This window comes from Sceloporus occidentalis, unplaced genomic scaffold, assembly GCF_023333645.1.
Source record: "Sceloporus occidentalis isolate IW3139 unplaced genomic scaffold, rSceOcc1.0.p SCAF_11, whole genome shotgun sequence".
Lineage (NCBI taxonomy): Eukaryota > Metazoa > Chordata > Lepidosauria > Squamata > Phrynosomatidae > Sceloporus > Sceloporus occidentalis.
Genome location: NW_028316991.1, coordinates 14,658,666 through 14,802,844, shown reverse-complemented (window position 1 = coordinate 14,802,844; position 144,179 = coordinate 14,658,666).

Below are 144,179 nucleotides of genomic sequence, written 5' to 3'. Positions count from 1 at the left end.
ATTTAACCAGTCATAATAATATTTACCAAACAAATGGACATTTTTTTTTTTTTTTTTTATTCCCATAAGAGATGTATACCGTAAGCACTGATATGTTGCGTAAACAGTTTTATGTCAAATACCAAAACTGAACTAAGCTTCAGACAACAGAAAGGTGAACGCCTCGAACACCAAAACCCCCTCCAGAGACAGGAGTAATAGTCATCAACAGCACTGACAATGTTAAAGGCACACTACAACAAAAAATGAGGAGTTATGGCTTTTGGCTGCATAAAATACAGCGCTATGGAATTTGATAGAGATGGATTATATAATGCTTAAGCTTGCAAGCAGGGCTCTACCTAATGCATCGCTTTGTCTTAGTTTGTCAGTTCTAGTTTTGTCACAACCCTTATTTATGCATTGTGTAAATTGTTGGCACTATATTATTATTTAATGTGTATATATATATATATATATATATATATATATATTGTGGTAAAGTGTATGGGAGAGTGGTTGATGGGATATATATCTCACCTGGTTTCCTCAGCCAGGTGCGGTACCAAACCCAGGAGCCCTCAGGTGAGGCTTCCTATTCTCATTACTGGGGAGGAAGCCTTAAAAGAGAGGGCTGTTGGGTTTGCAGGGTGGAGGAGGGACTGAGTGAAGGAGGAGGGACTGAGTGAAGGAGGAGGGACTGAGTGAAGGAGGAGGGACTGAGTGAAGGAGGAGGGACTGAGTGAAGGAGGAGGGACTGAGTGAAGGAGCAGCTACAGCCAGCGCTGCAGCCCACCAGGTATGAAGCTTTACCCATGCAAAACCTGTTACTTTGCTTTGTGCCAGACCGTAGGCTTGTAGAGAGGTATCCGGATGTTTAGTTAGAGCCGGACAGGCTTAGAGTTTGTTTTGTTTACAAGGTGCTCTGTGCCTACAGCATCTAAATAAACACGCTTTACGTTTGAAGCCTGTGTGTGAATACAGTCATTGCTGCCCCATGTGTGAGCTGTTCCCTACAATATATATATATTTACATACACTACTGTTCAGACATTTGGGGTGACTTAGCTGTTTTCATGGAAAACAAGGAAATTGCAAAAGTGTTTTTGCTTGATCATTTAGCCTTCTATACTTAAACTTGGATCATCAAACACAACTTGCCTTTGAAACACAGGAGTGATGGGAGTGATAAAGGGCCTCTGTACGCCTATGGAGATCGTCCATTAAGATCAGCTGTTTCCATATACAATAGTCAAGTAATCAATAAATAATCCTGAAATATGAAAGGACTATTGGACATTTTACATACCATAGGCTATCTGTCACTTTTGGCTGATGCTTCTTATTTTTAGACTAATCCCGGATAACGGACACTCGTGGAGAACAGGTTACATTGTGCTACGCCGTACCTTCCAGCACATCAAATGGACACTTGTTTCAGAGAAACAAGAAAGTGCTACAGAGCAGAGCTTTTTAAATAAAGAAGGATAACTAATTGTAAGCTAGAAAAGAGGAACACCAGGAAAGAGAAGAGCAACAAAGAAATTTGGGACCCCGAATTTGATCTATTACGAATCTCTCTACCAAAGCTGCATTGTAGTCTGTGCTGTTTCAGCCACACAGAGGAAGGAGTGAGTACTGCAGCTTGGAGGAAAAATAATGATTTATGATGAATACACACCAAAACGTTGGCATGCTATTCACAAGTAAATATGTACAAATATGCAGTTTTCTTCTTTTGTATCATTTCTCCCTTTGAGACCATTTCACGTAAACCTATCATGGCATGATTCACCCGTATGATGCAGTGCGTGTGATTTATATTCCACGGCTCGGCTAGCTGTAGGGTGCTGAAGGGCTGATATAAACAAGAAAGAACCAAATACCATTTTCTGTTTCTTTCTCATATTACCGCTCGCAACATATTGCTGGCACTGGGTGGAAATCCAATTTTAGTTTTCTTCCTGATTTTGATTAAATAATGTCTGGGTAGCTCACTGTGTAACCCATTTACTTCTAAATTATATATGGCCCCAGAATATTGTGTCTGCATTGCTTGCGAAATTAGAATCAACTTCCAAAAATTTTTTTTTTTTACCAGATTAACCATAAACGTGCAATGTCAGAATTTACCAGAAACAAAAATACCTTACCTTAATTCAAATATATTGGATTGCCTAGGCTATCGGAATAACATTTTTTATGGATGAATAATAAACTACTCTTAGAATGATGACCACTAAAGGTGATCTTAAGACTTTGTCACTTCTGGAATTAATATTAATTGCATGGAAAAAAAGGAACTTCATCAATAAAGATACAATTTCTTGAGCACATCTGTTTATTGACTGAATGTACTTTTAATGTTACACATTTGCGGAGAATAGGCATCAATTAGAATCATGTAGGATGTAAGTGTTCCTGTAGTAATTATCTCCCTCTTTCAATAGCTGCTAGCTTTGCCAAGATTGTGTCGTTGAAAGCTTGCGAGGGATTAAATGTTGATAATGCAGTCATGTCATCAATGTGCCACTGAATTAACACAACGAATAAGTAAACAAATATACGTCCGTCTCAGCCCTTCGGCAAACATTAGATGACAGCACGAGAAATAGTAGAGCAACGGAATTGCTGATCAGAAAGTGATGATGTTTAGGAAAGGTTCCAAAGTGTGACTTTCAGTCTAAAGTCTTGAAGTTTGACGCAGAAAAGATGAGGAATGACGAGAAAAGGGAAACGTTGCCCCCACAGACATCTAGATCCATTACTCTGGAGCACCCAATCATGAAGCTTTACGTTCTATTTCATCTTCGCCCCCATTCTATTCAATCTTCTCATTTTCTTGAATCATGTCAATGTCCTCATTGTATGTTATTCCAGAACTCAACCAACATGTTGGAGGATTAAATCCCCTCCCCCCCTTGTTACTTTCCCCACTAGTTCAAAATGTGCATATGTTTTCACAAAACCTCCGCTACTCCATTCACTAGCCAAAACAACAATCAGGGGCGTCAATGAAAATTATGTCTGTCTTGCAAAATATGGGACACTTGGGAGGTATGCTCTTAAATGCGTTCACAACTTTTAATTATAACATAGAACATTGCAAGTAAAACACAAATACTGACTACTGCAGAAAGCTACTGTACAAGGTAAAAACCCACCTCATGTGTGTACAATGCAAAAAGGTATATTGATATTCATTTTTAGAATCTGCTTGGTTATTCCTCCCCGTTAAGCTATCTCTCCATGAGTGAAAAGTCCCTGATTTTTTGGAGTGGATTTTTTGAAGTCATTGTAAGGGTGAGGTAAGTAAAATCAACTTGATAATGCTGACTGTGCCACAGAGCTTAACATCCATGAGATTAACTTCTATACAAGATATCTGGAAACAATGACACCAGTTGGCAAACAGAAAGGAACGAGGTTTAGTGAATGAATTTAGTTATGTTAATTTAGTTATGCTTAAATATGTCAATATTGGTTAAACAAGCAAAACATGCCAAAAAAATTGAATACTGGTTCCAAACAACACAAACCATTTGAATAATAGACACTGGAGCTATAAAAGTGACCTTTGGACAAAAAGGCTTATAGGGTCGGAAGCAGGGGTCGATGAACCCCGGAGCACACAGAACTACTGCTCCAGGGCCCCAGCGCTGTGAGGGGCCCAGAACTCTCAGTACTACCAAGCCTGTAGGGCTCTCACTGACTCTGTGCACCAGGAAGTGACATCATTTCAGTGCGTGCAGCGCTGTAGGCCACATCCTGTAAGTACGGTGGCCTGTAGCTCCCTCACTGTGCTGCATGCACCAAAATGATATCCCTTCCTAGAGCGCAGAGTCAGTGAGGGAACACGAAGGACTGGCTATACAAGACAAATGGGGGGGGGCAAGAGGGGCCCTTTCTGTCCTATTGTTCCGGGGCCCCAAGTGCCTTAGCCTGGCTTTGGTCGGAAGAAACATCAATACCCTGAAAAGGGAAATGCCATTGTTAATATGAAGCCGTTTAACCTTTTAAACTGAAGCTTCTTTTTATTTAAATGCAGTCTTTGTGACTGCTGTTCGTTTGCCTTGTGCGTGTTTTTTGGCGCAGACATCTTACTCTAATCTATGGAGGTGGCTGTCTCACAAAAATAGCCTGAACCTGAGGAAGTGCATACAAAAGGACGGTAATTATTTCTCCGTGAAAGTGACTGCTTCCTTTTAAATGCTAAACTTAACAGAACATTGAAAGGAAGGACCTTCCCCTTCCCATAACCCAAATTCAGCTATTCGAATTGATAAGCCACAGCTCCACAAGCCTCTTTTAGTTGCAATTGGGTTGGAAATATACTATATGGACAAAAGTATTGGAACACGTAACAATTGCGCCAACAGGGAATTTGATGACATCACATTCTAAATACACAGACATAGACACTCTTCTGGGAAGGATTTCCACAAGAATTTCAAAGAGTTTCTGTGGGAATTTTTGCCCATTCATCCAGTAGAGCAGGGGTTCTCAAACTGCGGCCCTCCAGCTGCTGCAGGACTACATCTCCCATAATGCTCCTTCAGCTAAGGGGCCGGCTGAGGAGTATGGGAGATGTAGTCCTGCAGCAGCTGGAGGGCCGCAGTTTGAGAACCCCTGCAGTAGAGCATTAGTGAGGTCAGACACTGATGTTGGATGAGAAGGCTTGGCTCTCAATCTCCGTTCCAGTTCATCCCAAGGGATGAATAGGCAAAAAATCCCCAAGAAACCATTAAAAAAATCTTCAAAGAGTGGAAGCTGTTATAGCTGCAAAGGTGGGAACCAACTACATATTAAAGACTATGTCTAAGTCCCTGCTGATATAATGGTCAGGTGTCCCAATACTTTTGTCCATATAGTGTATTTGTTTGGCAAATGGTTCAGTAAAAGTAAGGGACTAGCTTATGAATGGATTCCTTGATGTTACCTGCCAACTAATTTTACTTTCTCTTCTCCTTACCCCACAAAGGCAGCCAAGCAGTAAGGACAACTGAATACAGGAGAATAGTAATGGAAAGGGCGCACCCTGGTGTTTCAGGCAGCTAGTCAAGAAATAATGCATATTAAATATAGTCTGAACGTTAGTCTGAACACTTCTCCTGCAAGCTTAGAAGCAGACGGGAGAGGCATCAGTATATGGGGGATTGTGCAGAATCCCTCCATGTACTTACAAGGGGGACCACACGAAAATTTGATGAGGTCACTCAACTATCATATGCATTAAAGTGCATATGATGGCTGGAGTGTCCAATTTATGGGGCGGAATAATCATACTAGTCCTATATGTAATTTTCTTGCACTTTTGCCAATATAATTCATTATTGCTTGTGAAATGCATTGCTCAGAACGTACTTTCTAGCTACTGCCAACAGACTGACAAGCAAGCATAATTTTTGATACTATGTTCCTTTTTTTACATTTTTACTGCTTACGTAAATAATTTTTATACCAGATGTTAAAATGAGGCATGCAAGCAATCCTGTATCCCAAAAATTGCTTGGAATCATATAAAAACATTTATTCTTTCATACACTGCAGGAATGCTCCAAACATGCAAAATGAAGAATGCTTCTGCATTTTTCAAAATCCATGTTCATATATATCGTAGGAACATAATCATGATAATAAAATAAGTAAATGAGATGTATGAAATCACAATTCCATTTTTTCATAGCTGAATGATTTGTAGCATGACTGTCATATTGTGGAATATGTTTAGTAAAGATTGCTCCAAGCAATGAATTTCATTTCCATTTTAATTTAAAATGCTAGAGGTTATTTTTATTACAAATTAAAATATATAGGAACAAGTATTTATTTATTTATTTTTTGCTATTTATTTATTTTTGCAGAGTAGGCAGGAAAATGGTGCTCTTTGCAGGTTTGAAGGAAAAAGATTTATAGCTCCGAGGCATAATCCATTCTTCCTCATTTATTTGTTGCAGTACAGCACAAAAAGATTACCGATTTTGTTGTGCTATATCGAGGCCGTCGTTAAAAATGGCAGAGCTAGAGTTTGGTTTGTAAAGGATTCTGTACGTAACAGAAATTTAAAGGCGCAGCAAACAGCTATATAGCTCCAGCGTATCCTGTCTGTCAACGAAGCGGCAGCTACCTCTTGATGCTTCTCAGGCATTCCTGCCAAGAATCTGCTTTTATCCACCTTCAATACGGGATTTCCAATATCCTACACCAGGCAACGTTGAATCAACTTCTCTGGGGGCAAGGGGACACACACACATAGATTGTAAGCTCCTTTGATCACCTGTTGCTTCTGTAAGTCGAATTGTTATGTTATATACTACTTGTCATGTCCTGTTTACCCACTGTAAAGCCCTGTGGAGTATGATGGCGCTATATAAAGTAATAAAATAATAACATATACACAAAGTCACAATACAAACCTTCTTACCTCTCAGGTGGCTTCTCCTTTTATGAGGCTGGAGCTGCCATGCTAGTGCTTCAGTAACACATTATGTGGCCCTCAGCGCCCATCTCCCAACTTAAGTAGCCTTCACAGTGCTGCTGGTGGAATTATCCATAAGGGCACCTGGGGCTCCAAAGCTCAAAGGCTCCTAGTGTACCTAAAGGGTATTACTGCTCTGATCTGAGACCACTGGTGCATGCATGAAGTCTCCATCCAAAATATGGGCATTCTGCACATAGAAAGTCTTCTTCTCTTTCACTCAGTAGTGCTCCATACTGTCATAAGCACACTATCCTGATAGACAGGGTACACTTCTGGAGAGTTCTAGAGGGTGGGATACAGTTGCAACAACATAGAGAGGCAGAGGCAATGTCATTTTTAACAATATAACAAAGTAATACAATTTTTACGTGACTGTCCCTTTAAGTTTAGATTTTGTGAATGGAGCCATACCAGCCTGATGTCGGGGCTTTTAACAGAATAGATGTTGTTAAATAAAGTATTGCTAGTAAGAAGAAGAAGTAAATGAAGATACCTAATTGTTTATGGAATAAATGGAAAGTTCTATTTCTGCATATCCTCACGATATTAATGTTAATATTATGGTTTGCAAACACAGTGAAGTCACAAAAGGCATATTACATGCCACACATCACGTCTTCGTGAGCACCCACTCAATGGCCTTAGTGTCTAAATATGATGTTTTATTTTGATTCAAAGTGTATTCAAAGTAATGAGGGAAAATGGTGAAAATGAGCAGGGCAAAAAGGGCAATTTTTTTTTTTTTACTTGCTGTAGCTCATTCATTACTATATAGAGGCACTTCCATTGTTAGCGCCTTTTGTATGAATAGTAAAGAGGTAGTTAGGAAAGCTCTGGGTTTCTCGCAGGGACCTGCTGCATTTTATGGAGATGGAGTGCTTGTGAAATACACCATTCACAGATTATCTCAGAGATTCTATGAGTTGTCCTGAGTTGGGTCTCAACCAATTGTAATGGTGCCTGTACTAGAGTAACTCGCACAATTTGCAGCATGAGGAAAAGCTGCGAATGTTTCAGAAAATCAGTGGTTGGCAAGAGACACCAGAGACTTTAGCTCCAGGAACGGTCTAATATAACCCTTTCTGTTTGATTCTCTGGACAACGTCTCTCTGCATACAGATTATTCTTTCATCCACGAGTCTCGCAGTGTCTACTTTCATGAATATAATGCTCACCAATGAGTTTTTTTCATAGATAAAACCGCATATATGTTATGTTATAAAGGAATATATTCCCTGGTGATTTTGTGCTTTCATGCAGAAATCCCTTCAAGCTTGCATTTCACTATTACTTTATAATAAGAGAACCTGCGCCTTCCTATTCATAGCTGTGAATTCACGTCTCTTGACATCCACTCAAGATTTCTTTACATACCATGACACCTTTTTATGCAGAGCGATGGCGAATCTTCAAAGACACAATAAGCGCCCATGCTTAAGAAGCTTAAGTGTGATCTTCGCCTCATTATACATTCAGAAAGCGTATGTTAACATTTTACATTTCTTTACTTTGGAAACATTATGGATGGGATGTCTGTACTTGAAGCAGAAAGCATACATCTGTATGCAAATGCTCAGCAGCACTCACATTCTACTTGAAGGGAGTAGCGGCAGCCAATCACACGTATGCTAACTGAATACTGATGTCAACTAGTATACATGCAATTGGCTACTGCTTCTTTCACGGATTTCAATGGCGGATCAGCTCTCTATGATCTCCGCAGTAGCTACAGAGCGCCTGCAGAAAGTATGCTTTATGCTGACACTTCCTGATTTCAGTAGAGGATGCTGGGGAGGACTTAAATTAGACAGAAAACTCCAGTTACTGAGGTATGCATGGGAAAAATTTATTTTAATAGACTTTAATAACATGAAACAAACATGAAACACAATGCGACTCGTGTCATTGGCAGGGGCCACCATTGAGAGAGAAAAACGGTAAAGGTCAAAGGTCAATTTTGATAAAGTTATGTTGTTGCAGGTGATAGGATCACAAACAAACAAAACAACTTTATTAATACCCAGGTATGTTGACTTTGCGGTTTAAACTTTTGCTTATAGATATAGGAACAACAACATGTTAAATTAAGGGCACAATTTTTATTTTTAGAAATGGTAAGACTTCCTTGACCAAAAGCTAATTCACATTACTAGGAAACTACCAAAAAAGAAAAAGAACTGAAGAGCATACAGTATAGCCCAATATGATCTCATTCATTGTTATATGAGATGCTCAGCCTTTTCTTTTTTTTTTTTTGACAATTGCCAGAGGCAATTGAGAGCAGAATTCCTCAGCCATGAGTTATTAAAGAATGCTGGTAAAATTATAATAAGTCAGTGTAGGATATTGAATTTATCTTGTCTGAGCAAATAGTTTATTATTTGTTGTTTATCAGTTTATTAGTTATCAGATAACAGAAACATAGCGTCACGCTGCTGAGACCCGCTACCGGCAGCCTGGCGGCTAGCTGGAGCAAGGTTTCTGAGCAGAGTGAACTCACTCGGCAGTCATACTCCGCTCAGGTCAGTGGGAAAGAAGAGAAGCCTATGATACAAAGCATGGGGAGCATCTATGGCATGCGGCTAGGGACAGGGCAAGCTAGATTTAAAAATCCAGAACTGCTAACCAGAGGCATCCTCGTGTGGTCCTGTATCACCTTTGGGAATGTTATATATATTAAGGGGCAAAGAAGGCACAGGCAAGCTGTTTGGGAGCAATGATGGCACAGACCGGCTGTTTGGGGCAAAGATGTCACAAGCACACTGTTTGGGGTTAGGATGGCATTAATAAGCTCACAAGCTGTTTGGGGGGAAAAGTGGCATTGTGGGATATGTTGCTTGGTGGAGTTGGGGGCCCTGGGGTAATTTTCACACGGGGGAGCTGTGGTTTCTAGAGAGAAACTGGTATCTGTGTCTTAATCAAATTCTTATGATCTAATCAAGTTCTCTGGTTTATCCACCCATCCACCCTTACAGTTACTGCCTGAACCAATCAATAGCTATCAGCAGCTTAACAATTGTCAGAGGTACCTAAATGGAATGGAGTAGTCATACATACATATAATGACAACAGGACGTTAAAATTGCTGCCTCCATATGAACTTAGATAATGTTCACACTCTATTTCATTTTCTTAGGAAGTACAACACTAGTATATACAGAAACTACCTCTTTAAAACGTAATTACAATTTTTGGTGTACTTCCAATATATTTTGCCAAGCAAATACAAGAAACGTGTCAGACAGGTAAAAAGGGAGAAGATCGGGTTACACATATACTGTACTGTATATCTCGTCATATTTTAAACGTATTCTAGTGTCTTACTGCTGGGTCTATAATATATATATATATACATATATAAAACATTTATGATAAAGCAGCCTTGGAAGAAACCCTTGGGTATTATCTTTGACCTCACTTGACTTTCATTTACAAATGTCATTTTTATATACTAAAGTGCTAAATAACACCCTGTACCTGGCATGATTTTGCTTTCAGTAAATATATTTTCAGTTTTGTTTTGTTTTTAAATCTATGTTGGATCAAGCACAAAGGGTTTTATGCATTATTTTTAAAATATTTGTTGTCCTTGTCATGATGTGGTCTAACCCCATGGTTCGTATCTACGGTTATGATAAATAACATTTCACAGAATTTTTTATAATTCTGTAAAAGAAGGAGGAAAAAAAGCAAATGTGGAAGATCAGGAAGATGGGAAACAGAAAATTAAGATCTCAATAGTAATGTCAACAGTAGTTGACCAACAGAAATGGAACAGGACAAGAGTTTGTATTGCTTTCCCATCACTTCTCAGAAGCTCCAATACAAGAACAGAACTGTCACTCAATACAATCTGTCAGGGGATGAGAAAAGAGATAAGGATCGGTAGCAAGAGCAGAGAGAGACATAGGTTGGTTCTATAGAACAATCAGGTGTGGACTATGGGCAACCACCTGCTGGAGATGTACTAAGAGTGGCGATTAAGAAGTAATATACTCTCCCCGGGGCAGACTAATTACTCTTTAATGTCAGAGGCATCTGCAGGCAGTAATGACATTTCTTTGATTGCGTCTCCACTTCTTCCACCTTTTGTTTTTTATTCTGCGCTTTAATCAACATCACAGAAGTATTCTGCTGGGATCATCTTCCTTAAGAAATGAAAATGAATCCGATGAGGATAATGCAACAAGCTGTTTAACGTCGATGAACATTTTTAGTTAACAAAGCTGCCGAGTCCAGTCTTTTGAAACCTGGGGCATTCTATCTTCTATTGGAACTTTTGTTTTCTTTCACCACTTCTTTATGCCACCTGATTGGGTTTTTTATGTTTTATAATCCATTATCACAAGCCCACTCATCCTTTTCATCGTTTGTTTCTTCTTATCTTGAGTTATTACACAAATGACTTACATCTGCACAGCGCTAGGTAAATCAAATGAGCCGACTGATATTGAAGGAGGTTTATCCCTGTCAGGTAATGCATAATAAATAGATCCCAGTCATAAACATCCTCCGTAACACATATAGAGACTGCTGTATCTCTCTTGTGAGGTGTGGAGTGGATCTGTCATCTGAGAAACATTTCATTTAGCGTTTAGCTGTTGATGGTGGATGGGGGGATTAAAATATCCCAAAGGAATTAACCCCCCCCCCAAACAAATAAAGATAGATAGCTGTGCTGACATCATTGCAAAAGGGTTTTCTAAAGATCAATTAGCCTTTTAAACTTAAACTTGGATCCGCGAACACAACCTGCCGTTGGAACACAGGAATGATGGGAATGATAAAGGAGTGATGGGAGTGATAAAGGGCCTCTGTAGCCTATGAAGATATTCCATTAAAAATCAGCCATTTCCAGCTACAACAGTCATTTACAACATTAACCCCGTCTGCACTGGATTTTTGATCCATTTCATGTTATTTTAATGGACACAATTTGCATTTCTTTCACAAAAATGGATGTTTCTAAGTGACCCCAAACCTTGCAGATATGTTTGTTTTTGTTATGCAAAAGTGTATTAAGACATTTTGGGGTGATTTTCTTTAGAGTTTAATAAAAATAAAAAAACAATAATATGCTACTGTACTCCGAACCAATTCTGTAGTAGACTGGTGCTAGGTAACAAGGCAAAGTAATATACACAGTCTATGGATAGTTACCAGCACTCTAGGTCTTTTTCCAATAGATACAGATTCCTCTTTTGCAGGTCAACGTTTCAGTCTTTATTTGACTTTTGGACACACCTGATTTCTTTAGAGTTTAATAAAAATAAAGCTACAAGAAAATCACAACTTGTCATCCTGTTAACCTGAAATATTTTTTTGAAATGATCTTTATTGTGTGATTCACAACATTAGTTCTGGAGCAAAGCATTAACAAATGAATGTATGAAATGGCCACATATGATAAAACTCATGAAATGTGGGTTTTTCACTCGCCATTGCTATTGAATGCTTATCTCATTTTACTCTACACACACACTGCAATACCTCCAAACTCTCTTCTGGCAGTGCATAACACTTTACTTCCAACAACACTTTGATGTCTAGATAGCTACCTCACATGTGAAGTCACTTCCTTCAAGACCAATAAACGACACTGCAGTGTGTATAGGTCAAGCATGGTCAGAAACTATAAGGGTTCTTCCTCTTCATATAAAGAAGTGTAAGACTTTTTGACTTAATTGGTTTCAATGTCCAAATCCAGTATTTTTCTTCTACATTGTAGCAGTTACAGGTTAGTATTTTTAGTCTTCTAGACATTTGTGTTTTTTTCTTGCCTGACTAAAGAAAAAAAGAAAATCTTGAGACTGGTGAGGTTTAGCTAAACTTCTAAGTCATCCAGTTAATCGAGCCAATGTTCAATGGCAAGATGCCATTTTGGGTGCAAGATTTTTTTTCATTATAGGTGGAGGTAGGGTGAGCACATTTTATTTCTGCCATGGAGGGCAGAATTACCAGACCTGAGCAATTTCAGAGAATAAACCCCTCTATAACCAGAGAGGAGCTGTTTCATGGAATTAACGCCTCTATTACCAGACATGAGCAGTTTCAGAGAATTAACTCCTCTACTACCAGACATGAGCAGCTTCTGGGAATTAATGCTTCTATTTCCAGGCATGAGCAGTTTTAAAGAATGAACCCCTCTATTACTAGACATGACTAGTTTTTAGAGAATGAACCCCTCCATTTCCAGACATAAGCAGTTTCAGGGAATTAACAGAATGGCATGTCACACGATGCACAGACCTCTTCTTGATATTTTTCAATGTGGGGCTTTCAGAGGGAGATCACTGAATTCCTCAATCAGTCCTGCTCTTCAAGTATATTCACCTATAGATTTATCTTTTTGAATGCAGTGCCTTATCGGAGGCATTTCAAAACAGTAAACCTAGAACCTTGTGCGCATTCCCATGCATTTGAGAGCCATGTTTCCTCCTAAAACTCACACTTTTCTCCTATTGCAATTGTATGCAGGGATTCACCAGAAACACCCTTCCATGCACATCCACCCTCTTTCCCCAGCCTCCCAGCACCTTGGCATGCAGGTGTTTAGTCACATAGGGGACACAGGTCCAAAGCTGCAGCGTGTCCTAAAGGCAATAGGATCTTAAAACAGAAACATTGCATGGGCTGGATGCTTTTCTTTTAAGAAACCCAGTTCACCATCCAGTTAGACTACCAAATGACATAAAATGTAAAAATAGAATGAGTTTAAATCCATTTAAGAACACTAGGAGTCTCATTTTGGTAATGCAATTTCTTAATCCACTTATCTCAGCAATGATTAGCCTGCATTGCAGGAATGTAGATGTGATTGCCCCTGGCAGGATCAAGAAGCATAACAAGGTCACATCCAAGCAGTTGTTCAGGACACCGACCGAGGCATAGATGTAAAAGCTATCTAAATGAATAATATGTGAAAGCTACAATTGTATGCAATATACAGTAGATGTACGGTAGGTATTTATGTAGTCTAACTTTGGGATTAAAGGCAATAATCACAGTTTAACTAATGTTAGGAGGCTTGGTACAAAAATAGAGGGCCCAGAAAAGTATGTAAACATAGAAATTAAGCCTGTATTGAATCTGTTTGAAAAGAGTTATCTTCAAGAATATATATATATATATATATATATATATATATATATATATACACACATATATACATATATATATACATATACATATATACATACACAGTGGCAGGGAAAAAGTAAGTGAACCCTTTGAAATTACCAGCATTTATGTAAACATTTCTATTGAAATATGATTTGATCTTCATCTAAGTAAAAATAATGAACAAACTCAATCTGTGTCAACTAATAACACACAAACTCTTCTTATGCATATTGAATACATCATTTAAATATTCACAGTATGGGTTAGAAAAAGTATGTGAAGCTCTAGGCTAATTGCTTCAGCAAAAGCTTATTGGAGTCATGAGTTAGCAAACATGGAGTCTAATCAATGAAATGGGATTGGAGGTGTTTTTTAGAGCTACTTTGTCTTATACAAAAACACTAAAACATCTTGAGTTTGCTGTTCACAAGAAGTATCTGTTGATGTGAACCATGCCTCACAAAAGATAAATCTCAGAAGGCCTATGATCAATAATTGTTGATTTGCACTGGAAAGGGTTAAAAAGTAATTTCAAGGAGTTTACATATTCATTAGTCTACATTTAGACAAACTGTTTAAAAAAGGGAAACAATTTAGTACTGTGGCTACTCTCCCTAGAAATGGACGGCTAACCAAAATGGACTCCAAGGGCACAACGCAGAATGCTCAATGAGGTAAAAAAGGTACCCTAGAGTAACAGACATGGACACCATGGAGGAAGCCACTGCTCTCCAAAAAACAAACAAACTATGTACCTAGACAGCTTGTCATCATCGCGGGGAAAATTAATTTCCAAGTCCTCAAATAAAGGGTTTACTTACTTTTTCACCAGCACTGTGAATGTTTAATAGCTGTGTTCAATAAAGGCATAAAATATTATCATTGTTTGTTAGCTTAACCCATTGACGACCATGGGGTTAAGCACATTGTGTTTGTCTATATTTGTGACTTAGATGAAGATCAGATCACATTTTATGAACACTTAATGCAGAAAACCAGGTAATTCCAAATGGGTAATTTTTTTTTTTGCTACTGTATGTATGTATGTATGTATGTATGTATGTATATATATTTAGAAAGGTAACAAAAATGAATGGATAATTAACATTTTTTACCAAGTGTAGACATGGTTTCTACAGTAACTGCTCAATATATAGCACTTTCTCAGAGAACCATGCAAAGAAGGCAGGCTTCTTGATGTATATTTAATTAAATCACCAGCATGGTGCGTCTCGTACAGCAGCATTTATATCATTACATTCACAAATAAGCCTATCTATGCTGAGCAAGACAACAATGTCACATCCGAATCACATACTGTATCCATTGATAAGTACAATAAAGACTAATATTCCTAAAATGCCATATATTTATAATTTTATTTATATATACACATATATTTTTTTTCCACACGCAATTTGGTCCAAAAGTCCACTGACAAAATATGCATTTTTAAAAAACACATTTCTTAACAAAAAAAATATGAAATTTTTATGTACGAAATATATACTTTTTTATTAATAAAAGTAAAAAAAATGTACATCCCCCCAAAAAATCTCAGTATTTGGTATGGCCACCATTTGCCTTAAGGACTGCTTTGGCCATCATTGACTGTAGAAGTTTATGCAGAATTTTATGATCCACATACATATACAACATATTAAATTAAACATACAATTAAACAGTAAAAACATGTGAAATGAAAGAACCAACCGAATGAGTGAGTGAATGAGGGATGCCACCTTCACATAGACAGAAAAACTGGGACCAGAATGTAATACACAAAATACAGCATACTTCTGTAAATTACAGACCGGATCTGACCGGAACGATCCACAAAAGGCCATTGAACTCCCACTACTGTCCGGATGGACAGCTTCTTATATAAGCCAATCTTTAGATTTAATTGGTGCTTTTGTTTACTTGGGTAGGACATTCCTGGTTCATCTGGGTGAGAATTATGGATGCTAATGCAGCTATTCCTTAACAAAGTTAGTTTAGTCTTCTAATGTTGTGGTCACTTTAGGTCTACTCAGTCTCATAAAATCTCTTCAGTGCGTGTTCTACACCCCTTTAGTAATATTCAACTTAGGATAAATTTGACTATGGGAAAGCCAATTTGGAAACATTATAACTGCAGACAGCTAGCCTAGAGAGTGGGACTTGTCAGATATCCTTATTCATATCTAGCTGGCGGTGGTGTGCAGTGCGCGGTCACCTATTGTATGCTCTACTCTACCTATGATTGCCTATCGTACTCTGTCACATTCCTGGAAAGAATGGAGAGATAAAGTGTGCGTTATTCCTTTGGTGAGACCCATGCATTTTTTTTTGCATTGGATACTACACATATTTTTATGCTATTTTTAATATTCGGTTAATTTGTAGACCATTTTGTGTCTTGTGTTTCTGCTATGTCGGATTAAAGTGTAGAATGCGGGGATTCAGCCATGTGATTAGTAAGTAAATCAAGGTGCTGCTGCCAACCATCTTGTATCTACTTGATATTAAATAAATAACAACCTACTTGATATGTAGAATCAGTGACCCTTAGCTAGCAAGATACCTTGTAGCCTGGTTGCCTCCAAGTGCAACTAGGAACTACTTAATTTCCTTGTCAACAGTCTATTTGGTAACCATCCATACGTCTGCGGAATAAATTCTAATGTTTAGCGCATACCAAGTGCCAATCCTCCAGTTCCAAATCATTTTTTTTTAAATCTAACTTTTCGTAGTTGATGGGTGATTGGTCTATTGTGTTTTTCTCCCAACACACTCATACACAATTAGATACTAGCCCAATGTTTTCACTCTGTGTGCCAGATGTTCCATTGTTTGTATGTTTTTTTCCAGTATCTTGATGTTGTGCCAAGTAAAGCTTTCAATGTATTTACAAAATATTATTTGAAGCATAAACTCTAACAGGCACTGACCCATTTTTTGTCTTATTTTCAGTGGAACATAATAATGAAATATCTTTCATGTTCCTCTCTTTTAATATTATAATCTTTTCCTTATCTCTCATCAGCCTAAAGTAATATCTTGCACTTTCATTAAAAAATAAAATTCTCAAATAAATGAATTACTTTGATATTCATAGTCTGTCTTTAGATAAGCAAAATGTTGTTTAGGACAATGGTAGTTGGTGGAGTCTAGAGGTGATTTTAATTTTTGTGGGCTGATTGAAGAAATAATTTTGCAAAATAAGCAGATTGCTCTTCTAGACTAACCTCTCCTAATCACAAATCCTGTTTAAAAATAACATGGTCTGCCTTAACGTAGTAGACTCACTGAAGAGCAAATTATTTTTGAGACAGAACATCGAAGTAGGCCATGTTATAATTTTTTACATTCATATATGTTCTTTTTTTTGTTAGTAACAACTAATGTTTTTATGTTACTTAATATTCTATGTATCTGTTAAGAGAAGTGATACACTGTACTTTTTATTGTCTATATAGCGTATTTGCTCGATTATAAGACGAGGTTTTTTTCAGAGCAAATGAGGTCTGACTATTAGACTAAGATCCAGATCCCCCGCATCGCTGCAGGGGACATGGATCCAACTGTGCGGTAACCTCAGCTGCGTCTATCACCGGCGAAAGTGCCGGCAGCAGCCGAGGTTGCACACGCGCGTACCTGCCTGCTCCCGGGATAGCTCGCCCACTGCGGGGAAGCAGAGCCGGTTGGGGAGATTGCTGCAGGACCGGGACCCGGCGGCACTGTGCCGTCCCAAAGCAGATCCGGTAGACCTCTTCAATTTTCTGGAGGAGGCGGGGCCTAGCGGGGTCACACAGCGTCATGCCGTAATCCCGAGGGAGCTGCAGCAAGCGCCTGCTGAGGCATCGCGGTGAGTGAAGTGCCTGAGTGGGTATATTGGTCTCTGGGTAGGTAGGTAAGTGTCTCGGTGTGTAGGGAAGTGTCAGAGTGGGTAGGTAAGTGTCTCAGTGGGTAGGTAAGTGTCTGGGTGGGTATATTAGTGTCTGGGTATGTAAGTGTCCCCCTATATGCCACTCTGTCCCATGATATGCCTTTTTAAAAGGCATAACATGGGGAAGAGTGGCATATAGGAGGGTATAAGGCATGTCTGGGGGCAGATGTGCATAACTGGTGGCAGATGAGCATAACTGGGGGCAGGTTGGTAAATAAAAGGAAATTAAAAACAAAAAAAAAATAGACATTAATTATTATTTACTAGTAAAACTTTTTTCCTATAGGGTCATCTTATAATCAGACTTTTTCTTTTTTTCCTAAATTAATATTCAGATTTTGGGGGGTCATCTTATAATCAGGGTCGTCTTATAATCGAGCAAATACGGTATTTGTAAACCAACTCTAATAATGCCAACATGATTTCCAAAATTTGTCCTACATGCCCCATGTAGAGACCACAAGGTGGAAAGGTCTACGAGAAAAGTGGCCAGGTTTCTGCTTCTGTCCTTCCATAGATACTGGGAAAGCAAAGTGTTCTCCAGGTGTCACTGACACAAGCACTCAGCAATAAACCATGTATATCACAAAATATATGAGGTTTTAGCATTCAAAACAGCCAAAGATGAGCTCCTAGGGGTGAAGTTAGACATACAGCTATAGGGATCAGCAAATCTTTTTTATGCGATTTTGTTTTCACATAGTAACAGAGTAAAGCACTTATCTTTACATATACATTTTAATAGTTTCAGCTGTTTATATTTATAATGCTTATTGTTGCCTTCAGGACTGTAGAATACTGTGATACTCTCAGACCCAGAAAACATGGAAAATGAGTAAAAAGAAGGACAGAGGGATGCCTTATATATCATAGGCTAAATATGACAGCCTTATCATAGTTTTTATGTTATAAACACACAAGGAAAACCCTTGAATTTATCACCTGTATAAAATTGTGGTTTTCATTTGCGTTGACTGACTGATTATTTCCTCATTCAAAGTGAATTTTATTTTAATGAAATTATTTAAAAATATTTTAAACTATTTTCAATTGTATTTTAATCCCAAAGACAAATGCTGTTTTGTCAAGCACTCAAGAAATGTTAGCATGGAATTTGTACCGTATTATGATCAGCATCTGCAATTTAGAGAGCATTAAGGGAACATTTGCCTTGTAACCTTATTAACTTATAACACCTGTTGATTGAGAATATTGCCATATGGTTTGAGGTAGTAATTGAACCGTTGCCATCTATAATATACTTGCCCTTTGTGATTAGTGAAGCACAGATGTACTCTCTTCACACCATGTGCATTCAGGTATACTTTACTCCATGATGAGGTCCCAAGACATACTTCCAAAGTAACAGTTATTAGAGAATCTAGTTTAGTGTGCCTTTGTCAGCTTAAGAATACAATACTGCCAACTCTTATTGCAAAAAAGCACTCAAGTATTTGATAGATTTGTTATTAAATAATAATAAAAATGAACGTATGAGATACAGACAGACACTTGATTTAATGGCTTCAACACATTAAGGCAACTACTAGCAACAAAATATAAATAGTTGCAAATGTAAAATTATTACAATCTGGTGACCGAGGACTTGAGGTTTACAATATTTTTGCTTTTTGTGCACTCCTTTCTGTTCCAAGTGTATACTTAATAGTAGACATGTGCATTCACATTCATACGAACTGCAAATTTACAGAATTTTGGTAAATTCTGCGATTCGTATGAAGCCCTGAAAAATAAACAAAAAGCTGAAATTTTTTTTCCAACATTCGTGGGTCCACATTAATTCACACTCTTACCCTGTTACCCTTTCATTCTTGTTGACTCTCTCTCATAACCTAACTCAGCAATTTCCACCAAAATGGCGGCAATGTGGTGACACCCTCCCCGATCCTCCGATCAGAAAAGAGGATGTCATCGAAAGTGCCAACTGTCCTCTCCCAATCCTGCAATCGTGGAAGAGAAAGCCACTGTCACTGCAAGAGAAAGCCACTGCATGCACCGCCATATTGCCTACATTTCACCATGTATCAGTTTGTAATTGTGTTTCAATTACCCCTACTATTTCTTTAGATTGTAAGCTCTCGACCTGGAAACCCAAAAGCCCATCATTTCTGCCTGGAACTTTGTATAAAAGTACCATAAGGCTAGATGGTGGCTTACGGGCAGGGTTCTCATCTCCTGATGTATCTGTATGTATTAATGTAGATTTTTTATGTGTCAACTGACCCACTTAAGTTGTACAGCCCTGCGTAATTTGTTGGTGCTTAATAATAATAAAAAAAAAGATAATAATAACAACAACAACAACATGTTTTACACCACGAATACTGCTTGAATCTGGCATTAGTAAAAAACTCACCGATAGTGTAGCCTCTCCTAAGGTCTCCTCTCCTTGGATTGCGTTTTTGAGTGTTAGCAGTATTATTGTGCTCTTCCTCAGAAATGGTCTTTGTAATAGGTGGCAGTCTACTGGTTTGTGGAGCTGGTATATCAGACAGAGGATTGTACCCCGGTGATGAAATATCCACAGACTGGGACTTTTTCTTCAACCTGATATGTAGAAAAATAAAATATTTCAAATGTGACATTCTCTTTTTCAGCCAGATATTGGTTAAAGTCCTCTATGGAAATAGATTTTGTTATAGGCATAAAATCTATTCTTTGTTACACGGGAAATGTTGTACATAAAATGAATACTCAAAGGAAGTATAGCCTTTTAGTGAAATAACAGGTCATAGTAATCCCGTCCTACATGTAAAAATAACCATACATATCGCATATTAATTTGTTTGTGTTTATAATGGAAAACCTTTTTTTAGCCTTCCTTTAAGACAGTACACAGTTTTGCTTAACCACCTTGAGCATGCACTAAGCTCATGGGAGACCGAGGTCCACTCTTGATAGCATGCCACACTGGCAAGATCCCACAGAGTGAGTGACCTCTGGGAGGTATAACCCATGTGGCTGTCACCATGTGGGCAGGTGCCAGACATGCAATGGAATACAAAAAGAAAGTTTGTATGTGTGACATATACAATGTGTTGGAGTAAGTTGACATAGAAGGGGGCTACTTTTTCCTTGCTCTAGATCAGCGGTTCTCAACCTGTGGGTCGCGACCCCTTTGGGGGTCAAACGACCCTTTCAGAGGGGTCGCCTAAGACCATCGGAAAACACTTATTTTTTTTATTTGTTTTTCAATTCTCCGTTTATTGAAGAACAACATGACAGTACAGAGCAACACAGCAATAGTAAGGCACAAATGAGGTAGGTAGAGAGCAACACGATAAGAGCGACAATTGCCCGCTTAGATACAGTCTGAGAGGGTATCACAACAAAGTGCCAAATAACAGATGGTTACAGTTATAGACAATAGCAGGTAAATTTGTGTAACAGACATGTGGCAACAATATGAGCATACGGAGCAGCAGGTAAATACAGTACCCAAAAAGAGCAACGAGCTCCGAAATATGGCAATACCAAACGGCAGTAGAATAGAGTCATAAAACCCAGGTAAGGCGGGGTACTTAGTGTAATAAAGTAAACCAAACTATAACATAACAAAAACCTGTGTGGTGCGCAGGTAAAAAGGAATAGAAAGGAAAAAGTAGAACAAATCAATTCAGAGACCAGGTGTGTGGTGATAAAGTGGCTAAAAACTCAGGTCAGAGAGGGGTCCGAGCGACCATCCAGGGAAGATATGAACGAACGCCAATAGAACCACTTGAGCTCCACCGTATGGTCCCGGCCCTTGGAGGCACTCGAAAGGACCTCCATCTGGTAGATAAATTCCACTCGGCGGAACCAGGCAGATATAGAAGGAGGAACGACGGACTTCCAGGAACGGGGAAGGGTAGTGAGTGCAGCATTGATCAAATGAAACATAATGGAGCCCTTATAGGCCTGATACGGGACCGAGTTATAGTGGAGAAGGATAGCGGCCGGAGTAGCCGTAAACGTAGGGTCCGACACCTCCCGAATAACCTCAGCTACCTTGTCCCAGAAGGACCTAATAGCAGGACAATCCCACCAGATGTGAAAGAGGGAACCCGGATGGGAATTACAACGCCAGCACGTCGGGGGGATTTGAGGCAGAAGCCTATGTAGATCAAGGGGCACCTTATACCACCGGGTAACTATTTTGGAAAAACACATATTTCACAATATATAATTACATAATTTTATGGTTGGGGGTCACCACAACATGAGGAACTGTATTTAAGGGTCGGGGCATTAGGAAGGTTGAGAACCACTGCTCTAGATCAAGGGGTTCTAACCTTCCCCTGTGTACTGCTGACAGATAAGAAGGATTCAGAAGGTGACCCAGTAGTCAGTTTGTAGGCCAATATTGCAAGCAGCACCCTGGGAGGAAAGTGCCGACAGGTAATTACTTGACAAGCCGGATGCAACGACCGGCTCCTCCTGAAGGTCATGCTCTATAAAAACAACAAGTGTATTTCTCCTTACTTGTCTTAATAGAGCCAATGTACAATTACAGGCTTAGGTCGCAGTGAGACACATGATGTTAATCAGCAGAGCATAAAAGCCTCCTATAAGTTGTCTTGATTGATCAAGTTTATTTTTGGTTACAAAGCAACATTAATATTTTGTGCATTTGGAAATAAAGGTCTGCTTTACAGAAGATCTGGCAAGGTTCAAATATTATAGATTCATTGTCAAAAATTTTAAGAAATTATAATCATAAAATCAGGTCAGTATGGCATTTCATTATTATGTGAGAGGAGCGTTATGTAATATAAATAGAGTATAGCATGCAACAAATTAAAAAGAATAAAAACATATACTGTATATATATTGAACCATTAATCTTATTGTGACTGTTGACTTATTCAGATGTAATACACGATAAAAACCCCAGGATTGTGCTTTTCATATCACAAATTGAAAGTTCCAGTACAAAGTGTTTAAATATCACTGGTGGTTCCAGAAGGCTGCATGAGGATCACTCTTTTCTTGCAGTTTAGCAGTTCAATCTGGTTTCTGCTTCTGTATGATAAGCACGCTTTGCACTTTCAAACACTTATGCCAGTTAATAGTTATTTTTTTCATGAAATTGTTTTAACGCGTGATGTGTTTAAAAACAGTTACTGAATAATAAATAGTTTCAAGATCTGGGATTATTTATGCAGTATTTGTAACGTAATACCTGTTGCTATATTAAATTGCAATATGATGCAAAATAAACGTGAAAAAAAAAATTTCAAGTATTATCTCAGAGTAAGCTGGTCAAGGTCCATGGTGAGTTCCATAGAAGCATATATTCCCAAGGGTTGCACTTAGGAGTTTATTGCCAATTGCTTGAAAAAATGTCAACTTTATCAAAAGATAAAAACACTAGAAACAAATATGCTATTATTATACATTCGGGGAAAGTACCAACCGCTGTCTGATGTCCTGTTTGGTAATTATGCAAAGAACAAGAGGGTTATCCACATGGGTGTCCCCAAGACCTTTCCCCTCTCCCACCTTAATACCTCCTTCCCATTGCCTATGGTAGGAGTAGCTAACATAATAACTTTTGTTAACAATAGCTGGGGTGGTAAAGATTAGCCACAAATACCCCAGTCTACAATTTCTATGGTGTTCAGCCAGTAATGGCTGACTGTATACCATGGGAGCTGCAGTCGCCAACAAAAAAGTTAGTGTGTACTGTAAGCCACCATAACCCCAGTTTATAACTACAATTCCCATGAAGTTCAGCTAGCAATTCGGCTGGGTGAATATTATTGTAGATACAGTGAACAAAAGTTAGTGTGTGTCCTGTAGACTAACAGCTTCTATTCCTTTACTAATCAACCAGCAATCCTGCTGCTCAACATTATGGGAGTTGATACATGAATACATGACATAAACTACCTTGTGTCTGTAGCATCCAAACTGTGTCTCTGCCCAGGTGGACCAAACCACTCTGACAGCAGGGGGTGTACAGAAGTAAATAAAATCTCTTTCTCACTGCAGTCCCCTGACAACCAGGTGTTTTTACTGCTCTCTATATCTAGTTAATCTACACTAAACAGCCTATTGTTTCTGCAGCTCCCTCTTGTTTCCCCTCGGGACACCCGTGGTCATCTAATCAGACTTAAAGAAAGGAATTCTCACTTAAAGCAGTGAAGATGGCTCTTTACAGTAAGAACAATAACGATGTGGAATTAACTACCTAAAGAGGTTGTGCGATCAAAATTCAATAGATGCCTTTAAATGGGTTGGATGACTTTTTAGTGTATTACAAGAATACACAAGGATATATCAAGTTATAAAGGAGGGCGTCATGTTGGAGTTGAAAAGAAATGTTTCCTTTTTTTAGGAAAACTTGTAAACTGCTTTGATGTAGGTTTTCTGCCTTCTGGATCCACAGCAAGGTTGAATTCGATGGACTAATATCTTTCAACCTAAATTGTTATGTCACTATGGTAGATAATTCATGAGTGGCAACAGACAGATCAATGTATAGCGTCTGCTAAATTAAAGGATCCATGAATGAACCTTACAGTTTTTTTGGGATAAAAGACTATGCAATCTAACCCGGAAATATTTAAGTTTTTTTCCTTAAGGAAGTTCTCAGTTCTCAATTTATTTTCACATATCTGAGCTCAGGGACATGAAACGGTTCCAAGCAGCTGAGAAGAAGCATCTGGCTGCTGACAAAGTGAGGGATATTCATTTAGCTGGATGTCTTAGGAAATGTGATTACATTCAGTCAATATGGCATAATAACTGGGCATGACTAAAATATGTGGAATAGGTAATTGTAACAAGGAAAACTTTGTTACTAAGATGCATCATGGGAAGAGTTAATGAGCCAGCATGGGATGTATCTTTAACAGTTTATTTGTTTATTTGGAGTTTTTTTATTATTATTATTATCTTACATGTTTATCACAAGATGACTGGCCTAGAGGAACCTCTTAAATCTTTTTGCTTTCCCACATACAAAGATTAATTTATGTAGGTTATAAGATATTGTTGGCGCCAACCCCTCATTGAAACTAGTCAAGTCAATTGCTGTCACTGTTTACGTTTACCTCATTTAACCCCTTAACGACAATCCACGTACATGTACGAGCTGCCGTTAAATAGCTGCAAACAGCTAAAACAGCATAGGAAGCGATCGGAATCGAAAACGCTCATTTGTACAGATCTATTCAGTAAATACAGGTCTCTTCAACTTCTAGATAAAAGACGAAGAAGAAACCAGGGAACCAAATGGGAGCCCGTTTCAGATAAACTTTGTAATGTGAATGATAAGTGAAAGGGATCCCAGCAGAGGTGGTAGAGGTGAACACAATATGAGGCTTGCATGTGGTAGGTATTACGCTATGCTGAATATAAAAGAAAAAGAGGGCCAAACATGGGCAGATTAGATTAACCAAAGGGTTCTTATATGATGACAAAGTCATCTACTTGGGGCCTTACTGGATTAAAAAGCAAAGTACAACTTTATCAGAAATAGACAAGAAAAATGGCTGAATACCAACAATTTTGCACTATAGGCTAAACGAGATATATACGGAATATATTAACTGCAAAAGACTAATAAATCTAAAATAAAAAATATATCTAAGGAAAATAAAGTCTTTAAAAAAGCATTCACTGTCTGGACACAACTCCCTTTGCAAAACAAAAGACAAACAGTTACCTATATGTCCTTTTTAGTGAATAATCCTGGTTGAAGAATGCATGCATTGGATTTTACCCTAGGTCGTCTTGTTATTGTCAGTTTCTGGTTCATTTTCCTTTTTCGCTGCAGTGTCAGTTTTGCGGTTCTCTTTACATATTCTCCAATGTATTTTCTGTAGATGATTGCGTGACTGGTAATCCACCACTTCCTAACCTTTTACAGATTTTTATTTATAGCTTAATATAAAAGTTACTTTTCTGTATCTATAACTATATATAATACGATCTTATTTTATAGAAATTTCAGAAGTGTCTAGTCTAGTCCATTGCATCACATGGTATACAAAAAAACCCCACTGTTTTCCCATCATTCCCTGTATCTGGTGGTAATAAGTTAGTAAGTATCAAATATAGATTGCATCATAAAAGGTAGGTTATTCCCATCTAATTCATATTAGCTACTATCAGGCCCCTAGGGTCCCCTACCTCTTGCTGCTGCGTCAAGGCAGTTGCAGGGTAGGCCGCATCCCGGGCCTCGCGTTTAGGTCACACTGGCTGTGAGGACTAGGAACAGGCCACTTCCCTGGCCTCGCATGAATGCCAAGCTGCAGTTACCAGCCCCTTGTTCTCCTTACCACGCTTGAACCTGCTTGACCTCATTTAACCTCCCAGCTTTTTGGACCTTTTGGCTTATTGGACGATTATCCCGATTATCTCCTGCTCCACAACCTCAGCTTGTTTACCCTTTACCATCCTGTGCTGCCTGCCTTGGATCTTCTGGACTGATTATTGACTTTTGCTTTTGGACTGTCGTCTTCTGGGTGTCTACACCTTCTGTCTGAAAGCTCCCAGCCCAGTCCTGCCAGCTATCCCAAGCGCAGGGATCTTTTATTTTAAAACTTGTTACAATCTTAACTGGCAGCTACACTAATTGGCTTGTTTCATGCTCTGTGGGCAGGGATCAGATCACGTTATCTTTTTTTAACTTTTGAGAAATCAATCCTAATGTTCAAAGACGGGTTAGGGGTTTTCTTTTTTTAACTCATTCTGATTGCATATGTGAGGATTCAAAATATAATGGAAATCTTGCATGTACATTCAACACGAGACTCCAATGAAGGTAAACTGAAGAATAAGATCGGCACCCCCCACACACACACACAATTTTTTCCCCACAATCATTTTAGGGGAGGAGGGAGATTATCACCAGATTCAAGATATGCAGTTAGCCTCTGCAAGACATCACATGTTTTTTAAATTTGAAGAAAAAACAAAAACACAGTCCTAGCTATAAATTAATAGTGGTTTTATCGCCATAACAACAAATGCTCAAATGTTCCCGCTGAATGCCCACCTGGTTGCTATGGCGATAAGTCCTCTTTTAAAAATTCACACCAGAATGACTTTTCATACCTATCCCACGTTGTGTACAACATAATGATAAATGACTCTTCTATAGATGTATCCCCTATATCCACAGCTTAGACCCCATAAATTAATTAGGGGGCTGTAAGCAGCTGCTTAATGATACGATATGCTGGCATCACCTGTGTGTTAAAGCCAGCGGTCTGTATGCACTATGCACCACATTTTAAGCAGCTGTAACTTAGTACTGCTTGAATGACTCCTCTTTACGGATTATGCGGCTGAAACAATAAATATAGCTGAGCTCTGTTTTCTAGGTTGCAGTCGTAATAATGATAGAATGTGTGTTTTTCTTCTGTTTCTGCAGACTCCAGTGTTTGTAATAGCCTGTAAATGAAGCTTACCCATGCAATATGTTTACAGTAATTATCTTCCTACATTTTATAGTGTCCCCCGCCACTCGTCTGTTTGACATCTGTAGCAATATTTGGTCGATAAACATGAATTCTAGCTTATTCTAAAAAAGAATCCTGCTAAAGCCTACAAACCAGTTATAACATTTCCAGAGATAAGTTTTACAAACAAGAATGTTAACAAAGAACAATTTAGAAATTGTAATGTCAGAAGCATTCTTCTAAAAAAACCTCTGCTTCAGGTGAGGTTCTTAAGGGACCCAAGATGGCCACCCCTACAATTTATATTTGTACGGCTGTGGAATCCAACGCATTGTTTTTAAGTAAACATCACCAAATTGATTCCTTTTAAAAGTACCTCATCATAACCCAGATACATAATATTGGCGCGGGTGGGGGTTAACGATCCGTGTCTGTTTTACAGAAAGTATAGCATTATGCTGAAAAGATGTTTAAGAATAAAATGTCATGGAGGATTCATTAAGTCATAACTGTAAAGTAGCTCCAAAGTTGTGATAGCTTTTAGTGGATCAACATAAAGTAAACTTGGGACTCTCCCTCCCTCCCCACTTTTCTTTGCGTAGGGGTAGACAGGAAGTGTGTGTGACCCAGGGCTGTATTAACTAAGGAGCACACAGCAATTGCTTCTTGGCCCTGGCACTCTTTGTCCCATGAAATGGCGATCTAATTGAATCCTGCTATGTCATCTTGAAAGCATCCCCAGCTGTACAGTATAGTGGAGGATGAGGTAAGTACTGTGAGGGTGTGTGTATGTATGTGTGCATGTGTGTGTATGGATATTTGTATGTGTGGAATGCAAAATAGACAGAGGATAAAAAATGTAAAAGGTAGGCAAGCAAGATAAAAAAAAAAGAGAACGAAGATAGAAAAAGCGAGGAAAACATGTCAGCAAAGTGAGGTGAAAAGAAATGTCCAAAGAAGGAGGAAAGAATAGACCAGAAGGAAAAAAGGCAGAAAGCAGGAAAATAAGAGATGGAAAAAAATACATTACTTAACGCAAGAAAACCAGAGAGGAAGAAAAGCAAGGGAAGTTAACTCTAACCTACAAAACTATTCACTTTTTAATCATTCATTACAAAAAGGTTAAGTATGTTTAGTGGAAATGACGTGCGGATCTTTGATTACATTTTTTGTGTTTATGTCTGATCAGCAACATGCTACCTCTGTAATATCTACAAAATAACTAAAATCCACCAAAAATTGAAAAGAAGAAGGGAGATTATTCCCCATATATCATGACTTGCACTGCTTCTGCTCACAATATACGGCATTACTAAACGAGCAATGTGTATTTATTTTTTAACTACTTATTCACCGATATTAACGATTGTAATTCAAATAAAAGTTTTGTTTTAGTGAGTTTTGGCTGTAATGGTTTGTGAATAGTCTTTTTTTACGTGAAGGGGAATTTTATGAGTGTGTTCCAACATTCATTTTCTTCTATTTATTCTATTTCCTAGAAACTAGGGATGCAGCAGGGTAGAAACATAACACAGTATGAACATTAGATACGAAGCCATAATTAGCACATAATTATTGTGCGCTGTACAGGTATCTGAGTAATAAATACCACAGTAACTTTTATTTAGACATTAATTGAATGTCTTTCTGGGGGTAGATGTGGTTCATTTTTTATTGAGCAGTCTTAAGCGGGGGACTAATAAACAGAGGCCAGTCACAAACTATTAATTCAGTATTTGTAAGGCTGGCTAGCATTCAGCCTGAATAATAAGGGTAATTTACTAATGAGTTGTTCTTAGGCTAGCATTAGAAAGCAACATTAATGGGTATTAGGTATGATACTATAGATACATTTTGTTTAATGTATAGTAATGTACTCATTTATATGCGTAGCATCTAAATTCCCACATGGTTTACAGAGTAACTTGTGTAAATAAAATACATTATTATTCTTCTAAACGCCTTGGTAAATACTTCTCAACAGGTCCCAAAGGGACTAAAAGAAAGGCGTCCCTCTTTGGCCATTCCAGATGTCGGATGGTATGATATCGTGTATGTTTTCTAATTACTTTCAATTGATTACACTAATTAAGTCATCCTGCAGGTTTCCGCTGCATTCATACACCCCCTTAAAACTGTTTTGTGTTTATTTTGACATTGTTGTCCATTTCTGCAGAAACTAGTGCCAAGTGTGTGACATTTAATGGAATAAACTCTTTTACTTTGAGGACTGCACTGAAAGCAGTAACACTGGGGTCATCAATTACCTAATGTCTCTCAGTCACAATCCATCAGAGACACACTGAAGCAGTGGACTAAGTGGTAACTTTAGCTGCCAATTCGGAATACACTCATTTTTTTCAACATATGGTGCTTAGCCTTGCATGTTTACAATTCGGCAGACGTGGAAGTGATACCCTTTCTTATTACGGCTGTTCAAAATGCAGCTCATTATGTTAGAAAACGTTTTATTTACAGATCGTCATCTGCAAAATGGGTAATAGATTCTTATTGAACAAAGTATCTATTTATCTTCTTTTTATCATTATGGGGACATTGGTCAATATATATGTTCTTTTAGGAATAATTCATTTTTTTTAATTCAAGTTTTGTCTAATTTCCCACCCCCCCTTGCCTACTACGATTGATTTAAATGTGATCTCCACTTGCATACATATGGGGTAATCTTACTTATGCTACTGCGCATACATCAATATACTGTATTTGAAACAGTCACAGAGGGACACTTTTGTAGTTAGTGGGTAAGGATTTAACATATTTTATTATGACTTTGTGAAATTATGTAAAAGAAGAGTAATATTTTATTTACACAATTTATCGTATAAACTCATTTCTGCTGTTTCTATGCATGTGTTTTGTGACTTTTAGAGCTGTAGAACTGTCGTACACTCATACCCTGCAAAGATTATGAGCTCCTAGAAAAGAGGGAGAGGACATCGGGTCAGAAGAATCTGGGTCCCAAACTTCGAGTGCCCCTCATTAAATAGGAATACCTGAAAGGTATAAGCATGTGTAATACATACCCCCCCCAGTATATTAAATGGCAAAAGAGGGACACTATTGTTTTAGGATTTATATATGTGAGCTTCTAGAAAAGAAGGACATCAGAGGAGATAAGAGGGACAGAGTTGTTTGGTTTCAAAAGAGGGACAGTCCCTTTTTAAGAAAGACACTTGTAACAATAATTAGAGAGACTGGAACTCAGGAGTAGAGACAAGGCTATACAGCATAGGGTAATCATGACACTGAAATGAAGTCACTGGAACAAGCCAGATTTTATAAGAGAGTCTGGAAAGTCAAAAGCTAAATCAGGAGACTGAGATGGAGTCACTAGAACAAGCCAGATTTGGATACCAAGAGTCTGGAATATTTGGAGCCAAATCAGACTGAGACAGGGTCACAGGAACAGACCAGGACTGGTACCATGGAGCACACAGAAAACACCAAGAATAGCACAAAAATCACACCAACAAAGACCCTCGACTTGGATTGATCTGTGACATCACACGTGTCTTCTTTAGCATGTATGCGTGGTCACGTGACAGCTCACTGCGCGTAAAGCCTGGAACTGGCATATTTGCTTCTGCTAAAGTGTACTGAAATCCATGCAAAATTATTTTGGGGGGCTGAAGTGCTTTCTCAAAATACCAAAAGCATAGTTTTTCTATGAGACACTATAGCAGGCGTGCAGGCCGGGGGCAAGGCTGGGTTGCTTCTGGGTTCATTGGAGAAATAAGTTCTGATACCTTACATAACTAAATGGTGTTTGGCCATCATCCGTTCCCGTGTGGCATGAAGCCCATTGAAAATAAACACTAGAACAACATGGGTTTCGTCTAATATTAGACATGACATAAATTTGGCCTTTGAAGTTATAGGATTTAATCACAAAGAAATGTAATAAAACATCATTAAAAACACATGTTGCTCCATACTATTTATTTCCCTAAAAAAACGATATAATAAGAATGTTATATTATAAATTAAGGGAGTCTAGACAATATTTTTGTTGATGGACATTCCCTTTAAAAAACTTTGGTCTAGGATCACAAGCTGTGCCAGCACCAGGGCAATGAGCCACACGGTTCTTAACATCTCGCCTTGTGTACTTTGAATACATAAAATGCCAAATTATTTAGGATAACATTGCTAATGCGCTTTTATCCAGAATGCCGTACAAATGTGACCTTTATTTTTGCCCAACATTGAAATGTCACAGTGCTATATTGCCGAGAAGATAATGATCATCATAACAGCTTTTATGTTGATCTTCAACTCTTTTAGTGCAGCAAGGTTCATAAAGGTTATCGTGGATAAATCATTTAGAGGGATATGGTTATATATAGTCACTGTTCCCTGGCAGAAAAATATTTTATTTATTTAATGTCAGAATATTACTCTTTTCAAATAAAAGCAACAGAAATATCACCATGTAATACACGGAATGAGTTACACAGTGCTACCTTTTTTGTTTAAAAAAGGCATAATACAGATAACATTATTTTAGGCAGCTTTTGTAAGGGTGGGACGTGAAGGTAGAGTATGTCTGCACAGGATAAGGGTGTGCTAATATATTACTAGAGTGTGTGTGAGTGTATGGTGTTAGAGTGAATGTGTATGGGTTACCATGTGGTATTAGAGTGAGTGTGTGGGTGTTAGTATACAGTGTAGAGTGAGTATGTGTTAATTACAGGGGCCAAAGGAATTCTGCACCAAGGTGTCAGTTATTCTATGCTCAACCCTTTAGATTGATTACAATAGTTTACAAAAAAGAAAAAAAAGAAACATAGGTAACACATTAATTTATTTCAAAGCTGCTAGACAGACTTGCTTCCCAAATGCTGAAAGTCCATATGGACAGGGTCCGGGACCAAACTACCAAAACAGAACGGATTTTAAGCTTGGCTCTTCCCTTTTTGCCAAGCTGGAGCCATGTGCTGAAACCCACACTTGCCCTACCAGCTAGAATCCCTAAGAAAACATATCACACAATCAGGCCCGGACTGGCCATCGGGCACACCGGGCATTTGCCCGGTGGGCCGGGCCGCGGCAGGGCCGGATTAACTTAGGGGCTAATGGAGCTGCAGCTCCAGGCTCCTACCTTAAAATAGGCCCAGTCAGGACTGGACTGACTGGGCCTATGTGGCCTCTACGGCCGCATTAACGCAGGGCATAAGGGGCACCTGCCCCTTAAGCCCGCCGCAACTGCGGCCGGGAAGCCCCCACCAGGGCCAGCCTTACGGGTGTGCGGCCGCACAGGGTTTAACCCCTTCGAGACAAAGGCTGATTTTACTTTTTGTACCCTTTGTGACAATGGCCTTTTTAACATTTCTGCGCTGCTTGTGTTTAGCTGTAATTTTCTTCTTTCCCGTTTACTGAACCCACACACATTAGATATTGTTTTTTTCAGGACAAGAAGGGCTTTCTTTAGATGACATTGTTTTGATTGTATCATATTATTTACTATTAAAAAAATTATAAAATATGGTGAAAAATTTAGAAAAAAATTACTGTTTCTAACTTTTAGTTGAAAAATCTTTTACTCATCTATAAAAGGTAATGAAAAAACCTGCTAAATAGATTCTACTATTTGTCCTGAGTTTAGAAATACCCAATGTTTTTATGTTTTTTTGCTTTTTTCTACCCATTATGGGGCAATAAGTACAGGTAGCGTTTTGCTATTTCAAAGCCATTTTTTCCAAATCTGGTAATTCTTCCCCCCATGTGCCATTTCGGGTATCTTTGAACCCGGCCAATGCAATTTACCCCATCAAGTCATATATTTTTGAAAACTAGACAGCCCAGGGTATTCCAAATGCTAGTATTTTAACTCTTTCCATGCACCATATCTACCACCAGTCTTTGTCAAACTTTATGGTAGTCATTTTTTTGCATTTGGTTTTCCACACACATTTTAATTCAGGTATGAATTAAAATGTTCTCGTATATGTCACTATCACAAAACACCCCAATATGTGTTCAGCAACATCTCCTGAGCGCAGCGATACCCCACATGAATGATTTTGCCTGGCTGTTTGGGGGCAAAAGGGCCACATTTGGGGCATGCGCATTTTTCAATGTTGAACTTTGGCATTTGGGGATCCACTGCCCATGCCCTATTTGGTACATCTTTGAGCCGGGCCATTTCAGTGTGCCCAATAAACCCATATATTTTTGAAAACTAGACACCACAGGGTATTTTAAATGCTGGTATTTTAACTCTTTGCATGCACATATTTTACCACCAGCATTTTTTCAAAGTTTGCAGTAATATTTTTGTGTGTGTATTTTTCCCACACACACCTACTTTATGTATGAATTTACAGCTCCTGGTATATGCCGCTGTCACACGACACCCCATAATGTGTTCAGCAACATCTCCTGAGTGCAGTGATACCCCACATGCATGGGTGTGTCATTTTTTGGGGGAACTAAAAGGCCACATTTGGTACGTGTGCATTTTTCTAATTGGAAATTAGATGTGTGGCCATCCTTCCCCCCGTGTTAATTGGGATGTTGTTCAAATCATACATTTTTTAAAAGTAGACACCCCACGGGCATTTAATATGCCAGTATTTTAACTCTTTCCATGCGAGAATTGTTTTAAGCTAATATGCTAATTTTAGGACTTGCTCACAAAAATATATTTTTTATATATATATATTTTTTTTTGTCTTTTAAAAAAAAAAAATTTAACATTTTTTTTCAACTTGGAGGTTCCCCTGATAGTGACATCAGTGGGAAATGATTTTTACATTTTACTAGTTTTTTACTATTTTTTTTCTAATTATTATAAATTTTATTTTATTTTTTAATTTATTTTTACTAATCACACTGTGATTAGAAAGCTGGCTTCCATTGACTTGCATGGTGAATGCAGTACCTGTATTCAACCTGCAAGTGGAGCCAAAGTTCTCTAGATGGTCTGGACCATCTAGCGAACTTTTAAAATTTGTGGTTCCTGTTACAGGACGGCGGCCATCTTCCTTGATGGCGAAGATTGCCGGCAGCTGCGGCTGTGACCGCTCTCCGGAGCGGTCACAGCCCATCAAAAGGTAAGTGTTTGGTGTCGCTGGATGCCTCCTGATCGAGGCATTCCAGCGACACCATTTAAGTTTAGGAGGCGATCGTCGATCGCCTCCTAAACGCTTTTAAAACGGGCGTCCGCCGCCATACAAAGTATGGCGGATGTTGACGCCCCGTGGAGGGGCCAGAGATGGCCCCTTCGTGCCGATCGCGGCGTTGCTGAATGCCTCGAGGTCGAGGCATTCAGCAACACTTTTTGGGTGCAGAAAGCGATAGTAGATCGCTTTCTGCACCCGTTTAAAGACGTGCCGGTCCTGGCACGTCAATTGTCGTAAAGCACATGCTTTGCCGTGCCGTGCCAGGACCGGCAATTGTCGTTAAGGGGTTAAATTAAAACATTGGGGTTTTTTTTTTTACTTTAACATCCTCCATGTTAAATAAAGTTTTTGTTAACTTTATTTAACATGGAGGATGTTAAATAAAGTTTTAAAAAAACCCCAATGTTTTAATTTAAGCCCTGTGCGGCCGCAGACCCCTAAGGCTGGCCCTGGTGGGGGCTTCCCGGCCCCTTAGAGTGGCGGACCCGGTCGCAGTTGCGGCGGGCTTAAGGGGCCCAGCGTTAATGCGGACGTAATGGCCGTATAGGCCCAGTCCTGACTGGGCCTATTTTAAGGTAGGGGCCTGGAGCTGCAGCTCCATCAGCCCCTAAGTCAATCCGGCCCTGCCGCGGTCCTGGTCGCAGTTGCTGCTTGCTCCAGCAACAAGGTAAGTAGGGTGAGGGAGGGGGGGTGCAGTGAGAAGGGATGAGAAATGGGGAGTACATATTGAGAAGTGGGGAAGGGGGTACATAGTGAAAAGGGGGAACATAGAAGGGGCAGATAAGATGGGGAGAAGGGGTAGTATGAATGCGTATGAGAATGAATGAATGAATAAATGTGTGGATGAATTGTGTGAATGCGTATGACAATTAATGAATTCATGTGTGGATGAATTGCTTAAATGATTTGTGAGACTGCATTAATGAATGTGTTAATGATTTGTGTGAATGAGTGAGTAAATGCAAAGATGGTACATGAAGGGTGGGCTTTAACAATAAATAAATAAATAAATAAAAATGGGCTGCTCGGGCTTAAATGCCCGGGCCTATTTTTTGTCCCAGTCCGGGCCTGCACACAATACATCACAAGGACACACAATCTAATATTGCGAGCACAATTTCCTATATTTCTAATAAGATTGTCTGTCTCTTTGACAAAGCTTACAATGCACACTAACTACAGGTCTGTCAGGCCTGGGACATGCATAACACACTAAGGAATAGATTCAAAGACATGTAGGCTAGACAGGGACAAAATAGGCAGACTAGACAGGGCTGAACGGTTTGTATCTGCTGGCAAATTCTATGATTCTTTGTTTCACTAAAGACCTTTAGTTATAGCTGCAGTACATGTTTGGTGTATATTCAGAAACCTGCTAAAAACAACACTAAAAGCTCCAGTGACTAAGAGACCTTCCAACCGTCCAACCTTTGTCAAGAGGCCTCCAAATACCGCACAAGGATGACATACACATATTGCTGCTGTTAAGACCTGGCAATAGTCATCTGTTTCCATATGATCAGAAAGAAAGGTTTATGTGTGCCGGTAAATGTTGCTGATGGATATGTTGTAGTTAAATGACCTGGATGTGCCTGAGTTGGTTTGAAATCTTGAAACACAGCTTTGGAAAGATAAGAAAATTCCCTACTTAAATTGTTCAAATGTAACTTTTAAAGTATATATTGTGAAAAGTCAAAACATAAAGCCTTCCAATAGCCATATTCGATGTAACGTAGATAAATCTCACTGTAGCTGCAGGTGATAATAAACCCACTGTGATAATTGGCAGTGGAGCTGACACTTTGCAGATTAGGGTTATGGGGCAGTTATGATAACCTAGAGCTATAATAGGGAGTTGTTTTGATGTCTAACTATTTAGGAAGGTATTCTTCCTGTACAATTACTACAATTAGGGTTTTAGTACCAATTACTGTATATCCCTACCTGCTCACTTGTATCTTTTCTAAGCACCATCCTCCTGTACATTGTTGGAAAGAGACTTTGCGTTACACCATATAACAATTATCTGTGCCAAAAATGATTTTCTGCAGCAGTTTTTGGGGCCATTGAGTGAACATAATGATAGAAAACAAATAATTTTGTACATTTCAAGGGTAATGTTTTTCACAAGCTGAAATAATCTATTTGCATATATATTAAATTTGATTTGATAGATATAGTTGAAGTTGGACTAATAGCACTTTTCAGGACATGAATAGGTTGGGATAATCATCATATCCCCACGGGAAACACATGAATCATCTGATGATCCTGAGCAGTAAATTGGAAGTCAAATCACATCAATTGTATGACAGCAAGATGTACAAAAGCAGAATGTTCTTGAATGTGTCTCTCCCAATAGGTGAACTACTTCTGTCTGGGATGTACATTTTTATTTTATTTTTATGCCTCTGATGACAAACCGATCCTTATTTTATTTCATCACTTTATCTAAAACTAAGTACATATTGCCCTACATGACTGTTTGATTCCGGAGCTCCAGTTCAGAGCATCGCAGTAAGACCACGTCGAAGGTGTGGTGGAGGTCTGTACTGACATTGATCCCCACTGACCAGAAAAGCGAAACCCTTTGGCAATTACGTTGGAAGATGGGATACTGGCCAAAATATATTGACTGTCCTGCGAAAATCAAGGGATTTGGGAAAGGTGTTTATTTTTTCAAAACATATACTGTAGCAGTCTGTGAATGGTTGATGTAGTTGCCTTGAAGTGGCTACCAAGTTTGAGGTAGGTTGGTATTATGGTGTTGAGATTTGTAAAGTAACAACTGTTGGATGATATAACTTACACAGTTCTAAACCTGGTAGTTTCTGGTATTTCACATAATCATGCAACTATCATAAGGGAAAAACACTGTAACTGACTCACATTCTTTGATCTGAATGTTTAATCACATGAAAAAATCCAGGCATGTCATGCCTCAAAAAAAAGGCATGTCATGGGGCAGAGGAGCATATAGGAGGGTATAAAGCATATCGGGGAGGCAGAGTGGCATATAGGGGGCATAAGGCTTTTCTGGAGGGACAGTGCCCCATGATATGCCTTTTAACCCCCTTCATGCCACTCTGCCTCCAGAAATGCCTTATACCCCCCTATATGCCACTCTGTCCCATGATATGCCTTTTAACCCCCTATATGGCAGAGTGGCATATAGGGGGTTAGAAGGCATATCATGGGACAGAGTGGCATATAGGGGTATAAGGCATTTCTGGAGGCAGAGTGGCATATAGGGGGTTAGAAGGCATATCATGGGACAGAGTGGCATATAGGGTGTATAAGGCATTTCTGGAGGCAGAGTGGCATATAGGGGGTTAGAAGGCATATCAGGGGGAGGGAGTGGCAAGTCTGGGGGCAGAGGTGCATAACTCGGGGGTAGGTTGTCAAATGAAAGGAAATAAAAAACAAACATGTCTCAATCATAGCTTTTATTAAATATGGAAAAAAATAGTCTACATGAATTAATAAAGAAATAAAAGTTTCTTACCAGAATATCGTGAAGAATAATGTGATCAGTGTTTTGTTCCACTGAATAAAATGGAACTTTTTCATCTAAAAATGTTCGCAGTAGCAAATGTTTTGATCCCATTATGTGTAATGTATTTCATTTATTAGGGCTTTTTAACACTTTTGCTTTCTGGCATTTTAATACAAATAATGAGATAAAAAGAATGGCGAATAGTGTGACGCGGGTGTGTATAAGGGGTGCGTGTGGGTATAAGAGCTTGACCGTGAGATAAACTATATGGGGCTGGTCTCCAAATTTTTCCAGGGCTGCTTTTCAGTCCCAGTCCGGCCCTGGTTACCACCGTGAGTTTGAAGAATTTTGGACTGGCCCAGGGGGCAAGCGCTCGCCTGCCTCCTGGGCCACCTTACCCCTGTTGGACAGTGAAGGTCCAATCACCATGGACTTCACTTTAAGCCTGGACATAGCTATTTTATGCATATTGATTGCTATTTGAAACAAGGCCACCCGGATATAAACACACATTGAGGACTAGAAGTTTTACCTTCAAAATATTCCGTCACATTTGATTTATTGGAAATACCGTGAAATCACAGTCTGCGTTACAATTAATATTTTAGAAATACAATTCTATTTAATTTTCCACCAGTGTGTGTTTTCCTTCAGAGATCAAACAATTTTGTGCCTTCAAAGGGGAACTGAGTGAATTGTAACAAAATGTTTTTAAAAGGCTTGAGATGATTGCTATTTTCAATCAGTTTGAGCTGGGACATTTATTAATGTTCTGCTTCATGGAGCTTTTCTGTCTGATCATTTCGGCTGCGCTCATGACTTTGTAAAATAAAAAATGCCACATTATATCTTTATTTCCAGCAATGCAGCTTGCTTAGAATATTGCTGTCAGTGCAATTAAACTATTTCAAACTGTGCATCCATGTATCTTGCTAGTTTGGTTAGATTACTATACAAAAATGAACAGAAACATATACCGGTACATGAAAAAGAATTTTTTTAGTAACCTTCCTATTCACAGCTTTTAATGTTACTAAAAAAATTATTACAAATGTCGACAATTGGTGCTGTGAATTTGATAATCAGTGTAATTGAGATATTCAGTATGGGAATTCAGAGGATGGGAATCTGTATGAGTACACATTACCTAGTAAGGATAACCTGGTCTATACTCTGCTCCTGGAAATCTTATTCCTACGGATAGGAAATTGGTCAGCGACCGTTAGTCTGCCTTTGGTCTATAATCACCACCATTTTTTTTGTCCTTCAAATCCTTAAAAGGCTGTCCATAAATCCCGTGGAATAGCCAAATTTATCAATTACAAAGACATAGTTAACTGCATTGATGTATTTACCTTTGGCGCTCCCTAGGCCTAACCCAGGGTTATGACATCATATCCTGGCACTAGACTTTTGAAAGAAGCGCACCACAGACGGAATCTATGGAAGACTGTGCCGACTCGGCACAGCCCTCTATAGTATTGGGGAGCTCTGTTATCTACCTTTTAACTAGCCTATTGAGTAGTGGTGCTGCATGGAGCATGAAGCTCCCTGTTGTGCGGCAGATGTTGTGCTGCCCCTATGTCGGCCTAGTATGTAGAGCATAAACAATATATGCACTAGGAAGGGGTTGGATCTTCCCATTGTATATCATTGTGAATTGAGGAATGCCAATTATTGTTTATTAAAAGACTATTTATTGAAGTGTATTCTCAGGCGGTAACATAAGTCTCTGATTACACTACAAGGAAATGTTCCCTTAGGTGTCACAAGGTATCCCTGATCTGTAACTAGGCAATTAAATGTCTAAAGCCCTTCTCAAAGTAATAGATAAGAGCAATTAAAATCAAATGTGGCCTGGAACATACCGACTAGCAGTTATAGGTGACAGAAAGGCACACCAGCTCCGAGCGGTGACGGAAAGCGAATAGCGTTATGAGTAATGGTGGCTTGCATGCGGTACACAGCTGTGTCAAACGGCTGAGAGAAAGACAATTACAAGTAAATGTTCTTCACAACAGCCGTTTTCTCCTACATTTTGCGCGGAGTGATCTTATAATTGGTGTTTTGTAAGACGCTGTCTAAGTGCTTTACCTGGAAGGCACAGATTAGAACGTGATACTCACAGGCATTGAGATCTGACATTTCTTTTGCTAATAAAGAAAATCCTCTTCTACCGAGAACAGCTGCTCGTTAAAGGAATATTTCTCAATTATTTTTGAAAATGTACGGCTTCTGCTGCACTCACCGTTGTTTAGTATCTTGTAAAAGCTCAAGTATGAAATGTTACTCTGCTGTAGTATATACTAGTGATTTATAAATTATAGAATAATAGCATTTTTGTCTTTTTTGAGAACACATATCTTCTCGACATGGAACTCTTGGTTTGAATAGAAGGGGAAGGCTGAAAAGTTAGCTCTGTGGTACCAAAGCCAAGTGGCTAATTAGGGTTGCTGAACAAACTACATTTTAGCAGCCAACTGTTCAAGTGTGAGGATATCAAGATGCAGGAAATCACCGGCAATGTGAATAGTGCAATAAAGTTACTTTATTGGCAAAAAACAAGTAGACAGAAGTTCAAGAAAGTAGTCAGCAATGCAGGGGTTAATGAGAAGAAACAAAGACCAAAAATACTTTAAGCAGCAATGAGGTTAAAGAGCAACTCCACAGACCACTATTACTTGCCACTGAAATAGCTTTGATAAGGATAGTAGGGCTCTGGCTAACAGCACCATCTGCCTGCTGCAATTTCATCATCAACCAATAACTGCACACTGAGCAGAGTCCTGCTTGTTCCCTTTTATACAGTGCTTGATTATTGATCCGCCCCCTTGTGTGATGTCATCTTTGTGAGCCTTATCAGGTCTCTGCTGCAAACCCTATAAAAGGGTGCAGCAAGCACATGCGTGGCCTATAGTGCTGGTGATGATCCCAATTTGTTTGTTTTTGGGCATAATGTTCCAGGGAACCATGGCGGTGCCTGCTGCAGACTGGGTAAGTGGGTACTTGGGGGGGGGAGAGAGATAAACCCCTGACACCAACATCCTTAATCCTGTGCGACACACACATTAAAAAATTACACGTGCAAAAAAAAAACCAAAAACAAAAAACCATTTTCATCTATTGTGTATACATCTGGTAGCTTTCTAGCCAGTGTTGTATTAGTGTTTGTTGCTGCCCTAACGTCCAAGCCATGCCACCCCCTCTATGTTGCCATGTTACTTCTAAATGCTGGGATACAATGTCATCCCTATGACCTATGGGGCACAACTTTGTACATAGCCTATGGACAACATAAAACAAACAGAAACCCTCATGATAATTGATGGTTCAGATGATGGTTGGGCTGGCAAAAGGGGAATGGGAGCACCCATACCATTAGGCTTTAAGTTATGGCTGCTTGCAACCTAAGTATTTAATTGCTTTTCTACATATAGACAGCCTGATCTATAGCTTAAGAATGACTTTATTTAGCAACGCATAATGCTTCTATGTTACTAAGTAGATTAAGCTCCTTTACTTTCTATGCAAATACATGTGCTTTCTGTCAATGCTAGGAATGACTGCCCTCTTTATTAGGACAGACATATAAAAATTGAACTCTAATGTTGTAATTTGATTATTTTTAATAAATTCAGCCTATATTTTTTATATGTTCCATTTATCTACCTTCCTTTTTCTAGTTTAATAGGCGTATAAAAAAGACTCCATAGCATAATGTACCTTAGCCAAGGTGAAAAGCCAATGTGATAAAGTATAATCTTTAATTATCTGCAGAACAGAGGCAGTGAGTGCATAAATTAATATTTAGTCTACTGTAATTCAATAACCTGTTATGTGGATTATTTAATAAAAGGAAATAAATTAGATAACATATTCCCCGATGCTCCAAGCTGCAGGGAGTTTTACCTTAATATGAGAATTCCTACCTGCTTCACTTATTCTAAACACTAGGGAGAGGGGAACGCAAATTAAATTTCATAGATATTAATGTTTCAGCATTTATTTGCAATACTGAGCACCGAGGTCGCCATCACATCGTTCTCCAGCTGCTTTGGTCCTTCAGTTCCGCTCCTCACCACCCTAAACCAGTCATTGCTCTTACAGCCAGTTTAGTGTTATGGGTCAATTAGAAGCGCTTTAATCCATCCTGTTTTTATTGTAATTTATTGCTAAAGTGTCAGTATATTGCTCCAGAGTTGACCACAAGTTCATAACCGTGACATACTATAGAGAAAAGTAGCATAAGAGGTAATGTATGGTAATGTACTAACTTGGTAAACTCACAAATGCTGGGGATAAATATCAAACATTTGTAAAAGATAGAGGCATGTGTCAAGCATCAGATACTCGAGACTTGTGTTGCCTTTTTTGCCATTTCTTGTGTGTGGGATCTCAAAACTCTGCAGAATGTTAGGACATTTCAAAGCTCTGAAATGACTTAAGGCCATCTACTGTGTGCATAAAGACGTGGTTACTTATGACATCACTGCTGCTGGGTTCAACTTTTTACTGTAAAACGAGTATCAGATTAGGGACATCTAACTCAGAATTCCAGAATATCCAATTAAGCTGAACTCATGATCATGAAATGTTTCATGAGCTGCAACAGTTTCCATTATACCTTTTATGTACTTATATAATATGGGAAATACTGCCACACACGCAGATTTGTACTGCTTTCTGCGTTATTAAAGATATTTGACCGTGATTTGACCATCTACAAATACTTCAATTTCCTTTTCGAGATATGCAAGTCCTTTCATTCAGCGGAATATTTCCTGCAGCAGCTAAAATGTCAGATCTTGTCACTTGGTAAAATGCAGAGCATGATAGCAAAACAGAATGTCTCTATTGTATCCGGAATAGTTCAATAAGTTAATGAAATGAATGCCCCACAAGGCTTGTTATTTATTCCTTCATGTCAAAAATACGGTTGCGCACAGTTCACATTGGTATTTAAGCTAGGCGTTCAATGATATACTTTTAGCCAGGGTGTCATGGGCTCTGCAAAATTATGGGCCTGTTGGCTGTTAACTCAACTAATTTAACCCCTTTGTTACCAAGCCTTCTACTCCCCCAAGTGAACAAAGCTTTTTGGTCACTGTTACTATATCTTTGTTCAACCACGATTTCTCTCTTCCATGTTTAATGTGCCCTCAAATTATATATTGTTTTTTCAAGGACTTTCATTTCAAGAACATTTTTTGTATAGTCTTACATTTAGTATTAATAATATGACAAACAGCAAACAAAATTCGATAAAACCCACAAATATTTTCCCGTCGTGTAGTGTCAGTACCACGGGGTGTCGCTCTTCCTGGGACAAGGACCTAGAACCGAAGAGGTTAAGATCCCTCCTAACCCCTCCTACTCCTCCCTATAAGAGCCCCGGCAACCCTCATACCTCCAGTTTCTTCCTTGTCCCTTGTCAGGGACGGACCTTGTTTCTTGTTTTTTCGTTGGTGGGGCACACGGGTTGTGTCCGGGGGTTCCCTCCGATTGCTCCCCGGGTGGTGAGCAGAGCGAGGAGTAACGTCCGCATCGGCGGACGTTACGGAGCCGTTTAGACGCCGCGCTCTTATGCCGGCAGGTTGGAGCATGCGCACAGCGGTGGAACGCACGCCAGAGGGCGCTGCGTTCCACCAAGAGTACTGACACGCTATTGAGCATGCGTGATTCAATTTTCTCTTGTTCAGGGCGCGAAAACTAACTGGTTTTCGCATATATATAGCTGTGTTGCCCAGTCTGACAGCAGAGGAGCTTGTCAACACTGGGATTTCCATGTCACCAGCCCCCCCACACGGATTGAGGAGTTGTAAGGTAGGATTTGGTTAATCTTACCTTGTCAAATCCTCTGCCCTTTATTTTTTTCTACTAAAAAATTTTTTTATTTTTTTTTGTGTTTTATATTAGATGTCTGGTCCGGTTTCACCAGATAAGCCGGATAAAGAGAAATCTTTTACACCTGCTCCAAAAAAGGCTGTGGTTAAAACCAAACATTTATCGTGCACTGAATGTGCCACTCCGTTGCCGGATGGTTGTAAGAAGAAATTTTGCAATGCCTGCTCTGCTGAGAGTTTGGCAAAAGAAAAACAAAAAGACATGCAGTCTTTTTTAGGTTGGTTCCAGGACAACCTGGCGCAAACGTTTGAAACGTTTAAAGCAGCAGCAGCTACACCTGTGGAACCCGTTAAACTTAAATCCCACAAACGTAAGAGGATATCATCCCCTCATTCTGATTTATCCTCTGGGGAGGTTTCTAGTTCATCCTATTCAGCTTCATCTAGTGGGGAGTCAGAGGATGAGACCAATTTTCCTCCACAGGAGCTGCGTAAATTTGTTAAGGAAGTCTCACGGCTTTTTCAGGATTCAGACCTGTCAGCGCACCCCAAAGGGTTGCCCATGTTATCTCACATGCAGAATCTCATGTATAGAGAGTGGAATAATCCAGGCAAAAGAGCCTTTATATCAAAGCACTCTAAGCAGCTTTTTTACCTTCAGGGCGATGAAAAATGGGAAGATATCCCTAAAGTGGACGTCCAGATAGCCCAGCTTTCCAAACGTACGACCATTCCCATTAGTGAAGTGGCTGGTCTTAAGGATCCTATGGATAAGAGGGCAGAAACGTCTTGCAGACGGGTTTACCAATCATCTGGTTTCCAGTGTAAAGTGGCGTTGTCTAGCGCATCTGTGGCTAAAGCGCAAGGTGTCTGGTTGCAGTCCTTAGAGGGCAGTCTTTCAGAATCTATGGATGAAGGTTTGTCTAAACTATTTAAAAACCTGACACTGGCTAATAGCTTCCTGCTGGAAGCTGCAGAAGAGGGCCTTAAGCTTTCAGCCCGTAACATGGGTTTGTCTTCCGTTGCCAGAAGGGCATTATGGCTACGTTCCTGGGCAGCAGATACTGCCTCCAAATCTACTCTATGCGATCTGCCCTTTGAAAGAACCAAGCTATTCGGTTCTTCCTTGGAGGAACTGATCAGACACATGTCTGATACTAAAAAGGCACTTCCTCAGGATAGGAAAAGCAGATGGAACAAGCGATACCAGTATAGACCTTCCAGGCCTTTTCAACCAGTTTTCAAGACTCAGGCCTTTCGTAAACAACACGAGAGAAAGTTTCAAGAACACCCTAAGAAACCAGAGGGTAGGAAGTTCTGACGGTGTTGGAGGTCGTCTGCAATGGTTCCTACCAAAATGGAGACAAACCACAAACAATTCCTGGGTCCTCAGGATCATTGCGGACGGGTACAGGATAAAGTTTTCCAGTTTTCCTCGTCCTCTGTTCCTGATTTCGTTTTACCCCTCTCAGGTGAAGAACTCAGCACTGTTTGCCGAAAGCCTTACCCTTCTAAAAAAGGGTGTCATAGAGCCTGTTCCAAAAAATCAGGAGTTTCAGGGAGTTTATTCCCGTCTCTTCCTGGTCTCAAAGCCGGATGGGTCCTTCCGTCCAATTCTGGATTTAAAGAAAGTCAATGCTTATATCCCTTACCGTCACTTCAGAATGGAATCCATTCTCACGGTTACCCGCCTGTTGAGACAAGGGGACCTTATGGTTACGTTAGACCTAAAAGATGCCTATCTCCATGTGCCTATCGCCATAGCCTCCAGGAAATATCTCCGGTTTGCCATAAGAGTCGGGACAAGAGTTCGTCATTTCCAGTTTACTGCTCTCCCTTTTTGGCCTGTCGTCAGCTCCTCGGATCTTCACAAAGCTTTTAACTCCTATTGCAGCGACTTTACGGAAAGAGGGGATCACAGTCGTCCCTTATCTAGACGATTGGCTGCTAAAAGCAAGTTCTTCTCAGGAGCTCCGGGCACATCTCAGCCTTACGACCCGCTGCTTGGGGGAACACGGCTGGATCATAAATTACAAAAAGTCCAACCTGATTCCAACTACGAAGATCCAGTTTCTGGGGCTCATAGTGGATTCCGTCTCTTCGAGACTTTATCTCCCGCGCTCCAAGATCAAGAAGATAAAGAATCAGGTTTCCTTTCTGCAACAAAATCCAACCCTTTCCTTCAGGTTGGCTATGAGTATCCTGGGCAGTCTTACAGCGTGTATTCCGGCAGTAAGCTGGTCCAAAGCACAGTTGAGACCCCTGCAATGGGACATCCTACAACAGTGGTCCAGGAGACCGGAGGATCTAGATGTTACCTTCACGGTATCCAGGGAGGTTTTACTCCGGCTGAATTGGTGGAAAGCGAAGGAGCGCCTCACCCAAGGGCGATCTTTTCTACCACGTCATTGGGTCACCCTCACCACGGATGCCTCCAAGGTAGGCTGGGGAGCTCATCTACTCGACCTCTGCAGTCAGGGCAGCTGGTCCTTAATCGATCAAGCCCAATCATCAAACTTTCGGGAACTGAAAGCTGTGTTCCTGGCACTCAAGACCTTCGGTCCAAGATTACGGGGAAAAGCTGTGAGAATCCAGTCCGACAATGCCACCACAGTCTCATATATAAACAGACAGGGTGGCACCCGAATTCCAAGGCTACAGGACCTTTCAGACCATCTCATGCGCTGGGCCCAAAGAAACCTGGAGGATTTAGCAGCGACACATATCAAAGGAGTAGACAACTGTCTGGCAGACGATCTCAGCAGATCTCGTTGCTCCCAAGCAAACTGGTCCCTGGACAAGAGCATTTTTTCTCTCCTAGTTCAAAGATTCGGCCTACCAGATATAGACCTTATGGCGACCAGACAAAACAGGAAATTACCAGTTTTCGCCTCCCTTTACAGGCAGGACCATCCCCCCCTGCTAGACGGAATGTCAGTGGTTTGGTCTTTCAAGATGGCTTATGTGTTTCCTCCGGTAGCCATGATTCCTCGGATCCTCCTAAAGATTCGGGTAGACAGAGCCAGGGTTTTAGCTATTCTCCCTTATTGGCCGAATCGAAGTTGGTTTTCGGAGCTGCTCAGTATGGCGATTTCAGTATGGGAGCTGCCAGTTTCCTCCCATCTTCTGGAAAACAAGAACCTGTCCAAGGATGTTCTTCTGCAGTTCAGATTGACGGCCTGGCTGCTGCAAGGGTGATCCTCCAGAGCAGAGGCATTTCCAATTCTATGTCAGAAATCCTCTTGGGTTCAGTACGAAGATCTACGTCCACTATTTATCTTCGAGTCTGGAATAAATTTCTCCACTGGTGTGTCTCCAAAGGTTTGGATTTCTCTTCTCCCCCCACAAGTTCTGTTCTGGATTTTTTGCAGGAAGGTTTTTCAGCGGGTCTCACAGTCTCGACGCTTAAGGGACAGGTTTCAGCCCTGAGTCATTTTCTCCTGTCAGAGTTGGCGTCCCAAGTTCTCGTCAGGCGTTTTTTTAAGGCTGCCACCATTCAACGGCCTCCCAGACGTTCGCATTTTCCCTCCTGGGATTTGTCATTGGTCCTCCAAGCACTCTGCTCTGAACCATTCGAACCTTTGGAAGAGGTATCTCTAAAATTTTTATCCCTCAAGACGGCTTTTTTGGTAGCCATTACCTCAGCGAGGAGGGTCAGTGAACTTCAGGCTCTTTCCGCGGCTCCAGAATTTACTATATTCCACCAAGATAAAGTCGTCCTGTATGTTAAACCTTCTTTTTTGCCCAAGGTTATCTCTGAAGCTAATGTCAATCAGCCATTAATTTTGCCCTCTTTTTTCCCGTCTCCTTCTACTCCGGAAGAATCACTCTGGCACACTTTAGACGTCCGCAGAGCTCTACGAATTTACATAGACCGCACTGCCTTTTTCCGCTCCATGGATCAATTGTTTAATTATTTTGGTAGATCCACAGGCAATGCGGCCTCCAAGCACACGATATCTCGATGGCTTTCCGACACTATTCACTTAACCTACTCTCTCAGTGGTCAGGTTCTTTCATCCCGCGTTACTGCTCACTCCACCAGAGCTATGGCTACATCCTGGGCTGAAAGGTCTTCGGCATCTCCAGAAGAAATATGCAAAGCAGCTACTTGGTCTTCCTTTCACACGTTTATCAAGCATTACCGGCTAGACATCTTCTCCTCCTCTGATGCTGACTTCGGGCATAAGGTGCTTCAGGCAGTTACCTCGTGACCGTTTTTTCCCCACCCAGGAAGGGTCATCTTGCTATATCCCCGTGGTACTGACACTACACGACGGGAAAAATAGTAATTTTACTTACCGTAAATTCTTTTCCTTAGTGTAGTGTCAGTACATATATCCCTCCCTGTGCATTTTTGTATTAAAATTATTTTTTTGCAAGCTATCTTGTGTTTCTTGGTACTTTCTGGAGGTATGAGGGTTGCCGGGGCTCTTATAGGGAGGAGTAGGAGGGGTTAGGAGGGATCTTAACCTCTTCGGTTCTAGGTCCTTGTCCCAGGAAGAGCGACACCCCGTGGTACTGACACTACACTAAGGAAAAAAGAATTTACGGTAAGTAAAATTACTATTTTTTCTTCCACAAATTAGGTGCATTGATAAAATGACCTCCAATTTATCTTCAGTAGAATATTCCACATGCATCATCTTATCTTCAGTAGAATATTCCACATGCATCAGTTTGGAGATCCCTTTGAGTTCTTGTTGATGACATCATTACAGTATGTTAATTAATATTTATATACTATATATATTTATATATTTTACATTTTTTTTAACTATTTGAAATTTTTATAAATATTTTTTTTGGGGGGGGGGCAGTTTCTTCATACGTTCATGTGGATCCCTACTGCTGCTGATCAGAGGCTGGTAAAACTTCCCCGTCAGGAAGTTACTATTATGTCCTTGGTCATTTAGACCATGTTTAATAAGTCTTAAGAGTCGTGAAGGGGTTTAAGAATAGCAGCCGGCCGATAAGCAGCATTTCTAAGGCATAACGTAATCTTACCTGGCGATCCATTACTAAACAAGCTCAGAAGTTGAAAGTTGGGGCACCTAGTATGATTGACACATGTAATGAAATAGATGACCTCGCTCCTTTTTCACACCCATTTTCACTCACTTTCAGCTAGACAGCAGAACTAGCGCTCCAGTTGGGGAGCTGGATAACATAAGGATAATATGCACTTTATATTTTAAGTAAATGGCTTGTTAAAAATGGTTATCAGTCAATTGTTTTCTTTTTTTTGTATTAGGACATCCCTTTCCTCCCCTAAAGCATGGTGGCTCAATCATTTCAAATAGTGTCATGTGCGGAGAAATAGGAAAAAAAGTCAGATATAAAGAGGTGTGTGTCTCTAAAAATTCAAAAAAACTTTTGATTGAAAGAAAACAGAAGCGAGCAGAGGGTAGCTGTGAGAAAGTGTTCAACAATTTCTGTCTTGGTGGTGGGTAGAAAATTGTCGGTGGTTAGTTAAAAAAATATATTAGGATGGTTACCTCTGATCTCACAGATGTGACATCATTTGGGTACCCAAAGGGATCTTATTTAGTAGATTTTGAATTAGAGTAGAGTATATTCTTCACAGCCAGTAGTACAAACCTCATAGCTCCATCCCAGGAGGAAGAAAATATTTTAAGGAGTAGAGTCTGGAACTGCTGTGACCTTTCCATTTCGGGTTCAAAGAGTAGATCTGATTTTTGTTAAATCCGTGATTATGCTGTGGGTCACTGCAAAGTCAGAACTGTCCATGTAAAAACGTGTTATATCAGCATTAAGATATCAGTCATGTAGTAATTTTGGGGGGAAAAAATCCAAGCATTCAAAAGGTATCCTTAATTCTGTAACGCGATCCAGATACAAGCAAATTGTATTTTATACAAGAAATATGCCGAGGTAATTAAATAAACAATGCCGCTCTGCAGTAATAGTTCCATAACAATCAAAACTTCTTTATACGTAACCTCATGGAAATCACTAAAAATCATAATTAACCGATAACTATTTCCCTCAATAACTAATTTGGGACTGCTGGAGAGGATCTTTTAGCGTAATTTAATCACAAGGGAATTAAATGGAGGCATTGTTAAAACTGAGGCTACTCGTTAAAACTAAGTTATGCTTATGGTGCTGCCATAGAGCACATGCTGCTTCAGATACAGAGCAGAATATGGTTTTACGATCATTAAAGTGGATTTACAGCGCCAAATGATGCAAAAAAAAGCAAATTACAGCTTGGAATGATACATAAAAAATATGATTCCGTTTAATAGCCTTTTCACAATACATACGAGTCCAACTTTAACTCATCCTTAAGGGTTTAATCTTTGGTTTTAAAGAGGCAGAAACACCTGTATTTTTCCATCACTGGGGTGAGATAGTCACATGCTCACAGTACATCCCCCCCCCCCCCCCATAGAGACGGTATTCGGGACTGAACCCGGCAAACTGCAGAATCATTTCACAAACTGGGAAAATAAGGTATAAGATATCCAGCAGTGACTTCAATTCATCGGCATAAAATAAAACTTCATCATTCCATCAGCTGCATACTATACACAAAACAGCGACACAAGGGTGTTCCCAACACATTTCACGTCAATACAATTATAGATGACAATCTCACGCTACCCTGATGAACAGGGGTGATGAAAATGGGTTGGAGCCAAGGGTTAGGGTGGCGGAATTAGCAGCATTGTTGTTGGAAGTGAGACTCATGAGACCATGTAATTGCGTATGACACATTGACCAATTGAGGGCAGAAGTTGGCAACGGAGGTCCGGTAAGATAAAACACATTCTTCTGAATTTTATAACATGGAAGGTACGTTGGAGGATACAGAAAAGATTTTAATGTAAGCTAATGCCTGGTATATAAAGGTATTGGGATCTCTAAAATCACATGGAGTTTATTCATATTGGACTTTTGTTTCTAGACTTTTTGATTATGGTTGATTATATCAATATCTTGAATATATAATTAAGCTCCATTATATTTTTGTGCATTTAGTTTTGTGGTTCAATTCAGGCATTTTATTTAAATATGTTTAAAAGTACAGTATATACAGAACTGGTTATTTTATATAATATATATCCTGAATATGTGTTTGCAATGTCATAAAGGTGCATGATCCAATAAAAAATATATACATTCATACATACATATATACATATATACATATAATATATATATATTTATATTAGTTTTTCCTGAAAATTTAGTTTAGTATGGATATTATACTGAGTGAATGGCGTTCCCAAGATTTTGTTACATAATTAAAATTACCGTTATAGCTCTTATTGTGTGAGATTATTTCACGTCCTTTGTTTTATGACGTTGCATATATGGTATTTTGTTTAACAAACAATGACCCACAGTGGGGAAGAATATTAGGAAGAATGCAGCAAACCTCTTTCCCCATGTTTAAGAAAAAAATTAATGGGTCATTCTGCTTACCTTATATTACTAAGATAGCATGAAACAAACGCATGGTAATTTATAGACAACATCGTCTCTGTTGGAACAAAAAACACTAGTCTAATGAATTTGAGAATTTGGTCCTTGACCATTTAAACCTGAAGGTCAAAAAACTTTCCCAGGAGAAAAAACTGATTGAGGTGGATAAATGATATCCCAAGGGCCCTAAAATCTATAGTCAAAACATTAATGAAATCACCTCTCATACTCAAGCTAAGGTCTTTTAGAACCCAAACATAATAAAATGCCACTATTCCACATGATATGTCCCCTCTGGTTGCACATCACAATAAAACCAGAATAAGTAGGCAGCTCCATTGTAATTAAATCAGTAACAAACATGGAATAAGCTCACTCGACAATGTGTTCTTATGTGCCTTATAGCAATCAAAAATAAAATAATCCAGTCACACAATGCTTGTTGAACCTAGTAAAAAAAAAAATAATTTACAATTACTTCACCCTGAGATACATGTTAGTGACATTTTAGGCTACTGTAGAAATACTCCACATCTCTGTCTAGCAGTCAACCATGAACTCACAATAAACCACAAAAGCATCAGTTATATGCACAAGATCCAGAATACCAAAGACCATTAATATCAGACAAGTTAATACATGGGTCGGATTTTTTTTTATGTTTTAAGTTTAATATTTCCTCATGTACACATATACAGGCATGTTGTATTTTTTCATCTGTAAAGGATTAACATTCACCACTAAAAAGTGTCTCTGGAATATAAAACGAATAGTTCTAGAACCATATAGATACAGTACATTTCCCTTTTTCTTAGTTCAGATGTATAAAAGAAACTTCAGCGTAAGCAATTGCACATGGTAATTAAACGGCTAAAAGTAGCCATCTAATGTGCCATGAAAGTTGAAAGCGTTAATCATGTCCTGTTGTGTTTCGATATGGCACATGCCACATATAGACCCAAGCCACTAAAGAACGGACTGCCCAAAGACTAGGATAAAATTACTTAAGCATTAATCACTCTCATTCATTATAAGCCTGTTAGGGATCCTGTCTGTTTTTTTACCGCTAGAAACATTAGTGCAAGAATACGCTCTGAAGGTACACTTTGTAAGACAAATAGGCATAAATTCAAATGAGGCATTCTCACTGATTAAATCTTTTTAATTATAACTGCTGTAATTACAATCAGTGCTGCAAATGATGCTCTATATTTATGTCGGAGAACAATATTTATTAAACATCTAAGTTGCTTAAAAAGATGATATAACACCAGAATGCATATCAAGTTATGTTAAAACAAAGCAACATTAATTGGTATCCTTCAACAGATCAGCGTTTATGTACCGTAAATTTCAGGTAATAAAGACTATAAGTCACTTTCTTCAAATTCTAATGCTTCTATTCTCAACTCGAATCAACCATACGTTGGCGCATTCTTTAAAGCCTAATAAATTTACCTCTAGGTACCAACAATGGGGCTTATAAATAAAAAGTAATTCTGGTGCAAGGTTTAACCCCTTCAATCCCAGGGGTTTTTGGTACCTCAAAGCCCGGAGCAATTTTGCCATTTTTGGGGTATGTCGGTTTAGCGATTATTCTCCTTTCCTGTGAATAGTGTACCCATGTAAACTATATATTGTTTTTTTCAAGGAGAGATTGAGCTTTCGTTTGATACCATAGTTGGATGATTAGCTGACAATTTAGAATGAGAAATTTAGTAAAAACTAGTGAAGATTAGAAAAAACACCTAATTTTTTTTTTACATCTTCCCTCTGAATCCTCACAAAATTAGGTAAAGTGATGGAAAATCCCCTCCAAGTTTATCAATTCAGGTGTCCTGATTTCAGAAATACCTAATTTATATAGATTTTCCAGACTTTCCCAGCACCAGGGAGCATACTATTAGGTGTACAATTTTGTATACTTTTTATGCCTATGGCTTAACGGGTTTGGGGGTTGTGAACGGGGGCAGGAGGGTTATATGGCTAGATGTTATGCTAGGGCAATGGGGGAAGTAAGGTTTAATATTTTTTTTTATATATATATATATTTTTTTTTAATTTACATTTTTTTTTACATTTTTTTGTATTTTTATATATTTTTTTAACACAGAAATGGTTAGAGGTCCTCTTACGGACCTCCTGAACATGCCAGTGATGTCACAATGACACCACAGCTCACATAATTTTTTTTAGTATTATTTATATTTTTTTAATGATTTATTTAATATTTTTTTAATGAATTAACTTTTTTTTTTCCAGCTTTTCTGTTACAGGACGGGAGGGGGGGTGAGAGAGATGGATTCTCACTCCCCTCCCCGCGATCCCCCTGCACCGATCACACTGTGATCTCTATGCAGGTCCTCACAGACCTGCATAGAGATCGCAGCGTCTCTGTGCCTCATCGGAGGGCAGGATATCCCCGCAGGGGATATCCTGTCCTCCGATGACCTTCCGGGTTACGTCAGCAGTGACGCAACCCGGGAGGGAATGCCCGATCGTGCGTTTGAAACTGCCGGAAGCTGTTACGGGAGATCGGACAGCAGAAAGCCGGCAATGCCGGCTTCTGCTGTCAGTGGGGAGTCCAGGCTGTCGTTTGATGTGTCCCTGACGCTGCACGAGGGGCTAGACGTTCCGGGACGTCCATTGTGGATTCTTAAAAGGCGTTTTTTGGACGTCCCGGTACATCTATAGGGGAAAATGAAGGGGTTAAACGTGGTCTTATCACCATAGCAACCAATGAAATGATCAAATCAACAACAATCCAATGAGTCTGCTATTCATAATTCTTCAGAAACATCATCCTCAATACATTGTAACGCAAACACTGCTTGGAAGCTGACATCTTTCTTCTACCCTCTCTGTTTTGTCATACCTTATTATATACTCTTCTAAAACAAATAAATAATAATAATATACTCTTCTCATTTCAATGATTTCTAGATATTAGATAGAGAGCACAGTTTTGATAGGGCATAACAATAAACTGGCTAATCTCATCAATGTATTACCTTTCAACACTCAAAGAGTTAAAGTAGATTGAAATCCAGAGTACCTGTAGGACTGCTAACTAGACTAAAGGGATTTAGATGATTACCGAGTTCAAACAAAGTGCAGCGCCGTGTGTCATTAAATGCATGCATGCATGTATGTTGTCCCTAGATTAGATTTGAAAAACTATAGTTTCATCTCCTTCCTCGTAGCGATTTCAAAAATACACAAACATTGATGACCTTGTATGTACTCCTACCGATGTTTTGATCCATCTTCAGTCCATAATATAGAAATATTTCCGGCACCAAAACCATGTCTTTCATGAACCAACCTAACTGGTACTTCTGCAGGAGTAAGTAACTAGACATCGAAGAGATTGCCATGGAAAGAGTATATAGGTATCATTTTCTGTTCCACATAACTACCAGTTATTCTTTAATAGCGTTATTGAAAAGGGTTGTCATTCTCATTTTCCCCATCCGTACTCAAACTATTTTATGAATTATATGAGCTCTGTTATACATTAGCTTAATGTTTTTGGTTGTTTATGGTGAAACCACTCCTCATTAAGCATTAGTTCCACTTTTTTGTTTGATTTACAGAGATCTTACCCGCCAATAAATTTATTTATTTTTATATAGTGCCATCAAATTCCGTAGCGCTGTACAATGGATATATATATATATATACACATACATACATATTGCGCGGAACTATCATTTATGGAAGCTTCTTTAGACCTGCTTTGGTAATGAATAGCCTGCTTTTTGTCAATTAAAATAATGCCCGGGTAAAGATGTTGGGATTGCAAAACATGGTAAGGGTCCCTGGGGCTGCTCCAGGTTGGTCCGGTGCTCCAATTTAAAAACAGTCCAGGAGCTCCGCAGGTGTGGACTATTTGGAGCTCACCTGTGGCTGATCAATAAGCAGGGAACGTGTAAAAGGGGATCATCCTGATGAAGCAGAGAGAAGCCATAGTTATGCCAGCTAGGAGACTGAGGAGTGGTTTCTCTCTACAAAAGTCTGTTTTGTGGTTGACCTCTGATTTTTACCTTGGAAGGAACACTCTGACGTGTTTAAGTTTTGTAGCAGGAAAAAGGTTAGAGGGATTTGCGTTCCAAACAATTTAAAGCTATGCTGTCATATGTGCTTGTAATATATAGTTACTGCTGTGTACATTATCTGTTATGGGAAGAATCCGTTGAGAATAATGATACTTTATAAGTACAGGAAGTAAATCATGTCATTTTTCCAACAACTGATTCATATTTCACAATAAAAAGATAATCCTCGGAACAAATTTACATATAAATGTACAATCAGCGGCTTTTGAGATTTACAAACGTATCTCTAAAGGAAGCGTTTACAAACTCCATCTGCTCTGAGCAAAGGAATACAATTACAGGTATAATTCCTGTTTATTATATGTATTGGGTTACAGAAGTCATTGCTAAATATGTTCCGTTCAGAATGTAGCACCATAATACATGAAAAAAACAAACAGTGTGTCTTATGTATGCCCCCTCTTGCCAAAATTTGTCTAGTCCTTTCTTAAAAGCACCCACATTAACTATACACCTCACTTTCCTGGGTAGCGCATTCCACAGTTTTACTGCCATCACTGTAAAAAATACGTTTTTATTTAAACGGAACCATTGTTCTTCTAGTCTTAAATGGTGGCCTCCAGCTCAGACTGGAGGATGAACAATTTGCCTGAGAAGGACATTTCAAATACGGTATTAGCACAGGTTATGAGATCAGAGGCATCTTTTTTCCAGAGGGAACCAAATTTGGCCAAGTGGTCATCATAATTCATCGCTTACATTCCATTTATTGACTATTTTCTTATTGCCTCCAACCCAAAATATCATCTTGTGGATCCATGACCAAAATTAAACTGCATATTCTAAGGTCTAACCAGAGTATTTTATATATATTATATATATATATAAAATGTTGCAACATATCATTTTTATGTTCTGTACCAGTTTGTATACATGCTAAATATTTGCTTTTGAAGTTGCTACTTAACATTGCATATTATAATATAGTTTAGTATATTCAAATATTTCTTCTAATGGGTTCACCTAGTCTAACCCCATTTTGTTTGTACAAATCATGTATGCGTTTCCTTGTCAAAGTGCACTACTTTAAATTTATCAGTGTTGAATTTTTTTCTGCCAATGACTACAAATTTAAATCATTCTACAACACCTTGATTAGAAATTACAACCCTGCATAATCTGGAAATTACACCAATGCCTGTGTCATTTATTTATTTTCTATATAAATGATGTGTAATAATGTCTGACAAATACAGATTCAATAACAGATTGATGTACTGTAAAAATGTTAAAAAATAAAGTAAATAATACCAAGGGACTTGAGTGACCTTTCAGCTGATTCGCTGATTCTGTTCCACATATATAAGTACATCACCATATCTTTTCATTTCTAAAAGCTATCTGAGTGGTAATACGACAGACCGCTTAACAGAATCCGTAGACGATGGTAGGTACATTATGTTCAAAAGATGAACCGATATGAAATGTGATGTAAAATATTTCTTCCCCACATAATATATATATTCTGGGTGATTCCTTTTTTGCTGTATGTACATATTGGTAATTAGTATCCCGGAATCTGAATTCATATGAATTTTTAGGGTGTGCTTCCCTTTCTATAATATATGCCATATTTCCCCAAGTATAAGATGCTCCCATGTATAAAACGAAAATGTAAAAAAAATATATTACATAGTTATTGGACTGGCTGCCTGGGCATGATAAGATTGTGATTGGCGTTAGCTGCTAGCAATTGTTAGCAATCACACTCCTATCATGCTCAGGCAGCCAGTACATGCACATCACTTTCAGCCTCCCTGTGCCCTCTACACACGGATCCATGCTAACACACACACACACACACACACACACACACACACACACATTAATTTACTCCCCCAACCTTACCTGAACTGAAGATCTTCTGGTGCTGCACAGATTTCTGTGGGGGCCAATGTTTCCCTCTGCGTTGCTTGAACAGGAACGGAGGGGAGTCATGTGATGTACAGTCACGTGACTCCATTGGGTTCCTGTGTTGCCTCCACGGATCAAGAGATGCTGCTGAGCAAAACAGAGGTAAGCAGCAGGTCCCCTTTCCGGGGGGAAAAAAAAAAAAAAAAAATCTACCACCGCTGTATAAGGGGTTTTTAGACCCCAAGTTTTTCTAAAAAAGGTGCGTCTTATACATGGGGAGATACGGTATATTATTTAACACTAATAACATCTACAGCAGCCATCGCCTTAACCCTTTTTTGATTTTTTATAGAATTTAATCTTTGTAATTTAAAAAAAAAAAATTTAATCTTTGTAACGTATTTGTTTTGGCAAGGATATCACTATAGCCGTATACCGTCAACGCCAGCTGGACAATTCTTTTAAAATCTTTTCTACTTTCATAAAAAAATAAATTGTGAACTGCTCTGTTTTAAGCCACTTTTAGCTCCAGAGTATTATAAATGATAAAATTCAACGTTTAGCCTTTTATCTGCTTTTGAGCAGCTTGATTGAGACAGTGCTGTAGAAAGGTTTCACTAGGGCGGATTAAAAGGCATCTTCTCGACAATGTTTCAGCGTATACTGGCATACATTTTAATGTAGTTTTTTTTCTCTGCGCCTTTTATTACTTTTTATTTAATTGATTGCAAGCCAGTTGATGAGTTATACAGTTGATTAAAAATGAAACAAACCCCATTTATTTTTAATAATGTGTGAACAACAGCTGGTTCTTATAGATTTTGGCAACTTCAAACCTGAAGATTTGCTTTCAAAGCAATGTCATTTAGACTGGATAATGAAATTGTTTTTTGCACCGCTGAGATTTCTCAATGTGGCTTACTGTTTTAATACAGTTAAATGGATTTCATAACTGAGGTGCATTATGGTCTTAGCATTTTCCGCAAAGCATTTTTTGAAGCAAAGGGTACTTTGATATTTTATTTCATGTTAAAAAGATCCTTAATTTACTAGATTGCACTTGAAACACTCATATTACTGTTTTGCTGTAATCGGGGCATTTCTTTCAGCAAACAGTGCCCCAGACACGAAGCCCCCCCCTTACAAACACATTTCTTCTCATATAGTTAGAATGCCAATGTAGATGCATTTATCTATTTTGCACTCAAACACAGAATTTGATGGCAGATAAGAACCATTCATCCCATCTAGTCTGCTCATTTTTCCTGATGAAAAGACCTTAATCATTCCTTGGTCTTATCTTAAAGTCAGCGTTATGCCTATGCCATGCATCCTTAAGCTCCCTCACTGTATTAGCCTCTACCACTTGAGCTTGGAGTCTGTTCCATGTATCGATCACCCTCTCAAAGTAAAACTTCCTTGCATTACGTCTAAACCTCTAAGTTGAGACTATGGTCTCTCGTTCTAACATTTCTCATCTGAAATACTTTCCTCCTGTACTTTTAAATGTTTCTATCACATCTCTCTCTCTCTTTTCTTACCTACAAGCTACACATATTTAATTTCTACACATATTCAGGTGGCCTCTATTGCGGTATCACTATCCGGTACCAGACCAACTTAAATACAATGGGGCCATTTTCTATCAGGTGTCGGTACCCTCACGGTTCGGCCCTGTAATCTACAAGTTGTTTTGTCTCAGGGAAATGAATACTGCTAGATGTGACGTGAGCTCAAGTAACCTTCCAAGAAGACTTGAAACATAAAGAGGAGCACATAATTACGGAGTGACGTCTTTACGTTATACACGCAACAGTGCCTTTTAAAACACATCTTGTGAAGCTGCTATAAAATTATAGATCTGGAACACCAATTGGTATACAAGTTTGTAGCCAGACAGTGAAATCACTCTGGGAGCCAGCTTCATATTTTTAACAAACCTGAAAGAGTTATAAAAGTTAGTCTTGGCTACCGAACGCCTTATTATACTTTATATTTAAAAAGGAAGCTGATCAAACAGTTTCAAAAGTGCACGACAAAAATAAGTGAAAAGTGCCAGGACAGCCTCATCTTTAACCCACAAAAGGAAAGTTTGAAAATGGCACCAGGTTAAAAAAAATGAATACTGTTCCCATGAGATGTTCTTTTCTTTCACTTTGTATTATCTGGACTAAGAGACTCTTGCAATTTTATTGCATTCCTTTAAAAAAAAAAAAATAGTAAAATAAAAAAAATCTACAGGTACAGTATCAGTCAAACTAAACAGTTAAATGCCACATGAAACACTGGATCTAGGACAGAGATATTCTGTTACCAGACATGACAGAGGAGCTTACTCATCAGGTAGCTTGAACATCCTCAAGAACGTGTTATATCTGAATTAAATATATCACTGAGTCACACGGTGCTGAAAACCACGTCAAATCATTGACAAATCCCACTGTGCATGTGTTCAGCACATGGTACTCACTGGTTTTATAGTTCTAGCTATTGCAGTATAATATTGCAATACTACTGGGAAAATGTTTTGTGGACTGATAAAACTAAGATTCTATTGGGAAGAACACTCAGCACTACATAAGGCATAAACAGGGCACCACATACCCACATAAAAACATCATCCCAACGGTGAAGTACGGTGGAGGGAACATCATGTTTTAGGGTTGCTTTGCTGCTTCGGGGCATGGACAGCTTGCCATCATCGAGGGGACAATGAATTCCCAAGTTTATTAAGGTGTCAAACAGCATAATGTTAGGATGTTTGTCTGCCAGCTTAAGCTCAGTGGAGGTTGAGCGATGCAGCAGGACAATGACCATAAACACCAAAGTAAATCTACTACAGAATGGTTTAAAATAAGATCTGCCTTTTGGATTGACCCCATCAGAGCCCAGACCTTAACTTCTTGAAGATGCTGAGGAATGACCTCAAGAGAGCGGTTCAGACCAGGCATTCTAGCAATATGGCTGAGCTTAAGCTGTTCTGTAAGGAAGAATGGTCTAAAATTCCTATGCAGGTCTGATCCGCAGCTACCGAAAGCAAAATCTGTTATTAAATCGACCAGCTATTAAATCCATTTTCTTAACAATTAATGCAGAAAACCTGGTAATTCCAAAGGGTTCACTTAATTTTCCTTCCCACTGCATATAGAAGATACAATTAAGAGGATAAACAGTTCCCTAAGAAATAAATAAAAGGGGCAAATGCATATGGGGGATTCTGCAGGATTCCACAAAAATGTAAATGGACTGCATAGTTATCATATTCACTAAAGTGCATACGCTGGCTGGAGGGTCCTTTTAACTGCTTTAAGCACAGATTAACTCTAAATAAGAATTATGCATCATGTTTAAATGTGGCTATAAAATGGACAACACAAGTTGGGGGTATGAATGCTAGGAATCATGTCATTCTCGCCCATAGCATCTTTAGGAACATTGTGGTATGATATGTACATTACATGCTAGCAAGTTGCATTGTACAGTAAAGGGCATTTATCTCCATTACTATATATAATCTTAATTAATTTATAATGATGAAGACACACGATGAAGGTAATCAGACATTTAGAATATCTGCCTCCATGCAAGCAGACTTTAAAATGTCAGGCCATGGTAACTATAGTAACGCTTCGGGCCGGTACGTGCTGCCTTATTTTTAGTTAGTAGTGTTTACGGCTTTGGCTACGTATAAATTGTCCCTCAATATGATAATGCCGTGTTATGTTTCATGTCTGTCTTACATTTCAATGTAACGGCCTGGAAATGCTGCTAAGCCGGAGACTTTAATTAAATTGCATTAGCTCCATCAACTGTGCACTGTCAACGGGATGATCTAAATAGGCTATTCTATCATGCTTGCATTACAACTGACTTACATTTTGGGAGGTACTAGCTGTTTTCCTCAAGTCCTCTTGTACTTAATTAGTGGTCCCTCAAGGACCCCTGATTTAGTTTAGTACACATCTCCCAACAGTCCTAGTTCAGACAGGACAGTCACAATTTTCAAGCACCATAACACTGCCCCAGATAGCTATCCCACTTTTGGGAGATCCTCTGATCTCTTTTAACTCACCCAGGGAGATATAAGCTTTAAAGTGCCACAAGGTGGCTTTTCATGTAAGGTGGACAAGTGGCCACACTTCTGCAAGCAGCCCTGCCTACTCATGGTGCCTGTCCCTCCTCTTACCCGCTCTCACCACACCCTCCAACACAAGTGCCCTGATTTGCATATAGGAAGGAATATAAGTATATACTCCAATCAGTAAAGGAAGTTGAATCGGTTACCCAATACTTCTGACATCTCCATGTACTATTCAAACATCTCAGATATATGTGAAGGTATCCTGCAAACCTGCGCCATTGGTGGACCTTGATGACGTTAGGTGGGGTCCAGTGGATAACTTGTAAGTTACAGCTGGTTACAAGAAGTTATTCAACTCCCTTTTGTTTCATACAGTGAAGGAAAAAAATATTTGATCCCCTGCTGATTTTGTACATTTGCCCACTGACAAAGACATGCTCAGTCTATAATTTTAATGGTAGGTTTATTTGAACAGTGAGAGACAGAATAACAACAACAAAATCCAAAATAACGCATTTCAAATAAGTTATAAATTGATTTGTATTTGACCCCTTTGCAAAACCTGATTTACTATTTGTTGACAATCAGATTTCTATGGGATTAAGGTCTGGAGACTGGCTAGGCCACTCTAGGAACTTAATGTGCTTCTTCTTGAGCCACTCCTTTGTTCCCTCGGCCATGTACTTTGGGTCATTGTCATGCTGGAATACCCATCCACAACCCATTTTCAATGCTCTGGCTGAGGGAAGGAGGTTCTCACCCAAGATTTGACGGTACTTGGTCCCATCAATTGTCCCTTTGATGCGATAAAGTTGTCCTGTCCCCTTAGCAAAAAAAAAACCACCTCCAAAGCATAATGTTTTCACCTTCACGTTTGACGGTAGGGATGGTGTTCTTGGGGTCATAGGCAGCATTCCTCCACCAAACATGGCAAGTTGAGTTGATGCCAAATTTCGATTTCGGTCTCATCTGACCACAACACCATTACCCAGTTCTCCTCTGAATCATTCAGATGTTCATTGGCAAACTTTTTTTTTTTTTCACTGTACAAGACAAATAACCAAGAACTGAGCATATGCAGATATTGCAATCCCACATTTGCTAAACCCTTGAATGAGATACTTATTCTAATAGTTTGGTGGCACATCAAATTTACCTCTAATACATCAAACAGCACCTCTCACACAGTGCATTCTGTTATTGCTTCCATTACTCACAGTGATAGAATACTCTTGCCACTTTTTCATATCATGGCAAATACCAGTAAAAACGAATATTCTATCAGTGGAATATTACATTGCTGTTCTGTGTATGTGTACGCAAAAACAGCTTTTGTTCACAAATACAGTATTCAAGAATGCAGATTTTTCTGGGGTTTTCTTCAGTGTTTCCTCATGCCATCTTGGGTGAAAACTGGTACAGCGGGTATTGACATCAAGAAAGTTTTATAAAGACTACAATTACTTCGAAACCAAAATGACTGAAATGTTCCAATAACATGGTCACTGTACAGATGTGCGCTATCCACAAAAATGGACCTCGGCATAAGTTTTTATTGGAGAGTTTTGATGAAAGACTTTTTTTTTTTGCATGTATATCAAACTCTGTTACAGAATAAAGAAATGTGTTGGTTAATGACAAAGATATTACAAGGTCAAGGGAACACCGAGATAATTTCTTTAATAATGATATTAATGAAGACTCGGGCTGCCAGTTGATTTTATATCACAGCACCTCAGAGGACAATGGCACCCAGACTCCATGCTGGACCTACTTCAGTGTGAATCCTCCTCTATCAGCCGAATTCACAAATGAATCCTGTTTGATGAAACCACGCAGGAGGTTGCTAAGGATTCAACTTAACTATACTGGAAATAACCATTAAAGGAACAGTCATGCTAATGAGCATCACTATTCATTTTGACTATTTATTGCAGCACCAGAAATTATTAGGGAATGTGACTTTTTAAATTATCCGTATTAAAAAAAAATATATATATTTATACACTGTTATTGTACAATGTTACTATGTTTCAATAGTTTAAGTAATGTGCTCCAGTCCCCTTTCATTTCTCAAATGAAAGTGCCTCATTTTAGTGACATTACCAAATACATGCAGAGATACACCAATAACGGTGAGAAAAGCCGTAATAAAAAACGATATGTATTCCATGTGCATCTGAGGATGATAAACCCCAGCTATTACTTTATAGGTTAATGCAATAGCTTTACATGCAAATGGCGATTTCCAGCAGAGTGCCTTGGAGAAGATCATCTAAGTGTCACATCAGAGGATTCAAGTTTAAGCAAACTTGTCGTATGCCACCTCAGGTCTACATTTTAATGTAAGATGTTGTTTCCAGTGCATTGGGCATTTCAGGAGTCAGCATCTTCATTTTCGAAAAAAATTCTACAACAGCTACTGGCGTCAACACAGCTGACCTGATGTATATAATGCACAATTCACTGAGCCACAATTTAACTGGATTATGAATAGTCATCATACCAATATACCACAGTGTACATTGTATAATTATTTTATATATTCCTCCTGGTCCAGCATTTGAAGAGGTGAAAGAGGGCAATTTTGTGTTACATATCATGTTTTGTGGGTATGTAGATGGAGGAAGGGCTGTGGGGGTGGACCATACCAAATATTTGTGTGACCTATTGTAAAAGCTATTGAGGCATTTAGAAGAGCGACGTTGTTCATATTCATATTTTAATTTATAAATCCATTCCCCTGCTGTTTCTATACACCATAATGTGACTTTTAGGGCTGTAGAACACAGATACACTACAAGCATTCTGAGCCCCTACAAAACAGGCGCATCAGGGGGCAAAGGAGGGGGATGGGGAACCTGCTTCTGAAAGGGTATTGTGTCTCTTAAAGAGGGATGTTTGGGAGGTCGTTCAGTGTCTAGTTGTAATGTTCTTCCACGACCTCTTCACTGTGTCTGGGAACTGAACGTATGGGGAACTCACAAGGTCATGAGTTGATTTTCAAATGAAGGAGGTGAACTGGCAATCTTGCAGTTGGAAGTTCGCCTTCTATTACCATCAGTGGGAAAGCAACCTAATTGTCGAGGCATAACTAACATGCAAATGGCATTTCCCACACCCAATGAGGAGTGGTGGGAAAACACTGAGATGGGAAAAGTCTGATTTAGGTGTGATTAAACATTCCTCGGATAGGTATTTGGCTAATCTAAGTTAAGACAAAAGGACTGATTAAGGTTTCAGTCTTTACAGCAGGAAAATCTTAGATTAGATGGGGCAAATGCATCTTATCTGCTATCAAATTCTATGTTTCTATGATTGTCACTACGAGGTTAAATCTCAACACATGCAAAGCCAGTGCTATAAAATTAGACAAAATATCCATGATTGATTACTTTAAAAAGAACTCTAACCTCTCATAGACCTATGCGCTGACATTTATTATGAATTAGTTTTCTAAAGGGAAAATCTAAGAGGCATGTTTCAAGTGATACAACAAACTGAGCAAGTGTGACATTAAATTTAATGACAGAGCTTATTAAAGCCACAGGGAAATTAGTTATGAAACAATTCTAATTAACCTTAATTTTCTACACTCTCCTAGGTATTGTAAAAGTTTTCAGTGACTTGGTGGCCCAAGAGATTATAACACAGAAAGAGAACGGCTGGAGAACGTGCTGAACCAGTAGCCCATGATATATTTTCCAGATTGGCCAATCTGCCCCCCCACTAGACATTCATCTTGAAAATGGAACAAAATGATGGAATGATGGGTTAAAGTGTAGTGGGCTATATTATTGTTAATGAGTCCATTTTTATTATGGTAAAAAATGAATCTTATTTGAACGTACTATGGGGTATTTAATAGTATTTACTATTGTGTAAATATGTATGTTGAAAAACTGCATTAATAGCATTAATAGATCTGCTTGAGTACATAATGTATTAATGTGCATTTATATGTTCAGGGGTGTTTAGGCCCTAGAGCGTAGATAGCATTATTAAGGGGCTGCTTGCATGGGTGTAGGAACCCCTAAAAATCTGGGGGGATAGCATTTTTACTGGTAGGGTATACCTGACCATTTCACCAACAGGGACTTTTATGACATCGCATTATAAATACATAGACATTAATATGTAGTCGGTCCACCCTTTGCAGCCATAACGGCTTCCACTCTTCTGGGAACGATTTCCACGAGATTTTGGAGAGTTTCTGTGGGGATTTTTGCAACCATGCCTTTATGGACATTGTTTTGTACACTGGGGCACAGTCATGATGGAATAGAAAAGGACCTTCCCCAAAACTGTTCCCACAAAGTTAGAAGCATAGTGTTGTCCAAAATGTCTTGGTATATATCACCTTCAGCTCATAAAACGTTCTACTGGATGAATGGGAGAAAATTCCCACAGAAACAGAAAAATCTTACAACCACAGATGGACCGCACTGGACACGGCCACAGAGACTACTATGATGTATTGAAGGAATCATCTAAGACTCCTAACACGTCATACATACAGGAACATATCCACACACTTAAACACTTGAATAACATACACACACACACACACACACAATAATACACCCCAAAACATTCCCACCCTAATATACCTAGACACATGCCCACCATAACACACCTAGAAACATACTAACATACCCATAAAAACAGATGCGCACAATAACATACCCACAAACATACGCTATCACACCCAGACACACATCCTTCACTTACTCTGCCTACCCCTAGATTCAACACGTGGCGCTTTGTATTGGTGATGCCCTAGACCAAGTAGCACCCCGCAATATTCTCTTGTGTCCAAATGCTACATACAGTGACACACACACTCATTTTAACCAGAAATAGGCCTGGATTTAACCCTAGGTGCCCCTGAGTTAAACATGTGTTACAGGGAATCATTCTCTTCCCTTTAAGGACGACATGCCTGCTCATACACACATGCACTGCTCTTACGCATGCCTGCCCACAAAAACACATATCTACACTGCAATTGCCTGCACATACACACTTGCCAGTACTCACACATATACACTACCCTTATACACGCCTGCCCAAACATACATAATCTGCTCACACACACACACATGCCTCCCCATAAATATACACACATACTTACAGACGTATACACTATAAGACAAATACACTCCTTATATACACTGGTTAGGGAAATCCGTGATCTCCCCAACCAGTCCTGCACGCTGCAGCTGCTGATCGGGCAGCTGTGCACCGAGGGCACGCGCCTCACTTACAGCCCTGGGGGGGATTTCTCTATTATCGGTCCCCCCCACATGATTTCCTAGGGGGGATCCATCCCCCCCGGTTCCTACGCCCGTGTCTGCTTGACTGGGCATGGAATTCCTTTTGAAGTCTGCTTCCTGCCCCCCCTTAAGATCAGTGCTTGTGGGAGGTCCCTAAAAGTGCCAGCCTCAACGGGGATTTTAGCTGTCTGGGGTACGGCTAATTGGGGTGACACCATCACAAGTAGCAACCAGTGTGTCCAGCGTGAAGATGATGTTATTAAGCCAATATCAGTGCTATGCCTATGTCAGTAGTCTCTGGGAACCCAGTCATCAAGATCTAATCAGTTAAGTTTAGGCTAACATGTTTGATAAGTTGCTTCATATATTCCATTACAGTTTGTTTGCCTTAAAATAAATTGTCAAAATGTTCGATAACACTGTGGCTGTTAATCTGAGTCTCCGAGTCTTTATTTTAAATATTATGTTATGACCATATTGACATTGCATTTATCATGCTAACATACAGATCTTGGAACATAGGCAAATACAGTAAATCAAACACATAATCTAATGTATGTACATGGGGTTACCTATATGCATTTCTTTGACATAAGACCAATGGAATAAAAAAAATAAATTTGCAGTCTACATTATCTACTGCATGGGGCTTCTATGGCGGAGTGCCGGAAGGTCATGTCAGGCAGAATCGGAGGTTGTCTGGGCGCATCGTGCAGACGTCCACCGGCTGCCTGATAGGAGAATCCAAATCCCCTGCAGTGCTGCGGGGGATCTGGATCTTAGTCTTGTAGTCAGACCTCTATTTCAGGTCCAATTTATAAGACGAGGCGTATTTTTCAGAGTTTTTGCAAATACCTTGTCTTATATTTAGAAAATAGAGTACTTAGATTTTTCTACTTTAACTCTGTGTCAAAACAACAATTTATACTAAAATCTCGACTAACATGAATTTGAATAACCCTAAGCTAGTAAAAAAAAAATGTGACCCAAATGTGGAATATAAATAAGGTAACACAGGGGATATATATATATATATATATATATTGTGGTAAAGTGTATGGGAGAGTGGTTGATGGGATGTATATCTCACCTGGTTTCCTCAGCCAGGCGCGGTAGCAAACCCAGGAGCCCTCAGGTGAGGCTTCCTATTCTCATTACTGGGGAGGAAGCCTTAAAAGAGAGGGCTGTTGGGTTTGCAGGGTGGAGGAGGGACTGAGTGAAGGAGCAGCTACAGCCAGCGCTGCAGCCCACCAGGTATGAAGCTTTACCCATGCAAAACCTGTTACTTTGCTTGGTGCCAGACCGTAGGCTTGTAGAGAGGTATCCTGGTGTTTAGTTAGAGCCGGACAGGCTTAGAGTTTGTTTTGTTTACAAGGTGCTCTGTGCCTACAGCATCCAAATAAACACGCTTTACGTTTGAAACCTGTGTGTGAATACAGTCATTGCTGCGTGAGCTGTCCCCTACAATAAATATATATATATATATATATATATATATATATATACACACATATACATATATATATATATACATATATTTATCTGGTCTTTGCTGCTTTAAATATGCACTGTTACGATTAAATGTTAATGTTCTAGTTTCCACTTACTTGTCAGTGATAAACACAGTTCAGCCAACCCACAGAAGGTAAGGAATACGCAAGAAACCGGAGAATTACTAATAGATAGTACCATGGAGAGCTCCTGCAGCTGCAGAGGAACGAGAACAGTAGGGGTGCAGAATTCAGGGCAGTATTGTGTGCTGATTACTATCATTCTTTATAAGACTAGTAGTTTCAGACATCAAGAAATGAACAAAGGATATATCATTCAGAAAGCTATACAGGAACTTTCTGCTATGTTATTTTTAGCTGAATTAATGTGTGGCAGAAAAACATTCTATGTATTGTTAAAATGTTTGTTTTCTTGGGGGGAGGGGTCTGTTTCCTAGTCGGGTGGTTGTTCTTTACTGTTAGGGCGGTTGAGTTGTAGAATAGACTGCCAGTTGTTTTGGCCAGTTCAAGCAATCTATTCAAAAAAATAGATATGAAAGGCATATACAAGGCAAATTCAAGAATTATTTTCTTGAATTATTTTCGCTTATTAGTGTATGAGTGGGATTTTTTGGAATGGATTAACTTGATGGTTTATAAGATTGTTTCAACCGAATTAACTTTGTAACTATGTAAATAATGCAAGACATTAGTACTTGTGTCCCCAATTGGGCAGGCTAACCTAACCCATGACTATTGGTATGTATGTATGATAGATAGATAGATAGATAGATAGATAGATACACACAGTATATCAATTAGTTAAAGCATGACAATGTTTAGATTACATATTTTTGCTTGAATTAACGATCTTGCTTTTAAATAGTTAAATGTAACGGAACGCCTTACAGCTATGGGAAAAGGATACAATATAATTTTACCAATACATATGGAGACAATACAAACCACTCTCTAATGACCTGCTCCTCAATAGGACTGTACAAGAGCAAAGAGGTCATCTCTTCCGACCTCAAGAGGCAGGCAGAGCGGCAAGAAGGGTCCTTTTGCAGCAACATCAATAAAGATGTGGAATTTGTTACTTATGGAGGCTGAATTTAATCAATGCCTTTTAATACAGGCTGCATGATTTATTGTCAAAGTAGTAATACGGGAAGCTACTGGGTTGTAAGGTGATTATTAGTTAGAGCTCGTTGATCCAGTGAGAAATCAGATGCCGTTTGGAGTCCAGAAGTAAAGGCACAATTGGAAATCGCTTCAATGTGAGTTTTTTTTTTTTACTTCTTCTGGATTAACAGCTAGGTTTAACTTGATGGGCTTGTGTGTTTTTCAACCTAAAATACTATGTATGTATAATCACATTTACCCTATACAATAAACAAAACAGTTGTCTACGTGCGCATCAACGTTTTTGAAAAATCAGGTCAATATTCATTGTTTCTATCTCTAAACAGCAATTATCAATTATGCAAATTCTAAAAAGAAAAAAATAAAGTCATAGTGTACACTGTATGACAGATGTGTTTTATGTTATTTTTGTAATTGCACTCACAAAGGGAGCGGATAGCAGGGGCTCATACAGTGTCAAATTATTATCAAATTGTTATCGATGCAACAGCAGGTTTTTTCCTCAGGAAATAAAGAAATACAGAAAGACAAAGTCAAATGTACATAATTTTTATTGCAATGTAGTATTTTACATTTCAAGCTTCATCATATCAGCACAGTCCTCTTTGAATGTCACCAATTCAAGCTTCCACTGACGCGTTTCACACGATACGCGCAGCTTCTTTAAAGAATATCTATATCCTAATGTTCTGTTTCAAGTTTCTTTCACTTTATCTTTTTCATTTACTTAGTTATATCATTATGACTTTTCTTTCCACAGATCCTGTTGTCATTGTGGCTATGCTTCTAATATGTTTTTCGTTTTTTTGGAACCAATCTGTTACCTGAAAAGAATGCCACCCTAATTAACACAACACAACAATATACCTTCATAAATAACGCAAATATATGTAACATTCCTACTTACATTATCTGCTTTATATTTATTTCATGCATGGGGTTTTTATGGTTTTCTTCTTCTGACTATTTTGAAGGATTTCTTTATAATCGGATAAATGTAATTTAAAAATAAAACAAGTTTTGCACTGATGCATTATTTATTATGTAAAAAAAGAGAAATTTGGCTTTGTCAATTAATTTCAATTATCATGTGGACTATTGATTAGTATAGTAATTTAAAATAGTATTTGAATTAGTGAAAGGTAAATTTAAAACCCTATTTTTTACTGTGTTGTATGCTTTGTTAATCAATTCAATGGGATTTTGTCTACGATAAAATCCCCCAGTGAATTTTACTTTTTTGGGGGGGTTGGTAGTAATAACACCAATTAGCTGATTAGTGTTGAAGTGTAAGTTTTTATCCCTGTCTGTAGAAATTAAAGGCAACCCTTTTGAGCTACATTGTATATATTTCAATTGCCAATTTCTAACATTCCCTATTTTTATTTTTTTTATTTTTTTTTTTTTTGATACGAGAGGAAAGGTAACAATTAAAACCCATGTACCCTGAAAGACATCGGCAAGCGTAGAATAAGGTGACGTTTAATCCTGCACAGATGAGACCAATTACCTCTTTAGTCTATAAGAGCATTGAACCAGTAACAAGAAAAGAAGATGAAGAACATAAGACTATTAGTGCCATCCAGTTTGTAAACACAATAACACATGACACATGCGTATAAACACACTTTGACACGCTATACAGAAAAGACGGTGAATATTGTAATGATTGTGGAAACACAACTTGGCTGTTCGCGTTGGTGAGACGAGACTTACTGTTTTTGTCTGACTGGCAACCTAGAACTGCTGATCGTTTTTGACTCTGGTGCCAACCTTGACCTCAGTCCTCCCATATCCAGAGCTATGCTTTAACTTTTTCGTCAGTACTTCTGTCTCTGCACTTAGTGTGTTCGCTAAGTGTTCTATAATCCACAGGGCTTAACCCATCCAAGGGTTTAACCCTTTGAATACCAGTAGGTACACAATGGGCTTGATTCAATATTCCTGACCAAATTAGTCGTAGTCGGGAAGTGACATTTACAACAATGGTCGTAAAAACACAGCAGTAAGCAAATGAATCACTTGACTAAACATCAAACTATGACTGTACATTCATGTGCGGTATTAACGCACAGAAAATGCTCCATTTAAACCATTAAAACCCTGCCCTGAAACCTATTCAATGAGGTTCGTAGAAAGACTAAAATGGGCAAATTTTGGCCCATACATTTCAGATCAAAAAAATTGTGTTTAACCTCCTCAAGACCTGACTAAAGTAAATATAGATACCATACAAGAAACGATAAAACGTTGCACAGCCAAGCAAAAACGAAAGAAACAAATTGATATTAACAGCAGTTGGCTAAGTTCCAGACGTATTCTGGATTGGTCACTTAGAAGTTACTTTAGAGCTGGCAGAGTTCCCAGAGTAAATCTGGGAATTTAGCCAACTGTTGTATTTTCCCTGGATAAAGAGCAAGCTGTATATAATCCCTCAACCCCCAACATGCCAGCTTTACTCCATAAGAATAAAACAAAAATGTGATGTTTTGGATCCATTGCTGTGTCAGAAATCATTTTCCTCTCGTGTACCAGAATAACCCAGATGAGATATTTCACACAGCCTTTTCCTTTAAGGAGAGAATGGCAGGAGAAATATATCCAATCTGTGTTCGAGAACTATAACAAATCTTTGTCCCAGTGCATTCTTACTGCCATAAAACATAAAAGTCAAACTAACCCAAAGGCATTTCATTGGTATTATTCATGGGTAAAATTTGAAAGCAGTAAATAACATTATCCATTTATAATGGACAATCAGCCATAACAAAAACATTCCCCAGTATAAAAAGGCCTAAAAAAGGGCAATCAATTGTTACAGGGGAAGTTCATTAAATTAAGTAAAATGGATTAATTTTGGTTAATGCACATTTTACCGCCCAAGTATGCCTCATAGTTTTTAATAGATGTATTTGCAGTGAAGCTGATCTGACCTCCAGGATACACTAGAACGGCGCATTAACCAATGTCATTCTAATTTCTGGTCGACATACTCATGATGTGGACAAACAAGTTTTCTGTAACTGGTATTTTATTTTAACCATAACAGAGATCAGTGCATAACTATGGCGTTATATGGATATATATAATATTTAAGAAATTTTCACCATGGTAACCAACTTTATAGCAAAATAATTTTTTTTTTTCATAAATAACCTCCAATATATTTTCATGTTTTGACCACCTCAGAATACTGCTCATTTTTTGTTCTAGAATAATTTAATATATAATACTTGTATGTCATGCCTGCTTATAGCACAGGGCTATAAGATCTGTTGGTACTTACTAGACTTTGGAGCTGGCCAGCTCTTCGTGTTCGTCTTCATAGGGAAAAAAAAATCTTCCTATTCCACGAATAGTCGCCGTTCCTGTGTTCGGTTAGAGCGAATATTCGTGTACATTCTTCGTGTTCATTTTTTTTCTGTTTTTTTTTTTTGCCGTATTTTGTAGAAGGGGTAAATCCGGGGTTAACGCAGTATGCACTACGCAGCAGACAGGCGACAGGATTTTAAAGTTCTGTACGAGCGCCCCTATTAATCGCCGGCAGGGGCCTCCTTTGCCATCAACCAATGTAGTGCACCTGCACCAATTGGTTGATGCCAGAGGACCCTGCAGGAGACCAGTAGAGTTGCTTGCGCAACCCTTTCACTTCTGACAATGAACCTATGGATTTCTGCTCCCGTTAACCCCTGCACTGCTGCGTAGATAAGGTAGGCTAGATGGGGAAGGGACCAGGGATATTAGTAAACAAAGACGAAGGTTCTTCGTGTTGTGGGTCTTCGTCTTTGTGTGCGTTTTGTTGCCTCCAGGCACCCTTCATGTTAGTTTTCATGTTCGCCCGAATACGAATGCACATCTACTACTTACTATGCCACCCCAAGTCAAAAGACATGGACCTCCTTGCTCTCGTGTGCATAGAGGGATACAAACCATGCACCGCTGACAAAGCCCATGAAGGCCAAAACATACACCTGCTGTTATTGGCTTCCTTGTGCATAGGAAACATGCCTCTCATTATGATTCTGGACTGTCCTTGAAGCAGGATCAGACCAGTATGTCAATGGAGATTTTTTTTTTCTGTAATGGCACAAGAGACCTAAAACATTAGATGTTTGTGAGCGGGATGCACCGTAGGACAGGTTACGGAGTGGTTGTCCATCTTCAGTGACTTCATCTCAAACTTGTTTTGTATGGCATTAGCAATACAATTATGATTACACATAGTTACTAACCAGTCTTAAACCATAAGCCTCCAAAAGGTTACATATAAAAAAAGCATGGTAACTATTACATTTTCTGGTCATTCTATGTATCAGTTTAGAGTATAAGTGCCAGTCACTTTGCTCCAATTATCCCCTTGTTGAGCCATCTAAGAAGACGGCTTCCTAACCGCAGATTATTCCATGAAAACCTTGTAATAATTCTGACCTGTGATTAATCACCTACGAGTAACTCATCAGTTTGCTCACCATTCCCCATGTTCCCCCATCTAGTCAGTTTGTCCTGTTAAGTTAAAACATTTATAATGTAATTATTATTCCTTTTGATGTTTTGTAGAATCGCTTGGAAAGGATCTACCATGGTCTCTCTCCTTGTCATTTCTTACTTTACAGGATGCATTTTGGTCTAGCTCTTGTCCCTTGTTTTTTTTGTTCAATTCTGAGTTTTATCTCCTAATGGAGAGGATTATGATGCCACAGTCAGTTCTTAGCATAACTCATTACATGAATAAACTATACTATGTGCTTCTGGTTTGCCAGTCAATGCAATTGTTTCAGAGATATGATTTTTAAAGGCTTTCTTCAGCTCATTAGACGGGAGCCCTGCTTGCCCCTGCTAAAGCGCCCCTGGGTCCATACCATTTCAATTTGCACGGATTGATTATAGTTTAGCTGCACGCAGTAGGCATAACCACATAGTACAGACATAATACTAAGAGCACTTTACTAAAGCTGGTTTTCTTAAAATAATTCATAATTATTTGTTTTCAAGTGGTTTTATTTATACGGCTAATTGGACATTGCATGTGTGACACCTTAAAGCCCCAGGAAGTGGTTTGTGTTTTTATGTGCAAAATTATATGTATGGGTCTCTGGGCTGGAGAATTTGGAGAGCAGGTTGGGCCAATGCTCCAACTCGGAATTCTGGTTTTGCTGGATCCAGGACATTGATGAAGCCTACGTCAGGCACAGGTACTGGACATTTAACCCCCCCTGGACAGTCTGATTGCAGAGCCTGGCTTAGCTGGGTCTGGTGGGGATATGAAACGAGTACTTGGGCCGGCCAGCCTGGGCCAGGTACGTATAAGGCAGAGAGGGCTCTATTTGGGACTTATTTTTATGATTTTGTTTTGGGTCTGACATGTGCACTTGCAAAAACATCACACAGTTTGTTGCAGATTGGTGTTGCTGGGCCTCGCTGCCCTAGAGGACCAAGCTTAGGATCCCTAAAAGTGACATTTATGTCCATCAGCTACCAAGTTTTATCACACGCCTATTTTAATTCAAACATCTGCATTGTTCATAAAGTATTATAGAATGTAGTATACATATGTTTCGTATGTAAAAATGTAATTATGTGCAAAATAACGTTGTATTGTAATTCAATACATGTTAAAACATACTGGCGCAGAAGCTTCCTGTTCATGAGAGCTTACAGTCTATTTCATCTAACTATATCGGCAGAAAGCAATATTTTGAGAAATGACTGACCCACCTAAAGTCAGAAAAATATTAGCGCTTATAACACAAAATGTACTGTTCCACTTGGATAAAACATTAATTGCATTCTCCAGTATGTTAATAAAATCTGTAATTTAGTTATTTTCTTTTACTATTTAATAATCTAAAAACACAAAAACCTGTAAAATGCTTTTTCGGTTTCTTTTGCCAACCTATTAATGCCCATTTTTGTGTCACATGACAACTAAGTGTTCCTAGCAAAAACTATGAATGAGGTAAAAATAATTGATGAAAGAGTATTTTCTAGGAAGGGTTTTGGGGAATTCAATACTAATAGGAATATTTCTATTGCATTTGTGTTACATTTAGGAGAGGAGGTGGGACAGCACCTTTAACATGTGTTCCCCATCTGATTTATGATTACTTAAGGATATGAGAATGCTCTATTATTAATTTGACAAACCTAAATGTGAAATGTATGAGTTGGCAGCACTCTGTTTATCATGCGTTGCACTTTTGGTAGCCTTTTCTGGCGTGCGTGCTCTGACTGTCAGAATATTGGTTTCAGAAGCATATGCTTCATTATTGACACCATAAAAATGATCTTCCAAAGGCTAATGCCATATGTCGAACAGCCAGATGTCACAAAAACGCTCCTATTTAATACTAAAGATGTTTACAGTGTACCAAACATAAAAGTAGTATAACATGATCAAATAAAAAGAAGCTGGCGATAGTAATAAAAAAAACTCAGGTAAAAAGCCAACATTTAACCCTTTCAGAGGTATCGGCATTAAATCCTTGATGTCATGTGATAACCTGTTACTGACATAGGATGGAGAACTACTACTTTCTGCAGGCCCATGCTTGCCATCTGGCACACCAGGCAGATGCCCATTGGTCCGGTGGCCGACATGGCCTTGTACCTACCAATACAGCAGATACAGTGGCTGCACGCTGCGTGAGTATAAAGACATAACATGCAGCCTCATGTGCACACAAACGGAAAATAAATTCCCCCCCCATACAAAAACCAAACACTCTCACCCAGTGGCGTCTCCAGCTTTCATATTTAGAGGGGGCACATGGGGGGCCAGGGACCAAAGTAGGGGGGCCAATTATAAAACCGTACATATACACTATATATATATATATATATATATATATATATATATATATATATATACACACACACGTTAGACGTGCATTTTTAACTACATAATATGCACTTATCTCTTTGAAGTTAGCCCCTGCTGCCGATATATAGAAATATTACACCCTGCTTCTGATATATATTAATATTAACCCCTGCTGGGGATATATGTTGATATTAGCCCCTGCTGGGGATATATGTTGATATTAGCCCCTGCTGCGGATATATACTTATATTATACCCTGCTGCCAGTATATATTAATATTAGCCCCTACTGCCAATATATATTATTAGTACCTGCAGCCAATATATATAATTAGCCCCTGCAGCCAATATATATTAATATTAACCCCTGCTGCCGATATGAATATAAATACTAGACCCTGCTGCCAATATATGTTAATATTAGCTCCTGCTGCCAATATATGTTAATATTAGCTCCTGCTGCCAATATATATTAGCCCCTGCTGCCAATATATATATTAATATTAGCCCCTGCTGCTGGTATATATTAATATTGGACCCTGCTGCCGATATATATTAATATTAGACCCTGCTGCCGATATATATATTATTGGTCCCTGCTTCCTATATATATATTAATATTAGCCCCTGCAGCCAATATATATATTAATATTAGACCCTGTTGCCAATATATAAATATTAGCCCCTGCTGCCAAAACATATATAAATATTTGCCCCTGCTGCCAATATATTTTATAGTGAAAAAATATCCAAGCATTTCCTTGGGCCCCGCTCAACGCTTCTTTGCATGCAATCACTCCCTCCGCTACCACAACAAAAAAAGAAATATTTCCCACACTGACTGCAGATCAGGGAAAGACCGTGAGAGTCAGTCCTGCACCGTGACATTGAGAGGTCCTCTCCCCTGTAATCATCCCCAGAGTCCCTTTATCCCCTCATTCACTAAACCATACCGCTCTTTTACTTACACCCTGTAGTTCAGGTATAGATCAAATAAACAACACATGGAAACAGCACATGCAACTAAATGAGATATAAAAAAAACTACTTGTATTTGCAGGTATACATAAATAATGTATGGAAACATAGCATTGCAGTTATAAACCAACAGAACACACAAACCCAGCATTGCAGGTATAGATCAACTGGCAATCACATGTACACTCAGCACTGAAGGTATAGATCAAATAAACAACACATGGAAACAGCACTCCAGGTATTGATCAACTGAATAAGACATACAAATCCTATATTTGCAGGTAAACATAAATAATGTATGGAAATATAGCCGATACAGATGAACAGAATGACACAAAACCCAGCTTTGCAGGTATAAATCAATTGGAAATTACATATAAACTCTGCATTAAAGGTATAGATAAAACACCCTAAATTACAGGCATAGATCACTGGTCACACACCCCAAAGCCAGCCCTGGTGTCCACACTGCCCACATAAAACCCCGACCAGCACCCAAATAACATATTGTGTCAACTTTGTCCCCAAACAGCTGAACGTACGCCAAATTTGTCCCATAAACACCTCTCCCTCCTAATCTATCCTATCTACCCCCTCTCCCTCCCAATCTATCCTATCTACCCCCTCTCCCTCCCAATCTATCCTATCTACCCCCTCTCCCTCACTATCTACCACCTCTGCCTCCCTATATACCTACTCTCCCTCCCAATCTATCCTATGTACCCCCTCTCCCTCCCAATCTATCCCATCTACCCCCTCTCCCTCCCAATCTATCCCATCTACCCCCTCTCCCTCCCTATCTATCTCATCTACCCCATCTCCCTCCCAATCTATCCCATCTACCCCATCTCCATCCCAATCTATCCCATCTACCCCCATCTCCCTCCCTATCTATCATATCTATCCCATCTACCCCCTCTCCCTCCCAATCTATCCTATCTATCCCCTCTCCCTCCCAATCTATACCTATCTACCTCTTCTGACTCTCTAACCCCCTCCTAACTTTCTACCCCCCTTTGAAGTTCACTTACCTTGGGCTTGTCCAGCGGTGAGATCGCGAGGTCTCTGTATCCCTGGTTCTGCAGTGTGCGCGGCTTCACTGCCGGGCGCCGGATATGACGACATATACCGGCGCCCGGCTTGAAATGCCGGCACTGCGACCAAGGCAGAGGCCTCGCGGTCGCGGAGAAGAGTGAGAAGCGCCGAACGGTTGCTGAGAACTTAATCCTCAGCAACCGCTCGGCGCCTCTCTTTCTCTCCTCCGGGTCTATTAAAAAAAAAAAAAGCCGGCGTTTCAATTGGGGGGGCACACCGGGGGGCACAGCATGATGTTGGGGGGGCCATGGCCCCCTCTGCCCCCCCCCTGCCGACGCCACTGCTCTCACCCCAGTATAATTGTATTCCAAAGTGCTGTCATGTCTCCTCTGTCTTCCGTTATGATGACACCTTTGCCACAACCTCTTGTACCGTACTTCTGGATATTTTGCCCTGGTGCACCCATTCACTGTCACTACAGTTGCCTGTTTTAGTGACAGAGGGGAACACCTGAACAGAAGTTTGGGCATTAATACACTTTTAAGGGTACTGGTGCTCATATTAGGTATTCTACTGGTATGGGGCAGTCCATGTGGTCATTAATCATCTCTTTTGTGTCAACATGGAGACCTCTCTGCTTGTGTGAACTCGCCAGAATACACTTAGTGCGCTTTTTTATTTTATCGGGGTGCTATAAAAGTTTTATAAAATAACAGCTATATGTAGTGTGATAAATGATTTTAGTCTTGTTGGATAGCATTCCTATTTAAAGTTGAAGATACTTAATTTTTAATGCCTCCTCTTTCATTTGTAAATGTCACTTAAGTCTTACATAGATTGATTTACTATAGATAAATACGAACAGTTCTCAAAGTGATTAATATCATGAATACATTTGCAATTTACAAAGCCGGACATTTCTGGTTGCTATGTCTCAACAATGTCCGTCAGGCCCGGAATTTAAAAGAGACAAGTGAGGGAATTTAATATTTTATTAATCACGCCAGTAGATTATTTGACTGAGGGGAAAATACACGTATAAGAATGACATTAAAGTAAATAAAATATCATGATAATAAAATGAACAAAGTAAGATTAAGTAAACTGTCAGAAACCCCTCCAAATCCTGTTTTTTTTTTTTATGGACTCTTTGCACTTAAGTGTTTGGACAAATAAAAATAACAACAATAAATAGATAATGCTAATAAGCTCTGTTACTAAAAACAATGGTAATGTTATTGTTAATTGTAATTTTGTATTGTCCTCTATTGTAATAGCGCTATGAAGTGAACTGTCGCTCTATAAATTAAATGTAAAAGTCAGTAAATAAAGCAAGATTGTATGATTTCACACGCAGTGGATTCGAAGCCTTGGCGCGTGTAAAACCTCACCGCTTCTGACACAGGAACATATTCTGGTCTAGGCCGACTAGACCTAGGATTAGGGCAGCAGGTTAAGGGGACATAGTCCCTCTGCTATATACCATGCTTCATTGCAATGCCATTACTTAAAGGTCCAGTTAAAAGGGAGATCACTGATCTCCCCAACTGGCCTATTAATGCTAGGGAGGGCTGTGCAGAGACAGCACAGACTACAATAGTTTCCTTCTGCACCTCTCTTCCTTAAAAATTGGGGCATCGGTATATGACATCATATTCTGACACGCAGAAGTAAAAATAGCAGTGCAGAGGGGGGTGGTAGGCAGTGTCAGATAAATACATTGCTGCTTATATACTCCCCCCAAAAAAACGATTCCATCTACTTTACATTTTCTGTGTATTAATGTTTTTGTTTCAGGAATCACCAGGGATCTACATCAGTTACTAAAGCGCGCACTACTCAATAAGAAGCCCCATACTCAGCATGCTATGAATTACCGGTACGTTCCTCTGATTCCTGCTCAGTGTGCAGAGACATGCACTTAATTAAAAATCTTCATTAAGGCGCCGTTAGCTAAACTCGCAGGGCTTTCAGAGATAATCCCCTGCAAACAGCGGTAAAAGTGCTTTTATACTTCAGTCCTCATTCACATTACAAAATACAAGGACATCTATCTGATCTGTATTGTTATATGCAAAACATTTCACTTAACTTCCTGATTTGTAGATTTGTTTTTTAAATTACGTGTGGAAAATCTTAATAGAGAAGAGAAATGGCATGGAGAGATGTGCATTCAAGAGCAGGGCCCTTCTCCTTCAGTTTTAGTTTGTCTTCATGTGTTAATGTTGTCAGTTTTGGACATTGTGAGTTTTAATGCGATTGTTAATTTTTATCCCCCCCCCCCCCCCCATTGCAATAACACTATGGTATCTGCTGATTAAATTAAAGGGGGAGTGGCTTAGAGAGGAATGAGGCTAGCCACTAATGGGGCGGGACTAGCCACTAATGGGGCAGGGCTAGCCACTAATAAGGGCAGAGTTAGCCACTAATAAGGGCGGGGTAAAACCTAGAGTTCTCAGATATGTTCATAAGCCAACCCCTAGTCTCTGCTCACTGAGTCATGGTTTCGCCTGTCATAGAAAAACAATCCCTATGGATATGTGCGAGGACCAAAAGAGGCGGCCTCCATGTTTCATGAACTAGGCTGAGCCAGACATTACCATCAAGGCCACGCGGGTGTGCCCAGCTATAATACTGTAGGGAAACAGCTTTACGTTCACCAACATAATTCATAACTGTATTCACTACCATATACAGCAAACAGTTTCCTTTCTGAAAAAGCAGTACCAGTTTAATGACTTGGACATAATACAATGGGTTTGGATGGACCTGAAGAGCTCTGTAGGCTCCTCAAAAGTAAAGAATGTGAATACATCATCAATTGGCTGGACACCAAGAGACAAATCTAAACAAACCTGTTCCCATCAGTTGTCCATTACAGTATATGGGAAGTATAAGGAACGGAAATTCACAGAGACGAGCCAGTTATACATTGCACAACCTGCCGTACATAACTTTACGGGAGGCAGTAAGGGGCATGGTCTACATGAAGGGGGGGGCTAGCTGCATGTAATGATGTTGATAGCACCAAATCACCTTGAAAAAGAGTGAGTAGAACCAAGTAACAAGGCAAATGGTAAGTCATTTAAGTGAAGTTGAAGAACGGTCAAGAGCATTGCTAAATGTAAAATAATGTGAGAATCCCAGGACAGAATATAGCATTGGAGCCAGTGATTTATCCTGGGCTAGGCCAACTAGGCCCAAGCCTAGGGTGGCAAGTGCAGTGAGGTGGCGGTCCGCCTGGTCCAAATGGGCCGGTTACAAGGCACAGACTTCATTAAAACGTGCTGTGTACCATTAAGATAGAGCATGCTAGGATATGACGTCAGATGCCAGCGATCCTTTCTTAAAAGAGACGCAAACTACAGAGGTTGAGAGAACAGGCCCTATATGTCAGGCCTAGGTCAGTCAGTATACCACTGATTGGGAGTACTGTTCTGTCAGTGACAATAAGAGGGAGGTAATTGTAAATAATTAAATAAGGAAAAAGGAATAAGAAGGACTAAAAGGTAAGCCGGAAATGCAATAAAGCATCAGATAAAGTAGGCAGAGTGCTGGGGTTTATAGCTAGAGGCATTAGCAGCAGGAAGAGGCAGGTGGTTCTGCCACTTTACAGATCACTGGTGAGACTTCAGTATTGTGTACAGATCTGAAGACCTTATCTCGGGAGAGTTCAGAGGAGGGCTACCAAAATGGTAAACAATTTGCCGGATATACAGTATCAGGAATGGCTAGAGGATCTCAGTATGTACAACTTAGAGGAAAGAAGAGAGAGGGAAGATGTAATAGAAATGTATAAATACTTAGTGATTTAATAAAAAGTACAGGAGGAAAGTTTATTTCAGAGAAGAAATGTTAGAACAAAAGGGCATTATCTAACACTGGAGGGTAAGAGGCTTAGATGTAATGTAAGGAAGTTAAACATTCATGGGATAGGCATATGGCTCCTGAATCTAAGTCAAGACCAAAGACTGATAAAGGTTTGACTCTTTACATCAGCAAATTAGATGGGATGAATAAGCATGATCAAACATTTCCAATCTGAGAGCTCCTAGGTATGTATATCTATAAGTGTCACATATGTGTCCTTATTTGGGCGTTTGAAATGCTGCAATGTATGGCATGGACTCTTGTATGATGTAATGGGCACATATAGAGAGATCTTTATCGAGATTACCATAGAAGGTAATCATAATCAAGGGTATCATGCTTAGAGGTCACCTCTCAAGGTCACCTCTACCCTGCCTATCTTCTACTATATCTCAACCATTTTTAAAAAAAACCTAGAGCCTATCGTACCCAAGCTCCATAGTCTTGCTGCTACTATCTGTCATCAATTAATGCTGTATGTATGTTTTACATAAGAAATAAACATATATAATAAGGCATAGAAGCTGTGCTTGCGTCTGTTTTTTGGTCACTGAGACATTTAGATATTTAGTCAAAACAATTCTCTAGCGAGGGCATTTGTGGATAATGTTAGAATTATCTGATAAGTGCTTTTATTTCTGTAGATTTAGGACATTTCTGAATGTATTTCTTTGCAAAAAATTTAGCAAAGAGCTCATTATGTGTCTAATAAACACATCTCTTCCCGAGCTCCTATTTCAAGTCTCCTATTTCAGCTTTTTATGTTTAGCACTCGTTGGCATTTTTTTAAGTTGGCAGCCAAGACAGAAGCAATCGTGTGATTTGGCAAGGATTACAGCATGTTTTGACCAAGGGACTGGATTTATAGCAAAGTAATTAGACTGCAAGCTAGTGCAATATGGCAAAAAGGCATTCGCACGCACCCCTGGGTTCCACAAGAACCGGTACTCTGATTCAATTGGCTCCTGTTCTGTCTTACTAAAATTCATTTGAATTCATGTTATCTTTTATGTTTTATTTCAGTATAGAGATATGAATAGTCTTAGTCTACCAAGTAAAAATGCATATGGCAGTATGTTGTAAGTCTAGTCATATACTAAAGATTTGGCATAGTCTACGTGATGGCAATCACATTCGTCAAGATGTGGTTAGGGTGACCACACATCCCAGATTACTTGGAACAGTCTTGTGATCAGAAGACCCATCCCTCATCCCTGGAAATCTGGTTTTGGGACACCAGACTGAAAGGGGCCCTGGAGCTTCACAATTTTAGAAAGGCACCTCTAACCATCACGTTAAGAGGCAGCAGAGGCAGAATGTGGATGTGTGTGACCCTGTTCAGTGTTGAAGTGGATAGATTTATTAATATATATGGACCTGCACAATAAGTTGCAACTGCTCTGTAACAGTAATGTACACTATATGGACAAAAGTATTGGGACACAGCTCTTTTCAGACCTATTGCCACAGGTGTATAAATCAAGTACTTGCAGTCTGCATTTACAAACATTTGTGAAAAAAAATGTTGTTCTGAAAAGCTCAGTGAATTGAAGGGTGGTGATGTGATAGGATGCCATCTTTACAATAAGTCAGTTAAAATGTCATCCCTGCGAGATATTCCAGTTACCTGTAAGTGGAATTATTGGAAAGTGGAAGTTTATGAACAGCAGCATCTCCGCCACAAGCTGGAAGACCACGTAAAGTCACAGAGCGGGGTCACTGAGTGCATGTAAGCCTCACGCCACCGCGTACAATACCGTGCCTCGGATCTCGGGGTGTAAAGCACGCCGCCACAGGACTTTAAGCAGCACAAATGTGTTCTGTGGGGTGATGGATCACGCTTCTCTCTGTTTGGCAGTCTGGTGGGTGAGTCTGGGTTTGGCGGATACCGGGAGAACGTTACCTGCCTGACTGCATTGTGCCAACTGTAAAGTTTGGAGGAGAGGGTAATGGTCTGGGGCTGTTCTTGAGGGGTTGGGCCCCTTATTTCCAGTGAAGGGAAAACTTAACGCTTCAGCATACCAAGACCTTTTGTACAATGCTATGCTTCCAACTTTGTGGGAACAGTTTGGGAAAGACCCTTTTCTATTCCAGCATGACTGTCCCCAGCGCCCAAAGCAAGGTCCATAAAGACAGAAGAGTGGGCAATAGACTTTCAAAGACTGCATCCAAGGTAACTGTGTAAAAACATTAGTTGTAGAACAAATGGTAGTCTTTTTATAAATGTGTGATTCATTATACTTATAAGAATTGTGTCTCCCCCTATACTTTGTTAATTTCTGGTTGCGTTCTTGTCCCATTTCCGACCCCTATCGCTACATCACAATCAGAACGAGGTCACGCTGCTCCACGTATGTACTACCGCGGGGGTTGATCGTGTGACATACTTCCTCATCCACTTTAAGTAAACTTTAAAATGGAAAACCCAATTCATCTAAAAACTATTTGGGTAGGAATAGATATTCCTATAGCAAAGCAACCATTCGCAGATGACATTCCTTTAATGTACCAAAGCAGTGTGCAGCACATGACTGTATAATCATTATAACTTCCTTTCTCAACCTCTGACAAACTAATGGCTGAAAATACTACCTAATTTAGCAAGATCTTGAATAACGATCCTTTTTGTGTCTAAAATCGGATTTGTGTCATATATATATATATATATATATATATATGTAATTTTATTTTATTCTCTCTCAATTTATTTACTGCAAAACTGTTGATATGAAGAATAAATAGCTAGTTGCGTATAGTAAAACACATTTAGGAATCCATATCATTTAATTTAGCTAATAATGGATTAAGATTCTAACGCAGGCTCCACTAGTAGAGCCATCTGGCCCTTTGGCAATACACTCCGGTCTGCTGATAATTGCTTCTCCCTTTTATTTGTCATGTCCTCAGACTTTTGAGTGGGTGTCATCTTTGCTTTTTATCGTAATTCATCTTTAAACTGTGTATTTGCATTTCATTTGCACATTGCTCTACTAACTAGATTTTTTTTATATAACTCTTAAACATCATTTATTAAAATAAGGACACATACAAAATTTAACTGATTTACTATTCAGTTTTTAATTTAAAAAAATAATAATAAAATAAACCCATTTATTAAACGGGGAGCATGAATATTGACTGCCCCCGGGATCAATATTTATTTGCTTTTTACTTATCCTCTACTGATTATTCACATTGAACGATGCCCACTTAAAAATCATAACTGCCAGCAGTTCTTAATTTGGAGGGGTAGATATACTGTTTAGTGGGACGGCAGGGAAATGTAATATTCAGAGCGACAGAATTAGAAATCAGTAAAAATCAGAAGATGGAGCATCCCATGTTTGGGGATGGGACATTTTGGCAAATAGACAATTGAGGCTACTCTTCTAAACAGCTTCTTCTGTCAACTAAATAAATAAATGCAATGTTTGTACAGGCACTATAGATATATATATATACACACAGACACACACACACTACTAAACCGGTTTAAAGTTGGAAGACATTCATAAGCTCTAAAGTGTAGATACTGAGCAGTAATATCTTTGAGAGACATTTGTCATCTTGGAAATCTGAATGCATGCTTTGGTTGTTTTGAGATCTGTTTTTGTACATTCAGTGATGTTGTGCATCTTGTTTTAGATTATTAGCCCCACCTGAAGTTTTAAATCACAGATGTTGAAAGTAGGCCCAGAAAAAGCGTTGGGGTTTCTTTAATTAACGAGTAATCAATTAAGGGTTTCTGGTACAGCACAAAATTATTGATTTCCTGTAGGTTAAGTAAAGAAACAAGCGTCATGGGATGGGTTAGACCAATCTGTGAAAACCGATGGTTTTTTTTTTACCACAGAAGACATTTAAAGAGAAAATATGATCAAAACATCAGTTTATCACATATGAAAACATTGTTTTTTTTGTGACCTATAGATCTGCTTTTATGCTTAAACGATTTAGAGTAAAATATGTATACAATTTAATTTATAAAGATGTTTTCTGGGTTTAATATACACATTATGGTGATTTTTGGAGCTGTAGATCATAAAAAATAAAATAAAAAAAATGGTATTAGTCACACTTGAAGAGAGCCCACTCGAGTCAATGCAGGATGCAATGCGTCTTCCAAACCCTGGGGGTCTGCTTCACTCAGGAGTCAGTAAACGTAGGCTGACACCTTACGCTACTAACTCTTCCAGCTATACAACCCACCCCTCGTAACATTACCTCCCTACTTTTTACAAACCTTGTTCTAGACCTTTGTATCATCGGTAAAACGACATACCTTACCTGTAATATGGCTAATAACACTTAAAGAATGAATCCCTGTACAGATTCCTGATCAAACCCACCAGTAACAAGAAGTTACTCTAGGTATTCATTAACTATAACCTTGTTAACATACGACCACCCTGCATGTGACTTTCCCATCTCTCTAACATACAGAGTAGACCGAAAACCATTAGGAGAATGATTCATTTTTGCGTTTTAAGTATACTAATTCTAACACATTACTGAAATATGTTGAATACTGCAGCTGTAGTGTGACAACTAAATAAATTATTGTTTTGTGTTATTGATTAGTTAAACATCAGGAAAAAAAGTCAATATCAGGGTTACGTGAACCACTGAATTTAAAATAGCTTCATAATATAATGCATGGCGGTAGGACAGTAGAACCAAGACTGGGTCCAACACAAAAAACAGTAACTAGATTGATATACACAACAATAAAGAAATGGTAAAAAAAAACAAAAAAACAATCTAAATATTATGCTAAATATAAATCAGTGGAGAAATGGCAAAAACAGACGCCTGAGGCAGAGGAGATAAGAGAAACACAAAGTTGTAAGATGAAAGCTATGGGGAACACCATAATACAAGAGCTTTCCTATTTAAAATCTTATGGCTAAGAATTGAATGTTAGTGTTAAAAAAAGCACTGGCTGTAGTATGGAATGCCCTATTCTAGTCTTTTTCTAGTGCGAAGCCTCATACTATTTAATTGGTTAAGACCCAATTACATTAATTATGTATGACTAAATTTCTTGTAGCTTTCTGGAAAGGGAATGCCTTGGACACTTAAAAAACCCCAAAAACAAACAAACAAAAAAAACCCCAGGGGAGAAATCTATCCTCAATGAGAAAATATCAGTTCAGTACATAAACTTGTTAACTCATTGATATATGCATGGGAAATGTTTTTTCCCTCATACATTGGAATTATACAGCTCTGTGGAATCTTGTTGGGTTTCAGAAAGTTTGTGTACATGGGTAAAACTTTCCATGGCTAGAATTCTTTGGGGTAGAAATGTCCAAATGGGCCAAAAATGTTTGGGCCAAATTTTTCGGTTCATTTTCGGAAAACAAATCCCATTTTCTGACAGTTCACTTCCCTCCAATCTTTTCCATCCAAAGGACATCACCAGAAGGCAGAAGTTCACAAGGTTATCATAGAGCAAAATGGCGGCGCTTCCAGTGACGTCCGAATTAGGGGTCTAGAGGGTATTTGAAAAAGTGACCTCTATAAAGATTGTTTCTATGTACTCCTGATGGGTAGGTAGTTATAAAAATGCCCTCCACTCCTAGAAAAGGAATACCATTCTGACAAATCTAGTATGACAGTAATGCAATGGCAGCTTCTATTTGTTGACTATAGTAAAATATCCCTTGCATTTTATACCAGGGACGGGACGCACAGCAGTGCTTATATGGTTTTGTTATTTGGGTGTACAGATGCTATGAGATTTAAAGGCAGACTTCAAACCAGTGGTATTGATGGAGAGTAATGGGATTTTTTTCTTGTGTACTAAGTCATCGAATGTAGCCATTTCCAGCTCGGAGCACATGCCAGATGTGAATTAGCATCAAAGCCTACCCTCTCTGGGAATGAAGGTGAGAAGTGCAATGCTTTACGGGCAGATGGTAGGCAGGTTGTATGGTGCATTACTGTAAATAAAAGCAAAACTCAATAAGTGACCCAATATAGAATGTGTACAGACATATTTAACCTGTTAAATGCCTGTGCCATCACTCTTATGACATTGGGCTGACTGATAGAAAGTGTTTGAAAAAAATAATGCATTCGTAGAAGAAACTGGAAGCACGCAATTCATTATAAAAGATACAAATATCTTGTGATAGGTTTACATTTTGTGGGCTTTTGTAGTAATTATGTTAAACTTTTCACAAATATAATGATGAATGGAAAGTAGAAGCATAATTAAGATACATATGAAATATGGAAATAAAGATGCTTAAGATCCTAAATTGGTAACAATCACTACCATAATATGCTCCAAAGGTATGGGACATAGTACTGTTTATTTATGTATTTCCTTATTTAACCAGAAAGTAACTTATGGATTCTGTGTAATTAAGCTCATCAAGGCAGCTACAATGTAATATTAAATCCTTTTTCTCCAGACAGGGGTGCAGCGTTTAGTCAAACCCACCCCCGCCCACTTCAGCCTACTCCCCTCCCACTAAAGGATGTCCTTTAAGTAACCACTCCCCTAGAAGAGGGAGAGCTCTGGGTAACTTAGCCTGGGAACTTCCTAGCAACTTCACTACCAACTACTTTGCCCATGGCATTGCGGGGATCAACATTGAGTGGCTTTTTTGGGGGGGTCTATTAACCGAGTACCAGGTTGACCCAAGAATACCCCCAAAGTGTAGCTCTTGGGGAGTCCCACTGAAACTTACACAGTGTTTCATCGTGTTTCTATCAAAGTACAATTAGCTGCCAAGAGTTGTTCTCTCCAGATATGTGATGAGTTGCTTGCCGTGAAATGCAGAGAAATGTGCAATGTAATGCTTTGCTGTTATCCTTGGAACTTAAAATATCTTAGAGTGACTTGTTATTAATTAAGATTAATGTTTCTAGATTCAGCACCAGAGATGGACTTACAAGGATTTCATTTTTGCTTCTCATTGATTAGACAGAATGCTTTTTGTACCAACCACACTTCCCATCATGCTTACCCTAAGGCATTGCGATTCATCACAGCTTACAAAAAACCTATGAAGATGATCCAGTATGTCTGAGGCACTAAATGAATACAAAAGACGGATATAAAGAGAGCCCCCGTTATGTATAATCGAAAGAGGATCATTTTAAAAGTTATTCTAAAAGAAAACATTAAGCTTTCTGTGAAGCAGAATTAATTTGTTGATTCTGTTTAACATCCTTGACTTCCTCCCTTTTCTTCATTCCACAATGGTTCATAATATAATTTGACACTATTATTTGATCACATGCTTATTGAAGTATTGTGGCACACAATTTGCACTCCCAATTTCTGGTATACTTAGAGGTGTTGGGGTAGTCAATGTTTTTTTTTTTTTAGTAAATGTGTTTCAGGTGAGGAAGTGTACATTTTATTTCAGCTTGCATTCCCTTGCATGCTCTCACCTGCAGCTTTAAGAGCACAAGCCATCGCAAACAATCCCCAATTTGTTACATAAACACTGTAGATATAAGGGGATTCGTTTGTGTGTGTGTATTTATATATATATATATATATATATATATATATATATACACACACACATATTATGGAAATGGATAATAGGCAGGTTTCATATAACTTTAATGAGGCAAGTCATTGTCAAGACATATAGGAAAGCAGTTGAGTACTTCAAGCAGTTACCCAAAAGCTGTAATGCATGAGAATCAATAAAAACAGGCCAAAAATGCATAGTAACATTTATTGCTCAGCTAACTCCGTTCTAATGCACATCTTAGTAGACAGAGTCAGCATTTAGTACAATATAGCAATCGGAATATCAGGTACAGGTAATGGACATTTAAACTCCCTCAAGGATTAGATTTGGGAAGACGGGAAGAGGAGCCAAATTGCATCTTTACCTGCCTGGACCTGTGTGTGTTATCTTGGGGAGGTTTTCCAGAGCCTGGCTTTGCTGGGTCTGGCCGAGAAGTATAGTTAGTGGATATTTGGGCAGGCCAGTCAGGGTCAGCAAACTGTAGCCAGAGGGGGCTCCCATTGGTAGATAGGCTTTATTTTCAGGATTTTTGTTTATTTTATTTCAGGAAAAATGCACAATTTGCCACAAACCAGTGTTCCTAAGCTTTATTGCCCTAGAGGAGTGTGCTTACCAGCCTGAAAAAGTGATTTTATTGATCCTCCGCTAGAGGGTTTTGTCACAATATAAATAACAGAAAATATGTTTATATATTTAACTGTGCAAAAAAAAATACATTATTCTTCAGGTCTCAGTGACATAAAAGCTATTAATAAATCATCCCCTCTAACCACATGTTTTTGCCCATTTCAAATGTTGGTCAATATGGGTACATTAACATTGAAGCCTTTCCCCAGGACATCATTAGCTGTATTTTTGTTTAAGTTGGGGTTACATATCACCCCCTAGTATTTTGATCTCTGGACCAAAAACGATTTGTTTCCTATAGTGGGGTACATCAGGTATTTCTCCAAGCGTTAAAGCTTTGGAGCTTTTTCAGCCAATGTTGTAATTTGCTTGAATGTTTTAGTAACTGGAAGGGTTAAACCAGTCTCCGAAACACATACAACTAATTTGACATATGTGGGCATTTCTGGAAATGACTACTTAAAGATTTATACAATCCATTTCCATTCATCATGGATCGATCACATTACACAAGAAACCCTACTTTATAAAGCAATTTTAACTCTTTAAGCACTACATGATTCTGTCAAGCAAAAATGTACCTCCATCATGAGAAGATTAAAGTGCCATTTGAAGGGATTTCAAAGCTTTCTTACAAGGGATAATATGGAGGGCTTCCATGTGAGCAGGATATAGGGTTTCTGACATACTAGACGAACTATGCCTCTGGCGAATGCCTCCCACATGTACGGGTAACACTTAAACCACGCTAAGTTGGTGCCCCCTACTGGCTCAGAGCCTTAGGCAGCGGTTTCTTATACCGTAGGGTCAGGCATGATTAGTGCCATTCAACAAACTCTATGGTGGGAGGACTAAGCTAACTTTTGATCAGCATAATCTAATATTAAGGCTACCTGTGAGGCCCAAACAAGTTCAGGTTTCCCTTCTTTTGATCTTTATTTTAATCTGCCTGTCTCAATCGTGAAGGTAATTAAAAACCAATTTAGGCAAGTGGTTAGTTCCTTAGTCGCTTTTCAGTGTTTGAAACACAGGCATTTTAATGTCAAAGGTAAGAGCTCTTTTCTCTAGAGATGAAAGTATTCAATCTCAATGTTTATTAAGAACAATTAAATCTCCTACCACAATGTGTTATTTTGGAGAAATCCAATTTCTCCTAAAAATCATAATAAGGATATTCAGTAGCAATAAAACCACACTAGAGAAATGTTGTAAAAGCCAAGTGGATATTGGAAATTCTTGTACAAAAAAAACAGGTACACTGAAAGAAAATAGTTGTCAATAAAGAAAATTACAATGTTATAACCTATAATATAAAGCATAAATAAATAAGCAGAGGTCTTATTAGACTCCCCCTTTGCCAATCATCAAGCCAGGGCTGGAGATTACAGGAGGTAGAGGTAAGTGCATCACAGGCTAGAAGATGTGATCAAAGGGGCAAAATATATGGGGGACATCACTGGAAGTTCTCTTTAGCCAGCTTCTAATATACACCCACCAGTCCTCATAGGTAATATCTCATAAGATTATTACGACCTAGGTATAACATTTTACCACCACATCCATTCTAGTGGTTACTAAAAGTCTCTTACATAGTGGTTCCTGCTCTGGGCTCTTAGTTACCTAATGCCCTTGCAATCTCCACCAATTCTTCAACCAGACCTCACTAAGTTTCTCAATGTCACATTTAACATAGTAATTTAGACTGAACAAACAGCATACTGTTCAATTCTGCTGTTGACCCAAAAACCCCACATTTCTAATTCTTTCATCAAAATGAATAAAAAAAATTCCTCCTCCATCAATGATTCCATTGAAAATTTCCGATGCTTTTTTTTTACGTTTCTCTTATTACATCTATTGGATCTTAAACTTTATGATGGAACATGTGTGAATGTACAATTATCAAGATGATCTCCTCAACTGGCTTACGATCCCCACTGCCCTCAAAAGCAAGAATTGTACTGATATGCATTGATATATTCATATTTTAGTTTCAGTCGTTGCACTGTATTACTCCAAAATATATACCTGTATTTCTATGTTTGCTTCATAAAATATTTGAAATCTCTAGTATAACCCAGTCAACAATGAAACATTTTAATCTATTCAGTTGGACACGAGATGATTGAAAGCAAGGCAGCATGTGCGTCCTTGTAGCGGAGATATTTTATCTGGAGGCAGGAAACCGTGATTGCACTTCTTATTGAACATGCTGCTGGGAGATAAGGGACAATAGGACAGCTATTTTATATAACTCTTTCCTTAAGTCCTGCCACAGAGGACTCCCTGTAGCCGAGTTTATATTTTCCCATTCATAATGCATAAGGCTCACAATACCAGCTGGAAGCTAAGTGTAAATGTAACAGGAAAACTTAAATTTTTTGTACTCCTAAATATGATCATTATGTAGAATGTGAACTATTTCCTCAATACAAGGGCCTAACTAAAAAGAAAGTCTCATTTGTCCGATAATTATATATATTGAAGGGGACATACCAAGACATTTTGGACAATGATATGCTTTTAACTTTGTGGGAAGACCCTTTTTCATTCAAACAAGGTCCATAAAGACATGGTTGGATGAGTTTGGTGAGGAAGAACTTGACCAGCCGCACAGAACCCTGACCTTGACCCCATCAAAAACTTTTGTGATGAACTAGAACAGAGATCACGAGCCAGGCTCTCATTCAACATCAGTGCCTGACCTCACAAATGCTCTACTGGATAAAAAATTTCCACAAACACTCAAAATCTTGTGGAAAGGCTTCCCGTAAGAGTGGAAGCCGTTTTTACTGCTAAGGATAGGGGGGTAACTACATACTATATATATATTTTTTTTTTATAGATACATGTTCTTGCATAATATTATGTATGGAAAAATGTGATATGTATGGTTGAGAGTGATCTGTGTGAGTAGGCTCGTTTGAGCAGGACCCTTCTCTCCTGTTGTTTCTGTAAGTCAAAATGTTATGTCACATACTACTTATGTCCTGTCCACTAAATGTACAGAGCTACGGAATTTAATGGCGCTATATAAGACAATAATAATAATACAATGGCATGTGGCTGTCAGTAGTATGCATTTAGTTAATTGCGATCTGCTGTAGCTGAAAGTGGTGTGTGGCTTAACAGTAATGAATAGAAATCTATCATAGGTTCTGTGCTTGAGAGCTCTGTATGGTGGTGTCTTGTCCTGTAATAGATCACCGGATTGAGAGCACACGTATCAGTGATGGGATATTTTAAGAACTGTATTCAATTCCCTCTCCCTAAAGGTGATGCTAAACAACGGTTCCCAATTATTGATTAAGATGGAGATAAAACTTGCAGAGAACAGCCATGTAATGCTGTGTGAGATAAAAGGATGATTTTCTTTTCTGAAAAAACTGCAACTGCATCCTTTTAGTTGAGGCCATTGGAGATGGGTATATGTACAGTATCTCAGAGAATGTGACACGTTAAAGGTCAATGCAAGTCATCAATAAGAACATATATCCAATCTATATAGTATACATCTTAAAAATAAAGACAAATATCAAAGCAATTCTTGCAACAAAACAGATTACCTAATTTTACAACCTATTTAGTGATATTATTTTCTTTTATTAAGTTATTATGGAAAGAGTTTATAACGCACTAAAGCAATCACCAATTTCATGATACCACAAAGAGTATAAATCATTTTATTTTTCTCACTACTACTACTCCCTATATAAAGTCCAATAGTTTTTATGCCAGAAAACAATATTATCGATATATATACCGTATTTGCTCGATTATAAGACGAGGTTTTTTCCAGAGCAAATGCTCCTACCCCTCGTCTTATAATCAGGGTCGTCTTATAATCAGACCTCAAATAGGTCTGATTATGAGACTAAGATCCAGATCCCCCGCAGCGATGCAGGGGACCTGGATCCTCATGTGTTAACCCCCCCCCCCCCAAGTTACCGGTGCTTCTGAGTCCCCGGTGCTTAGTCCGGGCTGCGCGTAGAGCTCTACACGCTGCCCGGACTAAGCACTGGGGACTCAGAAGCACCGGTAACTAGGAAGGGGGGGCATAACACAGGAGGATGCAGGGGACCTGGATCTTCCGTCTGTGTTATGCCCCCCTCCAACTTACCGGTGCTTCTGAGTCCCCGGTGCTTAGTCCGGGCAGCGTGTAGAGCTCTACGCGATTCGCGTGGAGCTCTACATGCTGCCCAGACTAAGCACCGGGGGCTCAGATGCAGGGGACCTGGATCCTCCTGTGTTATGCGCCCCCCCCCAACTCAGAAGCACCAGTAAGTTTGGAGGAGGGGGGGGGAGTGTTAAATGGGGGGGGGTGTAAGGCATTTCTGGAGGCAGAGTGCTCTGTGAAATGCCTTTTAACCCCTTTAATGCCACTCTGCCTCCTGAAATGCCTTTTACCTCCCTATATGCCACTCTGCCCCATAATATGCCTTTTAACCCCCCTAAATGCCAGAGTGGCATATAGGGGTATAAGGCATTTCTGGAGGAAGAGTGGCACATAGGGGGTCAAAAGGCATATCATGGGGCACAGTGGCATATAGAGGGTTAAAAGGCGTATCATGGGGCACAGTGGCATATAGAGGGTTAAAAGGCGTATCATGGGGCACAGTGGCATTTAGAGGGTTTAAAAGCATATCATGGGGCACAGTGGCATATATGGGGTATAAGGCATTTCTGGGGAAGAGTGGCAAGCCTGGGGGCATAACTGGGGGGGCAGGTTGAAAAAAAAAAAAAAAAGGAAATAAAAACAAAATATTTTTCTCAATCATAGCTTTTATTAACAAACAATTGTTCACATGGTTTACATGAACTAACATTTACTGGTAAAACTTTTTTCCTACAGGGTCGTCTTATATTCAGGCTTTTTCTTTTTTTCATAAGTTAATATTCAGATTTTGGGGTGTCGTCTTATAATCAGGGTCGTGTTATAATCGAGCAAATACGGTATATAGATAGATTATCCCAGTAGAGGAGCCTCCCTTACAGAACTGCTTACAATGAATTATGGAACACTTCAGCAAGCTGGTAAACACAGTGACCTTTCTTTCTTTGTGTCTGTGGCCGAATGTAATAAATATAACCCATACCAGCATGATGATAACAAATTGCATGAAAGTGGGCCTAGTCTTTTTAGTTAAGCAATCCAATATGTTTTCATTGCGTTATTGATCAAGATGGAGTCCTTATTCCAGAGGGCCACTGAGTTAGATTCTGTATGTGACCTGGAAAATCCTACATATTAATTTTAAAGTAAGTCAGCATTTACATATAAATAACCTCGGAGGACAGGGACTCTTCTCGGCCAATATCTTTTTTCCTTGTAGCTATATATCTTCAGACCAGGTTGTAGCACACTGTGATTTATAGAATATGTAATGTGTTGCTCATATTATATTGGAACTCCATTCCATACTGTTTGATGCCACAATCTTTACCATAAAATAATCTTATGCTACGCTTCCTTTCATAGTTCATGGAAAACCTAATTGCCATGTGACATAAACATGGGCCCTGATAGTGATCCCTAGAGAATAATAAACACATGTGGAGGGGCTCCCAGTGGTAGAACTCCATTTTGTTTGAATGTACAAGAACGACTTCCGTTATAAATAGAAGCCTCCCATATATCATAGAATCAACTGCAAGACCTCCGACGGAAGATGGGAGAATTCTGCCGATTTATCTTCTGCCAGATAAGGATAATGATTATCAGAGTCTATTTTAAAACTAGATTATGTTTTTTAGAATAATTATGGCATATTTTCGTTTTATGTGCACATGAACTGCTCTAGTTTGCTGATAAATACTGAAATACACAAATATTGACTCTCAGCTTCCTTTCCATTCTCTACTCCCTCTCATGCTGTTTCCTAAAACATTTCACACAAGACAAATCTTGAGTTCGCAATTTACACCCTGGCTAGTTCCTTGTATAAAACCCATCAATACACATATCAAAGTCACAGTGATCGCTTAATAGCCAAACATAAAACTGTCAATGCATGTTCTGACTACCTGCAGTATGGAATAAGCCGCTGTTTACCAAATACTTTAATAGGACCTCTTTCTCAATTATTTGATGCCAGAAGATCTTAGAATCTTGCAAAAGATCTTCATCCCAAAAAAATTAAAGCTTCAGACTAATTAAAGCAGAACAGAAACCAATAGTGAATTAATTAAATAAATAAATAAAGATTTGATTGTTTCTAATGAAGGGTATTGTAATCACTTTTTAGTAACAGAGGAAATCTAAATTATTAATGGTGGTATATTTTGCCATTGAAACATTAAGTGCTTCTCATTTCATAGAATATTTTGCAGTACCATAAGTGTCTTATTTACTGGGAGAAAAACATGTAATATTAACATGTATCATCTGTAACAAGGCAGACAAAATATTCAGAATTGTTTGCAAACCTTCCATCAGAACTTGTCTAGAAAAAAATGTCACAGAAGAATGAAAAATAAACCCCTTGACCTGACCTTCTAGTGCTGAACATTTTGATCGATGATTTCTTTCACATTCACAGCTGATGTCTTCAGTAAACCTAAAACAAATAAATGTAAAAAGTTAGGTTTCTATCTTCTAACCTAAAAACACATACTATGATATACCATATAAACGCTGATATAATTTGCAGTTATACGAAACACGCATCGACTAAATTCACAGAAAAAAATATATACAGGTCTGGTTATTTTGCATTTGGATATTATAAATACTCACTCAAAAGCAAGTAAAATTAAAATTGAGATGTGTGATTTCACAGCTTCAAGTATCGAACAAACGGCCAATGTACTGTAGTAATGTTTGTGTATAAAAATAGTATTCGTTCCCACTTAGAATTTCCATTAAACGAGATGTATCTACTGAGTAGCTGTCCAACTGAGGGCAGATGGGCTGCGGATGGGAGCTGAGCCAGCTTAGACGTGTCAGTGACAAAGTGATCTTCTCTCACTGCAAGAAGGCAGTGACAGTCAACTTCAGAAGGTAGCCTATGACTTCTAAAGTAGTTTCAACACTTGGGACGCATCGGGTAAAAAAAGAAATAGTAGCACGTGTGTGTGTGTGTGTGTGTAATTGTATGTGCATGGTGTAATGTATGTGTACAGTGTTAAGAGTCGGTATGTGTATATGTAAGTATGCTTATGGAGTGGCTGTATGCATGCATGCATGTATGTATGTGAAGCTGCCTGTGACCATCATCATACCCAAAATCTTAATTCGTTCCAATCTCCTACCACAATCCACCAAAAACCATATTCATACCCCCATCGTCATATTCCTTCACCTACCATTGTCTCCCCATACTGTATTGCACCACAATCATCCCCCTCCCTTCCAAAACACCTTAAGGGGGATTCTGCAGTATCCCTCGATGCATTTGGATGGGGGACACCACAAAATATAAAAGCATATCCATTAAAGTGCATATGATGGCTAGAATGTTCCTTTAAGCGAGACAGATATGCCAAGCAGAAGGCAGACAAAACGAATGACAATTGTAGAACTGTTACTGGAAGAATAAAATTATTGGGTTTCTTGCATTTTTCCCTAGAGGGAACTTGAATTACAAAGTCTACTCTAACACCTGTATGGCGTTATTGCATGAGTAAGTTATTAGACTGAAGTTGCATATATTAAGCTGGTGGAAAAAGGCAAGAGGAGTAGTTACATAAGCTGCTTTGCCTGGATAATGTCAGAAAGTAGACTTAAGAGTTCAATTCTGAATCTGATTAAATCTCCATCATACAGTACATAGCATTATTAGGTAATACAGAACACTTTTGTAATCTAAAAGACAAACTCACCAAGGAAAGTTGAAGACAATTAGCTGTCAATTATCTTCTTTAATTACAACTTATTTTAAATAAATGTACATGCCACATTTATCCTCTTTGATATTTCGCCTTATATCAGATCGCCATCGCCTGTTACCATATCATTATTCCCTGCATTCCATTAAAAGACCAAAATGATACAATGCAGTTGACTACTCATATTTATAAAAAACCTTCTCTAACATTAAAACCTAAGAGATAACACACACAGTAGTGCAACAGAAGTTGTCCCTGGGTAGTAGTTGTGACAGGACCCATAATACCCCAAAGTAGTTGGCATTGCCTTCCTGAAGACATATCTTCTTCTGCTCCCCATTTCAAGTTAACAGATTATGCCGAGTCTCCATGATTACAGAAGAAGAGAAACTGCTGCCAACAGATATCCCCAGAGAGGCTTCTTACAGACTGGTAAACATGGTATTCATGTCTGTTCATCACAAGAATAGGGGTGAAACAGCATTACTGTTTTGGTCTCAGGCTCAAACATCTCATTCATGAAGCCAGATGGTCTAATGCCCTCAGCAACATGTCCATTAAACACAGTGGTCACACTAATCTCCAAAGGGTCACTCATACAGGACCAAAATACAAACCCAGCTATAACACCTAGTCAAATTATCTTCTCTCTCACTTTTTGTTTGATTAGCCCGATTGATTATTTCTATGGCTGATGGACCTAAGTAAACTATCTCCAGCCCTGGCTCTAAACATCTATTATCAGTCCTTTCTAAAACAACTTCTCTTGTGATTTTCCTTCAATATACATTTTATCCCTGTTACAGTTTACTACGCTCATCTGTTTATCATATGAGTTCCTCTCCTATATTTGCATGTCAATATTCCTATGTTTATTCTCCCAGATGATCTCCAACCAACCATTCCTGGGTGAGCATCAACAAGCACACACGCTCATTTCTCTCATTGGAATGTAATATCTTTCAATGCAACACAATAGGCAGCTGATTGATGTTACTATCATTGAGTGTTCATGCTGAGGGTAATATAGTCTTCTAGCAAGCATTATTTAATTAAAGATATTCCTAATACATCCTCCCCAAGTCATCAGACTCATTTAAAGTTTATTAAATTAAGAATTAATTTAGCATCTACTATTTCTATTTAGCTGAGGTTCCTTTATTTAATGCAATCCACAGATATCAAAACTGGTATACCCTGTATATGAAGAGACAGTTATAGAGACGTTCTAGAGTTAATGCATGTTCAGATAAATTATTGTTTCTATTAAAACTCTAGTGTCACAAACTAAAAGTTAAGCACAGCATCTTTGCTCTTTGATTAATTTGTCTCAGAAGCAAAAACACTAGGCTATGATTTACTTGATGTATTTACTTTAATACTGTTGACCTAAACTGTCGAATGTCGGAATTTAATTATATCGAAATTGAATCTTTTTGGCAATGACATCACAGTATGTGACTGTAAACGACAACAGTGACTGGTCCCTAGAGCAGGGGGTTAAAATACCTCATACATGGTTGAAATGCTTTAAACCTTATGTCAAGGTCATACTATAGATTTATTATCTTCACACTGTAATATGTTTCATATCAACTTCTGTCAGCCTTTGTAAAGATGAGGACAGAGGAAGCAAGGCAATTTAAGGCCAGTTTCTTAGATAGTCCAGTTGTGGCCAGTGGTGTAACAAAAATGCCCCCTGCAAGATGTGCATATGGGGCCCCCAAGCTCCTCCTACACACAGTGACATACTTACACACATACTAACACACTGTAAAATACTTACACACTAAAATATTTACACACACACTCACTAACATACCCACACATACAGAGGAGTTGGAGGATCTGGTGTTCGGGCCCCTAGTGAACACCAGTGGTTGTGCCGCATTAAGGCAACTCCCATTAGGTAACTGTTACATATTCACAAAAATATTACACTGTTCTAATGTGGGTCACCTAAACATTAAATATTTTATTTAAGAAAATTTACATCACACATAAATGGTACATTGTAAATTATTTTACAAAACGACATGTCTGGTGTATTCTTGGGTTTGCTACTTTTCATGATTATATTTTATTTTTAGAGCACAAGTAAGGGAGAATATTAAATAAATAATAAAAATTTACATAACGCATGCTGTTCACTGAAAAACATATTTTGACCTTTAGTAACCGAGAATAAAAAATGGTTGTGTTGACATTTTTAACACAACACATGGTGATTTTTATTTTGAGATTTAACCCACCTATTGTGACGCTTTGTGTGCACTAAGAATCATTCTATAAATATGCTTATTTTCTATTCTTTGCATTGGTTACAAAGCAAGTTTCAAAGATTCATTTCCTACGTGGGCAGCCAGCTAACAATAAACAAAATACAAGAAAGCCTGTATGTATAAATAAAACTTACTTCAAGTCTGCAAATTAAATATGAAAATAAAGTATGTATGATGTAGTCTGATAAGGTCCAATAAAAAAAAACTGTATGCATGTTTTACTGTATAGAACATCAAATAGTAGAGGGTATGTGACATCATTATATGTGGTCCGAGCACTTCTTTAGCATAAAGCGAAAGGGGCAGCTGTCCAGGGCCCAGGCTTACCTTAGGGCCCACAGCAACTGTCCCTAAACAGCCACCGTAGAATAGAAGTGAAGGTCTGTGCAGAGCACCAGGAAGTGACATCATACATGGACTGTGAAGGAGGAAGTTATAATAATGTTGACCGTATATATAATATATATATATTATGTAAGAGGTCTATAATTTCGGTTGTACTTACCTTCATCACAGGTATGTTTTGGCCTGGAGGGTAGCATGGGGACAATTTTCCTGGGTTAGCTTAGTTTACCCACAACATTTTGTTCCTTAATATTGTGCAGTAAAAGTAATCACAACGCTTTACAAACTGTATGCATTATAATATACTTATAAATGGTGCAAGTCAAGCGGTTCATTCATAACATATCATTTTAGTTTTACTAGTTTGTGCCTCACACTGAGAAGTGCAAATTTCCTCAGCAAAATGGAATGTGCCTTAGGGTTGCAGCTAACTTTAAATCTCATTTACATATTTGCACTCAATAAATTGTGCCTTGGAGGGCTATATTTGCATAATTATATTTGAATTAAATATGTGCATTTACATTTTAATGTGTAATCATACGCGCAGTACAACATTTTTTTTTAAAAAAAATTACCAGTCGGAATGCACATTTCTTGTACCCTATATTTCTGGTACCATGTGCTGCTTGAGTTCCAAACACAACTGTCCCTTTTAATTTACGCCACAATGGTCTGATAAGGTCATACTATTTTGGGAAGATTATTGGCTCTGTGTGATGCAAACCAGAGCACGGAAAAAGAAAAAAAATACATATACATACGCATACCTACATACACACACACACACACACACACACACACCAGTATATCCCTCACACAAACAATAAGCAATTAAATGGGATACTGCTTGTCTTTACTACACAATAGAAATATCCTTGTAGGAGGACCCCTAGACCCTTTAAGATGTATAGACCACTACAAAGTGGCTTTCTTCCATGTTCTTCACTGGTAATTCAAAACCTTAATGTGTTTTATGTTAGGCCAGGGACTGTACATGCAAAGAGATTGTTTGTTAATATTGCCAAATGTTTATCCTAGTGTATCTGGCAAGATCAGCACATGGGAAATGCCACCTATCTATTACCCCATACATCCAACACAGGTAAGGTCCCAATCAGTTGTCAAAAGCTGTATAATGGAACCTTTGTGATAGAAAAAGTAAAATCCTAGTAGCGTTTGAAATACCAGGACTTATGGGTGCCTCGTAGCTTAGAGAATCGCTTCACTAGAATCACGTTAACTATTTTGTGGAGGTACCCAGTAGCAAAAAACAGTTGGGATTTAACGTAAGGAAGCACATCTCACACTCTTGGTTCTCAGTTGCTTTAAGGTAAATGAAGAAGACATTGTCAGTCATAGTCCTACCTTGAACCCTTAATCTCCCCCCAATATGACACAGAGGATATTGGGTTCAAACACTTTTTATCCCTTTTAAAGGATTTTTTCAGGGCTATTGTTAAAGATCTTTAGGCTGTAGCAAAGATTCCTACTGAAGGACATATTACAATAGGCTCTGGCTCTCAAATCAGTTTTGTTTTTTAAAAGAGAAGGTCCTAATTATTACACAAACGTTTTGTGTGTTAGGTTTAGATACCTTTTTTGGGCTTTCCAGTTACAATATCATTAATTACAATTTAAAAACAATTTTTTCCAAATTAGTTAATAAAAAGCATATTACAAATTCGGATTATTATTTTTGATAATCTCCCTGTAGATGCGTAGCTGGTTATTAAATGGTTTAGTGAATCTGCTTGCTGTCAGTACTGATGCCTCTTTGTAGAAGTCAGTGCTAGATAAGTGTCCCCGAGAGAATTGATGTCCTTGGTTCTACATTGATTTCTGTCCAGACTGACAAGGAAATTAACTACCTAAAGTTGCACATGCTGTTCAAACCCGAATCGGCGGACGAGTATATTATAAATTTAGTTGTGTGAAGAAAATATATCGCTAATTAGTTCAATCAAAATACATTATTGAAGACTTCTGTGGTTCTGAAAGTAATTAGAGAAACACAAAGCCATTTTCCCCAAGCCATTTTGGCAAAACCTTTTTCGTATCACGTAAGCCGCAACAATTACCTGCTGCTTCATGCATAGGAGTGTCTACCGTACAAGCAAATTAAGCAAGGGTTAGAGCCCCTATTGATCTGTGACTATGTGGCTTCTATCAAAGGTTAGACAAGAAATAAGTCTTTTAAGTCTGACACTAATGTCACATCATTATCATGCATTGGTAGATAAATGGCAACACTGTCCTATTTGACAATGTCTAGGTAAAATTTGATGGGTAATGTTTAGCTTTTATTAATGTTACTTACCCCTCCCCCATTCTATAAGGAAACTATACGCTCCCTTTATCGAACTGACAGGGGGGAAAAAAAATACGCTTGATGGCTTGTCAACGGGAAACAAAAGATTGCAGAAAATGTATGTGTTCTTTTGGGAACACGTATCTGGCAAAACAGCAAGTTATTGTAGGGCATGACAAGTTGGTGAAGAGGAAACCTCTTCTCGTTATAACCAGTATGGTCATAATTCCTTAATGAGTGAGGTTAACCCCAAAGAGGGAACTATAGAGGTATGTACTAAACTATAACAAAGTGCTTTAGTATCATAGAATTTTCCAGTAATAGATTTAGCCGCTTACATCTAATATGCTCTGCCACGGACTCATGAATGTAAATGATGTATAAACGTAGGTTTCATTTTTTTTGCATTTTTTTCCAGCATCTTTTTTGTAGGTCGTATAAGGTCACTCTCAACTCTTATAAGGGAAGGTTATTTTTGGTAGCAGATTTTTAATTATATGAAAGAATAGGTTAATTATTTTACCTGGATTAATTGTTTTTTAAAAAATATATATTTTTTTTAAATACCCTGGAGGAATGCTCTTATTATTATCATCAGTATATATTTACAATACAATAATATTTAAATTGTCAACATTTCTCCAAAAAACACTGACAGCCTGCTTATAAATAAATAGAATTACATTTTCTTTTCAGCTACATTCTGAAACAAATATATGCTTAAAAATAAGATAGTGATCTATAATAATACAGTAAACATCTAATCTTTGCTTGAAGGAAATGCCCTTTACGGCCGGTTACCCAGAACACAGACATCTGTCTCTATCTTGTTAAATTTGCACATATAACTGCAAACTGTTTAAACAAAAAGCTACAACATTGGCTTCCTTCCTTTTTGTCTCATACAAAAAGATTGATGCCATTCATAACTTCGTGTATACTCCACGCTAAACAAAATCAAGTTAGACTATTTGCATTGTTATAAGACAATATGAAATAGAAAAACCATGGCATTTTTTCTCTTGTGTTCAGGACCGGAATACCCAATGAATTATATTATTCATACCTATTATACCTTTTATACAGAGAAATGATTCCTACATTGGTGATAAATTGTGTCTTCTATTTCTTTCAATGAATTCGATAGCAGTGTGTATCTAATCATCTTGTTCTAAATAGATACCAAGCCCCAAATCTTTTTTTTCCCTGCACATAAATAATACAAATATATTCCCAATGCCAAGCAAGCAAGTATATGATTGTATGATAATGCATCCATTAACATAAAAATCAATCGACAAAAAGGACCAGCCACATCAATCACTTTTGCATTCTGCAAGTGATATATTACATTTATTATGAAACATGCAGTATATATTCTGAGAAAGCAGAATACGTATCTTAATAAACATAGAACATACATATATATATATTTGTAGGAAGATGTGTAGAAAGTATAAAGCAAGTTATTTCTTTTTAATAACATACGTTTGATAGAAGATATAGCTACAGTTATTCAGAAATAATTGTAAGAAAGAAAAAGAAGAACATGGACCAGAAAGTCACAAATACAATTCAAGGAGAAGGTCTGAGCAACTTTCTAAAAGACTTGACACAGCTTTAAAGGACGTACCAATACGTCCTAAGGGGCACGAACAGGTTAAAGACCCAGATCTTAATCAGTCCTTGGTCTAGTCTTAGATTTAGGAAAGCCTTATGCCTATCCCGTGGATGTTTACATTCCTTCACCTTATTGGCCTCTAAGACTCCGAGGTAGCTTTCAGGGGACAATACTTGCATGGAAAGTTCCATCAGTTTACAAACAAAACAAATGTATACTTATTTAGGGACCTTTAAGCACGCTTTTCCCGTGACAGTATGCCCAATGGGAATGAAGGATCTTCCAATTCTAGCACTTATACAGAGGTGTACAAATTAAGCAGTTGAATAATGCCATAATATAAATCAGATAATGCTTTGACAAACTATTACACTACTTGTATTCGTAATAAAACACTTAAATGCATAGCGCATTAAATAAATATTTTCTACCAGGTGCGCTGCAAATGGCTAAACATTGGCGCAGGCAATAAACAAGCACAGCTGTGAAGAGCCAGATCCTACGAGAACTGAAATGATCACTAGCGTGAAACCCATGCCGGTTACACATGCATAAATAGTTCATGAGAAGGTGCAGCTGAGATATTCCATATTCAGATGTTCTGGCAGAGCTGTGTTAGACTGCAATAAAAGGATCAGTGCTTTCCTTTAAATTACACATTTTAAGAGTGTGTGCTGGGATTTGCATTAATGGAAGCGAGTACAAATATATAACATTCAGTATTCTCATTTTCATGTCTCTGGTTAGAACATCTGGCTCCAGAAAATGCAGAGTTTTCTAGGGTAACATGCTTTTATTTATCTCAGTAGTGTTTGGTAGCCCGTTAAAAAGGATTGCCCATCAAACAGGACAGTTATCAGATAAACTTCCAACCACTCTATGCATGGGGCAGGCATAAGACTATCTTGAATAAATATAAGACTTAGGTTTAGGTCTTTACAGCAGGAAGGGTAGGTTCTAATCTGCCTTCAAAATCTACATTCCTGTTTTGCTATTCAAGCTCTTTCTGCCATTTGTGAGGTCAAGTTCTTCCACACCAAACTTATCAAACCATGTCATTACGGATCTTGCTTTGAGCACAGTCATGCTGGAATGGAAAAAAGCCTTCCCCAAACTGTTCCCACAAAGTTGGAAGCATAGCATTGTCCAAAATATCTTGGTGGAAAGCCATTTTCAGAAGAGTGGAAGCTGTTATAGCTGCAAAAAGGGGGGGGGGGTCAACTATATTAATGCATTTGTATTTAGAGTGCCACGTCATAAAAGTCCCTACTTTTTGCCTAAGGTATGTGCTTATGCACAGGGATTAGGGTATTTGTTCAGGATTGCTAAACAGGTCATTGTGCCGTCAACAAATCAAAGGGACCCCAGAGGATCTGCAGCTTTACATAGAAACTCTAGGTTATAAGGGCAAGGTTATTAAATGTGTGAGATTCTACCACTTTTGATTATTTTTGTGTTAATGGCATATGTAACAATTATATTTATCTTTTATTTGAATTACTTCAAGAATTCTCTCGAGTCCACACCAAAGTAATCATCTCTTGACATAATCTCATTGTCACCAACTGCTATTTTTTACTCATGTTTGATAAGTACATTCAGCTTCAAATATATCAGTGGCACCGAGATTGCCCAAGTAGCCGTTTGTTTAATGAAAAATATAAGTCAAACCGTTCTTCATTATAATTAATGTCCCATAAACCTCTGTCCCTTCTAGCAACCTCAGAAAATGCAAAAATTAGTCATTATGAACAAAAGCAACCATGGAAATTGATTATAAAAAAAGGGTAGGCCATAATGATCTTTGAGTGAAACATAAGGCGAGCTGTAATAAATCCAAAAGTCACTCTTGATTCCCATCAAGAATGTTGAAAAACCTAGTCTGTCCCATTGTATTCTTTTAGATTCTCCTTAGTTTTATTAGCCTCTCACTTTTTGTTTTGTTTTTTTAAAAAAAACTGTCAAACTTCAAAGTTTGGTCCCTGGGCTTATATTGCACTACTTTTCCCAATTACTTTGCGACTATTTTTTATTTCCAGAAATATCTATAATTCAGCAATAACCAAGCCTACTAGCTGCTCCCTTCTCATTGACATAGTTAAACTTATTCCTGCCTCTATCTCTAAAAATACCTTGTGAATTGTTCCATCTGCCCCGGTACACAAGATTCAGTATTAATAAAAATAAGCATAGTTCATGTGGGCAGATTGTCTGATGAAGCACTTACGCTAAACTTTAAAATCATTGTTTTACACAATAGAAAGATTTCTGAAAATAAATATAGTATAGTCTAACACTATGTCGTTCTTAATGCTCTCATTACCATATGCCTCCTGACAATATTATCTGTCCAAATTATGTTTTTCATTCCACCTTTTCTCACTGGGCATTTTTTTCATTCCCAAAAATTGCATTTCAACCCCAATAAAACGCATTCAAGGTTTCAACTCATACACTTAACTGAAGTATAAAGGGAACCTCAACTTTGCTGAGTTTATTCTGCAAGAAGGACCAAGACAAGTTAATAATGCAGTTATTTCAGAGACCTGCTGACTGCCATGTCACAAATTTGTGTAGGATGAACTAGACCCTTTCTGCAGGATAAAGTCAGCAGGTTCATCCATTTATAATACAACTCGCTGTCACTCGCCTCCAAACTGCACAGCCCTTTGCATGCAGTGGTTATTAGGTTGTTTTTTTGCATCCTCATGAGGCCTTGACCCTATTCTGCTTGGAGTAGGGATATGCACATACATATAAATATCATACACAAATATCCATGTTTTCAACAAAAATATTATTAGTATACAGAGTCATGCATCTATGGAACATTAATAAAGAATCAAGTTACTATACCCATGGCCTCTCTCACCATTCTGTAACTTCAACAGAAGACAGCATGAGGGGGGTACTGCTGGTAGAGGGGTAGGAGACTCTGTTATGAACAAAGATTTAATGGCCAGTCTAAAATCAAGTCTAATAAACAAAATAAAAATACTAAAATACTAATTGAACAATTAGGTTAAATTCATCTAAACTAGTAGTAAAATGTCCAGATCCTCTTTATACAAACTGAAACAAGAATACAACCCGTACATATACATTTAAAAGTCTACACATTATCAACATGTTTTGGATACGTGTGTAAGTATTAAACATATGCAAATGATATACAAATAAGAATATTAAACTGCAAAGGGAGCTCTGAATAAATAAAGGAGGCCATTAAGGCAGAAATAAATATATTGAATAGCTTAAATTGACATCATCACAATGCAAGTGGTGGGGCCTCGTACTGAAAATGCAGATTAGAAAACGCAAACTTCAGAATATTGCAAGGGGTAAGACAAAATCTGATGACACAAAGATTTGCAAAAGGGTTGATGCTCCTGGAGAGATAAGCCAAATGGCAAATGATTTAGCTAAACTGGATAAATGGTCAGAGCGGCAGCACCTGAGGTTTAATGTGGATAAATTAAACCTACTTACAGGTAGGCAGACAATGCAATAGAGCAGCAGGAAATGCTAGCAGAATGCTTGGTTGTATAGGGAGAGGTATTAGCAGTAGAAGGTAGATACTTTGGACAGAGCTCAGAGAAGGGCTACGGAAATGGTTAATTGATAACTGGATAAAACTTACCAGGAAAGATTAAAGGATCTTAACATGTTTAGCTTGGAAGAAAGATGAAGGGGGGGTATGATATAAACATTTAAATACATAAAGGGAATTATTATAAAAGCAGGAGAGTATATTTAAAAAGAAAAAAACACAAGAGATGGTAGCGGATGCATGGAATAGCCTTCCAGCAAAAGTGGTAGAAGTTAACACAGTGGAGTTAAATCAAGCATAGGTTAGGCATAATGCTATCCTAGATATAAGATAAGGCCAGGGACTGAGGAAAGTGTTCAGAACACTAGATGGGCCCAATGGTTCTTATTGGCCAAATTATTATGCGTTTCCATGTTTCTGATATTCTTTTTCAGTATAATCGTATCATGCTACTTGCAAAACAGTAGAAACGATTAGTTCAAGTGTACTTTGCACAGTTATTAACTCTTATAACTACACAAAATTATTATTGTAGAGATATATTTTTAATAAGGACAAATAACAAGTTGAGTACCAACACGGAACACTAGATGGTTTCACATTCCCCCGGCATGTGCCTTAGAAGAAGAGTAATTTAATCAGGTTTAGGTAATGTAATATGTGATGCACAACGGACAGAACAGATATTTGTGACCTGATAGGGTATACGATATCCACAACAACCAACAAGGGGAAACCTATTATTACCGGTAGTTCAATCCATTGTTTAACCGTTTAATGGCACGAGGAACATTTTATTCAGTGCATGCTACTCATCCTTGTTTACATTAATGGGGAAAAAGAGCTTATGAGACTTATTTTTGACAGCTGTGATAGATTTAAACAAATCTAAAACTTTTTTTTGCGTTGGAGGCAAAAATAATCTTTTGCTAACATAACTAAATTGTGAGAAAATAATAATTAAACACTTTACTTTAGAACCAAATACTGAAATGGCGGCTAAAACAAGTTAAATTTAATGAATCTATTCCCTGCAGCCTGTGACTAAGTGGTAAGTACACAGAAGAGACTTGGTGATATGTCTGATTAGTAAATTTGTATAAAATAGTTTTAAAAATGTATATAAATTCATTAACACAGTAAAAGTCCTTTATTTAACTCCTTTGGTTGTTTTCTACAAAAATAGATATATCTGTCCCACTGCAATCTGCTATGTGTTTAATCGATAATATCTACTGTCAATTAAGATTGTCTTGAATCCTATATTTATTGCTATTTAATTAACTTGTTGGAGACAAGTTAAATTTTATAAGTTTATAGTTTATTATGCAAGTATGTATTATATGTATCATTGATCTTCCTCTAACCAGCTGTGCGCCTGAGCTCACTGCTGAGCGCAGTTGGATATGATGTCATATCACAGCACTCAGCATTACTGACTTTGCAGCCAAGCAAGGGAGCAATGAAACCATTGGCTCTTCCAATAACTTATGGTGTCAGAGCAACGTAACTGCGATCTTCCTTTAATATTATGTTGCAATTGAAATCTTTGGTCAATGTATTTAGGTCCCCAAGAGGGGCTGTCTCTCTGAAATAAGGACACGTGGGGAGGTATATTGTAAAATATCAAAAACTTGCCTATAGTGCATCAATGCAACATCATGATGTGACCAACGTTTTGCTGTACTACAGATATTGAACAGGGAGAATTATTTGCATAATGAATTACCTACTTTTTCATGACCATTTGTGCAAATGTATCATAAAGTAAGAGGCTAATTGCATTTATATCTGATTTTAGAAGTGTAAGAAATGTAATCTGAAGTGTGTATACTCCGTTCTATAACTAATTACACAACTGAGCATTGCAAGTTTCCCAAAGAAGCTTTACTTAGAAAGCCCTAAAGCAATATCTGTCTGACTTTATAAAAATCACAATTTGGGTTGTCGCTCCGAAAACCGTAGGAAACAAAGAAATATAAAATGTGATGGCAGATAAGAACCATTCGCTTCATGTAATCAGCCCCTTAGGAAGCAAAGCTTTTTGTTACGATTACATATATTTGACTGTTTCTCTTTCATTTGTTGAGTTGTATTGGGCTGAAGCAATGGGACAGGCAAATGAAAATATAGTTTGGTTTTGACATAAATTGGGATGACTCTCAGCAAGACTGTAGGGGTTGATCCATTACAGTATTTAAAACTGATTAATAAAAGATCCACATAATAATAAAGCATCTGTTGATATGTAGGGGTTCATGAACTAAAGAGAATGTTTTCAAGCAGGAGAGCTGGCACCTTCTGGCATGGGGGGGGTAGGTAAAGCCAAGTGGTCCCACTGGCCCCTTGCCCCCTCCCCATAACTAATATACACACTGACACATACACTTATACTAACACACAAACTTACATACGCATGCTAACACACATAGACTTACAGATACACACTGATGCTAACACACACTCATACTCAAGCTAACACACGCTATTACACAAACATACATGCAAAGATACTTTCTACATAAATAACTCCTTACTCTCTCAATCCTTAACCCTTTTACCTTGCAGCCTTCTTTCTAGCAGATTGCACAGTTTAACCGTGAGGAGATTTTTAATAACTCTGACTCATGCAACTATCCATTATTCAGACACCATGACGCTTTGCTATATCTGTATAATATATAGTTGAATAAAAGATATAAAAAACCCTCCACTTTTTAACCTTTAAACTATGTATTATACAGAGCTTAGCCCCTTTTCAGGATAAGCAAGACAGGGCTGATCCTTCATAGGGAGTTAAATGTTTTACTCTCCTACATACTCCAACATTTATGAATAAATGGCAATGCTTAATAATATGTACATAGAAATGTTTTTTTTGTCCTCTAGGACAATGTGGCACGCAACTTTATTTGCAAAGTGAGAACCTTTTAACTGAAATATTAAAATTGCCGTACTTGCTCGATTATAAGACGACCCTGATTATAAGACGACCCCCCAAAATCTGAATATTAATTTAGGAAAAAAACAAAAAGCCTGAATATAAGACTACCCTATAGGAAAAAAAGTTTTACTAGTAAATATTAATTCATGTAAACAATATTTTCATATTTAATAAAAGCTATGATTGAGAAAAATATATATTTTTTTATTTCCTTTTATTTGCCAACCTGCCCCCCCAGTTATGCACATTTGCCCCCAGGGTTGCCACTCTGCCCCCAGAAATGCTTTATACCCCTTATATGCCACTCTGCCCCATGATGTGCCTTTTAACCCTCTATATGCCACTCTGCCTCCAGAAATGTCTTATACCCTCCTATATGCCACTCTGCCCCATGATATGCCTTTTAATCCCCTATATGCCAGAGTGGCATATACGGGGTTAGAAGGCATATCATGGGGCAGAGTGGCATATAGGGGGTTAAAAGGTATTTCTGGAGGTATATATATATATGTATATATATATATAACTGCTAACAGCAATCACACTCCTATCAAGCCAAGGCAGCCAGTACATGCTGGAACCTGGGGATGATAGAGTCTGAGTACAGCCTCCCTATGCCATGCTACCACCCCCACCCCCCTTAAACATCCATACTAACACACACTCATTCACAAACATTTAAATACTCATTCATTCCATTAATCACACATACTCAGAAACCCTCCCCCACCCCCTTACCTGAACTGCAGATCTCTCACTGGAAGACTTCTGCAGGGGCCCGGCTGTGCGAGCAACTTCTCTGGCCCCGCCCCCAGAGGAAGGAGGGGGGAGGCAGAGTTATGTGAGGACTTTGCTAGCTTCCTGTTCTCCTGCTGCTCGCGACCAAAGCACCGGTAAGCAGCATGGCCCCAGCGGACATTTTGAGATCTGATTAGAAGACGACCTCGATTATAAGACAAGGGGTATTTTTCAGAGCATTTGCTCTGAAAAAAACCTCGTCTTATAATCGAGCAAATACGGTAATTACCAATGGACCAGTCTACTTACCCTGGCTGTGCAGCCAAAATGACCATAAAACTTTGGTTTCCCTGCAGGCCCAGCTAAGTCAGGCTCTGGAACCAGCCTAGACTTGACTATCTGTTCTAGACAGGCAATGTATCTCTTGATACAAAGGATTCTGCAGGGTCTATTCTACCCTTCTCAACAGATTCTTCTCCTGTGCCTTTGGGGAGATTAAATGTGTATGCCCTATATCTGCTGCTGGTTGTTTTAGAAACATGGGCAGGATCTGAAATTCCTGGCATGTATTTGTGAGGACTTACCTGCGCCCTCCATTTCCACATGAGGTCCCAACACCTCTCCATCAATAGCATGGGTGCTCCAAAATGTAATAATGAATTGTTCTTCCACGTGACCCCATAATTTGGTATAACTATATTATATTATAGATCACTGCGGATGTGCTTGATGTCAACTATGTTCCTGCTCCCCTGCTAGTTATGCGACTTGTCCCTTATATTTGTCTACTGGTTCGCCATTCAATTCATATGTATACTAGTGTTTTCCTTTCTTATTTGACAGCTTCTATTGGCTTGTAACGTAAATTAGGTGGAAAAAAAGAAAACACAAAGTCGCCTTGACGCCTACATAAAAACCAACATGCATTGGTAATGTTTTAACTTATTGGGTACCAAAGTATTGAGCAATGATTTTCATGCGCTGCGTTAGCTACAGACATGCAGCAGATTCAAATATTAACCAAATTTAAAATCTGGCTACTGGATTGATTTAGTTGATTACTTGTCACAGCTCCATACACAGAAGGGATTCAAAACAAAAGGGATTTGAATGTAGCTGTTTTTCATATCAGAGCAATCCAATGGAATAAATCCTGCAGTGAAGACCAGCTGGTACATGAGACTTTGCCTTACTATCTAAGTAAACAACAAAAATCAGATTTGACCATCTGGTAATAACGCAGTTAGTTAGGGAGAGAAACTCCTAATAACCTCAACCAGTTTGTTACCAACTTATTCTGAAGGTATCCTCAGAAAGAACACAGACACAGCCCTACTCACAAGCTTACAGACCTGCAACGTTTACCGTGCCAGATGGCTAAGAAGGCAAATATCCACCAGTAAGAGGGTTAACACATTGTGGTCAGTTCACTGAAAAGCAGAGTTATCAGTTGAGTTAAGATGTCTCATAATTTGCCCTGGGGGGTGTGACGGATCGTCCTGTGCCCCAGACTGGACACATCTGCCCGTCAGCTCCTTCCCTCTCCCAGTAAGCGGACACGCTGTGGCTGTCTGAAGAAAGCAGTCACAGACCAGCACTTCCCTCAATCATGAGACAGGACTTCATGCTTTGAGGTTAAAAACAGAACTCTCTTTATTACAAACACACAGAACTTATATACAATCTCCATTCACTGTGCACCGAACCCAACCCCCAATCCTATCAGCCCCATCCCGTCACAAATCCCATCAGCCACATCCCCTCACAAATCCCATCGGTATACAGGGGATGTATCAGGTGAGGGGATTAAGGGATAAAATGGGTTCCCCCACCTGTGTTATCCCCCCTGTAGTGCGGGTGCCATCTGGGCAGACAGGGCTGTGCTGGCTGATTAAGAGCCCCAGCCAGATTATAGGATCGTCTCTTTGAAGGCCGGAGCTGCAGCCACATTCAAACAGGGTACACATAAATATAATAACAGTGAAGATCAGACATGGTTCTTCACAGGGGGCATGGTCCAAACATGCTTTGTCTTTTCCTCCATCCTCTATGCTGTGTTATAGAGAGGGTTCACATTTGTGTGTGTGTGGGGGGGGGGGGCGTCCCTACCTACCCCCCCCCCACAGCTCTACGTACCCCAGGTAAGAGGCATGAGGTCTATCAAATGCACCCTTTTGTGACCCACACTGCACAACCTGTTAAGCGGTTACATTTTCTTTTAAATTGGCTCCTTCAATGGTCCTGCTGAGACCTCACCTTCACTCGATCTTTAGTAAATTGGGTTCTTAATGTTCAATTGTTAATCACAATAGAAGAAAATAAAGTAATTTCCCCACCTGTCACATGCACAATGCACATTACAAGGTGTATGCTCAGACCAGTACATGGGTTTTCTGCGTGTGCTCACCTCACATTGTGAAAAGGTGAAAAAGGGGCATTTTATTCAAGCACTGATTTGATCGGATGCACAAATGTTAGTACACCAGGAGTAATATGCTCATCATTTCAGCAATAATCAGATCACACCGCATTCCCTCATGTTTGGCGGCCTCCTCCTTTGCACCTTACGCAGCAGCTGTATAATGGAGGGCAGGTTGTGGTGGATTAAGGGATCTGTGGGGCTGGATCTGTAAATGCACATTCGAAAATGGCCAGACGGGCAAAAAAATGGTGATAGGGCTATAGGGTAATAGAAACACTAAAACTTGCATGCCTACCAGACCATTTTCCTCACAAAAAAGGTTTACGTTAAGGTCGGGCTTAACCATCAATTTATAAATTTTCGAGATCTAAAAAGTGATATTGAACCAGCTCTTGGGGATATAAAACTTTGAACAAAGGTCTACAACTTTCATGTAATCAATATAACAATTGGCCTTGGAATTTTTCTGTTTCATCTTTCGGAAAAATTAAGAAGATAACTGGGCAACCCCAACTAGCTAGATGTAGATGCCTAGCCATAATTCCTTATTGTTCATTTATTTCTCTGAACATTACTGGCCAACCTACTCTCTGGAGAACATCCATCTGGATTTTTGTCATCATTTGTGTTCACTCCCTACATGTTCTCTTTGTGTAAATTTCCCTGTGAGATGTCCTTGGTCTGTTGCCTTTTCAAAATTTATCATTAGCAGATTTATGATATTTTAATTGTTTCTCTCGCAGTCCCTCTGTATCCCAGCCATCTATGAATCATGCTCTGGTTGTCAAACCTGAAGTCCAATAACAGTGCAGAAATAAAAATGTTACAGGCTCTAACAGAAGCTTTTAATTTGTCATGCCTGGAAGAAGAGAGAGATTTAGAGATATTACAGGCATATTTAAATATGTCCAGGGAGTTAACATGAGCCGTCCCAGAAGACCGGTGACCAAAGAATGTAGTCTTGCCCTGATCTTGAAAATGCACTCAAAATAAGAGCAAAAAAAATGAAAACAAACATAAAAAAGCTAAAAGTTGTCTTAAGTAAGAAATAAAATAATGGATTAAGCCTCTGTTTCTATAAGACAAACAGGCAGACCTAACTGACCCATGGTCCAAGGTCTACCTACAGCCTCCAGTACTTCTTTCAATGGAAAGAAAATAAAAATAGGACCAACAATTTTAATATGGGAGCACATGCTGAGCTGCATATTTATATTAAATGAAAAGCCTTGCTAAAGCAGTATTGTTTCATAAGCTTAACACAGATCCCTTTAAGGCATGAGAGAACATTGTGAACACCGTTCTTCCACTTTGTCATCTCTTGTCTCAAGTGCTAACAAGGGAATATTCTGTAAAGTATTTGAATGTTTTACCTACATCTAAGTAAACTTCTAAAAACGCATTTCTGCTCTGTTTGCTTAAATTTTGCTTTATAACTAGACGGAATCTCATTTTGCAGACACACACACAGTGTATCCAAATATACCTGGAGACATATTGTTTCTCCCAATGCATTTTGGTGAAACGCTGGCAATGTTCTGAAGCAAATACATACATCATTATCAACAACAGACACGTAATTCACGTATCTACATTTGCACAAATGCGAGGTTTTACTCCCTTAATCTCCTGGAGTGCAACTTGTTATAAAGGTATATAAAAAGCTTTAATATGTAGATCTGGTGCCTCTTTATTATTATTACTGCTATGCAAGCAAGTCAGATCAAATGAAAAAAAGCACATTAAAGGAAAACAGACAAGTGGTATTTTGTTGAACAGAAACCGCAAGGAAATGCAAAGCAACTGAAAGGGGGAATCAAATTACTGTTACTGTAAATATAGTAAAATCTATTATTTTTGTACTAATATATTAAACACAATAAAAAGGATAAAAAAAAACAGGAAGTAAAAACAAATATAAGAATTATCAGGGTTCTCATTATGTATAGGAGAGTGAGAGACAGAGCGATTCAACAATGTAGAAGAGGGTGAGAGCACAAGTGGTCATAATCTAAAATTGGAGACACAGAAGCTTACTTATAATGTAAGGAAGTTATACTTGACTGAGAGCTTGGTAGATAAGTTGGTAGATAAGCGCTGCGTAAATTGTTGGCGCTATATAAATAAAAGATAATAATAATAATAATAATAATAATAATAAGTGGGCCAGTCTTCTGTGCCATCTCTGCCCCTAAACAGCCTGCCTGTGCCATCTCTAAACACTTACACATTCACCCTCCTGGACCTCTTTACCTCACCTACATATTTCTCTGTTCTGGGGGGCCGGCTGAGCAGCCATGAGGCCATGTTGATGTCTATTCGGCCCGGCAATCATCTAACACACAGTATGTAGGGAAACTCTCACCAAGGGAAAGCAGGAACCTGGGCAGGAAAAGCGTCTCATTGTACATAGTACAAGAGCCACAGCAGTAAACTGCGGGCCCGGGTCAGGCTGCAGAGGCATTAGCAAGGCTGCAGTTTCCCAGTGGGCCAGTCTGGCCCTTTTTTCCAGCTTGCTCCTTTTTTAAAAATAAAACTTGCTTTTGATATCTAACATCATAGGAAAGCAAAGTACAAGGAGCAAACCCTACAGAATTCAAGATGTAATAATAGCCCAAGGTGCTAAACGTGCAGATTTCGCTACACTGCGTTGGTGTACAGAATCATAGCCAGTGACAGTCTGCAAGCTAGATAGCGCTGAAGCTCAAAGAGACATAAGCCCACTGGACAATGTGCATCAATCATGGTTTTGCATAAAAAATCTGAACATTTACTATACAATGACATCTGCCTCACTTTTTAACATGAGAATATTTAAAAGGCAGTTTAATGTTCTAGATAATCTCAGAAAAGAAGGATCCATATTAAAGTACTTTGTGAATGATTTACAATGGATTTTTGACTTATGTAAACAGCTGCAGGTAGAACCAGCGGGAATAATTCACAGTGCAGAACCAAGGAGACGATCCAGAATCTGGCAACAGCAGCAGGGAAAATGCACGAATATGAGGGTAAGGTCTAGGGCAAGCCGAGGTCAGGAGCAGGAGCCGGCAGAATAGTCAGGAACAAGCCAAAGGTAAATACACGGCACAAGCAAAAATACAAAGCCAAGAGTAATAGACAGATAAACTGTCCTTAAATAGTCCTAGTAGGAAAAAACACCCTCCAGATGATTACAGGGGCTGGGAGAAATAAGGGGTATAATAAGGGGTTCCTTTAAATCACGGCTTGCGCATGTGCAGTAAGCTGCAGGCTGTGGCTGTCAGACATCTGATGTGGTTTGCGAGTGAGCAGTGAGCTCTCTTGGTCGCCCATATTGGTTGTGGAATGCGACTGTGTGGTGGGTTACTAAAGATGCAGATTGACCATCTTGGATGTGGCTGAACACGATGTGTAGCCTTGTATGAGTCGGCAGCAGCCTCCACGCAGATATGCTGCTACCTTAGCAGCAGCAGCAGCAGCAGCAGCAGAAGTTAAGTGGGTGACACCTGATGGAAAAGCTGCAGCTTCCCTCATCCTCCATGGTCAGACAATTCTCAGTACTTCAAATCAATAGGAACGCTTTCCGCTCACTCTCAGCATCGCCAAGGCAGCACCACAGCTGAGTGGTGGTAGGTATATCATGTGTCAGAAGATGCATTTGGCCTAACATATCTGCTGCATGGCAAATAGTTGGGGTGTAGCAAAAAGGGGATATGCTTATGGGGGGATTCTTTAGAATCATCCCATGCATTTGCAAGGGGGACACCGCGTAAATGTAAAAGTGAATACTCGGCTTTCATATGCATTATAGTGCATATGATGGCTGGAACGCCCCTTTTAATGACATAATAATTTAATTACAAGAGAGATACAGTTACAATGTTAGAGGGGCTTTCTATGTCACTAGCTGGTTGGAGCACTCTTTGTCCCCAGCATTATAGGGTTAATAGGTGGGAGCCAGCCCTTTCCAGGTGAAAGTAATGAATCTGCACAGCAATGTTTATTGTGATACCCTCAGAAGGCATTTGGGAGTCTGGCATTAAGAGGAGACCCTGGAAAAAGGAACTGTTTGAAAGAAAAAAAATAGAATAAAAAATAAATAGCCTGCTGTGATTATAATGCGTAATATGAGCCTGCTGTGATTGTGCTGTTTATTACTGGGAACTGGGTTAGCTGGCTAGTTGGACAATATAGAATATATTGTTTAGTTAGCCTCCGCAATTGAGTAGGATTTATTCGTTTTGTTTTTGTTTATTATATTATGACACAGCATTGTTTGCCTTGAGGAAACCATTAATAAATTACAGTAAACTTTTATCCTGACAACTGTAATTTGAGTTTATTGTCACGAACCTGGCTAACTCGCCACAATCGTTAATGCTTTCTTTAGAGGGTTGTACAGCTGTATTATCTTACTAATCATGACTATAATACCAGATCATTCTGTTCCAGCTTTTGTGTTTCATTATATAAACTGTAACATCCAAAAAGAAACACGTAGCAAATATATATCAGCTGCTATGTGCCGGGCAAATTTAGTTTAATTTATAGCCAAGACATGCACTCGTGTACGCTTGGGCTGGAACAATTATTAGCGGTGATGCCTTCCTGCTTCTTGGGCGCACTCTGGCTGCCGGGGGCACTGAACTAAACAGCCACAACTGATTTAGAACAATGAGATAACGGAGTAAACATTGTTTTAAAGCTATGCCTTAAATGCGAAATGTTTGTTCAGTGCATGTCTCTCAATCTCTGTTAACTTGGTCACAAAACCATAGTTTGTTTTTATTCAACAAACATCCAATATAGTACATTTATTTCTAATCACAAACTTAATGGAATGTGTCAGCCTCAATTTACAAAGTCAAACTCAGATATGAGTTCGAAATAACGCTGGGGTATGGCTTTTTCTGTTAGGTAAGACTGTATAGATGCTCCAGACCACCAACAAAATATATATATGCCTTGTAGTAGTAAGGGTACACACAGTTATGGGTATGTTAATGGGCAGAAACTAATTAGAGACCAAAGAGGGCAGAGACGGCCAGGACTACCGTGAAACCCCCCCCAATCTACCATCTGGGAGACTTCCCCACACTTAGTCTAAGAACCACAGCAGCTACCAACCTGTAGCCCCCTTACACTATGACAAAGGCGGCAGTGGCGGCCAGGTTAATCTCAGTAGACCCCTGGTGCCTGCTACTCTGAACTAAAGGGACACTCGTGCAAAGCTTAAAGTAAATGTTTCTGCTCTTCTGTTTCAGGTAACAAAAAATGTACTTGGCACTCATTGCTAGGCGCCCTACTGACAATATAAATATGCCACATACAGGGGAAAAATGTTGGGAATATCTTGTGAAGATCAAGATGTACTTATTTACGATATGGAACTTATGCTTCATTTAAAAAGCCAAAGGTCTGGACTGATCAAAGTAATTCTTTCCATAAAGAAAAAAAATAATAATTTTAAAATCATTGCAGTTGATGGGGACACATGATTTGGCCACAACAAATACAGACCCAGGTGGTGGCCGACCAGGTCACGCATGAACCATTGCCAAACTCACCAGGGCAGTTCCCGCAGCTAAGTCACCTTTATAGCCAAGTTAGCTTATGAGGAACACAAAAACCAGGACCCTATTTGACGGGCAGCTAAGGAAAAACTGGAGTAAAATGAATATTCACAGTATTAATGGTAAATGTTGAATCCAAAATAAATGTTAAATGGAATTATAGTAATAAAAGAGTTACCTTAGAACATTTAATATCATTTGCTTATAGGCTTTAGAATCTTCAATCAAATGCCATAAGTTCTCTCAACTAACTCTATGCGTTAAGGCAAAGGGTAATTTTTACCATTTGATTGCACATCAGAAATACATAGAAAGGCATAACGACTTTAATTATACTCGGATGTTATTGTAATCTAAGAAAAATAACAAATCGCAATCAGGTCTTCAAACACACACAAAACAACATCAATACTAAGGGCATGCAAAGGATTCTTAATTATTCCTGTTTACGGTTAAAGGTTAATAACAAGACCTTCATAGTCCTGCAGACAGCCAGAAACACTGTAAAAGGCTACACTGGATAAAGAATATCTTCAAATCAATTAATGACTTTACCCGATCTGGGAGAGGATGGGTTTCACACTTTTCCCCCCCAGAGTAGATAACCTTTTACGACAAAGCTTTTTAATTAATAGAAATATAGACGTTGATGGCAGATAAGAACCATTCTGCCCATCTAGTTTGTCCATTTTCCCTGATGTAAGATTCAGATCTTAATTCAGGATAGCTTTATGTCAATTCCATGCATGTTCTAATTTCCTAACAGTAGGAACAAGCGCAATGAATTTTGTTGGGGTAAAATCTTGTGAAAATGACAGTTCTTCTTTCAGAATGCTAAAAGGCAGGATTTGGAAAACTCTGCTTGTTCCTCAGAGAACAGAAAAGCGTATAAACTATGGCCATTAATATCTCTCGCCCTCGTCCTCTTGCAGATGTTGCGTCAGAGGACATTACTGCTTCAGATATTTTGTTACAAGCAACTACATCTTAAATTGCTTGTGACACTGTAGCAATAATTTACACCCCTCTGAAAAAATAAACAGTCTGAGGCAAAATAAAATGTGTTAAATTTGTATTTATAGGAAAGCAGGAAGCATTATTCGGATTATGCATTATTCATATTTTATTTTTCTGGCTATAATTAAGATTAAGGTTTATTGGGCAGAAATGGCAAGCGGTAATTATTATCATTATCATCATCATCATGTACTTTATATGAGCAATTCCTCATTGAGTTTAGGTGTTTAATGCTTCTGGAAGTCTGATGGATGAATCCGAGTTTGACAGATGGCAGGAGAAAAACTAGTAAGCCCAGTGATTTATTCAGATTGACACTGAGGGTGGTACAACATAACTCCCATCAATATATACTGAGCCTTACAGTGGTATACCACAACAGTATAACTCCTATCTGTCAGGACTACCCGTACAATGGCACTTACCGCAGGAGTTATTCTGCCCAGCCCCCTGATACAAAGGGAGAAGCCCCAAGTAACAGAGAACCAGAACTTAGAGGATCCCAACAGTAAGGAGGCCAAGTACGGGCAGGTAGATATAGGTACTGAGTAGACAGGTGAAGGAATCTCCGGACGAGCCAAACTGGTACACGGAGCAGGTAGTCAAGCAAGCCAGGGGTCGAGACACGGAGCGGGTAGTCAGGTCACCGAGCAGAGGTACAGAAACACAATCCAAAAGAGTAATCAGGCAGGCAGAGGGTCAAAATAACGAAGATCAGGAGTACAGCAAAATACGAGGTTTAGGACCACAACAGGGTGCAGGAGAAATGGATTTCCGGCTTTTTAAAGCCGGTGCCAACCAGAAACCCCGCCTCCAAGATGACATCACGGCCGAGCCCTCAGCCGTCCATCACCACCCCGATGCCAGCCACGCGGCATAGCCGCGCCCCCAGAGTTCCTGCAGTAGCCGCCAGAAGAGGAGGTAAGTATGGTGGCCGGGGAGTCCTCAGACTCAATCCCTTGAGTCCCGTGCCGGCGGCGGTTATTTCGGCCACCGGCAACGGAGCTCCGGGGAGGGATCTCGAGCTCCCGGTTACCGCGGACGGTAGCCCGTCCTCCGGTACCGGGAACCGAGTAGTCGAGAACCCGACGTCCGCGAGCGGCGATCCGCCCGCCAGAGCCGGGTACCGGAGCATCGGGCGCCTGACATCTGTGAGCGGCAGTCAGCCCGCCAACGCTGGGAGTCGGATCAGTGACACTATCATTATATAGTGATCCAGAGGGTTGTACAGTGTATCTCCTACTATATCAAGACAGACCCAGACAGTGGTATGGCATATCTCTCATCCCGACATACTGAGCCAGACACGAACGGTAGTACAACAGACCTCCCAATATCACATCTGCTGATTAGTATCACTTTTTTATTTTATGTGCTGGGCCATTGGTGAAAGCATTCCTAGTTTTTAGGTTGCACGACTTGTCCCAGAACCCAGGATGTGCACACATCCTGCCCCCTTTCTTTCTCCTCCTCACCATCTTTTCTCCTCTATACGTTTTCTCTTAATTTAAATATTCTTATTACCTTTTCACCTTTCTCACTATCTACCCCCTCTCCACCCTTTTTTTATTCACTTACCTTGCTGGCACCGCGACAGAGGCCTCGCGGCCCCTCCACCCCAGACACGGCAGCGCTGAGGAGGGTAGCGACACGGATGCTAAAACTTTTTCATGAGCGACCGTTTGGTGCCTCTCTCTTTCCGCACTGCCTGGGGGCCGTGCACTCGCCTCTGTGCGGCCCTGCATAAAGACATGGTTTAATGACTACTGTGGAGAAACTTTAGTAGCCTCCACAGAACCCTGACCCCATTGAACATCTTTGGGATGAATTGGAAGGTCGATTGCAAGTCAGGCCTTCTCATCCAACATCAGTCTCTGACTTCACAAATGCGCTTTTGGCTGAATGGGCAAAATCCCCACAAAAACGCTCCAAAATCTTGTGATCTGACTCACTTGTAACAGCGGTACGCAATCTGCAGGTGCTATATGAATAATTGTAAGAAGAGTAGAGGCTGTTTTATAGCTTATGGGGGGGGGGGGTAAGTCCATAATAATGGTTTTGCAATGGTCACATACATTTGGTCATATATTGTGTTTGTGTATAATATATATATATATATAATTACATGAGAGAGAATGATTTACTCAATTAAAGAGGCCTAGCCTGCAAGCTTACAATCTAGTGGTCTCAATTATAACAGTGCAAGTGTATAGGTATTCTGTTCTATTAATGGAAAGCCAGGATTCTGGCGGATATACCTTTCCTGGGAATTATAAAAATACCAAACATGGAACACACACGCTGGGTAAATGGTGATGGTGTAACCAGGGAGAAGGGGCTTTAAACATTCTGCAGGGTCTGGGAGGTGGTGGTCTATGAGGACATCACCTTGGAGAGGTGTAAATCCATCTGGGGATTCCGGGAGACATACAGAGTGCCTGAGAATTCACTAAATACTGTCTACTACCATGTGTAAAGGTCCAATAACCAGATTAAATTTACTCCTAGATTTTATGGGAAATGTAGTGCGGGGGGGGGGGTAGAACCTTCCAGAAGGCCTGAAAATTGTGTTATTTTCTAACACCGCATTCAGCAAAGCATATCAACATCAGCTACCTCTCCTGCTTGGTTCAATGTCGATAATTTGCATGCAGCTGTCATCCCATATAGTAGAAGCTATGAATTTCTATAGGGGGAACACAATATTACTACCATCATTCTTAGCCACTGGATAAAACAGCGTGGCACTTCCAAATACTGTATAGTTTTGCTGTTTACGTGTTCAGAGCATCTTTTTTTGTCCATTGGATTAGGAAAAACCAATGCATTTTAGTTGGAATTGATGCAGATTGGGAGGGGGGGTTATACATTCGATTACAATGCGTTTCTTAACCTACAGTATTCAGGAGATTTAGTGACATTAATAGCCATTCCGGGGATATCTCTTCATAGTGACCAGGAAAGACAGTATGAGCCCTGGTTTTAAATGACTTCTGCCAGGAGGCCATGTCATGAAATCCGTCTTTCAATAACCTCAGAGCAGTTTTTATAGCCATTCGAAGATTTCAGGCACACACGGTTGTATTTTCATAACATTTTCATGTATTTAACACACTGTTGTATTTTCATAAATCTATTGATTTTTTTTCACTATGGCCGAATTGTGGCTTTACTCAAAGCACTTACAAAGCGTTATAAAGGATCACAAATGACACAAAAACGGACTGTTTAGGAACATTTCTCAAGCATCAAAAATATGTGATTTATATCGATATACATGCAGACTTTTCACTGACCCCTGTTATACAATTCCCATTTCCTACTTGATTTTTCCATTCTATTTAACCTCCCTATTTTGGCCTTATTTTTCACCCCTTATTTCTTGAAAATCCAGTTAAACAATTATCACTTTTTTTAGTTTGTTTATGTTTTTTTTGGGGGGGGGGGTATATATTTTTTTTAAGATTTTCATTTTGGACACACCGAGGAGGTCTGCATTTGTTTCAATTGCCTACAAGTATGGTTTATATATATTTTTTGTACAATTTTTCATACATAAGTACCATTGGATTTTTTTATGGGTTTGTGAGTGGTCATCTAACCCGTCCACTAACCTATAGTTCCACCATAGCTACTAACAGTCCCAAGTTCGCTAGGACAATCCTGTCCATCAGTCTTATTTGTTGGCTGACAGCTATCCCAATTATCAGACCTTCCAGCAGCATGGGATGCTGAGAGTCAACATTAGAAACTTTAAAAGGGGACAAGAAGGGATGACTCAATACCATCAGTCCTTTTCTTTTCTTAGATTCCAGATAAGCTTTACACCTATCCTATACATTTTAAATCTTCTCACTGCATTAGCCTCTACCACTTTGGATAGAAGGCTGTTCCATATATCTACCACCCTCTTAGTAAAGTGCAACTTCCTGACATGCCATCTAAATTTGTAACAAGTCTTGTGAAAACTCATGGTAGGTATGGGTATGTAGCCCGATATCCTTTACATGGCTGGCTGCAAACTTCCGATCAGCCCCAGCTGAGGAGGTTTCTAGAATTTTCTCAGAAAAGCGGTAGAAAAAGAGACCTCTGTTGGCCCAATAAAAAGGTATCCCCCTTGACAAGAGACTCCATGTGAAGTATGTAGTTTACACTTGTATGGGGTACATATTATTTTTATTAGTTTTGGATATGAAGCTCTGCAGGGTATTGGCTAATAACACTAGAGTAAGAATGACAGGGCCGGATTTGCCTTACCCATACGATTACTTTAAGGGCTTGAGGATTTTCCAGGAACATTTCAGGTAATGAAAAGAATAAAACCGTGCAGACAAAAAAACCAGATATTAGAATTTTTTTTAAGCCTTTTTTCCCCAATAATAATAATAATAATAATAAAAAAAAAAAAAAGTGACTGGCAACTTCAAAAGTGCAAAAATAAACGTAACACGTTGTTCCTCTGCAGAGGGCTTAGTCATGGGCTGCAGGTTAATGAAATTACTGCCTTGGCAATGGGATCCGAAGCCTGGGTACGTCTAGATCACAATGCCTGACGCCGCGGAGCACTGCGAAGGTGGCTGTTATGTAGGAAAATAAACCTAAATCATTATTTTTTTCTTTTAATGCCATTATCCTCCTGTATCCTTAACAAAATACTCATTTACTACCAACCATTTCAACCATTAAGGCAGATAAATGAAAACGATGCGTTTGAGAAAATGTATCTGAAATTCAAACAGAAGTAAGCAAGATTAGAAAGTTGTTCCTCTTTGCAAAACAAACATTTAATCTAAGAAAGAGAGATCCTGAAAGCCCGACTCTACATCTTCATTTATTTACACTAATAAAAGGGTATCCGCTTTGACTAAAGGCTCCACTTTCCCTTGGACCAATATCATTCTCCATATTAACCTCTCTATATCTATTATATATTGATAACATTTCCATTACATTCCCAAGCAGACAATACACTGTCCCGGAATGAGAATTCATAATGAAGGAGGTCTCAGCCAGTGTAAGCTACACCCAGCACCAGGTATGTGTGTGTGTGTATATATATTATATATATATATATATATATATATATTTGTCCCTGAATGGCAAAAATAAAATGGGGTCACCTTATCCACAATATCTATGGGTCGGTTTCAAGGGAGATATGTGATCTTTAAGTTATTGCTTAATAACACATTTACACCGATATTATGCAATTTCATTACCAGCAGAGACCTCTTCATTTCACAAAGTGTTAACCTGACATATAAACATGTTTGTGATTGTATTGATTAACGTAGTTTCTGGTCAATATTTCCACTTTACCTAGATTGGGGTTTCATACCTCAGCATAGCACTTCACATTTCTTTTGATAATATTTTAAACGGAGAAAGCAAATATGACTCCGTAATAAGTGTCCTTCAGTTAAGAAAACCATTAAAAGAAGTGAAAATGTAATTCTCTGTTATTTCCAATGGAATGTTCGGATAATGTTATGGAGTCACAGCGGAGTAGAAGCCAAACTACCGCCAAAGACCAAAATCTTATATAAAGTTCATGTAGCCATGAGACGTTCAGTAAATGGTCATTCTTTATATAATTCTCAGCTCAAATCATCCGTTTTCAACTGGTGTCTAGAACTGAACTGGATATACTGAGAAGGTCCTCGATCAGTGGAGCAGCATCCCATCTTTAGTGATGGAGGCTAATGCAGTGAGGGAATTTAAACATGCAACATTTATATTGTAATATTACAAGATCTTTACCTAACAGACCACAGCTAAGGTTCTGCGTTTAAATCTCCATTGGTCCCAGCAGTGTTTACCTATTTAGTTGGGCAAGCAATGTGGGTCATAGGTAGCTGCCCTTCTGTGTTTCAGGTTTAAATATTACAAGTTTCCAGTTAGGTACAATAAGAATTATTTCCTTGCAGTGGTTAAAAGCGTCAATAACATTTTCATTTCTGTTATCCTGAAAAGAAAAATGTTCAGCATTACAGCTCTGTCTAAATCACTATGTTCCAAAGCACATTACTTAGCATGGAACATTAAGCCACGAACATTGTCCTTGTAAGAAATTAGCTTTATTGTTCTTTTCATAATATTTCTTCCTTCAGAGAAATTGTCTTTATGTTGTTGGTCCAGCTGTGAGTGTCGAGCACGTGCCAACGTGTTCATTTACCATTGAGTGCCTGCTTGTGTTTAAGTATGTGACATTGTGTAGTAAGTGCCTGGTGTTTTTTCGGTATCTTGTGCTGCTTTCAAACGTCCTCTAGATCAAAGCTATTCATCTGGGAGGTTGTGGGAGACCGTATTAGCCTCCTCCATACATGTAATTTGCTTTACATTAAATGTTATTTTATTGACTTGATCAATAATATTTAATTGTTTAAATGTGAGCAGATCTGGCTATCTGGGACCCTGGAGGGCCGCAGGCTGACATCGCCACACACTAACACTAGTGTGCGGCCAGAGGCTGGATATGCCCAGTCGCATGCAACGTGAGCATTAAAACGTATCGTGCTGCTGGCACTGAAGTGCCAGGGCTGACCTGTCATCTCAAGTCTGGCCCTGAACGTGAGTGTTGCTTGCTCCTTTCATTTTGTTGTAGACTACAACTGGGTGAAATAATAGACCACCCATCTCCAGGGGTAAAACAGTCCTGTCCATCCCATGGCAACATCCCTGGAACCAAGTATGTGTCTACAGATGTCACATACATCAAGTGTCTTGAAATCCAAACAATGTTGTATGTTGTAGTGAATAATGTTGTACACTACATGAAAAGGAGAGCTATAGCAAGGATGCATGTCTTGATTAATACAAACATAAAGCGTTATGTAGTCTGTGCTTTACAGTAACACTTTACAGGCTCTGAGAGCTTACATATAGCAATGTTTAAGATTAACATAAAATTTAATGCACTATTGTGCTGGCCATTTTTAACAATCCCACAGGGTAAGGTGCATAAAGTATCAATAAATTATAATAAATGGAACGTCCTTTGGGATGAGGGTTCATCTAAGCCAAGAACTCCATAGGTTTTCTATCTGCATCTTGGTCTTATCACCCAAGGCTCATCATTAAAAATGTCCACCCTGAGCTGAAAGAACTTCTAACACTTTGCTCAGGCCTGCTATGTTCAACAGTAACCATTTCAGAGCTCAGACACTTCAACGTCACATATAATACTCCGACTCATTATATATATATATATATATATATATATATATATATATATATATATATATAATGCATCTAACCATTAAACTAGACTTGACGATGGCTTTAGGTTAATAAAGGTGCTGTTACACCCACTCGTGCAACGTAATGCACCATTAAGAACTTCATTCCAAGTACTGCTGAATTCCCAAATCCTTCCCAGAAATAATTATTTAATAAAGTAATATTTTGACTCCTTCATATCTTTACAAGGAATGTTTAAATGTCATGTGACAGAAAAACAGGCTCTAGTCGGTTGTTGACAAACTAAAGAACACCATAAAAATGTTCTCTTTTTTTGTGTGATTAAACTAGTGGAAATCCGCAATTGACATATCTGCTAAGGTTTATTTCAAGGACGAATAACTCCAGTCCTCAAGGGTCTCAAACAGACCAGGAATTTTGTGTATCCTTGCCTGAAAACAAGTAGGTTAATGGATTTATATTTGTGATGTGCATAAGCACAAAAAAAGTTTGCAGCCCTCAAGGACTGAAGTTGCGTGCACCTGGTTTATTTGATAAGCTTTATTTAGTCATCATACCAGAGAACTCAATTAAAGGGACACTCCAGCCAGCATGTGCACTTTAATGTATATCATAGGTGTGTGATCCCTTTAAATACCATGTTTTCCAATTTTCAAATGCATAGGGGGATTCTGCAAAATCCCCCCCAAATGTATTTGCCTTTCCCCCCCCCGCCGTCCTGCAGGGGATGCAGTGTATCTGCATGTGATGTTCTGGCTGTCGATGTTGGGTGCAGGAGTCTGTTTGGACCCCAGTGTGCCTGTGCAAAGTCTCCCCATTGATATCCATAGGAGCACGTTCCTGCGACTGTTTGGCTGCTTTAAGCACCCATTTCATCTGAAGTTCTTTACTGTCACTGATTGACAGCTTAAGTAGCCAATAAGTGGCAAGATTTTTTGGATCATGGAGGAAGAAATGCATGGCTGCAAACAGGGACGGATTGAGACCATCCAGGTCCCCGGGGAACAAAAACCCAGCTTTGCATGTATAGATCAATTGAAATTCACATATGCACTCAACACTGGCTGATTCTATAGACATACAAATCCTGTACTTGCAGGTATACAATAATAATGTATGGAAACATAGCATTGTAGGTATAGATCAACAGAACACACAAGCCCAGCATTGCAGGTATAGATCAACTGGAAATCACATGTAAACACAGCACTAAGGGTATAGATCGAATAAACACATTGAAACAACATTGCAGAAATGGATCAACAGAATAACACACAAACCCAGCTTTGCAGGTATAGATCAATTGGTATTCACATAAAAACGCAACATTAAATAGATAAGATCCCCTAAATTACAGGCATAGATCACAGGGTGCATAACCCAAAGCCAGCCCTGGCGTCCACACTGCCCACATAGAACCAGACCAGCACCCAGATAACACACATAGGAGACTTGCCATCTTTGCCTTTCCACAAATCAATTACACATCTATGCTACATACAAACACTTTTAAAGTCACTCACTAATTCACACTTTCATCCACATAATTCATTCACACAATCATTTATTCTCACTCATTCACACAAATCATTTACACATATTCAGACATGCCAGCCACACATTAATTCATACTCTCCCTCATTCAGGCATGTCAGCCACACATTAATTCATACTCTCCCTCATTCAGGCATGTCAGACACACATTATTTTTTTCTTTCTCTCACTCATTCACACAATTTATCCACACATTCATTCTTTCATTCACACTCTTTACATATTTCAATATTCTTGCTACCCCCTTCTCGCTATCTACCCCCCCTTTGTAGTTCACTTATTTTCCAGAAGTCCTGTGGCGTGAGGCCAAGCTAGAGACCTCGTGGAGGAGACTGAGGGGCGCCGAGCGGTTGCTGAAAACCTCATGGAGCGACTGCTCGGCGCCTCTCTTTCTTTCAATTTACAGCATGATGCATTGTCCAGGATTGAGGCTACCCGGGACTTAAAATCAGATTGCGGGACTGTCCCGAGCCCCTAGCAGTTCTCTGACCCTCCTGGGCCCCAGGTCCATGTCCGAGTGCCCGATGGGTTAGTCCGCCCCTGGCTGCAAATTCTTTGTCAGGCAAGAACCTTTTAAAATGGTCTCTGAAGAAAGACATTGAGGGGGAAAAACATTGCACCACAGACAGTGGAGTTAAACATATGTTTCAATAAATATTTAGAAATACAACATTATGGCAATGTGTTACTTTTGTTAAGTCTTTCTCATCCTTAGATGCGGCAAAATTTTCACAGATGTGGGAACATTTCGCTAATGGTAGGTCTAACTAGCCGCTTCTGAAAATCTAATTTGCCAAGTGCTAAAAATCAAATACAATATGGTAATATATGATAATGACAGCATTTGTTAAGTATGCATGAAACCCAACTTGTAACAACTTTTTATTAAAGTATCAGCACTAGAAATAAAATTTGGCAAATCAGTAGGTTTCCCTGCCTGTTATTTTAATCTAAAAGCTGCATATGATGTGCATTTGGTAGCATCAATATTTGTGCATTCAGAAAATCATGTTTCAGAGGTATTGTGCAGCATTTTAATTATTGCGGTAATACGTAGACACAATTGTGCTGTTAGAAGGCATCTCAATCCTTTACTATCAACCAGATTCCAGATGAGACAAATGCTTTTATATGTAAATCTCCAGAAACCTATACCTTTTGGGGGTTATACTCTAATTGTTGAGATGCTAATACACAATCATCTGTCCACACTTAGATGAGCAACAGCTGTTGAACCCCGGACAGGAGAAGATGGTGTGACAACTGGATTGTGACATTAGATTCTTACAGCCTTGATTTCAAGCTATTTGCCATTTACAAATGGCAGGTTAAAAACTAGATGGGCATACAGCTCTTTGCTGTATACGGTAATGTATGATAGTATTGTTAAGACAAATCTCACTGTCCCAATAAACTTCTATTATCCACTGACCTGGAGGCTGCCACTGTCATTCATGTGATGTTTTGGGTGACTTTCCCTTCTCAAACACCTCATTGAGCTCATTCTTTAGCTAATCAAGTCTTGCTTGTAAAATTTCCCCTGTAGAATTTAATAAGGCAAAGTGCCAGACTACGTGACTGAGACTGAGCCATTCTATTGTTTGCCACAAGCCCATATACCAAGCAGTTAGGGTGTTTAATAGATTGGGCTAAGGGAACACACAAATATGCTGCTGTCCTAAATTATGCAAACATTAGATTAGTGTTACATAGCTAAACTACGGCCCATTATACACCAATCCTATATCCGACTCCCAATGTTTGATATATTTTCAGCTACGGACAATTCGCTTAATGCAATAGATTTTAGCTATAGTGATTCAACGCAAGACCCTAATATAATAGATCAGCATACACAACAAAAACCTATTACACCATAGCCAAGAATTTTATTCATTTCAAGTGACGTTTCTGCTTCATTAATGTCAGCTAACTGAAAGATTGACAAAGTATTAATACATCAGACAATGAGGGTGTGCGATCATAATTAAACCGCGTGGGAATGTATAAAAATAGATGTTGTGAATTGTCACACAGGAAAAAAAAAAATCCTTCGTTCAACAGGTTTAATTAAAACAGAAAACAGACCCCCCCCCCCGATAAACAGTAACGCGATAAAGCCACTATATATATTAAATCAGTGGTCATATTAACAAGAAAAAAACCAAGTAGACACGTTAAGACTAAATATACCGAGCACTTTCTGTAGAAAGATAAGACATTGATTATGCAGGAGACATGGTCCCATATATCTTTGCTAAATCTCAACAATTCAGAACGTATCTATACGCCAAAATTACAATACATTTGAGTATTACGAGATGTCAAGCCCAATTAGAGTTAATGCCAATAGCCTAATAAACGTCAGTAAGCAACAATAATAAAAGTCATTGCCCATCAGTTCCTAGAATGTGATGATATTTATGAACACTATTGCAGCCTGAGGTCCAGGAGATCTATTATTTTCTGTTTATATGTGAGCTTGGTATCAAACACAGCAGCCCCCCCTTTCAATGATAAGGGTTATAGTATAACCTTGTTATTGTTGTATTGGCACACAGTATATGCACATGACGTTTAATGTCATTGATAACCATTCTGGACTTGTGACAGCAAAAGGGTTAATTTGTAAAGTTGGTAGCTGTTATGGGTAATGCCAATGATAGAAACGATATAAAAAAGAAATTATGGTTAATGTCATTTTAAATGGCCTTGTAGGTAGAGAATGGGTATAAAATGGTGGGACATGAGTAGAAAGAAGAGTTAGGTGCTGGCAAATTGGAGAAACCTGCCTTTGAACGGTAAGCACAAGCATGAGTCTACCATCAAGACCCTCAACTTATATTTACTGTGAGGCTACTAAAAACATGGCACCCTAAGGACATGACATACATGGAAGATGCATCCTTGGTTATGAGATCTGTTTATGAAGCTGCTTCTTTGGACTTCTTATTGTTCATGATACAATCAGATCTTGTTGCCCCATGAGGGGCATTCATTATACATCAACATTTGTCGATTTCATCTATAGTAGTCTAGTCTTGTCCTTCACAGCCAGAAACCAGTCAGAGTTGTTTCTTGAAGATACAGATATGTTCTATACCTTTATAATAGCTTCAAGATATTGTTGAAGAAATAAAAGAATGAAATTAAAAGTGATCATAAGGATTTAAGTTAAAGTCTTTTTTTTTTTTTTTTTTTTATAAAAACGAGTCAGATAATGCAATATTAGCAATTGCTAAAAAGAAATACTTAAAAAAAAAAATCAAACAAAAACATTTATAAAAGAAAACCGTTAGACAGTAAGATTTCATGATCTGTGTGTCCAATCTTCACAAAAACAAGGTATTCTATATTTTTTGTTTTTACTCTAATGCTGCAAAGTATATGCATTTTTTTTTAAATTCCATACAATATGCTTAAATATAAAAATAAATCTGCAGATCTGTAAACATGATTTTTTTTTTTACAAAATAGAGCACTGAAAGAGTTAAATGCAGGAAAGAGGGCCTTTTGTATTTATTGATTAGATTATTTAATCAGACTGAAACCTAATATAAAATATAATAAGAGAGGGTATTTGTTTCAGGAAGAAGCATTTCTGTTGGTAAACTGAGCTACTTCATTTTAACCCTTTTTGGGCCAGTCACATAAGCACTGCGTAGCACCATTCAATGCCAACCCATTTGAGGCTGAAGAAGTTAAAGCTCGAAGCCTCTTTAAAAATGTTATTTATTAACAACTGTTAAAAATCATCAAAATGTATTGATTATATTCCAAATTGATATACAATATCAATTGTTGAAATCTGTATCTTGTTTTCAACTGTTTTGATAGTCTAGTGTTAATCCATTTCCAAGTGATGGTTATGTTCTTCCTGCCAGGCACAGTATTAACCATCCTGAAAAAATATACTTTTTTCCTGCCAGTTTCATACAGTAGATGCTTCTCCAGTAATCTAGTCAAATTACTGCCAAATAATGCCTGAAGAAGAAGAATAGAACTTGTGCAGTCATCTCAACACATATACATATTTCAGTAGCCTGATCTGAATAATAATAAAGTATACAGAGTAAAAGTCAGACCTTTAATCCACTAGAATATCAAACCAGGTAACTGATCCTTTCCACAACACTCATCAGTACCGACCTGATACCCCAAAGCACACTTACTTGCTTACATTAACCAGAGCATAACAGCCTGTGGATGGGATTAAGCTCTTCTACACTCAAATATAATAATAAACACAACAATAATAACATAAATAATAATAAACACAACAATAATAACAATAATGGATAATAATAAACAAAACAACAATAACAATCAACACAAAAATAAAACACTAAGTGATAACCCACTAACCCCCCACTTACTTCAAATATATAAAAGCTGTTGCCAAACAATCATGTTAATTTACAAGGTTATATCTTCATTTTTCTGGTAAGGAAAGTGTCCTACTCCTACAGCCTAGAAATAGGTAACCACAACCTTGGTGCAGCAGAGGCAGTTACACAAACTGACAGCTCTTAAGTTCAGTGAACAGGATCCTTAGATCAATTATATATGTATTGATGTATAAGGTGTAATGTTCATGCCTAAATCATTTAGGGAGTTCCTCCCATATCCAGTTTAATGTCACAAAATCCAAGGATATGACAGAGGCAGAAGAGACAGAGGCTATGCTCTCTCTGTTGCCGCAGATAATTATTCATGTGCCTTCTTGCCCCATACAGATAAGTGTGTGTGTGTCTGTGTGTGTCTGTGTGTCTGTGGTGTGTGTGTGGTGTGTGTGTAAATGATGGAAAATGCAATTCACTTACTGGTTAGGAGAGGGTATTGTTACAAAGTGTCCCAGCTCTTCCAGCACTATTGAATGTAATATATCAGCAAGTGCATCCCAGCTCCACTGAGCTTACAGGATCCAGACATGCTCAGTTTTCTGACCTTCTCATTCTGGGAACTACCAAGACCAATCTAGCAAGGAGGGGTAATCTGGATTCTACCATAGAGTGTTTCTAAAAATAGATCTTGCAAAAGGAACAGCTGGAGCCTTAAAGAAACAGTAACCTGTCTGATGCTCAGAGTGCCCTGCTGGGTGACCTGATTCCTTTCTGGTTGGGCTGTGTGTTTAACTCCTTGCATGCCTGAATGGGGAGTGATCCCAAAAGCACTCCTTAGCTTAGTAGTACCACCAGGTGAATGCAGCTATAGTCATTGTGAAGAAAGCACCATTATAAACATCATTGCATAGCAGAAAAAAAATACAAACTAGGGGAGCTACAGCAAACAGCATAACAAATTAGATTCCCAGGTTACTGCTAGAATAATAACAACAAATATAACAAGAATCAAGCACATCCCTAGCGAATAAACACATGTCTAAGGCATAAATATTGTGGCTTGTGTCACACTATATGGCCATATATTGCTTAGGCTATGTCAAAATAGCTCTGGACATGTGTTGAATTCTTGGTTAGTTTTGTAATAATCATAGCTATTATTCCAGCAGCAACCCAGCTGAAGTTTTATGCTGTTTATGCTTTTTTGGCTTGTGCACTCCTTTTTTGTATTTTTTGTACTTTTTTGCAGGTTCTGACCAAACCTTGGGGGTTGAGCTGCCCCTCCTGCCATACAGGTGCCACATTAATGGTGTCCAGAGAGGGCTTTACATTTCAGGAGATCCTCAGTGGGTTAAAATTAGATAGGACTCACAAACTTGGGGTAGTTTGACATAGTGGCGGGCTGAGCAATATATGGGCGTGTAGCGTGACGGAACTATATATATTTATGCCTTAAGTGTTTTTTTGAATATATAATATATTACTCTTTTCTTTAGTACTTGTTACTGGATGGTTGAGCCAACTACTGGCAAAATAAAACCACATTGTAAATGCACAGGGAAAAATGCATAGACTCGGACCTTCCAAATGCATAATATTCACCTTCTCTCTGCTACCAGACAATAGGCATTTGTAATGTTGACCTTTTAAACACATTTTTTTATTCGGTTCAGATGTACATCATTAGCAGCCTCTGCATTGCAATTTCCAGAGCATATAGACTATGTAGGATTCTGGGTCCTAAGTACCTTCTTCAACTACTTCTTCTTACACCGTCAGAGGAAAGCCTATTAGGACATAGCGGTATATCCTGCCTTTGTTGCAGCAGCTGGGACATCTACATATCGCTGCCCAGGTAATTGATAGGGAGCTCAGAAATATCACCACGACATCATTGGCATTGTATAAAATAATTTAAGCAAGATTGCAAAAAAAAAATTTTTTTTTTCTTTTTTAGTATAGTTTTTTTTTTTTTTATCTATTATCATTAGTAATTATGTTTGTATTTCTGTGGTTTAAAAAGAAGGCATCGTATAAAATAATTTAAGCAAGATTGCAAAAAAATTTTTTTTTCTTTTTTTAGTATAGTTTTTTTTTAATCTATTATCATTAGTAATTATGTTTGTATTTCTGTGGTTTAAAAAGAAGGTTCTACTTATCCTGGACAAAATGATGTCTAATTTGTGCGGCATCATGAAATATAGAAAAAGGGGAATCATGGTTTAACAAACATAAGGTCCTCCTCTGTGGTCCAACATGTTTTGGCAGTTGCAGCCGATCAGTGGCAGGAAAGTCACACATAGAGCACTGGGGCGGACTGGTGGTAAGTTTACAACTCGCAGGCAGATGCTTAGCTGAACACATCTTCTGCATGCAATCTACCTGGAAAGGGGGAGAAATGCATACGGATCTCCTCTCTCACCCACTTTAATGTTTACATTGTTTTCATAGATCACAAGTTTTAAACTTCTACAACCAGGACCATTCTAACAGTAATAATACAATTATCTAAAATTTCACATTGATATATTTTTTTCTACTTAATCCCATGCATTTTTTTCCTTTTCTTTTTTCGGTAGATACGCTGATGTAATTGGATATTTATGGTTATTACTTTTATATGACAACTTTTTTTTCCTGTCTCTGCATTTTAACGACAAAATATTAAAGGACACGAGGGACACAGCTGGGTCGTATGCAAAATCTCTTAAATTGACACGACAAGCATTGGTTTTCTCCCAAGTGACTCTATGTCCTTGCAATTCTAAAATAAATACCTACGTCGGGATTTGGTGTAGATTTATAGGAACAAAATGGAATTGCAAATCTGTTTCATCACTAGCTGCATTGGGTTTCACAACACCTTTTATTTATAGAAAGTCTTTCTAGATTCCAAGTGTGTCATTTACTAAGATAAATGCCATTGTGTGGATAATTTGATATCTGTAGAAAGGGATATTATTTGTCAATAGTTTGACGTATGATACAATTTCAGAAGCTGAAACGATATCAGATGTTTTGTCGTAGAAGACTTGAATGTTGACCCCAAGACATGCCAAGGAATAAGCCATTAAAACGAATCGGCATTATTCCGAGAGGGAATATTCTGTAGGGATATATTTACAGGTTATACTCATTTATTATTTTTTAAGAAATTTGTACATAATGAATAGCAACGTACAGTATACATATAATATCTATATTAGCGGTTGACCAACAATCATATCCCCATCTTGATCCAGGGGGCTCTAAATGTCTTTTGTATCAACAGATTTTGAAACAATTATTGCAAATCTATATCTTATTATAGCTAGGGGTAGCGTTACCATATAAAATTAATAAGCAACTGCTTATGGCCTCCATTGGTCTAAGGGTCCCCTTCGGATGATGTGGGAGGGTGAGGCTCAAATTCCTCTTAATTTAATATCATAATATGTTTTGTTCATTAACAAGTATTGGGGTCCTTTTATTTGTAATTATCCATTTGTATTAATTGTTTTAAGATGAGACCCCTTAATCGTTTCTCTTAGGGCCCTAACAAACCTAGATTTAGCCCAGGTTGTTATAAATTTGCTGGTATTGTACAAAAGAACAATCGGATACTGATTTTAATTAGAAGAAGCACATTCTTATCTGACCGCCTTATTTTATATCTGACCTTGCTCTTTCCTACATCAACTTATTTAGTAATTGTCAAACAGGTCCACATAACCTAGCAACCTTAAGGATGTTATTTATTCTATTCACAAAGTGAAGGGCACCTTAATCCAACATATATATATATATATATATATATATATATATATACTATTATTATTATATACTATTATATTATTATTTATAGCATTCAGAGAGTGAGGTTGTTGTTAAGTTCCCTAAACAAGTAGAACGTTTAAGCAATCAGCCACATGAGACGTAAAGCCGTGAACGCACTCCTTGATTATCAGTTTGGTTAATGCGATTGTAACCTTTTCTGCACTGATAACCGTTTCTTTACCGTGACTTTCAGGACCACGGACAGAGCACGTAACATGCAGTCTAGTAATTCCAGTGTTTATATGTGCTAGGCAGCCAGTGCCCCATAAGAAATGCTACTAAAGGTTATATATTTGCTATTTGTTGTTATTATTGATTTAAATGACTCGCATGTCCAAATCTGTTTGTATATTTTCAGTTCTCAGTGAAACTGTTACCTGTGCAGATTGTATTGCTTTTGTTAACATTACCGGTATTGTGCTTTTTGTATTAGCATATATGTGTTGGAAATAATGTGGTTTAGTAAGGGACTACATGTCTCAGTAACATGATGTCAACATACACATTTAAATCCGCTCCAGACACACAGGAGAGGAATAATCATGCATACGTTGCGTATATGAGTAGTATGGCTACACCTATGGCATATTCACAATCACATTGATTATTAGAATCTATAAATACCATGACATTTGTTTAAATATACTAAACAGTAATATGTAACATTTAGGTGTATAAAGTTATGGATTCTTGTTAAATGGTATATTTTTGTTTAAATATCCAAAATTATGAAAAAAAACTAAACATAACAATATTGTAAACCCTACAGAAATATGTAGCCATGGGTACTTTGGCTTATATTTCCTATGCGATATTTCGATGTAAGTCACAATAATGCAAGTTAGCAAGGTAGGACTGCCGCAATTCTTTGTCCAAATCTGCTACAGTTGACTTGTTACACAGTGATTAAGCTTGTGTGCAACTTACAAAATATATCATAATACATAATATCAAGATTCTTTACATTAAGTATTTATTCTTTGTGTGTTCCATTCTCAGGCCTTTATGTACTTGAGAAATGATAATAGTGTTACGTTTGCAGCTTTGAACCACCCTGCAGTTGACTAGAGAATATAATCATCTCTAATTGGCAATGTTGCAGTTTGAGCTTACACCAAGCTGTGCCTACTATGGGCTCCATCGCAGGCAAAATACGTGGCATTTTATAAGCCCGAGAGAACAATTTGTACTTTGGTTACAGGCTAAATCTATGTATAGGATTTTTTCCTGAGAGAGGCTGTAAAATAAACCTTAAGAAATACTTCAGATCTGGAGGTTTATGTTACAGCCTCTTGCAGTGTATGTTTGTCTACAGTTCAGTGTAATCTCCAGAGAGCGTTCCAAGTTCCTGGTGTACAAGCCCCTGGTTGAACTTGATGGACTTAGGTCTTTTTTCAAGCTCATGTACTATGTCAAATGCTACTCCCACAATAACCTTCTTTATCTTTGAGTTGCTGATAATCATTTGTGATTCATTGCTCTTACTGTATCCTGAGTGGTTGCCACATTCAGTGTTTTGGAAAGCCTTGTGTAGATTTGGGTTGGAAAATCTAATTCGTGTAATCTAAAGTGTAAGAAAAGAAATGCTAGGGGAGAAAAAGAGAGGCAGGTCTATTTACTAAAACCCAAGTTATCTGTTAAGGTAACGCGTCCAATTTAACTCAATAGTACTCTACAGCACTCCACAAACAAAAGGCAGGAACTTGCCATATCACAAAGAGGTGTGATGCCATGTCGTATAAAAGTGTGTCAATTATAGCAATACGCAAGAAATGAAAACAGCAGGTAATACCTTTTTGTTGGGTCAGCATAGAAAAAATGTAGCGTCGCATTAGCGATTACTATTACATTACTACTATCCTTATGTGCGTGGAAATTAAAAAGTGTAAAATGACTTAAAGTTAACCTGGTGAATATAAAATTCGGCAACTCTTAGATCTGAATACGGTACTTGGCTTCTGTTGAAATAATTCTGTATACCTCAAGGTTAAGTAAACAGGCAATTTTTTATCTATTCAAATATGGCACCTAATATATAAATATAGCCCTCTGGGCTTAATAAATATTGCCATTGATTAATGCTTATTCAGGAAGAATGTTATTTATCTTAAGTGGCAGAAGCAAGAAGCACACTGCACCTTAGAGAGTATTAATGACATTGGTTCAATGTATTACTTTAACACCCATAACGTGACCAAATGAAGTTGTGACCTTGATGCCATTAATAGTTATTTTGTTCCAATACACGCTTCAGTTTTTTTTTGTAAATTTGTGAAATTAATGAATTTGTATTCATCTGCAGGCACAAATATTGGCATCGTAATAAGTAGTCAGATATAAATAACTTCTTCATATCTCCAAAAATCTCTGAGCCACAACACAAGCTCTGCATACACAGCCATCTTTTTTAACCCATCATTTCCATGTAATTGTCCCTCTGATTACACCTTTAGGTTTGAAGATGAGAAATGAATAAATTTAAGTGGCTTTACGTCTTGTAAATAATTGTTAGCTTGTAAGAAGGTATTGCAAACTTGGATATATTATATTTTCTCTCATAATAATCATTACACAGGAAGGGCCAGCTTCTCCTGCCTTTAGGACCCCTCACCATTTTTTATTTTTTCCCTACCGTTCTATTCTTTACTCTATATTTGGTCATTTCTTTTGGACCTCACTGACATTTTTTCCTCACTTTTTCTACTTTCACTTTTTTCTTTTATCTTGCTTATTTGCCTTTTTACATTTTTTCATCCTCCTAACTTATATTCAGCCCCCACACATACATATAGACATGTATGTGTAGATATAGATATATAATATATAATATTTAATATATATATATACCTTACTCCTGTATGTTCCTCATGGCTTCTAGATCCCTCACTAAGTGGCTTTCTAATCGGTAGCCCCCTTACATCGGCAATCATCCTCCCTCGTTTACGCTGAACACCAAGAAGTGATGTCATTTCTGGGGGTGCAGTGTCAGCAATTGCTCCATATGCACTCCACCATAAATCCATTCCTGATTAAATAATACAAGGGTTTAAGACATAATGATCTGTATTAAAACCTGGCCAGTCAAACTGTAGAGGCCTCTATGTATTTTATGTAGCATTTTTTCCACCCCCTCTTATGTGTACAACCAGAATATGATGGCATATCCCAGCTCTCTCTTAAAAAAACAAAGCTGAGAATAGGAAGCACCCTCCCCGTAGTAAGTCTGAATCGGGCCCTTACTAACAATGCCCATAAATGCAACACTTTCCTAACTGGACATCAATTTTCATCATGTGCATCTTTTAGTTCAGATAGAAGTCACGCGGATTGACTTGCTGAGGTGGTTGATTCAGCTGTAGCGCCATCTACTGGAGGCAACCTGCAAAGGTCCTTTACGCTGACCATTTCCTGCAATGATGGTGGAGTCCGTTACACAGATAAATGTGCATTTAAGCCTCGCAACAGATCATATTGCATCTTGCTCCATATATATTTTGTTTTCTCTAGCAACCTTGTCATACTCATGTTAAGGTAGTCGAAAGAACTTCGGAATATATAGAGCAACATATGCTTGGAGGTAACGTCATCAAACTTGATGGTCGCATTTATAGTTAAACATGCAGGCTGCACCCTATTCAGTTTGAACTACAATAAACACCAAGGTTCAATACAAAAGGTTATTTGTAAATCCAATGTGAAGGATAACATATTTCTAAGGGAGTCATTGTAATGTACTCCTGAATATACTTGTCATTTATATTATAGTATTTGTTTTTTTAAATTTCATTACAATCCAATTTTGTTCTTGAGATTATACTTCAGCTTTAACAACGTGGCCATGGAAAACATACAAGATGCATGGTTTTACAGCGACATTTCAGTGTTAGCTGCCTCAAGGCTGTTTGAATATTATATGATAGTATCAATCCTCATTGAATGCCAGGGGCAGCTGAACACGTCACAAAGTATGTCCTTGGTTGCTTAGTGACAACTAATCCCAGCTCCGTACACCATCAACAATAAAAGTAAATCCGTGCAACTAGCCCAAGTATTAATTATGAAAGCAAAACATAAAAAATAACAATAACCACTTAGACATTTTTTACACATTCTTATAATGTGAGGACAAATTACTAGCCCAAAATACAAAGATTAGCTATACTCGACACGTTTTTGTCATAGAGATCGACTGCCATCAGGTGTCCACCCAGCATTTTATCCTTAACAATACATCTATCACTTCTAATAAGGGTTTCACAATAGCAAGAACAGCAGAGGACAACTACAAAATCAAGAAGAATTAGGTTATGAAGAAAGACTTTAGAAGTTGGGATTACTTCCACTAGCAACATGGCGTATAAGTAGGAGAAAATATGTGTGAAAATATTTGCATGCATTGTTTGGGAGATCCAAAAACAAATGCGATATCATTATTTTCAGTGGTACAGATTGCTGGAGGTTTATTGCCAGGTGCCACTTATGTTTTTTTTAAATTATTTGGTGGCCTTCAGGACTTAAGACCAATTCAGGTACTATATCTTATTGCACTTAATAAATCGGGAATACATTTACCAAAATATATAAACCCACCGAGGATGATATTTGGAGAACACGGTCATCACAGACTCATTAGAGTAGAGAGTTCATTACTGTAAGAAAAGAGTCAAAAATCAATATATAAAAATAAGACAATAATACCTCTAGAAGCATTGTCCTCAAATACAATAGATACTTTAATGAAAGGGTTGGATGGCTTTTTAGTAAGGGTGAACGCAAATTTTTAATTTGTACCAATTTGTGGTTCTTGATTGTTTTTGGTTTTTTCCTTCTCCTTCTTTTGGACAAGAAGCAGCAATGGGGATCAGCTTTCTGTAAAATGGTATGCGATGTAATAACGCGGCATACTGTGTATTTTATTTCAGGATATCTCTAATTGTTGGTCTAATGGACATTACCTGATACAGTGACCAATGAGGATATGCCCATGAGTGGTTTTCTTTAAAATGCGCATTAAGCCACAAAATGTGCAATTCACCTTCTTAACAGTGAAGTCAAAGGTAAGATGGTATAAGAAAAGGGATTGCAGATCGAGAGAATGAAGAGATGTAAAGGAGAAATAACTATTATTCTCTTATTCTATTACTGGGCAGACCAGATAGGCCCAATGGTTTACACATATTTCTCCTAATTGTTTTTATTCATGCATCCTTATATGTTAGCCCCCCTATAAGGGTACCTGGATCAAGTACACTAGAATTCCTGTCCACAAAAACAGGAATTCTCATTTTTAACCATTAATAGTTTCCACTTTTGATTTTAATGTAGCACATTTTGAATAGATTTCCTAAATCCAGCTGCTGATATTGTATTTTTTCCTTTTATTGCAATGATTTTTAGTGACTGCAAGGTAGCGGCTTTTATTTCACAACTTTAGAGAAGTGATGGTAAGTTCACAAGTTGTCATTTAAAATATGTATGTCTGTGACCTCTTGGCCTAAGTACTAGATAAAGTGTTTGCTATTTCAGAGGTGATGTATTTTAATTTTCTGGCTCAGAACAGAGCATTTGACATTTTATCAACGCTAGTCCTACTCTTTAGCTTCACTAATTAAAACTGTGATGAGAGCTACTGTTCCACACATAAAATGTATCCTACCTAAAGACAAAAAGCTTAGTCACCCTGCAAGCTAAAATGAAATAATAACAGACAGTAGCGGTGCTACCATATAAGCAGATTAAGAAGATGCCAAGGGCCCTACTTGGTTAGGTGGCCCACTTGCATACCTGGGATCTTTGGGGCTGTGACCTCGGGTTTGAGTGAAGCACTGCTTGAGGCCAGTTTCTTTTGTCTTTCGGAAGGATAGATATGTTTGGCCACAATGACAAATGCCCCAAAAACTAGGAGGCCAAATGGAGTGTTAGAGGCACGGGTGTAAACTCTTTCTTAAATTGTAACAATGTGAACTGTAGACCTAATCAATATATATCTAGAGGGACCCATGTACTCAAGAAGACTCTGCCGTGTTGGGTTCTCAATATATAACCCATGTCTATGTCTGCATAGTTATTCTTCTGACACAGTGTAGGTTAAAACAGGTTAAAAAGTTCTATCCTAGCAAAAAGTCAACCTTTTACAATGCATACTGTGGCTGTAATGTACTTATGGCTATATTTAGTCTGAAAACTTGTCTAGTTCTTGGCAGAAAGCTAAATTTGAAGCAATCACCTTAAAAGGATGTATTTTAGCAATATCTCCAAAATCAAAAGTTTGCTTTAGGCTTGCTCTTGATTTGTGCTTTAATCTGTACAGTTCCATGATTTCGGCAGAAAAAAAAAGAAAGAAAACAAAAGTTTAGATGAAAAATACAATAAGGACTTATGAAAATATATATATTGTTGTTTTCCACGTTTTTTTGTGAAATTCTAAGCGTTACCCTGATTTACTCATAATTCTCCTAAATGTCACAGTGGGAAGTAATCTAATTATTGTGGCCATAATCACCTTGAAAATGTTTAACCGTTTTCTTCTACAATAGAGAAACATAAAGGACAAGAGAGCAATTGGAAACTAGAAAGAAATGATCTTATTAACGTCAAAACTGACGTGAATTCATTTAATCAAAAGCATGACATCCATAATGCATAGCTTACGTCTCCAATCATAGCGCGTATATTATATATACATAGCCTTTAAAAAAATATATTGTGATATAGGAACTAGCAACTGGAATTTGCAAAAACAAATGCCAGGAAAATAAAATGGATACACAAATATTTACATTTTGGCATTTATCGATCATAATATCAATGTACACAACAACATAAAATTCATATGCCCTGGGATCTTCAGTTGATGTTTGATGAAATGGTCACTTCATCCATCATTTGACCTTTATTGCATATGATAGCCGAGTATTCCCTTTAAATGTATGCGGTGTCCACTTGGAAAAGCATATGTATTCACCCCTTTCTCCATCCCCAGCTGTTTGCCAT